We start from the raw sequence: 139001 nt of genomic DNA, 5'->3' as shown, positions 1-139001 counted from the left end.
GTCTGTGGAGTTGAACAAAAGCGAGGGCCTGTTCCTGGAGCAGGGAACAGGAGAATAGTGCTGGGGCTGGGCTGTTGACACTGGAATGGTTGATTCGCTCGTCATTCTGTCCTTTCCAGGGGAAGGAAGCCTGGGTCTGGGCGGAGAAACACCAACGGCGGGGCCGGGGCCAAAGGGAAGGACAAGAAGCAGTCCAGCACCGAATCGGAGCAGGAGGTGAGTGTCAGTCTGCATAACCGTACGTCGCGCTGCCGGTCCGTCGTGCTACAGATCCGGCCTGGTCCGTTGTGCTGTCGGTCCGGTCCGCCATGCTACAGATCCGGTCCGGTCCATCTTGTTACAGTTCGGTCCGTCTTGCTACAGATCCGGTCCGGTCCGTCTTGCTACAGATCCGGTCCAGTCCGTCTTGCTACAGATCTGGTCTAGTCCGTCGTGCTACAGATCCGGTCCGGTCCGTCGTGCTACAGATCCAGTCCGGTCCGTCGTGCTGTCAGCCCGGTCCGTCCTGTTACAGATCCGGTCCGGTCCGTCTTGTTACAGTTCGGTCCGTTTTGTTACAGTTCGTTTCGTCGTGCTACAGATCCGGTCCGGTCCGTCTTGCTGCAGATCCGGTCCGGTCCGTCTTGCTGCAGATCCGGTCCGGTCCGTCTTGCTGCAGATCCGGTCCGGTCCGTCTTGCTGCAGATCCGGTCCGGTCCGTCTTGCTGCAGATCCGGTCCGGTCCGTCTTGCTGCAGATCCGGTCCGGTCCGTCTTGCTGCAGATCCGGTCCGGTCCGTCTTGCTGCAGATCCGGTCCGGTCCGTCTTGCTGCAGATCCGGTCCGGTCCGTCTTGCTGCAGATCCGGTCCGGTCCGTCTTGCTGCAGATCCGGTCCGGTCCGTCTTGCTGCAGATCCGGTCCGGTCCGTCTTGCTGCAGATCCGGTCCGGTCCGTCTTGCTGCAGATCCGGTCCGGTCCGTCTTGCTGCAGATCCGGTCCGGTCCGTCTTGCTGCAGATCCGGTCCGGTCCGTCTTGCTGCAGATCCGGTCCGGTCCGTCTTGCTGCAGATCCGGTCCGGTCCGTCTTGCTGCAGATCCGGTCCGGTCCGTCTTGCTGCAGATCCGGTCCGGTCCGTCTTGCTGCAGATCCGGTCCGGTCCGTCTTGCTGCAGATCCGGTCCGGTCCGTCTTGCTGCAGATCCGGTCCGGTCCGTCTTGCTGCAGATCCGGTCCGGTCCGTCTTGCTGCAGATCCGGTCCGGTCCGTCTTGCTGCAGATCCGGTCCGGTCCGTCTTGCTGCAGATCCGGTCCGGTCCGTCTTGCTGCAGATCCGGTCCGGTCCGTCTTGCTGCAGATCCGGTCCGGTCCGTCTTGCTGCAGATCCGGTCCGGTCCGTCTTGCTGCAGATCCGGTCCGGTCCGTCTTGCTGCAGATCCGGTCCGGTCCGTCTTGCTGCAGATCCGGTCCGGTCCGTCTTGCTGCAGATCCGGTCCGGTCCGTCTTGCTGCAGATCCGGTCCGGTCCGTCTTGCTGCAGATCCGGTCCGGTCCGTCTTGCTGCAGATCCGGTCCGGTCCGTCTTGCTGCAGATCCGGTCCGGTCCGTCTTGCTGCAGATCCGGTCCGGTCCGTCTTGCTGCAGATCCGGTCCGGTCCGTCTTGCTGCAGATCCGGTCCGGTCCGTCTTGCTGCAGATCCGGTCCGGTCCGTCTTGCTGCAGATCCGGTCCGGTCCGTCTTGCTGCAGATCCGGTCCGGTCCGTCTTGCTGCAGATCCGGTCCGGTCCGTCTTGCTGCAGATCCGGTCCGGTCCGTCTTGCTGCAGATCCGGTCCGGTCCGTCTTGCTGCAGATCCGGTCCGGTCCGTCTTGCTGCAGATCCGGTCCGGTCCGTCTTGCTGCAGATCCGGTCCGGTCCGTCTTGCTGCAGATCCGGTCCGGTCCGTCTTGCTACAGATCCGGTCCGGTCCGTCTTGCTACAGATCCGGTCCGGTCCGTCTTGCTACAGATCCGGTCCGGTCCGTCTTGCTACAGATCCGGTCCGGTCCGTCTTGCTACAGATCCGGTCCGTCTTGCTGCAGATCCGTTCCGGTCCGTCGTGCTGCAGATCCGGTCCGGTCCGTCTTGCTGCAGATCCGGTCCGGTCCGTCGTGCTACAGATCCGGTCCGGTCCGTCTTGCTACAGATCTAGTCCGGTCCGTCGTGCTGTCAGTCCGGTCCGTCTTGTTACAGATCCGGTCCGTCTTGTTACAGATCCGGTCCGTCTTGTTACAGTTTGGTCCGTCTTGTTACAGTTTGTTCCGTCGTGCTACAGATCCGGTCCGGTCCGTCTTGCTGCAGATCCGGTCCGGTCCGTCTTGCTGCAGATCCGGTCCGGTCCGTCTTGCTGCAGATCCGGTCCGGTCCGTCGTGCTGCAGATCCGGTCCGGTCCGTCTTGCTGCAGATCCGGTCCGGTCCGTCTTGCTACAGATCCGTTCCGGTCCGTCGTGCTGCAGATCCGGTCCGGTCCGTCTTGCTACAGATCCGGTCCGGTCCGTCTTGCTACAGATCCGGTCCGGTCCGTCTTGCTACAGATCCGGTCCGGTCCGTCTTGCTACAGATTTGGATAGTGAACTGGTTGGCAGACAGGAAGCAAAGAGTTGGAATAAACTGGTCTTTTTCCGAGAGGCAGGCAGTGACTAGTGGGGTACCGCAGGGATCGGTCCTAGGACCTCAGCTATTCACAATATATATAAATGATCTAGCCGAGGGAACTAGATGTAATATCTCCAAGTTTGCAGACGACACAAAGCTGGGTGGACATGTGTGCTGTGAGGAGGATGCCGAGAAACTTCAGGATGATTTGGACAGGTTGGGTGATTGGGCAGATGCATGGCAGATGCAGTATAATGTGGATAAATGCGAGGTTATCCACTTTGGTGACAAAAACAGGAAGGCAGGTTATTAACTGAACGGCAATAGATTGGGAGAAGGGGAAGTGCAACGAGACCTGGGTGTCCTTGTGCACCAGTCGCTGAAGGTAACCATGCAGGTGCAGCAGGCGGTTAAGAAGGCAAATGGTATGTTGGCCTTCGTAGCGAGAGGGTTTGAGTACAAGAACAAGGATGTGTTGCTGCAGTTGTACAGGGCCTTGGTGAGACCACACCTTGAATATTGTGTGCAGTTTTGGTCGCCTTATCTGAGGAAGGATGTTCTTGCCATGGAGGGAGTGCAGCGAAGATTCACCAGGCTGACGCCTGGGATGGCAGGAATGACGTATGAGGAGAGATTGGGTCGATTGGGCTTATACTCGCTGGAGTTTAGAAGAATGAGAGGGGATCTCATTGAAACTTATAAAATTCTAACAGGACTAGACAGACTAGATACAGGAAGGATGTTCCCGATGGCGGGGGAGTCCAAAACCAGGGGTCACAGTCTAAAGATAAGGGGTAAGCCATTTAGGACAGAGATGAGGAGGAATTTCTTCACCCAGAGAGTGGTGAACCTGTGGAATTCTCTACCACAGAAGGCAGTTGAGGCCAAGTCATTAAATATATTCAAGAAGGAGTTAGATATATTTCTTAAGGCTAAAGGGATCAAGGGATATGGGGAGAAGGTAGGGACAGGGTACTGAGTTTGGATGATCAGCCATGATCTCATTGAATGGCAGAGCAGGCTCGAGGGGCCGAATGGCCTACTCCTGCTCCTATTTTCTATGGATCCTGTCCGGTCCATCTTACATAGAAACATAGAAGATAGGAGCAGGAGTAGGCCATTCGGCCCCTCGAGCCTGCTCCGCCATTCAGTATGATCATGGCTGATCTTCCAAGTTCAGTACCCTGTCCCTGCCTTCTCCCCATATCCCTTGATCCCTTTAGCCTTAAGAAATATATCCAACTCCTTCTTGAATATATTTAATGAATTGGCCTCCACCGCCTTCTGTGGTAGAGAATTCCACAGGTTCACCACTCTCTGGGTGAAGAAATTCCTCCTCATTTCTGTCCTAAATGGCTTACCCCTTATCCTTAGACTGTGACCCCTGGTTCTGGACTCCCCTGCCATCGGGAACATCCTTCCTGCATCTAGTCTGTCCAGTCCTGCCAGAATTTTATAAGTTTCAATGAGATCCCCCCTCATTCTTCTAAACTCCAGCGAGTATAAGCCCAATCGACCCAATCTCTCCTCATACGTCATTCCTGCCATCCCAGGTATCAGCCTGGTGAATCTTCTCTGAACTCCTTCCATGGCAAGAATATCCTTCCTCAGATAAGGTGACCAAAACTGCATACAATACTCAAGATGTGGTCTCACCAAGGCCCTGTACAACTGCAGCAAGACATCCTTGTTCCTGTACTCGAACCCTCTCGCTATGAAGGCCAACATACCATTTGCCTTCTTAACCACCTGCTGAACCTGCATGCTTACCTTCAGCGACTGGTGCACAAGGACACCCAGGTCTCGTTGCACTTCCTCTTCTCCCAATCTATTGCCATTCAGATAATAATCTGCCTTCCTGTTTTTGACACCAAAGTGGATAACCTCACATTTATCCACATTATATTGCATCTGCCATGCTTCTGCCCAATCACCCGACCTGTCCAAATCATCCTGTAGTTTCTCGGCATCCTCCTCACAGCACACACGCCCACCCAGCTTTGTGTCATCTGCCAATTTGGAGATATTACATCTAGTTCCCTGGTCTAGATCATTAATATATATTGTGAATAGCTGGGGTCCAAGGACCGATCCCTGCGGTACCCCACTAGTCACTGCTTGCCACTAGGAAAAAGACCCGTTTATTCCAACTCTTTGCTTTCTGTCTGCCAACCAGTTCTCTATCCAAGTCTATACCTTACCCCCAATCCCATGTGCCTTAACTTTACACGCTAATCTCTTATGTGGGACCTTATCGAAAGCCTTCTGAAAGTCCAAATACACCACATTCACTGGTTCTCCCTTATCTATTTTACTAGTTACATCCTCAAAAAATTCCAGTAGATTAGTCAAGCACAATTTACCTTTTGTAATTCCATGTTGAGTTTGTCCGATCCAGTCACTGCTTTCCAAGTGCTCTGCTATTACATCTTTTATAATGGACTCTAGCATTTTCCCCACTACCGATGTCAGGCTTACCAGTCTGTAATTCCAAGTTTTCTCTCTACCACCTTTTTTGAATAGTGGGGTAACATTAGCTACCCTCCAATCCATGGGTACTGTTCCAGATTCCATCGAATGTTGGAAGATGATCAGCAATGCATCTACTATTTCTAGGGCCACTTCCTCAAGTACCCTAGGATGTAGATTATCAGGCCCTGGGGATTTATCGGCCTTCAATCCCATCAATTTTCCTAACACCATTTCCCTACAAATACTGATTTCTTTCAGTTCCTCCCTTTCATTAGACCCTATGTTCCCCGGTATCTCCGGGAGGTTATTTGTGTCCTCCTTTGTGAAGACAGAACCAAAATATGTATTTAATTGGTCTGCCATTTCTTTGTTCCCCATTATAAATTCTCCTGATTCTGACTGCAAGGGACCTACGCTTGACTTCACCAATCTTTTTCTCTTCACATATCTATAGAAGCTTTTACAGTCAGTTTTTATGTTCCCTGCAAGCTTACTCATATTCTATTTTCCCTTTCTTAATTAATCCCTTTGTCCTCCTTTGTTGACTCCTAAACTGCTCCCAATCCTCATTACTGCATTTTCTGGCCAGTTTATATGTCTTGCTACAGATCCGGTCCAGTCTGTCTTGCTACAGATCTGGTCCAGTCCGCCTTGCTACAGATCCGGTCCGGTCCGTCTTGCTACAGATCTGTTCCAGTCCGTCTTGCTACAGATCCGGTCCGGTCCGTCTTGCTACAGATCTGGTCCGGTCCATCGTGCTACAGATCTGGTCCGGTCCGTCATGCTACAGATCCGGTCCGGTCCAGCTTGCTGCAGATCCGGTCCGGCCCGTCGTGCTACAGATCCGGTCCGGTCCGTCTTGCTACAGATCCGGTCCGGTTCGTCTTGCTGCAGATCCGGTCCGGTCTGTCGTGCTACAGATCCGGTCCGGTCCGTCTTGCTACAGATCCGGTCCAGTCCGTCGTGCTGCAGATCCGGTCCGGTCCGTCTTGCTACAGATCCGGTCCGGTCTTTCGTGCTGCAGATCCGGTCCAGTCTCTCAGGGTCCTTGCCCCTGATTACTACCCCATGACTCCAGCCGAGAAGTGCATCTGTGGGCAACGAGGGCAGGATTGGGCTCAGCTGTGATGCCCCCAGAGTTGAATAGTGTCCTGTGGCCAAATAGCACGCGACCATGATGCTTATAGCGCAGCTGCACTGCCCACTGTGGGTGAATGGCATGCGGCTGTGTTGCCCCACAGGGTACAATTGCATCTAGCCGTGATGCCCCCATTGACGAATAGCGCGTGGCCCCGAGGTCAAATAACGCATGGACATGATGACCGCCCCCCCCTGTGAGCGAATAGCTTGGGCTGCGATTGCCCCCCCCCCCCCCGCGGTGGAATAGCATGCCAGGAGAGAATAGCTGCTGAATGCCAACCATGTCTCTTCCACCAACAGGACGAGTCCGAGGACAGCGAGACAGACGAGGAAGAGGCGTCTCGGTCCAGCGTAGACAGACCCGGAGACCAAATTCAGAGGTTAGTGGCTGCTCGCAACGTCTCGCTGTCGGGGAAGCCATATTCCGTGTGCCGGAGACCACTTCTGTAGGTGTGCAACTTGTCCAAAGACGTTGATTTTCCAAGGGTGATTTTCCACGGTTAGCCCTCTCGCCTCCTGAGTCAGAAGGTTGTGGGTTCAATTCCCACTCCACCAAGACTTGAACACAAAAATCCAGGCCGATACTCCTAGTGCCAGTACTGAGGGAGGGGCGGTACTGAGGGAGTGCCGCACTGTCGGAGGGGCAGTACTGAGGGAGCGCAGCACTGTCGGAGGGACGGTACTGAGGGAGCGCAGCACTGTCGGGGCGGCAGTACTGAGGGAGTGTCGGAGGGGCGGTACTGAGGGAGCGCCGCACTGTCGGGGCGGCAGTACTGAGGGAGCACTGCACTGTCAGAGGGGCGGTACTGAGGGAGCGCCGCACTGTCGGAGGGGCGGTACTGAGGGAGCGCCGCACTGTCGGAGGGGCAGTACTGAGGGAGCGCCGCACTGTCGGAGGGGCAGTACTGAGGGAGCGCCGCACTGTCGGAGGGGCAGTACTGAGGGAGCGCCGCACTGTCGGAGGGGCAGTACTGAGGGAGCGCCGCACTGTCGGAGGGGCAGGACTGAGGGAGCGCCGCACTGTCGGAGGGGCGGTACTGAGGGAGCGCCGCACTGTCGGAGGGGCAGTACTGAGGGAGCGCAGCACTGTCGGAGGGGCAGTACTGAGGGAGCGCAGCACTGTCGGAGGGGCAGTACTGAGGGAGCGCCGCACTGTCGGAGGGGCAGTACTGAGGGAGCGCCGCACTGTCGGAGGGACGGTACTGAGGGAGCGCAGCACTGTCGGGGCGGCAGTACTGAGGGAGCACTGCACTGTCGGAGGGGCAGTACTGAGGGAGCGCCGCACTGTCGGAGGGGCGGTTCTGAGGGAGCGCCGCACTGTCGGAGGGGCGGTACTGAGGGAGCGCCGCACTGTCGGAGGGGCGGTACTGAGGGAGCGCCGCACTGTCGGAGGGGCAGGACTGAGGGAGCGCCGCACTGTCGGAGGGGCGGTACTGAGGGAGCGCCGCACTGTCGGAGGGGCAGGACTGAGGGAGTGCCGCACTGTCGGAGGGGCAGTACTGAGGGAGCGCCGCACTGTCGGAGGGGCGGTACTGAGGGAGCGCCGCACTGTCGGAGGGGCAGGACTGAGGGAGTGCCGCACTGTCGGAGGGGCGGTACTGAGGGAGCGCCGCACTGTCGGAGGGGCAGTACTGAGGGAGCGCAGCACTGTCGGAGGGGCAGTACTGAGGGAGCGCAGCACTGTCGGAGGGGCAGTACTGAGGGAGTGCCGCACTGTCGGAGGGGCGGTACTGAGGGAGCGCCGCACTGTCGGAGGGACGGTACTGAGGGAGCGCAGCACTGTCGGGGCGGCAGTACTGAGGGAGCACTGCACTGTCGGAGGGGCGGTACTGAGGGAGCGCCGCACTGTCGGAGGGGCGGTACTGAGGGAGCGCCACAGTCGGAGGGGCGGTACTGAGGGAGCGCCGCACTGTCGGAGGGACGGTACTGAGGGAGCGCAGCACTGTCGGGGCGGCAGTACTGAGGGAGCACTGCACTGTCGGAGGGGCAGTACTGAGGGAGCGCCGCACTGTCGGAGGGGCGGTACTGAGGGAGCGCCGCACTGTCGGAGGGGCGGTACTGAGGGAGCGCCGCACTGTCGGAGGGGCGGTACTGAGGGAGCGCCGCACTGTCGGAGGGGCGGTACTGAGGGAGCGCCGCACTGTCGGAGGGGCAGGACTGAGGGAGCGCCGCACTGTCGGAGGGGCAGGACTGAGGGAGCACCGCACTGTCGGAGGGGCAGTACTGAGGGAGCGCCGCACTGTCGGAGGGGCGGTACTGAGGGAGCGCCGCACTGTCGGAGGGGCCGTCTTTCGGATGAGACATTAAACCCGAGGCACCGTCTGCCCTCTCGGGCGGACGTAAAAGATCCCGCGGCCACCATTGGAAGAAGAGCAGGGGAATTCTCCTCGGTGTCCTGGGGCCAATATTTATCCCTCAACCAACATCACTAAAAAACAGATCATTATCACATTGCTATTTGTGGGAGCTTGCTGTGCGCAAATTGACTGCCGCGTTTCCTACATTACAACACTTCGAAAAGGTGCATATTGTAAAAAGGATATAGAGGCACTGGAGAAGGTGTAAACAAGGGTCACAAGAACTGAGAGGTTATAACTATCAGTAAAGATTGAACAGGCCGGGGCTCTTTTCTCTAGAAAAGAGAAGGCTGAGGGGTGACCTGATCGAGGTCTTTAAAACTATTTAGGGGTTCGATAGGGTAGACGTAGAGAAGATGTTTCCACTTGTGGGGGAGACCAGAACTAGGGGCCATCAATATAAGATCGTCACTAATAAATCCAATCGGGAATTCAGGAGAAACTTCTTTACCCAGAGAGCGGTGAGAATGTGGAACTCGCTCCCACAGGGAGTGGTTGAGGCGAATAGTATCGATGCATTTAAGGGGAAGCTGGATAAACATAGAAGATAGGAGCAGGAGTCGGCCATTCGGCCCCTCGAGCCTGTTCCGCCATTTAATGAGATCATGGCTGATCATCCAAAATCAGTATCCTGTCCCTGCCTTCTCCCCATATCCCTTGATCCCTTTAGCCTTAAGAAATATATCCAACTCCTTCTTGAATATATTTAATGAATTGGCCTCCACTGCCTTCTGTGGTAGAGAATTCCACAGGTTCACCACTCTCTGGGTGAAGAAATTCCTCCTCATCTCAGTCCTAAATGGCCTACCCCTTATCCTTAGACTGTGACCCCTGGTTCTGGACTCCCCGGCCATCGGGAACATCCTTCCTGCATCTAGTCTGTCTAGTCCTGTTAGAATTTTATAATAAACACAAGAGGGAGAAAGGGAATAGAAGGACATGTTGACGGGGTGAGATGAAGAGGCGAGTGTGGAGCAGAAACACCGGCACGGAGCAGTCGGGTCGATCGGCCTGTTTCTGTGCTGTCAATTCTACGCACTCCATCGACTGCGACGCGCTGCGGGATGTCCCAAGGCCGCGAAAGTATAAACGTGCGTTCTCTCTCTCTCTCTCTCTGTCAGCCCGGAATCGACCTTCAGCACTCCCCTCGGCGCGCTGCCAATGCCCATGTTTTCGCCGGTGATGAGCAACCTGCCGATGCCGGCGCCCACCCCAATGGTCTGCAGTCAAGACGGCGAGGAAGAAGACGATTACGACTCTTAGCTTTGGGTGTCATTAGTTTTCGTTTGGGGGTGGGGGGGAGGTTGGAGTGGCGGTGTGGGGGGGGGTTTTATTGCGTTTGAGTATGTGTGTGTGTGTGTGTGTGTGTATGTGTTTCTTCTCTCGAGTTCCTCTGGGTTATTTTTTGAGTTTTATTTACTGCGTCCGTGTTGCAGTTCTTAAACTATTTTATCCCCTCGCTGTGTTTGTCGTGCGCGCGGAATCCCCCCCCCCCTCCACACACACACACACCCTCCGCAACCCCACCCTCCCAAAATTAAGTGGATTAAGAGAGAGGATGCAAAGAGTTAGGCGAGGTGGGTCTAGCACTGGCGCTGAAGACACCAGCAGCTCATCTCAAGCTGACAGCTTGCCATTATTTTTAATTTTTAATTTTAGTGAAACGCAAAATAAAATTAAAGAAAAAACTAAACTTTTTTTTTTAAAGTCCCACTCTCTCGTTTACCCAGGCCGGTTGGGTTTTTTGAAGCCACGGGGAACCTCGCCAGTTCCGCTCGGGAGGAATGTCGATGTATATTGAAATGTGTACAAACATTAATCTAGGAATGTGCCATCTGCTCCATTTATTATTTCTTTTCCTCCCCTCCGCTGTTGCTGTTTAACGAGACTCGGTAGTTTTTCGAAACGGGAGAATGTTTCGGGGTGGGGGAGAAATGGCCATCTTGCTCTGAATAAAGGCATTTTTAGGGGAAGATAAAGCGTCTGGTTTTCCGATGATTTCTGCTTTACTGCCGTCTCGGAGTCTGAACATATAAGAGCATAAGAAATAGGAGCAGGAGTCGGCCATTCGGCCCCTCGAGCCTGCTCCACCGTTCAATAAAATCATGGCTGATCATCGACCTCAACTCCGCTTTCCCGCCTGATCCCCATATCCCTCGATTCCCTTAATATCCAAAAATCTATCGCTCTCAGTCTTGAATATACTCAACGACTGAGCCTCCACAGCCCTCTGGGGTAAAGAATTCCAAAGATTCACCACCCTCGAGTGAAGAAATTCCTCATCTCAGTCCTAAATGGCTGACCCCTTATTCTGAGACTGTGACCCCTGGTTCTAGACTCTCCATCCAGGGGGAAACATCCTCCCTGCATCTAAGTGTGTGGGGGAACTGGTTTTGTTTCTGTTTTGTGGGGTGGGGTGAAAGGGGGTTCTGTTGATGGTGCTTCCCCACCCCCTCTACCAAGGGAGAAACCGCCAATCTGATCGCCACCCCCCCAAGATGGGTAACACCACTTCAGGTGGACGTAAAGGATCCCGTGGCCACTATTAGAAGAACAGCAGTGGCGTTCTCCCTGGTGTCCTAGAAGGATACAGCACAGGAGGAGGCCATTCGGCCCATCGTGCCTGCCCTTTAAAAGACCGATCAAGTTCGTCCCACTCCCCTTGGCTCTTTCCTCACCTCACAGCCCTACAAATTTTTCCTTTTATCCAATTCGCTTTTGAAAGTTCCTATTGAATCTGCTCCCACCGCCCTTTCAGGCAGCGCATTCCAGATCACAACAACTCGCTCCATAAGAAAAATTGTCTACATCTCCCCCTCTGAATTTTTTTTTGCCAATTATCTTAAATCTGTGTCCTCTGGTTACCGACTCTCCTGCCAGTGGAAGCAGTTTGTCTTTACTTTTATCAAAACCCTACATAATGTTCAACACCTCTATTAAATCTCCCTTTAACCTTCCCTGCTCTAAAGGGGAACACCAACCCCAGTCTCTCCACCTAACTGAAATCCTTCATTCACCTGGACCATTCTAAAATTAGAATCCAGAAGGCCTGTCTGTGCTGAGCATGTTCACAAGGCAATAACAAAAAACCCAGGTCATTTGGCCCAATAGGTTCTCTCTCTGCGCCAGACTGAGGGGTGGTTAAGTCCTCAATTCTATTTGCAATGGTGTGTGTGAGAATGAGCTTTGCCCCGGAGAAAGATGGCGTACCATCAGCGGGGCGTATTTGGGCCGGTGGCGGAAGTGACGATTTGTGCGGGGCAAGATTGATAGGGGGTGCTGGAGAGGAGGGCGGAAGTGACGATGTGTGCGGGGCAAGATAGCAAAAGTGCGTAGTTTAGGATGGCGGCGGAGTGGAGGATGCTGTGTGTCACGGTGCTGCTGTCGTTGTTGTTCGGGTCCGGGGAGACCAGCGGCATGCCCGGCGGCATCTCCTCGGTGGCGTTGGACGATCCGGGGGTGCTGAGCGCGGCCCGGGCGGCGGCGAAGGCTTTCAACCACGGGTCGAACCAGGCGCACCTGAGCAAAGTGCGGAGGGTGGCGAGTGCCAGCCGGCAGGTGAGCGAGAGAGACCCGGGTTCAAACCCCACCGCCGCCGCCAAATTGTCCCACACTCAGATGAGCTAAAATTTTCTCCAATTAAAATAAATATATATACAAACTCCGGTCCTTCTCCCTGCCATCTGACAACCTTGGTGTCACCTGTGACTCAGTTGGTAGCACACCAGGGACTTGAGCACATAAAGCTAGGCTGACACTCCAGTGCAGTACTGAGGGAGCGCCGCACTGTCGGAGGTGCCGTCTTTCAGATGAGACGTTAAACCAAGGCCCCGTCTGCTCTCTCAGGTGGATGTAAAAGATCCCACGGCCATTATTGTAAGAAGAGCAGGGGTGTCCTCGCCAATATCCCTCAACCAACATAACAAAAACAGATGATCTGGTCATTATCACATTGCTGTTTGTGGGACCTTGCTGTGCGCAAATTGGCTGTCGCGTTTCCCCACATCCTCCACTTCAAAAAAAAAAAGTATTTTGTTGGCTGTAAAGCCTTTTGAGATGTCCGGTGGTTGTGAGAGGCGCCATATAAATGCAAGTCTTTCTTTCTAACGAAGACTGCTTATTTCCACCTCCCTAATGTCGCCCTGTCTCCGCCCTTGCCTCAGCTCATCTGCTGAAACCTTCACCTGTGTCTTTGTTACCTCTAGACTTGACTATTCCAACACACTCCTGGCCGGCCTCCCACATTCCACCCTACGTAAACTTGAGGTCATCCAAAACTCGGCTGCCCCGTGTCCTAACTCGCACCGAGTCCCGTTCGCCCATCACCCCCTGTGCTCGCTGACCTACATTGGCTCCCGGTTAAGCAGCGCCTCGATTTCAAAATTCTCATCCTTGTTTTCAAATCCCTCCGTGGCCCTCGCCCCCCTCCCTATCTCTGTAACCTCCTCCAGCCCCACAACCCCCTGAGATCTCTGCGCTCCTCCAATTCTGGCCTCTTGAGCATCCCCGATTTCCATCACTCCACCATTGGCGGCCGTGCCTTCAGCCGCCTGGGCCCTGAGCTCTGGAATTCCCTCCCTAAACCTCTCCGCCTCTCCTCCTTTAAGACGCTCCTTAAAACCGACCTCTTTGACCCAGCTTTTGGTCACCTGTCCTAATGTCTCCTTATGTGGCTCGGTGTCAAAATTTTTTGTCTTTTAATACTTCAGGTTTGGCCTCACCAATGCCCTGTATAATTGTAGTAAGACTTCTTTACTCTTGTACTGTAACCCCTTTGTGACAAAGGAGAAGTTATGCTAAACTTGGTTAGACCACACTTGGAGCACTGTGCACAGCCCTGGTCTCCATATACCTTGGTTAGACCACACTTGGAGCACTGTGCACAGTCCTGGTCTCCATATACCTCGGTTAGACCACACTTGGCGCACTGTGCACAGCCCTGGTCTCCATATACCTTGGTTAGACCACACTTGGAGCACTGTGCACAGTCCTGGTCTCCATATACCTCGGTTAGACCACACTTGGAGCACTGTGCACAGCCCTGGTCTCCATATACCTTGGTTAGACCACACTTGGAGCACTGTGCACAGTCCTGGTCTCCATATACCTCGGTTAGACCACACTTGGCGCACTGTGCACAGTCCTGGTCTCCATATACCTCGGTTGGACCACACTTGGAGAACTGTGCACAGTCCTGGTCTCCGTATACACCTCGGTTGGACCACACTTGGAGCACTGTGCATAGTCCTGGTCTCCATATACCTCGGTTAGACCACACTTGGAGCACTGTGCACAGTCCTGGTCTCCATATACCTCGGTTAGACCACACTTGGAGCACTGCGCACAGTCCTGGTCTCCATATACCTCGGTTAGACCACACTTGGAGCACGGAGCACTGTGCACAGTCCTGGTCTCCATATACCTCGGTTAGACCACACTCGGAGCACTGTGCACAGTCCTGGTCTCCATATACCTTGGTTAGACCACACTCGGAGCACTGTGCACAGTCCTGGTCTCCATATACCTTGGTTAGACCACACTCGGAGCACTGTGCACAGTCCTGGTCTCCATATACCTTGGTTAGACCACACTCGGAGCACTGTGCACAGTCCTGGTCTCCACATACCTTGGTTAGACCACACTCGGAGCACTGTGCACAGTCCTGGTCTCCATATTATGAAAAGGATATCGAGGCACTGGAGAAGGTGCAAAAAAGATTTACAAGGATGATACCAGAAATGCGAGGGGACACCTATCAGGAAAGACTGAACAGGCTGGGGCTCCTTTATAGAAACATAGATAGAAGATAGGAGCAGGAGTCGGCCATTCGGCCCCTTGAGCCTGCTCCGCCATTCAATGAGATCATGGCTGATCATCCTATCTTGAAAAGAGAAGGCTGAGGGGTGACCTAATAGAGGTCTTTAAAATGATGAAAGGTTTTGATAGAGTGGATGCAGAGAGAATGTTTCCACTTGTGGGGAAGAGCATAACTAGAGGCCATCAATATAAGATAGTCACCAAGAAATCCAATAGGGAATTCAGAAGAAACTTCTTTACCCAGAGAGTGGTGAGAATGTGGAACTCGCTCCCACAGGGAGTGGTTGAAGCGAATAGTATTTAAGGGGCAGTTAGATAAGCATAGGAGGGAGAAGGGAATCGAGGGTTATGCTGCTAGAGTTAGATGAGGAAAGACGGGAGGAGGCTCGAGTGGAGCATAAATGCCGTCATGGAGGCCTGTTTCTGTGCCGTATATCCTGTGTAAAATGTTGCAAGTACAGGGGCAAGGAAAGGGGGGAGGGGAGGAAAGAACAAAAGGGAAGGTCTGGGATAGGCTGGAAGGCAGGAGAGATTAAATGACAAAAGGGATGATGATGCAAGGCAAAAAGAGATGGTTATGGGACAAGTAAAGAAACAAAAGCTGAGTCTCGAAGCGGTGTGAATGGGAATGGCAGAATCATCAACGGCTGACATGTGAAAAAATATAGGGGCAGAGGTTATAGTCTAGAATTGTTGAACTCGATGTTGAATCCGGAAGGGTGTAAAGTGCCTAATCGAAAGATGAGGCGCTGCTCCTCCAGCTTACGTTGAGCTTCGTTGGAACAGTGTAGAGAGGTCAGAGTGGGAGTGCAGCGGAGAATTAAAGGGACGGGCGACTGGAAGCTCGGGGTCACGTTTGCAGACTGAATGGAGGTTGTGCTGCAACGCGATCACCCAATCTGCCTTTGTTTACAGTATACTAAATTGCAAGAAGTACGAGTGAATGGCTATTTCACCTGGAAGGAGTGTTTATTTAAATAAATAAATCTGGAATTAAAAAGCTAGTATCCGTAATGGGGATCATGAAACTACCGGATTGTCGTAAAGACCCATCTGGTCACTAATGTCCTTTTTAGGGAAGGAAATCTACCGCCCTTACCCAGTCTGGCCGGTGTGTGACTCCAGACCCGCAGCAATGTGGTTGACTCTTAACCGCCCTCTGAAATGGCCGAGCGAGCCACTCGGTTGTAACAAACCGCTACAAAAAAAACCTTCACCCCACGGACTGCAGCGGTTCAAGAAGGCGGCTCACTACCACCTTCTCGAGGGCAATTCGGGACGGACAATAAATGCTGGGCCTGGCCAGCGACGCCCACATCCCAGGAACGAATAAAAACAAAATAAAGGGGCAGGTGGGGGGCCACTCAGCCCCTCGAGCCTGTTCCGCCATTCAATGAGATCATGACTGACCTGTGACCTCACTCCATATACCTGCCTTTGCCCCGTATCCCTTAACAGAAATCTCAGCTTTAAAATTGACAATTTGATCGAGCATCGATTGTCGTTTGCGGAAGAGAGTTCCGAACTTCTCCCACCCTTTGTGTGTAGAAGTGTTTCCTAACTTCACTCCTGAAAGGTCAGGCTCTAATTTTTAGACTCTGCCCCCTAGTCCGAGACTCCCCAACCAGCGGAAATAGTTTCTCTCTCTCTCTACCCTATCAGTTCCCCTTAATATCCTGAAACCTCCAATCAATTCACGCCTAAATTCCAGGGAATACAACCTGAGTTTGTGTAATCTCGTCTCCTGATTTAATCCATGGAGTCCGGGTATCATTTCGGGAGGGGGGAGGTGAGGGGGAAAGAGTTGAGGGCTGAACAGGGAGGGGAGGGAGGAGTTTGGAGAGAAAGTTGGGGAACATGGGGGAATAAGGTGATGGAGTGAAAGGCAGAGGAGGAGGGCGGTAGGGAATGAACAGGAGAGGGTGAGGGCGGGAGATGGGTGGGGGAATATGGGGAGGGTGGGGTGAAAGGGAGGGAGTTGGGTATAATGGGTGGAGAGGTTGGGGAAGGAGAGAAGATGGGCTTGAGGGGAGGGTGATGTGTAAGGGGAGAGTGAGGTGAAGGAAGGGAAGCGAGCGGAGGAGGAGAAAAGGTGGGAAGGGGGAGGGAAGAGAAGAATTGGCAGAGAGAGTGTTGCAAAGGAATCGAGGGAGGTGCAGAGGGGTTGAGAATGAGTGTAGCGAGAGGGAGGGGTACGGAGTGGAGGCAGCAACAGGAAGGAATGAGGGGAAGTGGGGATGGGCCAAGGAAGGAATGAGGGGGATGGGGTGAGAACCTGCACATTTCTGTTAACCTGGGAATCAGGGGGGGAAACTCTCCACTGGCTGGATTCGGCCCTAGCACAAAGGAAGATGGTTGTGGTGGTTGTAGGCCAATCCTCTCAGTCCCAGGGCATCGCTGCAGGAGTTCTTCAGGGCAGTGTCCGAGGCCCAACCATCTTCAGCTGCTTCATCAATGACCTTCCCTCCAGCATAAGGTCAGAAATGGGGATGTTAGCTGATGACTGCACAGTGTTCAGTGCAGAAGAAGGCCTTCGTAGCAAGAGGATTCGAGTACAGGAGCAAGGATGCCTTGCTGCAGTTGTACAGGGCCTTGGTGAGACCACACTTTGAGTATTGTGCGCAGTTTTGGTCGCCTTATCTGAGGAAAGATGTTCTTGCCATGGAGGGAGTGCAGCGAAGATTCACCAAACTGATACCTGGGATGGCAGGAATGACGTATGAGGAGAGATTGGGTCGATTAGGCTTATACTCACTGGAGTTTAGAAGAATGAGAGGGGATCTCATTGAAACTTATAAAATTCTAACAGGACTAGACAGACTCGATGCAGGAAGGATGTTCCCGGTGGCGGGGGAGTCCAGAACCAGGGGTCATAGTCTAAGGATAAGGGGTAAGCCATTTAGGACTGAGATGAGGAGGAATTTCTTCACCCAGAGAGTGGTGAACCTGTGGAATTCTCTACCACAGAAGGCAGTGGAGGCCAATTCATTAAATATATTCAAGAAGGAGTTAGATATATTTCTTAAAGCTAAAGGGATCAAGGGATATGGGGAGAAAGCAGGGACAGGGTACTGAGTTTGGACGATCAGCCATGATCTCATTAAATGACGGAGCAAGCTCGAGGGGCCGAATGGCCTACTCCTGCTCCTGTCTTCTATGTTTCTATGTTCAGGGCCATTCACAACTCCTCAGACAATGAAGCAGTCCATGCCCGCATGCAGCAAGACTTGGACGACATTCAGGCTTGGGCTGATTCGTGCCACCCAAGTGCCGGGCAATGACTATCTCCAACAAGCGAGAGTCTAACCAGCTCCCCATGACATTCAGTGGCAATGCACGCAAGGGTTTCACTGCCCGCCCCTCAAGTGTGAGCTTAGTTTTGGGATGGGGGGGGTGGGGGGTTGGTTACTTCTTCGCCTTGTCTCGGCTGCTGAACCGATTGTGTCTTCAGGTGGTGTCGGGGCTCCTGTACCGTCTGACGCTGGAGCTAGGACCCACTATCTGCAGGAAGTCAGCGGGACCGAACATCGACCTCGACAGCTGTGACTTCCAACAGAACCCGCAGTACACCGAGGTGAGAGAATCCTGGGGTGCCGGTGGGGGGGGGGTGGTGGTGGTGTCGGGTGCTGGGAGACTTGGCCAGGGATAGGGGTGGTGGCAATGTTCCCTTTAAGCCGCGCCGCCAGCTCGCTGGCTTTCAAATAGGGAAGATTGCGTATTTCGAAGGGGCTGCGCACGGGTGACTTGGTTGGGTGCCAGGGGAGACTGCGGGTGCCTGGGGCGCCGGGAGATTCGGTGTTGGGTGAGGGTCGGGGGGCCGGGAGACTCGGTGCTGGGTGAGGCTCGGGGGACGCCGGCAGTCTCGGTGCTGAGTGACAGTAACGCTGGTGTCTGTTGTTCCATCAGAAGTTAACGTGTACCTTCGAGGTCTGGGACCAGCCATGGATCGGTCCGATGGACGTGGCGATGAAGAAATGCCGCCGTAGCAGGGGAGGCTAACTCGGCCTCCCATCGTCACGCCAAGTGCCAGTATGAGGATATATCACTTCGCTAATGCAGAACTAATCACCAGCTCGTATCTGAGGGTGTCGAGAGCTCGCTGTGATTGATGTGACGCTCCTCCTCATCACCCCCCCGACTCCAACCCGTCACCCTAACCCACCGCAGGCCACATCTTGTGAAGATTGACCATCGGAAGCCAGCACATTCCCACGGCCCGAGTACACCACTCAGTGCGGCCCTTTCACTAATGTACCTAATGCACACATGCCGAATGTATCTTCATTATATCCAGCGGCGATTTTCAAACACTTGGTTCAGTGCTGTCCGCCAGAGAGATCAGTTTGCACGTCTAACTCCTTCCCTCTCTCTGTTGTGGGGCGTCCTCTGGGCCCACTATTATTTCCACTGGTGCCTGCACAGTATTAAGCTCCGAGTACACTATTTTTGTATCCTTGTATTTTAATTTACTGAATAAATGATTCTTGCATTATCAACTAGTCTGTGTTTTGTGTGTTGTCGCTGTAAAAGTCAATTGGGACGGTGTAGAGGGAGCTTTACTCTGTATCTAACCCGTGCTGTACCTGCCCTGGGAGTGTTTGATGGGACAGTGTAGAGGGAGCTTTACTCTGTATCTAACCCGTGCTGTACCTGCCCCGGGAGTGTTTGATGGGACAGTGTAGAGGGAGCTTTACTCGGTATCTAACCCGTGCTGTACCTGCCCTGGGAGTGTTTGATGGGACAGTGTAGAGGGAGCTTTACTCTGTATCTAACCCGTGCTGTCCCTGCCCTGGGAGTGTTTGATGGGACAGTGTAGAGGGAGCTTTACTCTGTATCTAACCCCTGCTGTACCTGCACTGGGAGTGATTGATGGGACAGTGTAGAGGGAGCTTTACTCTGTATCTAACCCGTGCTGTACCTGCCCTGGGAGTGTTTGATGGGGACAGTGTGGAGGGAGCTTTACTCTGTATGTAACCCGTGCTGTACCTGCCCTGGGAGTGTTTGATGGGGACAGTGTGGAGGGAGCTTTACTCTGTATCTAACCCATGCTGTACCTGCCCTGGGAGTGTTTGATGGGACAGTGTAGAGGGAGCTTTACTCTGTATGTAACCCGTGCTGTACCTGCCCTGGGAGTGTTTGATGGGACAGTGTGGAGGGAGCTTTACTCTGTATCTAACCCGTGCTGTACCTGCCCTGGGAGTGTTTGATGGGGACAGTGTAGAGGGAGCTTTACTCTGTATGTAACCCGTGCTGTACCTGCCCTGGGAGTGTTTGATGGGGACAGTATAGAGGGAGCTTTACTCTGTATGTAACCTGATATTCTGCACTGTGATAAGCACAAAAACCACATGCACAAAAGGTTTTGAAATTACTCAGTATTTACAGCACAGAAACAGGCCCTTCGGCCCAACTGCTCCGTGCCGGTGTTTCTGCTCCACACCAGCCTCCTTCCACCCCTCTTCATCTCACCCCATCAGCATAACCTTCTATTCCTTTCTCCCTCATGTGTTTATCCAGCTTCCCCTTAAACACATCGATACTATTCGCCTCAACCACTCCCTGTGGGAGCGAGTTCCACATTCTCACCACTCTCTGGGTAAAGCAGTTTGCCCTGAATTCCCTATTGGATTTATCAGTGACTATCTTATACTTTATGGCCCCTCGTTCTAGTCTCTCCCAAAGTGGAAACATCTTCTCTACGTCTACCCTCTCGAACTCCCTGATAATTTTGAAGACCTCTGTCAGGTCACCCCTCAACCTCTCTTTCTGGAGAAGAGCCCCAGCCTGATCATTTATAACCTCCTATTTTTTTTTTTTGCACTTCAGTGCCTCTCTATGATCCTTGGTTGTAATCTGGTGACCAGAGCACCGTCCTACATTGTGCGCTGGCGAATTTTTGGACTTTGGCCACGTGTCCTAAAGACTGAAATAACGGACTTGGAACGAATCGCTGGCTTTCTGGGTAAAGAGCACAGTTGTCGGGCGGGACTGCTGTTAAGATGCATATTGTTGTTGGATGTTGAGAAAAAGGTACGTGTGTTGGCCAGGACGATGCGGAGCCTTGGTAAGGTGATACCTGACGTAACCGAGGAGAAACGTCAAGGCAAACAGTTGCAGAGCTAAGGAAACGGGGCGTGCAAACTGTCGAGAGATTCTTTTGTCACGGCTTGATAATGCAACAGCAGATTTTGGAGAGGAGGCCATAAAGACCCATTCCCCAAGGGTTTGGAGAACCGCGGGACCACACCAGATCCGACACTGACTCCTTCCTTTTCTCCCCAAGACACGGAATCGAATCAATTTTTTTTGGCCCGAGTTGTACTCGCTTGGGAAGGTTAACTATATCCAGTAAAAACTGTGGGGTGTAGCGGCAACTGAAATGCTTTCAAGTCATAAAATAACTATACACAGTCTCTCGCTTGATCTCTGCGCCTTTTGGATTCTGCAGGAGAGCGCAAACCGATCTCACGGCTTGTGATGGCCCAGACATCTCTGATTTAAAAATTCTCCATCCTTGTTTTCAAATCCCTCCATGGCCTCCTCGCCCCCCTCCCTATCTCTGTAACCTCCTCCAGCCCCTACAACCCTCCCTATCTCTGTAACCTCCTCCAGCCCCTATAACCCTCCCTATCTCTGTAACCTCCTCCAGCCCCTATAACCCTCCCTATCTCTGTAACCTCCTCCAGCCCCCACACCCCTCCCTATCTCTAACCTCCTCCAGCCCCACAACCCTCCCTATCTCTGTTACCTCCTCCAGTCCCTACAACCTTCCCTATCTCTCTAACCTCCTCCAGCCCCTACAACCCTCCCTATCTCTGTAACCTCCTCCAGCCCCTACAACCCTCCCTATCTCTGTAACCTCCTCCAGCCCCTACAATCCTCCCTATCTCTGTAACCTCCTCCAGCCCCTACAACCCTCCCTATCTCTGTAACCTCCTGCGGCCCTACAACCCTCCCTATCACTGTAACCTCCTCCAGCCCCTACAACCCTCCCTATCTCTGTAACCTCCTCCAGCCCTACACCCCTCCCTATCTCTGTAACCTCCTCCAGCCCCTACAACCCTCCCTATCTCTGTAACCTCCTCCAGCCCCTACAACCCTCCCTATCTCTGTAACCTCCTCCAGCCCCTACAACCCTCCCTATCTCTGTAACCTCCTCCAGCCCTACAACCCTCCCTATCTAACCTCCTCCAGCCCTACAACCCTCCCTATCTCTGTAACCTCCTCCAGCCCCTACAACCCTCCCTATCTCTGTAACCTCCTCCAGCCCCTACAACCCTCCCTATCTCTGTAACCTCCTCCAGCCCCTACAACCCTCCCTATCTCTGTAACCTCCTCCAGCCCTACACCCCTCCCTATCTCTGTAACCTCCTCCAGCCCCTACAACCCTCCCTATCTCTGTAACCTCCTCCAGCCCCTACAACCCTCCCTATCTCTCTAACCTCCTCCAGCCCCTACAACCCTCCCTATCTCTGTAACCTCCTCCAGCCCTACAACCCTCCCTATCTCTCTAACCTCCTCCAGCCCTACAACCCTCCCTATCTCTGTAACCTCCTCCAGCCCCTACAACCCTCCCTATCTCTGTAACCTCCTCCAGCCCCTACAACCCTCCCTATCTCTGTAACCTCCTCCAGCCCCTACAACCCTCCCTATCTCTGTAACCTCCTCCAGCCCTACACCCCTCCCTATCTCTGTAACCTCCTCCAGCCCCTACAACCCTCCCTATCTCTGTAACCTCCTCCAGCCCCTACAACCCTCCCTATCTCTGTAACCTCCTCCAGCCCCTACAACCCTCCCTATCTCTGTAACCTCCTCTAGAGCCCCACAACCAACATTCCCGCTAAGTTGGGCGGCCACACAGCTCTTGGCCGGGTCCCCGCGCCACTCCGGGGCTGGCTTTTCCAGTGTTAAATTTCATGCGTGCGGGAAACTGTGAATGGGTTGCGCTGTCCCTTAAAGGGGCCGCGCACCCAAAAAAAAATTAGGGGCAACATTGCCTACAGCCCCCCTGAGATCTCTGCGCTCCTCCAATTCTGGCCTCTTGCGTATCCCCCGATTTCCATCGCTCCACCATCGGCGGCCGTGCCTTCAGCTGCCTGGGCCCTAAGCTCTGGAATTCCCTCCCTAAACCTCTCCGCCTTTAAGACGCTCCTTAAAACTGACCTCTTTGACCAAGCTTTTGGTCGCCTGTCCTACTATCTCCTCATGTGGCTGGGTGTCAAATTTTGTCTGATCCTGTGAAGCACCGTGGGACGTTTTACTACCTTGTAGGCGCTATATAAATGCAGTCCGCTAGTTGAGTTTACACAAGCTAGTGGTTCCGTCGCTGGTCGCCTTGAAAACAGACTGGCGCCACAACAGGCTCGCTGCTTGTACCTTGTGCATTTATTAATAAATCAGCTTTTAACACACAGCATAAAATCTGGCGGCCCCCCCCCCTGGTGACCTTGGGCCGCGAAGATCAATAAATAGCGATCGAGGATTATCGTGGGGACTTTTCGAGGAGATTGTTACTCTGCCAATTAACGGGCTGGGGTCTTCAGAGGAAGGCGTCACACCACTCTCTCAGGCAGCGGTAACAGTCTTCCGATTGCCTGTTGCCCGCGAAGCACACCTGCCTCATCCAGGACTTGAAGGCTGCTTTATCCTGCTTCAGTAATAGGAACTGGCCCAGGACGTCTTTGGCCTGAAACAGGGACCGGTCAAAAGAAAGGGATTAAAACAAGACCGTTTAATAATCCGCACACAAACGCATCTTAGTATTCCCACACACGCACAAACACACGCTCGTACATGCACACGTTCTATAGAGTGCAACAGCAAGTATGATAATGATCCACACAGTCTCCAGGGTCCAGTCCCCAGGGTATCTCAGGGTCCAGTCCCCAGGGTGTCTCAGGCTCCAGTCCCCAGGGTGTCTCAGGCTCCAGTCCCCAGGGTATCTCAGGGTCCACTCCCCAGGGTATCTCAGGTTCCAGTCCCCATGGTATCTCAGGGCCCAGGATATCTCAGGGTCCATTCCCCAGGGTATCTCAGGGTCCAGTCCCCAGGGTATCTCAGGCTCCAGTCTCCAGGGTATCTCAGGGTCCAGTCCCCAGGGTATCTCAGGGTCCAGGGTATGTCGGGGTCCAGGGTATCTCGGGGTCCAGTCCCCAGGGTATCTCAAGGTCCAGTCCCCAGGGTGTATCTCAGGCTCCAGTCCCCAGGTTATCTCAGGGTCCAGTCCCCAGGGTATCTCAGGGCCCATTCCCCAGGGCATCTCAAGGTCCATTCCCCAGGGTATCTCAGGTTCCAGTCCCCATGGTATCTCAGGGCCCAGGGTATCTCAGGGCCCAGTCCCCAGGGTATCTCAGCGTCCAGTCCCCAGTGTATCTCGGGCTCCACTCCCCAGGGTATCTCAGGGCCCAGTCCCCAGGGTATCTCAGCGTCCAGTCCCCAGTGTATCTCAGGGTCCATTCCCCAGGGTACCTCAGAGTCCAGTCCCCAGGGTATCTCAGGGCCCATTCCCCAGGGTATCTCAGGGTCCAGTCCCCAGGGTATCTCAGGGTCCAGTCCCCAGGGTATCTCAGGGTCCAGTCCCCAGGGTATCTCAGGGTCCAGCGTATCTCAGGGCCCAGTCCCCAGGGTATCTCAGGTTCCAGTCCCCAGGGTATCTCAGGGTCCAGTCTCCAGGGTATCTCAGGGTTCAGTCCCCAGTGTATCTTAGGGTCCAGTCCCCAGGGTATCTCGGTCCAGTCCCTAGGATCCGGTCTCCAGGGTATCTCAGGGTCCAGTCCCCAGAATATCTCAAGGTCCAGTCCCCAGGGTATCTCAAGGTCCAGTCCCCAGGGTATCTCAAGGTCCAGTCCCTAGGATCCGGTATCTCAGGGTCCAGTCCCTAGGATCCAGTCTCCAGGGTATCTCAGGCTCCAGTCCGCAGGGTATCTCAGGGTCCAGTCCCTAGGATCCGGTCTCCAGGGTATCTCAGGGTCCAGTCCCCAGAATATCTCAAGGTCCAGTCCCCAGGGTATCTCAGGGTCCAGTCCCCAGGGTATCTCAAGGTCCAGTCCCTAGGATCCGGTATCTCAGGGTCCAGTCCCTAGGATCCAGTCTCCAGGGTATCTCAGGCTCCAGTCCGCAGGGTATCTCAGGGTCCAGTCCCTAGGATCCGGTCTCCAGGGTATCTCAGGGTCCTGTCCCCAGAGTATCTCAGGCTCCAGTCCCCAGGATATCTCAGCATCCAGTCCCCAGTGTATCTCGGGCTCCACTCCCCAGGGTATCTCAGGGCCCAGTCCCCAGGGTATCTCAGCGTCCAGTCCCCAGGGTATCTCAGGGCCCATTCCCCAGGGTATCTCAGGGTCCAGTCCCCAGGGTATCTCAGGGTCCAGTCCCCAGGGTATCTCAGGGTCCAGTCCCCAGGGTATCTCAGGGTCCAGCGTATCTCAGGGTCCAGTCCCCAGGGTATCTCAGGGTCCAGTCCCCAGGGTATCTCAGGTTCCAGTCCCTAGGGTATCTCAGGGTCCAGTCCCCAGGGTATCTCAGGGTCTAGTCTCCAGGGTATCTCAGGGTTCAGTCCCCAGTGTATCTTAGGGTCCAGTCCCCAGGGTATCTCGGTCCAGTCCCTAGGATCCGGTCTCCAGGGTATCTCAGGGTCTAGTCCCCAGGGTATCTCAAGGTCCAGTCCCCAGGGTATCTCAAGGTCCAGTCCCTAGGATCCGGTATCTCAGGGTCCAGTCCCTAGGATCCAGTCTCCAGGGTATCTCAGGCTCCAGTCCGCAGGGTATCTCAGGGTCCAGTCCCTAGGATCCGGTCTCCAGGGTATCTCAGGGTCCTGTCCCCAGAGTATCTCAGGCTCCAGTCCCCAGGATATCTCAGGGTCCAGTCCCCAGGGTATCTCAGGGTCCAGTCCCCAGGGTATCTCAGGATCCAGTCCCTAGGGTATCTCAGGGTCCAGTCCCCAGGTATCTCAGGGTCCAGTCTCCAGGGTATCTCAGGGTCCAGTCCACAGGGTATCTCAGGGTCCAGTCCCCAGGGTATCTCAGGATCCAGTCCCCAGGTATCTCAGGGTCCAGTCTCCAGGGTATCTCAGGGTCCAGTCCCCAGGGTATCTCAGGGTCCAGTCCCCAGGGTATCTCAGGATCCAGTCCCTAGGGTATCTCAGGGTCCAGTCTCCAGGGTATCTCAGGGTCCAGTCCCCAGGGTATCTCAGGGTCCAGTCCCCAGGGTATCTCAGGATCCAGTCCCTAGGGTATCTCAGGGTCCAGTCCCCAGGTATCTCAGGGTCCAGTCTCCAGGGTATCTCAGGGTCCAGTCCACAGGGTATCTCAGGGTCCAGTCCCCAGGGTATCTCAGGGTCCAGTCCCCAGGTATCTCAGGGTCCAGTCCCCAGGATATCTCAGGGTCCAGTCCCCAGGTATCTCAGGGTCCAGTCTCCAGGGTATCTCAGGGTCCAGTCCCCAGGGTATCTCAGGGTCCAGTCCCCAGGGTATCTCAGGGTCCAGTCCCCAGGTATCTCAGGGCCCAGTCTCCAGGGTATCTCAGGGTCCAGTCCCTAGGATCCGGTCTCCAGGGTATCTCAGGGTCCTGTCCCCAGAGTATCTCAGGCTCCAGTCCCCAGGATATCTCAGGGTCCAGTCCCCAGGTATCTCAGGGTCCAGTCTCCAGGGTATCTCAGGGTCCAGTCCCCAGGGTATCTCAGGGTCCAGTCCCCAGGGTATCTCGGTCCAGTCCCTAGGACCCGGTCTCCAGGGTATCTCAGGGTCTAGTCCCCAGGGTATCTCAAGGTCCAGTCCCCAGGGTATCTCAAGGTCCAGTCCCTAGGATCCGGTATCTCAGGGTCCAGTCCCTAGGATCCAGTCTCCAGGGTATCTCAGGCTCCAGTCCGCAGGGTATCTCAGGGTCCAGTCCCTAGGATCCGGTCTCCAGGGTATCTCAGGGTCCTGTCCCCAGAGTATCTCAGGCTCCAGTCCCCAGGATATCTCAGGGTCCAGTCCCCAGGGTATCTCAGGCTCCAGTCCCCAGGATATCTCAGGGTCCAGTCCCCAGGGTATCTCAGGGTCCAGTCCCCAGGGTATCTCAGGATCCAGTCCCTAGGGTATCTCAGGGTCCAGTCCCCAGGTATCTCAGGGTCCAGTCTCCAGGGTATCTCAGGGTCCAGTCCCTAGGATCCGGTCTCCAGGGTATCTCAGGGCCCAGTCCCCAGGGTATCTCAGGGCCTAACCCTCCTCCGCACGGATTTGGCATCTGTCTCAGTGGACCTAGTCTGCCAAAACCGCCCCCCCCGCCATTGTCCAGGGAGCCCTGCAACCCTATAGCTGCAGCCGCTCACCATTGGGTGAAGAATGGATGAGGTACAAGAGGACACCCTGAGACCAGTGGAATGACCCCTGTCTAACCCTTGAGCTCCACCACCTAGAAAGGCAGCAAGCGCTTGGGAACACCACCACCTCCAAGTTCCCCATCAAAGTCACACACATTTTGGGACATATATGGGCCATTCTTTCATCGTCGCTGGGTCAAAGGCTTGCAACCTAACAGCGCTGTGGGAGCACCTTCACTGCATGGGACTGCAGCGGTTCAAGAAGGAGGCCCCACCACCTTCTCAAGGGCATTTAGGGCTGGGCAATAAAGGCCAGTGATGTCCCAGATCCCGAGGACTGTCAGGTTGGTGGGGGATTAACAAAAGGGTAAGTTCAATCGCCCCTCCCCCCGACGCCTCCTGTGCACTGTGACGCTTGCCCTGTGACCCCCAGGGCGGCGAGGTTGAGACCTCACCTTGCAGAAGCCCTTCTCTTCCAGCCGTCCTCCCAGGACCAGGCCGATGCCTGCCAGCTCCTTCACAGACTTCTCCTTCATGGGCTCCAGCACAAAGTTCTTGTGCTTCTGCGACGTTGTGCAGTTGGGGAAGACGGGAGGGCGCTCTGGAACGTGCAGAGAGAGAGAAAGACACCGTTAGTGGTGGTGGGGGGGGGGGGGCGAGGAGGGTGGGCAGGGACCGGTGAAATCCAACCGGTCAAACCCGCGACCTCCGTCACCTAGAAGGACAAGGGGACAGCAGGCGCACAGGAACACCGCCACCTCCAAGTTTCCCTTCCAAAGCCACACACACCGCCCCAATCTGGGACATATATCGGGGCCGTTCCTTCATCATTGCTTGGTCAAAATCCTGGAACTTAACAGCACCTGTGGGAGCAGCTTCCCCACACGGGACTGCAACAGTTCAGGAAGAAGACCCACCTCCAATCACAGAGGGAGGCCATTCAGCCCATGCCGGCTATCCAATTAGTCCCACTCCCCGCAGTCCTGCTCTTTCCCCTTCAAGTATTTATCCAATTCCCTTTTGAAAGTCACTATTGAATCTGCTTCCACCGCCCTTTCAGGCAGCGCGATCCAGATCACAACAACTCGCTGCGTAAAGTGATTACTCCTCATCTCCCCTCTGGTCCTTTTGCTCATTGATTTATCTCATTGAAACTTATAAAATTCTAACAGGACTGGACAGACTAGATGCAGGAAGGATGTTCCCGATGGCGGGGGAGTCCAGAACCAGGGGTCACAGTCTAAGGATAAGGGGTAAGCCATTTAGGACAGAGATGAGGAGGAATTTCTTCACCCAGAGAGTGGTGAACCTGTGGAATTCTCTACCACAGAAGGCAGTTGAGGCCAATTCATTAAATATATTCAAGAAGGAGTTAGATATATTTCTTGAGGCTAAAGGGATCAAGGGATATGGGGAGAAAGCAGGGACAGGGTACTGAATTTGGATGATCAGCCATGATCTCATTAAATGGCGGAGCAGGCTCGAGGGGCCGAATGGCCTACTCCTGCTCCTATCTTCTATGTCTATGTTTTGCTGATTATCTTCAATCTGTGTCCTCTGGTTACCCACCCTCCTGCCAGTGGAAACAGTTTCTCCTTATTTACTCGATCAAAACCCCTCATGATTTTGAACGCCTCTATTAAATCTCCCCTTAACCTTCTCTGCTCCAAGGAGAACAATCCCAGCTTCTCCAGTCTCTCCACGTAACTGAAGTCCCTCATCCCTGGAACCATTCTGGTAAACCTCCTCCGCACCCTCTCCCAGGCCTTGACATCCTTCCTAAAGTGCGGTGCCCAGAATTGGACACAATACGCTAGTTGGGGCCAAACCAGTGTTTTATACAGGTTTATCACAACATGCTTTTGTATTCTATGCATCTTTTATAAAGCCATAGATTCTGTATGCCTTTTTAAACAGCCTTCACAACTTGTCCTGCCACTGTTAAAGATTTGTGTACATAAACTATCTGGCTGGGTTTTTAATTATCTGGGCCATCGTATCTGATTCCCATCCTGTCCTCTCCTGGCGTCCTGGACTGAGATCAGTAACTCAGCACACTCCTCCATCTCGCTCGCTCTCTCTGCTGTCTCTCTCGGCCAGTTCCTGCAGCTGGGCTGTGGGTCCTGGTGTGGCACTGGGTGGAGCAGCCACTCTCCGAACCATCGCTGCAGCTCAGAGGGGTTTAAGGTCACTGGCATCTGGCACAGTCAACAGCGCAGAGACACGGAGCGAGCGAGAGTTAGAGAGACAGACAGAGAAAGAGATAGTGAGGGAGAGTCAGTGAGCGAGAGAGACCGACAGAGAGAGGGAAAGATAGTGAGAGGCTGAAAGACAGAGACGGTGAGAGAGAAAGACATAGAGAGAGACAGTGAGAGAGAGACAAAGAGAGAGGAAGAGAGAGGAAAAAGAGAGAGGGACAGATACAGAGAGAGACATAGTGAGACAAGAGTGGAAGAGAGAATAGGCTGAGCGCAAGACAGACAGAGTAAGAGACAGTGAGAGGTGGAGAGAGAGACAGTGAGAAAGCGATAGAGCGAGAAACAGAGAACGAGTGAGAGACAGGGACAGACAGACAGATAAGAGAGTGAGATAAAGAGACTGAGTAAAAAAGTGAGGGAGAGACAGCGAGAGAGAAAGGGACAGTGAGAAAGAGACTGACAGTAAGAGACAGAAAGATGGAGTGGCAGAGTGAAAGAGACAGTGAGAGACACAGAGATATATCGATCCGTGTTGACAGCCTCTCTCCATTCTGTCCTTCACCCTGCCACACTCTTCATCTGTCAGTGTTTATCTTCATCTTTCTGTCTCTTTCACTTTCTCTCCCACAGTCTCTCACTCATTTATTGCCTCTATCTCTATTTTTCAGTCCCTCTCCCTCGCTGTCTTTTTCAGTCTCTCCTGCTCTCTCTCCCTCTCTCTTGCCTCCGTTCAAATAACCCCAAGATGTTTGAGATGGGACAGTGTAGAGGGAGCTTTACTCTGTATCTAACCCCGTGCTGTACCTGCCCTGGGAGTGTTTGATGGGACAGTGTAGAGGGAGCTTTACTCTGTATCTAACCCCGTGCTGTACTTGCCCTGGGAGTGTTTGATGGGACAGTGTAGAGGGAGCTTTACTCTGTATCTAACCCCGTGCTGTACCTGCCCTGGGAGTGTTTGATGGGACAGTGTAGAGGGAGCTTTACTCTGTATCTAACCCCGTGCTGTACCTGCCCTGGGAGTGTTTGATGGGACAGTGTAGAGGGAGCTTTACTCTGTATCTAACCCCGTGCTGTACCTGCCCTGGGAGTGTTTGATGGGACAGTGTAGAGGGAGCTTTACTCTGTATCTAACCCCGTGCTGTACCTGCCCTGGGAGTGTTTGATGGGACAGTGTAGAGGGAGCTTTACTCTGTATCTAACCCCGTGCTGTACCTGCCCTGGGAGTGTTTGATGGGACAGTGTAGAGGGAGCTTTACTCTGTATCTAACCCCGTGCTGTACCTGCCCTGGGAGTGTTTGATGGGACAGTGTAGAGGGAGCTTTACTCTGTATCTAACCCCGTGCTGTACCTGCCCTGGGAGTGTTTGATGGGACAGTGTAGAGGGAGCTTTACTCTGTATCTAACCCCGCGCTGTACCTGCCCTGGGAGTGTTTGATGGGACAGTGTAGAGGGAGCTTTACTCTGTATCTAACCCCGCGCTGTACCTGCCCTGGGAGTGTTTGATGGGACAGTGCAGAGGGAGCTTTACTCTGTATCTAACCCCGCGCTGTACCTGCCCTGGGAGTGTTTGATGGGACAGTGCAGAGGGAGCTTTACTCTGTATCTAACCCCGCGCTGTACCTGCCCTGGGAGTGTTTGATGGGACAGTGCAGAGGGAGCTTTACTCTGTATCTAACCCCGCGCTGTACCTGCCCTGGGAGTGTTTGATGGGACAGTGCAGAGGGAGCTTTACTCTGTATCTAACCCCGCGCTGTACCTGCCCTGGGAGTGTTTGATGGGACAGTGCAGAGGGAGCTTTACTCTGTATCTAACCCCGCGCTGTACCTGCCCTGGGAGTGTTTGATGGGACAGTGCAGAGGGAGCTTTACTCTGTATCTAACCCCGCGCTGTACCTGCCCTGGGAGTGTTTGATGGGACAGTGCAGAGGGAGCTTTACTCTGTATCTAACCCCGCGCTGTACCTGCCCTGGGAGTGTTTGATGGGACAGTGTAGAGGGAGCTTTATTCTGTATCTAACCCCGCGCTGTACCTGCCCTGGGAGTGTTTGATGGCGACAGTGTAGAGGGAGCTTTACTCTGTATCTAACCCCGCGCTGTACCTGCCCTGGGAGTGTTTGATGGGACAGTGTAGAGGGAGCTTTACTCTGTATCTAACCCCGTGCTGTACCTGCCCTGGTAGTGACGGCAGACGCTCGCCAATCCATCTCTGGTTTCCGGTGGCCCACACTAACTGCTGTAGCTTTTTGTAATCAAAGTCCGCTTTCTGCCGGTTGCTGGGGTCGGTGAGATGTTGCAGTGGTCGGTGAGATGTTGCAGTGGTCGGTGAGATGTTGCAATGAGGTGCAGGCCCCAGTCACAGTGAGGTCAGCCATTGTGCTGTCAGCACCACACAGGACTGACCAGCAGGCCCGAGTAACTGTGTCCATTGTGACCTCTCGGCCCACCTCTCCCGTGTGGTGGGGGGCGGTTGGCACTGATCTGATGACTTTGTGCATGGGCTGTGGGTGATAGGGAGCATACGCAGCACCCATATACACGGCAGCTATATACACAAGAACAGAAGAATTAGGAGCAGGAGTCGGCCATTCAGCCCCTCGAGCCTGCTCCATCATTCAACAAGATCATGGCTGATCTTCAACCTCAACTCCTCATTCCCGCCTGATCTCCATATCCCTTGATTCCCCTAGAGTCCAAAAATCTCTCGATCTCAGCCTTGAATATACTCAACGACTGAGCCTCCACAGCCCTCTGGGGCAGAGAATTCCAAAGATTCACCGCCCTCTGAGTGAAGAGATTCCTCCTCATCTCAGTCCTAAATGGCTGACCCCTTATCCTGAGACTGTGCCCCCTGGTTCTAGACTCCCCAGCCAGGGGAAACATTCTCCCTGCATCTACCCTGTCAATCCCCCTCAGAATCTTATGTTTCAATGAGATCACCTCTCATTCTTCTAAACTCCAGAGAGTATCTCTAAAGGATAAGGGGTAAGCCATTTAGGACAGAGATGAGGAGGAATTTCTTCACCCAGAGAGTGGTGAACCTGTGGAATTCTCTACCACAGAAGGCAGTGGAGGACAATTCATTAAATATATTCAAGAAGGAGTTAGATATATTCCTTAAGGCTAAAGGGATATGGGGAGAAGGCAGGGACAGGGTACTGAGTTTGGATGATCAGCCATGATCTCATTGAATGGCGGAGCGGGCTAGAGGGGCTGAATGGCCGACTCCTGCTCCTATCTTCTATGTTTCTATGTATCGGCCCAATCTACTCAATCTCTCCTCATTAGGACAACCCTCTCATCCCAGGAATCAATCTAGTGAACCTTCGTTGCACTTCCTCTAAGGCAAGTATATCCTTCCTTAGGTATGGAGACCAAAACTGTACACAGTAAGGGCCACATGGTCCTATTTCTAGGCCACCATCTCACCGCTATCTCCAGAAGCAGCTCCACACACCCTCGCCCAACTCAACACCCCATCAACTCGTTACAGCACCACCTAGCAGAGCCTCCAACAGCATCTCCTACCACTTGCAATGCCTTGGAAAGCCACAGCACACGTTAAAGCTACAAGACTCCCGCCGTGACCCTAAGACTTACCCGCCGACCCAAGCAGTCGCTTCCGGGAGTACTCGAGCAATGAAACCTGGTGGTTTTTAAGGGACACACATCACTGTACACACCCCATGGTATTAACGAGCCAGATTCTCAGACTCGCTGCTCCAGAATGAAACTCGAGCTCATCCAAAACTTCAGTGCCCCATGTCCTAACTCGCACCAAGTCCCCTTCGCTCATCACCCCCTGTGCTCACTGCCCCGTGTCCTAACTCGCACCAAGTCCCGTTCGCCCATCACCCCCTGTGCTCACTGCCCCGTGTCCTAACTCGCACCAAGTCCCGTTCGCCCATCACCCTGTGCTCACTGCCCCGTGTCCTAACTCGCACCGAGTCCCCTTTGCCCATCTCCCCTGTGCTCACTGCCCCGTGTCCTAACTCGCACCCAGTCCCGTTCACCCATCACCCCCTGTGCTCACTGCCCCGTGTCCTAACTCGCACCGAGTCCCGTTCACCCATCACCCCGTGCTTACTGCCCCGTGTCCTAACTCGCACCGAGTCCCGTTCACCCATCACCCCCTGTGCTCGCTGCCCCGTGTCCTAACTCGCACCGAGTCCCGTTCACCCATCACCCCCTGTGCTTACTGCCCCGTGTCCTAACTCGCACCGAGTCCCGTTCACCCATCACCCCCTGTGCTCGCTGCCCCGTGTCCTAACTCGCACCGAGTCCCCTTCGCCCATCTCCCCTGTGCTCGTTGACCTACATTGGCTCCCGGGCCGGCAACACCTCAATTTTAAAATTCTCACCCTTGTTTTCAAATCCTTACAAGGCCTCGCCCCTCCCTATCTCTATAACCTCCTCCAGCCCCACAACCCTCTGAGATCACTGCGCTCCTCCAATCCCGGCCTCATGCGTATCCTCGATTTTAATCGCTCCACCATTGGCAGCCGTGCCTTCAGCTGCCTGGGCCCCGAGCTCTAGAATTCCCTCCCTAAACCTCTCCGCCTCTCTCTCCTCCTTTAAGATGCTCCTTTAAACCGACCTCTTTGACCCAGCTTTTGGTCCTGTCCTAATATCTCCTCGTGGCTCGGTGTCAAATTTTGTTTTATAAATCGCTCCTGTGAAGTGCCCTGAGCCGGTTTACTGTGTTAAAGGCGCTATATAAATGCATGTTGTTATTGCACCCATCATCTCATCAAAGCCAGGCCATTGCACACTTGGATCCCTTTGGACCTCAAACCAGAAATTTACAAGCAGCTATAATTACCCGGTTTATAGGCCTTGCCCACAGGCTTTTAAAAAGGGATAGACCACATTAACAGCTGGAGTTACACAAGGAGCCTGTGAAAGGTGCTCTCTCTGGTGTGTTAGAGAGGCGTACAGACCAGTGGGGCCAGGCTCCATCCCTCCCCGCCCGATTCACACTGACCTCACCTGGGCAGTGGCCGAGGCTGTAAATGGTTTCAGAGCCTCCCCTGGGTTAGGGAGGGGGCCAGGAAAAAAAAAAAAAAAAAGATAGCCAGCGACAAAGGGCCCGTGGACAGAATCGAATAGCTGGCCGACACTTACTTCTTCAGCCTCGCACCAGGAAGGAGATGCCAGAGGGAGAGAGCCAGGAAGCGCAGAGAGAGACACACACACACAGTAAAGAAAGGGAAAACACCAGGACAACTCGGTCTCAAAACACTTTTTATTGTTTATCATACAAAAACTTAATAACAGGTTGCCGTAGCGGCGCGGAATCTCACCACCATGAAAAGCACGAGTGGAATCAGACTAGAAGGAGGGAAGGGGGGGTGGGGGGCAGCCCGAGGGTTAAGAATGAATAAAACAGGCTCACGTTCACGAATCAATTCAGCGTTTGATCCACCTTCTCCTGGGAGCGGGCAAGGCGTATAGAACCTCAAGAGTGGATCGAGGAAGGGGAGGTTCAAAGCAGTAGAGAGAGAGAGAGAGAGAGAGAGAGAGTGAGTGCGTGCGCGAGTGCAAGCAACACCAGCCAAACAGGCACCCAATGGTATCTGGTTACCAAATACGGGGCAATTGAGCAAGGTTTTTTTTTTTTTTTTTTTTTGAAGGGGGGGGGGGGTGGCGGGGAAAGTTGGGCAGCAGTAGAGAAATACAGGAGGTTTAAAAATGTCACATGGGACAGGGACCCCCTCCCCACAAGCCTGCAGCGCAGCAGCCGGGTGAAGCCGTGTGGCCGGCTGGCCGTTCCTTCCTTCGTTGCCGTCAGTTCACAGTCGCGTAAAAGCTCACAGCAGCTGAGAGGGCAACAGATTGACGATTTCAGCAGCGAGAAAGAGAGCGAGTGAGCGAGATAAAAATCTCTCGGTGCAAACCGTGGAAAAACCGGACAAAAAGCAGAGCGGATAACTTATCATTTTAAGATCAATAAAAATACACGGGGGGGAGGGGAGGAAAGGAGGGAGGAGGGCAGCTGCAGCCGGAAGGTTTACAGGAAGGCGTCGCACCACTCCCTCAGGCAGGTGTGGCAGTCACTGCACTGCCTGGAGTTGGCCTGGCATGTATCCTTCAGCCACTCTTTGAAGAGGTCCTCGTGCTTTCGCAACACCAGGAACTGTCCCAGCACCACGTACGCCTGGAGAGACAGATTATAGGCTTTATAAAATGGGGGTGGCATCGAACATAGAACCAAATACAAAAACCATTACAGTTAATGCAATACCTTTAAAGGACTCGTTTAATTGTGATTCTTGTACCACTTAGAATTGTAAAATGGCCTCCTCCTGTGCTGTAACCATTCAGCCTGTGCCAGCTCTCTGCAAGAGCAGTTCAGCTAGTCCCACGCATAGAAACATAGAAGATAGGAGCAGGAGTCGGCCATTCGGCCCCTCGAGCCTGCTCCGCCATTTAATGAGATCCTGGCTGATCATCCAAATTCAGTACCCTGTCCCTGCCTTCTCCCCATATCCCTTGAGCCTTAAGAAATATATCCAACTCTTTCTTGAATATATTTAATGAATTGACCTCCACTGCCTTCTGTGGTAGAGAATTCCACAGGTTCACCATTCTCTGGGTGAAGAAATTCCTCCTCATCTCTGTCCTAAATGGCTTACCCCTTATCCTTAGACTGTGACCCCTGGTTCTGGACTCCCCGACCATCAGGAACATCCTTCCTGCATCTAGTCTGTCTAGTCCTGTTAGAATTTTATAAGTTTCAATGAGATCCCCTCTCATTCTTCTAAACTCTAGAGAATATAAGCCCAATTGACCCAATCTCTCTTCATACGTCATTCCTGCCATCCCAGTTATCAGTCTGGTGAATCTTCGCTGTACTCTCTCCATGGCAAGAACATCCTTCCTCAGATAAGGCGACCAAAACTGCACACAATACTCAAGGTGTGGTCTCACCAATGCCCTGTACAACTGCAGCAAGACATCCTTGCTCCTGTACTCAAATCCTCTCATTATGAAGGCCAACACACCATTTGCCTTCTTAACCACCTGCTGTACCTGCATGCTTACCTTCAGCAACTGGTGCACAAGGACACCCAGGTCCCGTTGCACTTCCCCTTTTCCCAATCTATTGCCGTTCAGATAATAATCTGTCTTTCTGCTTTTGCCACCAAAGTGGATAACCTCGCATTTATCCACATTATACTGCATCTGCCATGCATCTTCCCAATCACCCAACCTGTCCAAATTGTACTGGAGTTTCTCTGCATCCTCTTCACAGCCCAGCTTTGTGCCGTCTGCAAACTTGGAGATATTACATCTAGTTCATTTATATATAGTGAATAGCTGGGGTCCTAGCACCGATCCCTGCGGTACCCCACTAGTCACTGCCTGCCACTCGGAGAAAGAGCCGTTTATTCCAATTCTTTGCTTCCTGTATGCCGACCCGTTCTCTATCCAAGACAGTACCTTGCCCCCAATCCCATGTGTCTTAACTTTACACACTAATCTCTTATGCGGGACCTTATCGAAAGCCTTCTGAAAGTCCAAATACACCACATCCACTGGTTCTCCCTTATCTATTCTACCAGTTACATCCTCAAAAAATTCCAGTAGATTAGTCAAGCACGATTTACCTTTTGTAAATCCATGTTGACTTTGTCCGATCCTGTCACTGTTTTCCAAGTGCTCTGCTATTACATCTTTTATAATGGACTCTAGCCTTTTCCCCCCACTACCGATGTCAGGCTTACCGGTCTATAATTCCCTGTTTTCTCTCTACCACCTTTTTTAAATAGTGGGGTTACATTAGCTATCCTCCAATCCATGGGAACTGTTCAAGTTTATAGAATTTTGGAAGATGACCAGCAATGCATCTACTATTTCTAGGGCCACTTCCTTAAGTACCCTAGGATGTAGATTATCAGGCCCTGGGGATTTATCGGCCTTCAATCCCGTCAATTTCCCTAACACCATTTCCCTACAAATACCAATTTCATTCAATTCCTCCCTTTCATCAGACCCCATGTTCCCCGACATCTCTGGGAGATTATTTGTGTCCTCCTTTGTGAAGACAGAACCAAAGTATGTATTTAATTGGTCTTCCATTTCTTTGTTCCTCATTATAAATTCCCCTGATTCTGACGGCAAGGGACCTACGCTTGACTTCACCAATCTTTTTCTCTTCACATATCTATAGAAACTTTTACAATCAGTTCTTAATGTTCCCTGCAAGCTTACTCTCAATCTATTTTCCCCCTCTTAATTAATCCCTTTGTCCTCCTTTGCTGAATCCTAAACTGCTCCCAATCCTGAGGTTTGCTGCTTTTTCTGGCCAATTTATATGTCCTCTCCTTGGATCTTATGCCATCCCTAATTTCCCTTGTTAGCCACGGTTGAGTCACCTTTTTTTGTTTTATTATTTTTATGCAAACAGGGATGAACAAATTCTGTAGTTCATCCATGCGATCTATAAATGTTTGCCATTGCCTATCCACCGTCAACCCTGAGTAACGTTCCCCAATCCATCCTAGCCAACTCGCGCCTCATACCATCGTAGTTTCCTTTATTTAAATTCAGGACCCTAGTCTCTGAGTCAACTACTTCACTCTCCATTTTAATGAAGAATGCTATCATATTATGATCGCTCCTCCCCAAGGGGCCTCACAACAAGATTGCTAATTAATCCTCTCTCATTACATAATACCCAGTTTAAGATGGCTTGATCTCTAGTTGGTTCCTCGACACATTGGTCCAGGAAACCATCCCGTATACACTCCCCTGCCCTTTCCCCGTAGCCCTGCAATTTTTTCCTTCAGGTACTTATCCAATTCCCTTTTGAAAGCCATGATCGAGTCTGCCTCCACTACCCTTTCAGGCAGTGCATTCCAGATCCTAATCACTCGCTGCGTTAAAAAAGTTTTTCCTCATGTCACCTTTGCCAATCATCTTAAATCTGTGTCCTCTGGTTCTCAACCCCGCCGCCAATGGGAACAGTTTCTCTCTGTCGAGACCCCCCCCCCCCTTCGTGATTTTGAAACCATGACTTGGTTCTGAAATTTAACCAGCCCTACCTATATTCTGCAACAAAAGCAAAATAACGCAAAACTTCACTGCATTAATTGTGCTCCCCAGAGTGGTGAGAATGTGGAACTCGCTCCCACAGGGAGGGGTTGAGGTGAATAGCACAGATGGATTTAAGGGGAAGCTGGATAAACACATGAGGGAGAAAGGAATAGAAGGATATGCTGATAGGGTGAGAAGAGGAGGGGTGGGGGGAGGCTCGTGTGGAGCAGAAACACCGGCACGGAGCAGGTGGGCCGAATGGCCTGTTTCTGTGCAGCAGGCTCGATGTAATTCTATATAAGTCACTGGTTAGACACCAGCTGGAGTATCATGTCCTGTTCTGGGCACCACACTTTAGGAAGGAGGTGGAGAGGAGAGGAGGTTCACCAGGACCCGAGTTACGTAGAGAGATCGGAGAAGCAGGGATTGTTCTCCTTAGAGCAGAGAGGGTTAAGGGGAGATTTGATAGAGGCGTTCAAAATCATGAGGGGTTTTGATCGAGTAAATGAGGAGAAAGTGTTTCCAGTGGCAGGAGGGCGGGTAACCAGAGGACACAGATTGAAGATAAATCGGCAAAAGAACCAGAGGGGGAGATGAGGAGAATTCTTTTCACACAGAGAGTTGTTGTGATCTGAAAGGGCGGTGGAAGCAGATTCAATAGTAACTTACAAAAGGCAATTGGACATGTTCTTGAAGGCGACTTGCTTGCAGGGTTATAGGGGGGAAAATCTGAGGAGAGCCGAAATTTAACTGCTCTTTCTAAAGAGCAGACACAGGCACGATGGGACGAATGGCCTCCTGTGCTGTACGTCGCTATACTTGTGCTGCCCAACACCCTCAACTATACAGAGACAGGGATATAGGACGACATTCAGCCCCTCAAGCTGCAGCACTTTCTTCGAATCTACAGACCAGGAGCCACCGACACCTCAGCGAGTCAATTGTGCAAACTCAGGAGCAGGATAGGCCCAGGCACCATCCCCAGCCTGCGCCAGTCTCACCCGGTATGGTACTGAGTCACACACACACACAGAGAGCAGGAAGGGCCCAGGTGTCGCAGAAAGGGGTCACAATTGCCATTTCTGCTGCCTTAGTTTAATGAATAGTAATAAATCCATTAATAAATAATAAATCACTAATAACCAAGGGAATTCAGGATGGCAGGAATGATGTATGAGAAGAGATTGGGTCGATTAGGCTTATATCCGCTGAGTTTAGAAGAAGGAGAGGGGATCTCATTGAAACGTATAAAATTCTAACAGGACCAGACAGACTGGATGCAGGAAGGATGTTCCCGATGGTCGGGGAGTCCAGAACCAGGGGTCACAGTCGAAGGATAAGGGGTAAGCCATTTAGGACAGAGATGAGGAGGAATTTCTTCACCCAGAGAGTGGTGAACCTGTGGAATTCTCTACCACAGAAGGCAGTGGAGGCCAATTCATTAAATATATTCAAGGAGTTAGATATATTTCTTAAGGCTAAAGGGATCAAGGGATATGGGGAGAAAGCAGGGACAGGGTACTGAATTTGGATGACCAGCCATGATCTCATTGAATGGCGGAGCGGGCTCGAGGGGCCGAATGGCCGACTCCTGCTCCGATCTTCTATGTTTCTAAACTTCTTTACCCAGAGTGGTGAGAATATGGAACCACGGAGTGGTTGAGGCGAATAGTATAGATGTATACAAGGGGCAGCTAGATACACACATGAGGGAGAAAGGAATGGAAGGATTTGTTTCTTAACTTGTCCCATTACCATCTCCTTTTGCCTTGCACCATCTCTTAATCTCTCCTGCCCTCCACCCAATCACAGACCTTCCCTTTTGTTCTTTCCTCCTCTCCCCCCTTTCCCTGCCCCCACACTTGCTTAAAACCGTCTTCCATCTCCAGCTTTTACTAGTTCTGACGAAAGGTCATCGACCTGAAACGTTAACTGTTTCTCCCTCCACAGATGCTGCCTGACCTGTTGAGCACTTCCAGCATTTTCTGTTTTTAATTACAGATTTCCAGCATCCGCAGTATTTTGCTTTTGCAGAAGGATATGTTGATGGGGTGAGAGGAGGCTCATGTGGAGCATAAACACTGGCATGGACCAGATGGGCCGAATGGCCTCGCTCTATGCAGTAAATTCTATGCAATTACAAAAACGAGAGACTCGGACCCCGAGGGAGAGCTGGTGGTGCCGATCTCAGCTCAGGCCAGATATGCCCGCGCTCGGACGCCAATCACCTACCCGGTCAAACCCCTGGTCCTCCAGCCGCTTGCCCAGGGCCTCTCCAATACCCGCCAGGCACTTGACCGACTTCTCCCCCATGGGCTCCGCCACAAAATCTCGGTGCTTCTGTGATGTCGTCATCGTGTCGCTGTGTTTTCCTACTTAAAAAAAAAACCACATGCACAAAATCAGAATGATTCCAGGGTTAAATTACGACGACAGCTTTTTCCATTTATTACCCATCCCTAGTTGTACTCGAGAAGGTGGTGGTGAGCCGCCTTCTTGAGCCGCTGCAGTCCGTGTGGTGAAGGTGCTCCCACAGTGCTGTTAGGGAGGGAGTGCCAGGATTTTGACCCAGCGACGTTGAAGGAACGGCCAATATATTTCCGAGTCGGGATGGTGTGTGTGACTTGGAGGGGAACTTGGAGGTGGTGGTGTTCCCATGCGCCTGCTGCCCTTGTCCTTCTAGGTGGAAGAGGTCACAGGTTTGGGAGGTGCTGCCGAAGAAGCCTTGGCGAGTTGCTGCAGTGCATCTTGTAGATGGTCCACACTGCAGCCACGGTGCGCTGGTGGTGGAGGGAGTGAATGTTACATGGGTGATTGGATTGAGGAGTTTTCAGGATTCGATTGGATAGAGGCACTAATTCCTCAGGTGGGGGAACCTCATCTTAAAAGTTAGGCCGTTCATGAGCAAAATCAGGAGGCACTTCCTCACACAAAGGGCAGTAGAAATTCCTAGCCTTCAGGAATTTTTAAACCACATTTTTAGTGTAGGAGCACTGCAGAAGAGTTAATGACTGGGCACTGCCTGCATTTCACAGAAATCACAGAAACCCCACAATGCAGATAGAGGCCATTTCGGCCCATCGAGCCTGCACCGACACATATCCCACCCGATCCCCATAACCCCTACACCAACACATATCCCACCCTATCCCCGTAACCCCACGTATTTAATCCCCCTAACACCAAGGGTCAATTTATCATAGCCAATCAACCTAACCCACACATCTTTGGACTGTGGGAGGAAACCGGAGCACCCGGAGGAAACCCACGCAAACACGGAGAGAATGTGCAAACTCCACACAGACAGTCACCCGAGGCCGGATTCGAACCTGGGTCCATGGCGCTGTGAGGCACAGTGCTAACCACTATGCCATCGTGCTGCTGTAAGGAATAGTCTCCGGAGGAGGATCTTACAGAAATGACTTGCACCTTTCACAATCTCAGGACATCTCAAAGCTCCTTACAGCCAATTAAGTACTTTTTGAAGTGTAGTCACTGTTGTAGCTTAGTGCTTACGGTACTGGGCCAGTGATCCGCTCCACGTTCAATAAATCTGGCAATCCGTGGCCCGACTCTAGAAAATTGCCCGTGAAAGCTGCCAGATTGTCATAAGCACCCAACTAGTCCAGGAATACGCTTCAGGGAAGGGAAGCCTGCTGCCCTTACCTGGTCCGTGAACTCCAGTCACGCAGCGTGCGACTGACTCAACACCGAGGTATGGCAACCGCCCACACTGGAGAACGAATATGAATGTAAACAAAGCAATCAGGTAACCACCTGAGGGCCAAACCCTCCAATCAACCAACCCAACCCCCTCCAATCCACCCCCATACACCAACCCCCTCCAATCCATCTCCTCTGCCCCCCCACCCCACACCAACGCCCTCCAATCCACCCCCATACATCAACCCCCTCCCTCACTCACCACCCACCTCTCTCTCTTCCCCTTCCCAAACCACCCCTGTCTCTCTCTCTCTCTCCCTCCCAACCTGGGCTCAGGTTGGTGGCAAATGTGCCACCTGCCCAGGGGGAAGAAAGGAATGTTTTTTACCTGCAGTTTCCCTCCTTCTCTGTCTTACCACTGAAATATTTCACCCCCCTCCCCACGGCTATCCGACTGCAGGAGGCGGCACAGCCGGTCACGCCGCTCACTGACCGCCGCTGGGGAACTACGGACTGCCGGCAACCGGGGGCCCAGGGCGGCTGCGCAGTCCCGACAGCCGGCAACTGGGGCCCAAGGCGGCTGCGCAGTCCCGACAGGCGGCTGCGCAGTCCCGACAGCCGGGGCCCCAGGGCGGCTGCGCAGTGTGGACAGCCGGCACCAGGGTCCGTGGGCGGCGCCGCATTAAGTGGAGCGGCGGCCCCGGGAACCCCCCGCCGCCGGGCCCGGTCAGCCTGAAGCTCGGCTTCGCCCTCCTCCCCGCTCTCGCCACCAACCAGCCTCCGGGCTCCGCTCCCGGCACCACTTCATCTCCGCCTCACCTGCCGAGCCCGCCAACCAACTCGTTCTGGGGTCACGACCCCGTGCCGTCCTTTAAACCCCTCCCCCCCCGGGCTTCCGCTTCACTTTGGTTCCGGGCGGCAGATCGAAAAACAAACCAAAAACCCGTTTGGTTCGGTAAATTACCCAGGAGCTGTGGGAAGCGAGGAAAGAAAGGCGGCGTTACGGGTTCGTTACTCCCTCTCCCAGATCGCGACGGGGCACTGGCACCGATTTAATGAGCGGACAGGAAGTCGGGCGGGGGGAAGAAAGCCGGGGTCGGGCCGGAAGTCGGGCGGGGGGAAGGAAACCGGGGTCGGACCGGAAGTAGGGCGGAGGGGGAAGGAAGCCGCGGACGGACTGGGATTCCTGCTGGGCAGTCATGGCTGAGAGCTGGTGAGCTGCTCCCTGGGCCCGGAGTCTGCTGCTCAAACCCTCATCCCGGTCTTTGTCACCTCCAGACTCCGACTAGTCCAGCGCTTGCCTAGCTGGCCTCCCACCTTCCTCCCTCAGTAGCCATCCGCTCATCTTAATCTCTCGTTTTCCCCCGTGTCCTAACTCGCACCGAGTCCCTGTTTACCCATCACCTCCTGTGCTCGCTGACCTACATTGGCTCCCGGTTAAGCAACGCCTCGATTTTAAAATTCTCTCATCCTCCTTTTCAAATCCCTCCATGGCCTCCCTATCTCTCTAACCTCCTCCAGCCCCCACAACTCTCCCAAGATCGCCGCGCTCCCCTCCAGTTCTGGCCTCTCGCCCAACCCACCGAATTTCCGCCACCTTTAAAACGGGGTCAAATTGGGTAAGGTGTCAAAAGCCGCTCGTTAAAAATGCCCGCGCTTTCAGCGTTTGGATGCTCTTGCCGCTACCCTACCCCACCCCAGGAACGGGGACCTAGTACTGCCCCGTGCTTAGTTGTGCTCTTCTCCTGCTCCTCCTGCAGGTTTCATTGGACGCCGAGCTGAACGCTTCGCCCAGAGCCCAAGATGTCCCAGGCGACTAAGAGGAAACACGTGGTGAAGGAGGTGCTGGGTGATTACGCGCCGCCCTCCGAGAAGCAACAGATTGTGCGGGTAAGGAAGGATATACTTGCCTTAGCGCCGGTGCAACGAACATTCACTAGATTGATTCCTTGAGAGGGTTGCCCTATGAGGAGACATTGAGTAGACTAGCCTATACCCTCTGGAGTAAAACATCCCAAGGCGCTTCACAGGAGCGATTATCAAACAAAATTTGACACCGAGCCACATCAGGAGAGATTAGGACAGGCGACCAAAAGCTTGGTCACAGAGGTCGGTTTTAAGGAGCGTCTTAAAGGAGGAGAGAGAGGCGGAGAGGTTTAGGGAGGGAATTCCAGAGCTCGGGGCCCAGGCAGCTGAAGGCACGGCCACCAATGGTGGAGCGATTAAAATCAGGGGATGCTCGAGGCCAGAATTGGAGGAACGCAGAGATCTCGGAGGGTTGTGGGGTTGGAGGAGGTTACAGAGATAGGGAGGGTTGTGGGGTTGGAGGAGGTTACCGAGATAGGGAGGGTTGTGGGGTTGGAGGAGGTTACAGAGAGAGGGAGGGTTGTGGGGCTGGAGGAGGTTACCGAGATAGGGAGGGTTGTGGGGTTGGAGGAGGTTACAGAGATAGGGAGGGTTGTAGGGGGTTACCGAGATAGGGAGGGTTGTAGGGGCTGGAGGAGGTTACAGAGATAGGGAGGGTTGTAGGGGCTGGAGGAGGTTACAGAGATAGGGAGGGTTGTAGGGGCTGGAGGAGGTTACAGAGATAGGGAGGGTTGTAGGGGCTGGAGGAGGTTACAGAGAGAGGGAGGGTCGTAGGGGCTGGAGGAGGTTACCGAGATCTCGGAGGGTTGTGGGGCTGGAGGAGGTTACAGAGATAGGGAGGGTTGTGGGGGTTGGAGGAGGTTACAGAGATAGGGAGGGTTGTGGGGGCTGGAGGAGGTTACAGAGATAGGGAGGGGTGTGGGGTTGGAGGAGGTTACAGAGATAGGGAGGGGTGTGGGGTTGGAGGAGGTTAGAGATAGGGAGGGTTGTGGGGGCTGGAGGAGGTTACAGAGATAGGGAGGGGTGTGGGGTTGGAGGAGGTTACAGAGATAGGGAGGGTTGTGGGGTTGGAGGAGGTTAGAGATAGGGAGGGTTGTGGGGCTGGAGGAGGTTACAGAGATAGGGAGGGTTGTAGGGGCTGGAGGAGGTTACAGAGATAGTGAGGGTTGTGGGGCTGGAGGAGGTTACAGAGATAGGGAGGGGTGTGGGGTTGGAGGAGGTTAGAGATAGGGAGGGTTGTGGGGGCTGGAGGAGGTTACAGAGATAGGGAGGGGTGTGGGGTTGGAGGAGGTTACAGAGATAGGGAGGGTTGTGGGGTTGGAGGAGGTTAGAGATAGGGAGGGTTGTGGGGCTGGAGGAGGTTACAGAGATAGGGAGGGTTGTAGGGGCTGGAGGAGGTTACAGAGATAGGGAGGGTTGTAGGGGCTGGAGGATGTTAGAGATAGGGAGGGTTGTAGGGGCTGGAGGAGGTTACAGAGATAGGGAGGGTTGTAGGGGCTGGAGGAGGTTACAGAGAGAGGGAGGGTCGTAGGGGCTGGAGGAGGTTACCGAGATCTCGGAGGGTTGTGGGGCTGGAGGAGGTTACAGAGATAGGGAGGGGTGTGGGGTTGGAGGAGGTTACAGAGATAGGGAGGGTTGTGGGGGCTGGAGGAGGTTACAGAGATAGGGAGGGGTGTGGGGTTGGAGGAGGTTACAGAGATAGGGAGGGGTGTGGGGTTGGAGGAGGTTACAGAGATAGGGAGGGTTGTGGGGGCTGGAGGAGGTTACAGAGATAGGGAGGGGTGTGGGGTTGGAGGAGGTTACAGAGATAGGGAGGGTTGTGGGGTTGGAGGAGGTTACAGAGATAGGGAGGGTTGTGGGGTTGGGGGAGGTTACAGAGATAGGGAGGGTTGTGGGGTTGGAGGAGGTTACAGAGATAGTGAGGGTTGTGGGGCTGGAGGAGGTTACAGAGATAGGGAGGGTTGTGGGGTTGGAGGAGGTTACCGAGATCTCGGAGGGTTGTGGGGTTGGAGGAGGTTACAGAGATAGGGAGGGTTGTGGGGTTGGAGGAGGTTACCGAGAAGGGGGGACTTACAAGCAGACAGCCCGTTGGATGAACCTCGCACACTCTGAGCTCGATCTCGTGTCTTTAATCCAAGCTACCTCACTGCGATGCCCAATCTTTTATACTCACTCGCAAACAAACCAGGTCACCTGACAAGTGTCCCCCACTTCATGCAGGAATTCAGTGCGTCACTACAGCTGTGGCCCAGCCTCTTTCTTATCTGCTTCACAAGGGCCCTTTTTCTTGCTGCCTGCTCGAGATCAGCTCCCCCCATTCAGTGTTTCTCCATTAATCCCATAACCAGCTTAGGTTCTGTTAATCAGGTTAGTTCTTATCGTATTCAATTCATATGTTATAATCTGATCTATTCTAATCACTCTTGATTTAGTCTACTTTGTGATTAGCTGTAGACAGTCGCACCTCCTGTTTCTACCCTGTCTCAAACTTACCTCGCCATTTCTTGCTGGCTAGCTCACAGTTCTAATCTGTGCTGTGTGAGCAGCTGTTTGCTGGAAGATGTGACTGTCTGGGATATACAGACTTGGACTATCTTCACTTACCTTTAATACCATATTCTACAAATACCTCAGAAAGCTACACTGACTCTCACTGGGGTACGGGTTCCACACACACTGACTCTCACTGGGGTACGGGTTCCACAGACATTGACTCTCACTGGGGTACGTGTTCCACACACACTGACTCTCACTGGGGTACGGGTTCCACACACACTGACTCTCACTGGGGTACGGGTTCCACACACACTGACTCTCACTGGGGTACGGGTTCCACACACACTGACTCTCACTGGGGTACGGGTTCCACAGACACTGACTCTCACTGGGGTGCGGGTTCCACACACACTGACTCTCACTGGGGTACGGGTTCCACACACACTGACTCGCACTGGGGTATGGGTTCCACACACACTGACTCTCACTGGGGTACGGGTTCCACAGACACTGACTCTCACTGGGGTACGGGTTCCACAGACACTGACTCTCACTGGGGTACGGGTTCCACACACACTGACTCTCACTGGGGTACGGGTTCCACACACACTGACTCTCACTGGGGTACGGGTTCCACAGACATTGACTCTCACTGGGGTACGGGTTCCACACACACTGACTCTCACTGGGGTACGGGTTCCACACACACTGACTCTCACTGGGGTACGGGTTCCACACACACTGACTCTCACTGGGGTACGGGTTCCACACACACTGACTCTCACTGGGGTACGGGTTCCACACACACTGACTCTCACTGGGGTACGGGTTCCACAGACACTGACTCTCACTGGGGTGCGGGTTCCACAGACACTGACTCTCACTGGGGTACGGGTTCCACACACACTGACTCTCACTGGGGTATGGGTTCCACACACACTGACTCTCACTGGGTACGGGTTCCACAGACACTGACTCTCACTGGGGTACGGGTTCCACAGACACTGACTCTCACTGGGGTACGGGTTCCACACACACTGACTCTCACTGGGGTACGGGTTCCACACACACTGACTCTCACTGGGGTACGGGTTCCACAGACACTGACTCTCACTGGGGTACGGGTTCCACAGACACTGACTCTCACTGGGGTGCGGGTTCCACAGACACTGACTCTCACTGGGGTACGGGTTCCACACACACTGACTTTCACTGGGGTATGGGTTCCACACACACTGACTCTCACTGGGGTACGGGTTCCACACACACTGACTCTCACTGGGGTACGGGTTCCACAGACACTGACTCTCACTGGGGTACGGGTTCCACAGACACTGACTCTCACTGGGGTACGGGTTCCACACACACTGACTCTCACTGGGGTATGGGTTCCACACACACTGACTCTCACTGGGGTATGGGTTCCACAGACACTGACTCCACTGGGGTACGGGTTCCACAGACACTGACTCTCACTCGGGTACAGGTTCCACACACACTGACTCTCACTGGGGTACGGGTTCCACACACACTGACTCTCACTGGGGTGCGGGTTCCACAGACACTGACTCTCACTGGGGTACGGATTCCACAGACACTGACTTTCACTGGGGTACAGTTCCACAGACACTGACTCTCACTGGGGTACGGGTTTCACACACACTGACTCTCACTGGGGTACAGTTCCACAGACACTGACTCTCACTGGGGTACAGTTCCACACACACTGACTCTCACTGGGGTACGGGTTCCGCAGACACTGACTCTCACTGGGGTACGGGTTCCACAGACATTGACTCTCACTGGGGTACGGGTTCCACACACACTGACTCTCACTGGGGTACGGGTTCCACAGACACTGACTCTCACTGGGGTACGGGTTCCACACACACTGACTCTCACTGGGGTATGGGTTCCACACACACTGACTCTCACTGGGGTATGGGTTCCACAGACACTGACTCCACTGGGGTACGGGTTCCACAGACACTGACTCTCACTCGGGTACAGGTTCCACACACACTGACTCTCACTGGGGTACGGGTTCCACACACACTGACTCTCACTGGGGTGCGGGTTCCACAGACACTGACTCTCACTGGGGTACGGATTCCACAGACACTGACTTTCACTGGGGTACAGTTCCACAGACACTGACTCTCACTGGGGTACGGGTTTCACACACACTGACTCTCACTGGGGTACAGTTCCACAGACACTGACTCTCACTGGGGTACAGTTCCACACACACTGACTCTCACTGGGGTACGGATTCCACACACACTGACTCTCACTGGGGTACGGGTTCCGCAGACACTGACTCTCACTGGGGTACGGGTTCCACAGACATTGACTCTCACTGGGGTACGGGTTCCACAGACACTGACTCTCACTGGGGTACGGGTTCCACAGACACTGAATCTCACTGGGGTACGGGTTCCACAGAGACCGGGCACCTTCCTTACATAAACTTAGACAGTGCATGTCAGAAGGTGACTTGACTACAAAAGCCGTCACCGCAAAGCTCAGTTTCAAAACACAAATTGGACAGTGATCAGGAGTTGATTAATTTTTAACCTGCTCCCTAATCTTCTGTGGAAATCAGCCTAGCGTTTAGCTTCAGTACAGTTTCCCCGCTGATTCCAAGTTTGGGAGGACGGATAGTTTAATCTGGGCAGGAAAGTGATGAGAAGTCACTGTAGGCAACTCTTGCACCCCGGGTTGACACGCCCTGGCAGCGTTCCGGGGCTGGACTGCTTCTGTCCCTTGGGAGATGCTGCCAGCATTGAAGTGCTTGGAGCGGGGAACTGTTTAAAGAGTGGAGATGGAAATAACAGGGTAACTATTTTTAAACATTGTTGTAGTACTCCAGTGCTGAGGGAGCGCCGCACTGTCGGAGGGGCAGTGCTGAGGGAGCGCCGCACTGTCGGAGGGGCGGTACTGAGGGAGCGCCGCACTGTCGGAGGGGCGGTACTGAGGGAGCGCCGCACTGTCGGAGGGGCGGTACTGAGGGAGCGCCGCACTGTTGGAGGGGCAGTACTGAGGGAGCGCCGCACTGTCGGAGGGGCAGTACTGAGGGAGCGCCGCACTGTCGGAGGGGCGGTACTGAGGGAGCGCCGCACTGTCGGATGGGCGGTACTGAGGGAGCGCTGCACTGTCGGAGGGGCAGTACTGAGGGAGCGCGGTACTGAGGGAGCGCCGCACTGTCGGAGGGGCGGTACTGAGGGAGCGCCGCACTGTCGGAGGGGCAGTACTGAGGGAGCGCCGCACTGTCGGAGGGGCAGTACTGAGGGAGCGCCGCACTGTCGGAGGGGCGGTACTGAGGGAGCGCCGCACTGTCGGATGGGCGGTACTGAGGGAGCGCTGCACTGTCGGAGGGGCGGTACTGAGGGAGCGCGGTACTGAGGGAGCGCCGCACTGTCGGAGCTGCCGTCTTTCGGATGAGACGTTAAACCGAGGCCCCGTCGGCTCTCTCGGGTGTGTCGCAAAAGATCCCATGGCCACTATTTCGAAGAAGAGCAGGGGGGTTATCCGCGGTGTCCTGGGGCCAATATTTATATCTCAACCAACATCACTAAAAAAAAAACCTGATTATCGCATTGCTGTATGTGGGAGCTTGCTGTGCACAAATTGCCTGCCGTGTTTCCTGCAGTGGCGACACTTTACAGGAAAGTGCTTCATTGGCTGTGAAGCGCTTTGGGACATCCTCGCTTTTAAAATTCTCATCCTTGTTTTCAAATCCCTCCGTGGCCCTCGCCCCCCTCCCTATCTCTGTAACCTCCTCCAGCCCCACAACCCTCCGAGATCTCTGCGCTCCTCCAATTCTGGCCTCTTGAGCATCCCCGATTTCCATCGCTCCACCATTGGCGGCCGTGCCTTCAGCTACCTGGGCCCTAAGCTCTGGAATTCCCTCCCTAAACCTCTCCGCCTCTCTCCTCCTTTAAGACGCTCCTTAAAACCGACCTCTTTGACCAAGCACCTGTCCCAATATCTCCTCATGTGGCTCGGTGTCAAATTGTGTCCTGTGAAGCGCCTTGGGCCGTTTTGCCACGTTAAAGGCACTGTGTAAATGGGAGTTGCTGTTGTCGTCCTGTGGCGGTGAGACGCACTGTAGAAATTTTCGTTTGAACTCGTTCCCGCAGGTGGTCGGAACTCCAGGGAACAATCTTCACGAAGTGGAAACGTCGCAGGGGGAGCGGTTCCTCGTGAGCATGCCCACCAAATTCCGCAAGAACATCTGGATCAAGCGAGGTACGGGAGCGATTCGCGTCACATCGTGTCAGTTCCCAATTCGGGCAGCGTGCAGTTGGTAGGCGGGGTTGGGGGGGGGGGTGAGGCAACTTTAAACGGGGGGTGGGGGGGGGTTTGGGGAATAGCACGCCAGACGGACTGGGCATCATCTGGGCACCAGGGGCTGTGCTTTTGATAGCAGACTGGTTGACCTCTGGGCGAGGCGTAAAGAAAGACTTGCATTTCTCCAGCGCCTTTCACCACCGGACGTCCCAAAGCGCTTCACAGCCAATGAAGTACTTTTTGAAGTGTGGTCACTGTTGTAGGAAACGCGGCAACCAATTTGCGCACAGCAAGCTCCCACAAACAGCAATGTGATAATGACAATATAATGTTTGTGATGTTGGTTGAGGGATAAATATTGGCCCCTGGACACCGGGGAGAACTCCCGCCCCCGCTCCTCTCCGACCCGCTCCTCTTCCAATCTGTGGGATCTTTTACGTCCACCTGAGAGAGCAGACGGGGCCTCGGTTTAACGTCTCATCCTAAAGGCAGCATCTTTGACAGTGCAGGGCTCCCTCAGTACTGCCCCTCCGACAGTGCGGCGCTCCCTCAGTACTGCCCCTCCGACAGTGCGGCGCTCCCTCAGTACTGCCCCCCGACAGTGCGGCGCTCCCTCAGTACCGCCCCTCCGACAGTGCGGCGCTCGCTCAGTACCGCCCCTCCGACAGTGCGGTGCTCCCTCAGTACCGCCCCTCCGACATTGCGGCGCTCCCTCAGCACCGCCCCTCCGACAGTGCGGCGCTCCCTCAGTACTGCCCCTCCGACAGTGCGGCGCTCCCTCAGTACCGCCCCTCCGACAGTGCGGCGCTCCCTCAGTACTGCCCCTCCGACAGTGCGGCGCTCCCTCAGTACTGCCCCTCCGACAGTGCGGCGCTCCCTCAGTACTGCCCCTCCGACAGTGCGGCGCTCCCTCAGTACTGCCTCTTCGACAGTGCGGTGCTCCCTCAGTACTGCCCCTCCGACAGTGCGGCGCTCCCTCAGTACTGCCCCTCCGACAGTGCGGCGCTCCCTCAGTACTGCCCCTCTGACAGTGCGGCGCTCCCTCAGTACTGCCCCTCCGACAGTGCGGCGCTCCCTCAGTACTGCCCCTCCGACATTGCGGCGCTCCCTCAGCACCGCCCCTCCGACAGTGCGGCGCTCCCTCAGTACTGCCCCTCCGACAGTGCGGCGCTCCCTCAGTACCGCCCCTCCGACAGTGCGGCGCTCCCTCAGTACCGCCCCTCCGACAGTGCGGCGCTCCCTCAGTACTGCCCCTCCGACAGTGCGGCGCGCCCTCAGTACTGCCCCTCCGACAGTGCGGCGCTCCCTCAGTACTGCCCCTCCGACAGTGCGGCGCTCCCTCAGTACTGCCCCTCCGACAGTGCGGCGCTCCCTCAGTACTGCCCCTCCGACAGTGCGGCGCTCCCTCAGTACTGCCCCTCCGACAGTGCGGCGCTCCCTCAGTACTGCCCCTCCGACAGTGCGGCGCTCCCTCAGTACTGCCCCTCCGACAGTGCGGCGCTCCCTCAGTACTGCCCCTCCGACAGTGCGGCGCTCCCTCAGTACTGCCCCTCCGACAGTGCGGCGCTCCCTCAGTACTGCCCCTCCGACAGTGCGGCGCTCCCTCAGTACTGCCCCTCCGACAGTGCGGCGCTCCCTCAGTACTGCCCCTCCGACAGTGCGGCGCTCCCTCAGTACTGCCCCTCCGACAGTGCGGCGCTCCCTCAGTACTGCCCCTCCGACAGTGCGGCGCTCCCTCAGTACTGCCCCTCCGACAGTGCGGCGCTCCCTCAGTACTGCCCCTCCGACAGTGCGGCACTCCCTCAGTACTGCACTGGGACTGTCAGCCTGGATTTTGTGCTCAAGTCCCTGGAGTGTGACTATGAACCCACGACCTTCTGACTCGGAAGCGAGTGAGAGTGCTACCCACTGAGCCACTAGGAACTGTTGGGCTATTCCTGTAGTGGTTATACTGTGAATATCAGAACCTGGCCGGGGTGGGGGGGGAACCCTGCGATGCGTCAGCTAACACAGCATAGGCCGGGGACGGAGCCTGGGTCTTTCCTGCTCTGTGCGCGCGGGGCTCAGTCACTGATATTCAGTGTGTGTGTTGATTTTTTGTCCAGGTGACTTCCTGATCGTGGACCCGATTGAAGAAGGGGAGAAGGTGAAGGCGGAAATCACCTCCATCCTGTACAAGGAGCACATCAAACAGCTGAAGAAGGAAGGAGTGTGGTAGGATTATCGAGAGGATGGGATGGGGTGGGGTGGTGTCAGCCTTACTGCTTCCTCAGCGGCAATAATTGGCATCTCTTCTCCCAGGCTTTTAAATAGAGGATAAGTGATTAAAGGAAACGGGGTGGGCACGTGGGATAGGATAGTGCTCGTGTGGAGGATAGCCACCAGCGCGGACTGGATGGGCCGAATGGCCTGCTTCCGTGTTGTCATTTCTGTGCAGTTAAGCAGCGTATTCAACTGTTTACACCAATTGGTAGCACTCTTCCCCCTCTCGAATCAGAATGTCGTGGGTTCGAGTCCCACTCCAGAGACTTGAGGACATAACCCAGGCTGACACCTCCCAGTGCAGTTCTGAGGGAGCGCTGCACTGCCGGAGGTGCCGTCTTTCGGCTGAGACGTTAAACCGAGGCCCCGTCTGCTCTCTCGGGTGGATGTAGATCCCACGGCAAGTATCGGAAGAGCAGGGGGAGCGTTCTCCCCGGTGTCCTGGGGCCAATATTTAAACCCTCAACTGATATCACCATAAACAGATGATCTGGTCATTATCACCTTGCTGTTTGTGGGAGCTTGCTGTGCGCAAATTGGCGTTTCCTACAACAGTGACTACACTTAAAAGTACTTCATTGGCTGTAAAGCGCTTTGGGACGTCCTGAGGTGGTGAAAGGCGCTGGAGAAATGCAAGACCTCTCTTTTTGGGATGGGGAGGGATCATGCCAGAAAAGCGCTGGGGCTGGGAGCTGCTCTGCTCTCTGTCCCCTGTGAGCTGGCAAATCGAGGGCGGACGGAGAGGGAGGGGGCTGCAGCCAGCAGTGGGCAGGAGTCTTGAGTGAAGATAATTGACAATCCGTGCTTACCCTGCCTCTAATCACTGTTCCTTTTTGACCCCCCTCCCCTCCTAAAGGCCTGCCAGTTTCTCAGACCCGACTGCCGAAAGCCCCGAGAGGTGAGTGTCCCGTCTGTAACCCCTGTTACCCGACCCGTCGCACACCCGGGCCAGCTGAGGGTTTTTATTTAAAATTCTGCACAGCGAGGAGAGGCCGCTGTCATCGACAGGCCCCCTGAACCATCTCTGGGCTTTGAGAGTGCGAGGGACCCGGAGTGACTCCCCCTCCCTAACCTCCGCTCAGCCCCTTGCTCACGGGCCCAATCTCAGCCCCCCAGGGCAAGCACCACCTGGAATTTGGGAAGGATATACTGGCCTTGGAGGGAGTGTGGCGTAGGTTTACCAGAATGATACCCGGACTCCAGGGGTTAAACATCGAGGAGAGATTACACAAACTAGGGTTGTATCCCCTGGAATTTAGAAGGTTAAGGGGTGATCTGATCAAAGTTTTAGATATTAAGGGGAACAGATAGGGTAGAGAGAGAGAGAGAAACTATTTCCGCTGGTTGGGGATTCTAGGACTAGGGGGGCAGAGTCTAAAAATTATAACCAGGCCTTTCAGGAGTGAAGTTAGGAAACACTTCTACACACAAAGGGTGGTAGAAGTTTGGAACTCTCTTCCTCAAACGGCAATTGATGCTCGATCAATTGTTAATTTTAAATCTGAGATTGATCGCTTTCTGTTAACTGAAGGTATTAAGGGATACAGGGCAAGGGCAGGTGGATGGAGTTAGGTCACAGATCAGCCATGATCTCCTCGAATGGCGGAACAGGCTCGAGGGGCTGAATGGCCGCCTTCTGTTCCTATGGTATTTCCTTCTTGGGGTGCGACTCTGTCCGGGGTCCAGTTCCTTGGGGAGCTGCCACACGCTGTGAAACATCACTCCAGCAGGTACCTAGACAGTGAATAAGGACTGGGTGTGACTCTAAGACATCCCAGCCAAGCCTGCTCTCGCTTGTCCCCCCCACACACACTCCAGGATGGGTCACTGTATGAACAGGAGCAGGATCCCTGGCTGAATTTCCCCTCCAGAGTCCAGTGGCAACTGCGCCCCCCCCCCCCTGCTTCATAGAAACATAGAAGATAGGAGCAGGAGTAGGCCATTCGGCCCCTCGAGCCTGCTCCGCCATTCAATGCGATCATGGCTGATCATCCAAATTCAGTACCCTGTCCCTGCCTTCTCCCCATACCCCTTGATCCCTTTAGCCTTAAGGAATATATCCAACTCCTTCTTGAATATATTTAATGAATTGGCCTCCACTGCCTTCTGTGGTAGAGAATTCCACAGGTTCACCACTCTCTGGGTGAAGAAATTCCTCCTCATTTCAGTCCTAAATGGCTTACCCCTTATCCTTAGACTGTGACCCCTGGTTCTGGACTCCCCGACCATCGGGAACATCCTGCATCTCGTCTGTCCAGTCCTGCTGTGTGTGTGTGTGTGTGTGTGTGGTGGTGGTGGGCCTCAGTCCTAGATCGATGGCGTGTTTAGACCAAGAACACTCATTTTCCAACATTCTCTTCCTCCAGTAACCCAGAGAAAGGGGATCGGGGGTCGGAGGAGGATTCCGCAGATGACAGCGACTTGTTTGTCAACACAAACCGGAGGAATTACGAGTATTCAGAAAGCGAGGAGAGTGAGGAGGAGGATGAGGAAGAGGGGGCGAAGGAGTGAACTTAAGATGCTGGGGATCGTATTCCGGGGGAACGTGAGCAAGCGCTCATCTGACAGGCCGCTGTCCGTTGAAGAGAGTGGATGTTTATTTCTGTGTAAAGATCCAACTCGAGCCGTGGAAAGGACAACTGTCCCGTTACAGGGAAGGACACCTTCCTCTGTGTGTGTGTGTGTATATTTTAAAACCTGTTCTGGGGCAGGGAAAGGCTACTGTTTAATACGTCCCCCTTCACTTTAGGCTGAATATAGTTGGGGTGCGGGGCCTGGTGTCCGCTGGGCACTAGGACGGAGAAGGCCGTGGGTGTTTAAAGGGCCTTCGCTGCCTGGTCACTGTCTGGTGAGCCCCTGTTCTAAGAATTAATCCCCCCCCCCCCAGTGATCCTCAATGCCATTTTAGGTCAAGTCTTCTGGTCATAGTTTTTCCCCCATCTCCCCTTACCTCCCCTTCCCTTAATGTTTTTGGTGTCGAGAGGGAGGTTAAATTCGGATATTCATTCGACCATGAAAGGGGGTCCATACCCGTAGCCAAGTCCAATCCTCTTCGGCCCCCCCACAACTTCCGAGTGGAGGCCGATTTCTACTGCGTAGCTAACCAATCACAGTGGGTCTGGAGGATTGGTCCCGTTCACACACCTCCCCCTCCCTCCACCACCCCCCACAGTCGAGTTGGTTTTCAGAGCGAGCCCGGCAGTAACAGCCCAGTGGCGGGGAGACGACCATTTTACATTCCTGGGGGGATGGCGCGGAGAAAAATCTTTGTTTTGGTGTCAATAAAAGTTGGAGAGATGTAGAATGGTTCGTGCTGGTTTATTCTCAGCGGAACAGGAAGTTTTACATTGGAGAGGCGATTAAGGACCGGTCTGGTTGTGGTGAGAGGGGGAATCGAGCCCCAGTGTCCGCTGTCTATATATGGCCAGACACACGGACCGGTGACCAATGTTCCCTCTAGTTTTGTTTTGCCGGCCCCGGAGCACTGCGCTGTTTAATGGGAACGCTGCTCCTGAAGTATTTTTGAAGTGTGGTCACTGTTGTAATGTAGGCGACACGGCCGCAATTTGCGCACAGCAAGCTCCCACAAACAGCAATGTGAGAATGACCAGATCATCTGTTTTAATGATATTGGTTGAGGGATAAATATTGGCCCCAGGACACCGGGGAGAACTCCCCCTGCTCTTCTTCAAAATAGTGCCATGGGATATTTTACGTCCACCCGAGAGAGCAGACGGGGCCTCGGTTTAATGTCTCACCTGAAAGACGGCACCTCCGGCAGTTCAGCGCTCCCTCAGTTCTTCCAAAATTTTATAGACTGGAACAGTTCCCATGGATTAGAGGGTAGCTAATGTAACCCTACTATTTAAAAAAGGTGGTAGAGAGAAAACGGGGAATTATAGACTGGTAAGCCTGACATTGGTAGTGGGGAAAATGCTAGAGTCCATTATGAAAGATGTAATAGCAGAGCACTTGGAAAACAGTGACAGGATCGGACAAAGTCAACATGGATTTACAAAAGGTAAATCGTGCTCGACTAATCTGGAATTTTTTGAGGATGTACAGGAAACTTTGTGCTATCCGGCACCGAGCTGCTGTCGTTCCCTCAAAACTGCCGGACACTCCAGAGTTAATGTTGAAACATACGGAGATGAAACAAACCCTGTTGCTTAGCAACAGCCTCTAAACAGTCGGCAAGCGTCTCTAGCTGAAGCTGTTGCTTAGCTACAGACCTTGCACAGCTTGACTGTTCAAACAAAGCAAAGAAACAAAAAGAATAAAAAACGGCTCCTGATTTTTGCCGGTAGCTCCAGCTTGCCGGACGGTTCGCCTCCGTAACTGGTAGAATAGATAAGGGAGAACCAGTGGATGTGGTGTATTTGGACTTTCAGAAGGCTTTCGATAAGGTCCCGCATAAGAGATCAGTGTGTAAAGTTAAAGCACATGGGATTGGGGGTAAGATACTGACTTGGATAGAGAACTGGTTGGCAGACAGGAAGCAAGAGTTGGAATAAACGGGTCTTTTTCCGAGTGGCAGGCAGTGACTAGTGGGGTACCGCAGGGATTGGTGCTAGGATCCCAGCTATTCACAATATATATTAATGATCTAGACGAGGGAACTAGATGTAATATCTCCAAGTTTGTAGACGACACAAAGCTGGGTGGGCGTGTGTGCTGTGAGGAGGATGCCGAGAAACGACAGGATGATTTGGACAGGTTGGGTGATTGGGCAGATGCAATATAATGTGGATAAATCAGCATCTGTGGAGAAAGAAACAGAGTTAACGTTTCAGGTCGATGACCCTTCGTCAGAACTGGAAAAAGTTTTCCCAGCTGTACCTGAGTGAATAGTTCCAGTGTGTTTGCTGAGATTGATCTAAAGTTGTCCATTTTGAATGTCTGAAGTGATAAAGATCTTCATCTTGCTGCACGAGTCCTACCCCTCTCATTTTTGAGCTGAGAATGACTTGCTCATGTTTCCAACAGGCAGAATGGATATCGGAATCCATTCTTAGTTATCTACATGTGGCAGGTCTATTTTGGTACTATTTGAAAACCTTCCCAGTGAAACGCTGCTTCTGAACTTCAGGGGAATATTAGGCTTTCAGGTATACTTGTCAGGAGTGGTGGCGTTCTTATGTCTGAAATGAAAGAATCCGACGACTCTGTTGAATTAATTGTTAGAATGGCCCAGGGTTTAATAAACCGAGGTAGAGTTTCTGAAGGAAAGCAGTTTGGTGGATTCTACATTCTTTGCAAAGCCTTCATAACATTTTTTTTTTTAGCAATGAAATCTTTTCCATGTCATCGTAAATCTCCAGGCACTTTACTATGATCTCCAGGGTGCTGAATTTATTTTTCTAAATATGCATGCCGTCTATGTTCTGTATAATGTGACCTTCTGCCACCTTTACCTTTGTGCTCAGTTCTTTGATGCTAATCTGAAGCGAATCTAATTTCAGAATTTGAATGCTGCCCACAGTCAGTCACTCAGCGCTCCAACAGGTAATGATTGTTCTATTCCCTGGTGACATCTTGGAGTAGTGGGCTTTTTAATCTCCTACAACTTGTGGTTGCTGATTCAGGAGGCAGATTAGCTGACTAGTCAGTGTTTGAAATGTTTAGGATTGTTAATAGGCAGAAGGAAAAAAAATCTGGTTCAATTAGGTTGATTCTAGCAATGAAATTGGAGCTCAGCAGAGTTACTGCATCCCTGTTGGCGATGGTGACCACTTTGACAAGTCTCCCAGCAAAGTCCAGTTTTGAGTAGTTTGCTTGTAAGCTGTCAGAGTTGCCCAGCAGAGTGCATTTCAGCTGAAAGCATGCCTTCCACGCAATTCTCTGCATATTGAAAATATACTCTGCCGTCCTTCAATGTGGCTAATGATTTGCTCATAACAGCTTCGACCTGTATAGAGCCTTTCACGTAATACATGTCGTGAGGAGCAAGAAGTAGACAAGTAAGCTACGTGAGGTGAGTGTAGGTGCAGTCAGAGGTCGTTTTTGAAGATGAGGGAGAGGTGGAAAGGTGCAGGTGTTGAGCTTATTCCCGAGTGCATGGGTGTGGAGGGTGAAGGCTCTGCCAGCAAGGGGTTGGATACAGAGTGCAGCTGGGAGAGTGGAGGGTGTGGTGGGTGAAGGCTCTGCCAGCAAGGGGTTGGATACAGAGTGCAGCTGGGAGAGTGGAGGGTGTGGTGGGTGAAGGCTCTGCCAGCAAGGGGTTGGATACAGAGTGCAGCTGGGAGAGTGGAGGGTGTGGTGGGTGAAGGCTCTGCCAGCAAGGGGTTGGATACAGAGTGCAGCTGGGAGAGTGGAGGGTGTGGTGGGTGAAGGCTCTGCCAGCAAGGGGTTGGATACAGAGTGCAGCTGGGAGAGTGGAGGGTGTGGTGGGTGAAGGCTCTGCCAGCAAGGGGTTGGATACAGATTGCAGCTGGGAGAGTGGAGGGTGTGGTGGGTGAAGGCTCTGCCAGCAAGGGGTTGGATACAGAGTGCAGCTGGGAGAGTGGAGGGTGTGGTGGGTGAAGGCTCTGCCAGCAAGGGGTTGGATACAGATTGCAGCTGGGAGAGTGGAGGGTGTGGTGGGTGAAGGCTCTGCCAGCAAGGGGTTGGATACAGATTGCAGCTGGGAGAGTGGGGTGGGTGAAGGCTCTGCCAGCAAGGGGTTGGATACAGAGTGCAGCTGGGAGAGTGGAGGGTGTGGTGGGTGAAGGCTCTGCCAGCAAGGGGTTGGATACAGATTGCAGCTGGGAGAGTGGAGGGTGAAGGCTCTGCCAGCAAGGGGTTGGATACAGAGTGCAGCTGGGAGAGTGGAGGGTGTGGTGGGTGAAGGCTCTGCCAGCAAGGGGTTGGATACAGATTGCAGCTGGGAGAGTGGAGGGTGAAGGCTCTGCCAGCAAGGGGTTGGATACAGAGTGCAGCTGGGAGAGTGGAGGGTGTGGTGGGTGAAGGCTCTGCCAGCAAGGGGTTGGATACAGAGTGCAGCTGGGAGAGTGGAGGGTGTGGTGGGTGAAGGCTCTGCCAGCAAGGGGTTGGATACAGATTGCAGCTGGGAGAGTGGAGGGTGAAGGCTCTGCCAGCAAGGGGTTGGATACAGATTGCAGCTGGGAGAGTGGAGGGTGTGGTGGGTGAAGGCTCTGCCAGCAAGGGGTTGGATACAGATTGCAGCTGGGAGAGTGGAGGGTGTGGTGGGTGAAGGCTCTGCCAGCAAGGGGTTGGATACAGAGTGCAGCTGGGAGAGTGGAGGGTGTGGTGGGTGAAGGCTCTGCCAGCAAGGGGTTGGATACAGATTGCAGCTGGGAGAGTGGAGGGTGTGGTGGGTGAAGGCTCTGCCAGCAAGGGGTTGGATACAGAGTGCAGCTGGGAGAGTGGAGGGTGTGTAATGGGAAAAAGGATGTAGATTGCAAAAATCGGATGGAGTGAGGCCAGGAGGTTTGAGGTTAAGAATTCTGAAGTCTAATTGCTTGGGTACATGGAGGTGGGCAAAGACTGGGATAATAGGTGTGCGAGACTTGGTATGGGATAGGATACTCGCTGCAGAATTCTGAATTGAATGGAGTTCAGGAGCCTGGCAAGGAGAGTGTTGCAGAAATGCATTGGTAAGTGTCAGTGGGACTGGCTTATAGGTAGTGGCATAGACGAGATGAATGGAAAGAGTCTTGAAGGTGGATTGGATGTGGCTTTGAAGTTTAGATCACAGATGAAAATGGCATACTGAGGTTATGCCATGTCTGATTCAGCCTTTAAGCAAATAACTGGAAAGGGGGGGAAATGGAATGGAGGGTGGCTTCCATCTTGCTGTTGGAGAGTCGGAGGGCGGGGAAGGGGAAGGAAGGAGGGCGGGGAAGGAAGGAGGGCGGGGAAGGGGAAGGAAGGAGGGCGGGGAAGGGGAAGGAGGGCGGGGAAGGGGAAGGAAGGAGGGCGGGGGAGGAAGGGGGGAGGGGAGGGAGGAAGGGGGGAGGGGAGGAAGGAGGGCGGGGGAGGAAGGAGGGAGGTCGGGGAAGGAAGGAGGGCGGGGGAGGAAGGAGGGCGGGGGAGGGGAGGAGAGAGACGCATGCGGAGTTCCACCGGAGAGACCCTACTGAACACGGAGGAACAGGAATTCTCTAAGCTCTCCGCATCATTACCAACAGAAAAGTCTGCAGCTCGGCGAGAACAACGCACGGCACCGCCCTGCCCTGTCCCCCCCGGGGAGTGGGAGATTATATCCGTTCCACATCATGCACCGAGCCACTCAAGAGGTTTAGGAAAAAAAAGGAAGCCGTCTTTTTATTAATTTACAGAAGGAAAGCAAAGAGACAGTGTAAACCAACTCACAAAACGGGCAAATGTGCCCGGCGACCAATCCCCTCCCCTGATCCCACTTTCAACGGTCAGTGCTTGCTCAACAAGTTTCACTTGGTGATCGTGTTTCTGTAAAGAGAAAGAGAGAGACTTTAAACACAGGCTCGACAGACATAAACCGCCCCCCCAACCGAACCCAGGCTGGCACGCCTCACTTACACGTTCATGCTCTTCCCGCTCCCGCTGAGCACGATGTAGGGCGTTTTCTGCGCTTTCTGCTTCTCCTGCAGTAGGGCCACGGTTCCCAGGGGTGTATCGCTGGAGCTCATCTTCCTCAGCAGCTGCAGCGAGCACGAAACAGAGAGACACACACAGTCACAACAAGGCCAACAGACAGATGGGTTTTACTGTCTGCGCCCCCCCCACCCACCCCTCCCTCCTGCTGGGCTTGTCCCGCCCCAGCTTTCTCCCGAGGGCTGGCCACAGTTCCTGCTCAGTGGCCCCGGTGAAAAGTACCTGGGCGTCAGAGCTCTCGGTCAGCTGCGATGCCCCCCACGGCCGAATAACCAGCTGACCGGTTTGCCCCGGCTCGGATGTTGAAGAGCAGCCACTGGCTAGTGGAGTGCAGCCAAGGCTAGTGGGGCGGGTGGGGCAGACGAGACGGGGTTCAGAGGCTTGGCGGTGGGGGAGGGCCGCAAGGGCGGGAGAGGTGGAAGGTGGCCGCGACACAGGAAAGGGAAAGTGCAACTCACATGCTCCTCTTCCAGTTTCTTCATACGCTTTTCAGTTTTCATCTTGCCAGATCCTTTCCCGTGGAAGCGGTGGGACAGTTGTCTGAAGGCCTGGTTTTAGCAAAATGGCGACTGTTAGTTACAGAGCGTGCATAGCAGATCCGGCAATCGGGCCTCACCCACGCTCACACGGGAGAATCGCAAGGAACAGGAAAGGCTTGGGAAAGATTCCCCCCTCCCCACCCAAACTCTCCTCCCCTCCATTTTCCTTGACCCCACCATCCAGCCCGCTTGATTGGCACTCCCTCCACCACCGGCGCGCCGTGGCTGCAGTGTGGACCATCTACAAGATGCACTGCAGCAACTCGCCAAGGCTTCTTCGGCAGCACCTCCCAAACCCGCGACCTCTTCCACCTAGAAGGACGAGGGCAGCAGGCGCATGGGAACACCACCCCCTCCAAGTTCCCCTCCAAGTCACACACCATCCCTGACTTAGAAATATATCGGCCGTTCCTTCATCGTCGCTGGGTCAAAATCCTGGAACTCCCTCCCTAACGGCACTGTGGGAGCACCTTCACCACACGGACTGCAGCGGTTCAAGGCAGCGGCTCACCACCACCTTCTCAAGGGCAATTAGGGATGGGCAATAAATGCTGGCCTCGCCAGCGATGCCCAGATCCCAGAATTATTATTGTTTTAAAGCGGGTGCATGTTACACAACGCAGTGCAGACCCAGAACAGGGTTCCTGCAGCAGAGGGAGAGAGAAAAATAGGAGCTTAAACCTGCAACAATATAATCAACCGAACAGGGAGCTCAACAAAACCTAGACTGGGTCCATTGGAAAAGAAAGACTCCCATTTCTCCAGCACCTTTCACCACCTCAGGACGTCCCAAAGCGCTTCACAGCCAATGAAGTACTTTTGAAGTGTGGTCACTGTTGTAATGTGGGAAACGCGGCAGCCAATTTGTGCACAGCAAGCTCCCACAAACAGCAATGTGATAATGACCAGATCATCAGTTTAAGTGATGTTGGTTGAGGGATAAATATTGGCCCCAGGACACCGGGGAGAACTCCCCCTGCTCTTCTCCCAATAGTAGCTGTGGGTCTTGTATCCACCTGAGAGAGCAGACAGGGCCTCCGACAGTGCAGTACTCCCTCAGTACTGCACCGGCAGCGTCAGCCCAGATGTGGGGTAGAGTTTGTTTTTTAAACCACTGCAACGAGCTGCAGATTGCAATTTTCATCCCCTTACCTCTTTTGGAGTCAGCCTCCTCCCAGACTCGTCCACGTAATCGATCTTCACGTCTGGCCGGTACCCTTCCTTCTCCTTGAACTCCTGCGTGAAGCCGCGATACTCCTCCCTCCTGCTGTACTTGTCGTCTATCAACCTGCATCAAGCGCACCGCAGTTAGAATCAAGCGCTGGCTCGGTGAGGCATCACACACTAAACCGACGGTTCCACGGGTACAGAGCTTCCGGTCGCCTGTCACTTTAATTCTCCGCTTCACTCCCACTCTGATCTCTCCGTCCTCGGCCTATTACATTGTTCTAATGAAGCTCAACGTAAGCTCGAGGAACAGCACCTCATCTTTCGATTGGGCACTTTACAGCCTGCCGGACTCAACATTGAGTTCAACAATTTCAGATAATTATCCCTGCCCCCATTTTTCATGCTGTATGATTTTGCCATTCCCATTTGCAACATTTTCACAGTATGTTCTTTCAATTCCTTCCTCCCCTCCTAAACCCCCCCTGTCTCAGCACCTGCTTAATATGTTACATCTCCAGCTTTTTCCAGTTCTGATGAAGGGTCCCAGACCTGAAACGTTAACTCTGTTTCTCTCTCCACGAATGCTGCCTGGCCTGCTGAGTAGTTCCAGCATTTTCTGTTATTTCAGATTTCCAGCATCCGCAGTATTTTGCTATTATAGAAGGTGGTTGGTGTTCCTCCGGGTACAGGGCCCAGGAGGTGGTGGTTGGTGTTCCTCCGGGTACAGGGCCCAGGAGGTGGTTGGTGTTCCTCCGGGTACAGGGCCCAGGAGGTGGTTGGTGTTCCTCCGGGTACAGGGCCCAGGAGAAGGTGGTTGGTGTTCCTCCGGGTACAGGGCCCAGGAGAAGGTGGTTGGTGTTCCTCCGGGTACAGGGCCCAGGAGAAGGTGGTTGGTGTTCCTCCGGGTACAGGGCCCAGGAGGTGGTTGGTGTTCCTCCGGGTACAGGGCCCAGGAGGTGGTGGTTGGTGTTCCTCCGGGTACAGGGCCCAGGAGGTGGTTGGTGTTCCTCCGGGTACAGGGCCCAGGAGGTGGTTGGTGTTCCTCCGGGTACAGGGCCCAGGAGAAGGTGGTTGGTGTTCCTCCGGGTACAGGGCCCAGGAGGTGGTTGGTGTTCCTCCGGGTACAGGGCCCAGGAGAAGGTGGTTGGTGTTCCTCCGGGTACAGGGCCCAGGAGAAGGTGGTTGGTGTTCCTCCGGGTACAGGGCCCAGGAGGTGGTGGTTGGTGTTCCTCCGGGTACAGGGCCCAGGAGAAGGTGGTTGATGTTCCTCCGGGTACAGGGCCCAGGAGAAGGTGGTTGATGTTCAACCGGGTACAGGGCCCAGGAGAAGGTGGTTGGTGTTCCTCCGGGTACAGGGCCCAGGAGAAGAATGTTGGTGTTCCTCCGGGTACAGGGCCCAGGAGAAGAATGTTGGTGTTCCTCCGGGTACAGGGCCTAGGAGAAGAATGTTGGTGTTCCTCATTATTTTGGGCTGACAATCAGCCAGAGGTAGGGCACGGGGCCGAGTCGGGAGTTGGTTTCCCGATCCCACTACCAGCTGGACTGCCCGGACCAGGGACACGTGTTGAACTTGTACCAGCTGTTGTATTGCTGGGCGGTGGTTTAATGGCTCATTAAATTACATTTGTTCCAACAAAAGAGTCTAACCACCTCCCCATGACTTTCAATGGCATTACCATCGCCGAATCCCCCACCATCAACATCCTGGGGGTCACCATTGACTAGAAGCTCAACTAGACCAGCCACATAAATACTGTGGTAACAAGAGCAGGTCAGAGGCTGGGTATTCTGCGGCGAGTGTCTCACCTCCTGACTCCCCAAAGTCTTTCCACCATCTACAAGGCACAAATAAGGAGCGTGATGGAATACTCTCCACTTGCCTGGATGAGTGTGGCTCCAACAACACAAGAAGCTCGACACCATCCAGGACAAGGCAGCCCGCTTGATTGGCACCCCATCCGCCACCTTAAACATTCACTCCCTCCACCACCGGCGCACCATGGCTGCAGTGTGTACCATCTACAAGATGCACTGCAGCAACTCGCCAAGGCTTCTTCGGCAGCACCTCCCAAACCCACAACCTCTTCCACCTAAAAGGACAAGGGCAGCAGGCGCATGGGAACACCACCACCTCCAAGTTCCCCTCCAAGTCACACACGCCATCCTGACTTGGAAATATATCGGCCGTTCCTTCATCGTCGCTGGGTCAAAATCCTGGAACTCCCTCCCTAACAGCGCTGTGGGAGCACCTTCACCACACGGGCTGCAGCGGTTCAAGATGGCGGCTCACCACCACCTTCTCGAGGGCAATTAGGGATGGACAATAAATGCTGGGCCTTACCAGCGATGCCCACAACCCATGAATGAATTTTTAAAAAACCACAGTGTGCTGTCCCAGGCTCGGAGCTGTCTCACAGCACTGTCCCAGGCTCGGAGCGGTGTCTCACAGCACTAGCTCGGAGCTGTGTCTCTCAGCACTGTCCCAGGCTCGGAGTTGTGTCTCACAGCACAGTCCCAGGCTCGGAGCTCCACCTGTGGGTCAGTTGCTTACATCTTGTCTTCAATGGCATAAACTGTCGACGGCAGAGTCTTGACTGATGATCGGACTCGGGCCACTTTCTGCATCGTGGTGTCGAGCAGACCTGAAACAGAGAGAAGCAGGAGTCACAGGCGCTCCTCGCTGGGGGGAGAAGTTCATTTACTAACACTGCGCCCGTCAAATCTCACCACATCTTCTACCCTGCTCTGCTGAAGGAAGCCTTTCAATAACTCACCCAAGTGGCCCCTTCTGCACGTGTGGTGCTGAGCGGCGGCCAGCTATTCGACTGCGGGAGCAGCAGGGCAAGGCCAATCGTGCCTTCACCGTTTTCGTAAACTCTCCAGCACCTGGCAATGACAGCACAAGCTGGGGGGGGGGGGGGGGGGGGGGCGCGGCATGGAGCCCGACACTTCCCTGATTTTGTACCATCATGCGGCACAGGAGGCGGCCATTTGGCCCATCGTGCCTGTGCCGGCCCTTTGAAAGAGCTAATTAGTCCCACTCCCCCCTTCGCTCTTTCCCCACAGCCCTGCAAATCTTTCCTTGTCAAGTATTTACCCAATTCCCTTCTGAAAGTTACTATTGAATCTGCTCCCACCGCCCTTTCAGGCAGCGCGTTCCAGATCACAACAACTCGCTGCGTAAAAACAGTCTCCTCATCTCCCCCTCTGGTTCTTTTACCGATTATCTTCAATCTGTGTCCTCTGGTTACCGACCCTCCTGCCACGGGAAACACTTTCTCCGGATTTACTCCATCGAAACCCCTCATGATTTTGAACGCCTCTATTAAATCTCCCCTTAACCTTCTCTGCTCTAAGGAGAACAATCCCAGTTTCTCCACGTTACTGAGGATTACATTGAGCTTGTGTACACAGCTCAGTGCTACACTGGGCTGTCCTTCTACATACGGAGAGCTCGCTCTCCCGGGATCGCAAGGCAGGATATTTATTCAGAGGTAACAACAGAAGACGCTGGAAAAACTCAGCAGGCCAGGCAACATCCGTGGAGAGAGAAATAGAGTCAACGTTTCGGGTCTAACCTTTCTTCAGAAAGGTTTCGACCCAAAACATTGACTCTATTTCTCTCTCCATGGATGCTGCCTGGCCTGCTGAGTTTTTCCAGCGTCTTCGGTTGTTATTTCGGATTTCCAGCATCCGCAGTATTTTGCAAGCGAGGATATTCCGAGGGCGCGGCTGAGTGTTGGGTTAACCTGCCTTTGTTTCTGCAGAGGTGCAATGCGGCGGCCAGCCCACAGTTCACAATGGGCTCTTCATCCAGGATGGTCGTGGACGTGGCCAAGAACTAAGAGGAGGGATTTGGGGGTTGGGGGGGGGCGGGGGGGAGGAAGAAAGACAGTGGATCAGTAACACGGTGAAACGTAAAATATAAAAGACTTGCATTTATACAGCACCTTCCACAACCTCAGGATGCCCTGAAGCGCTTTGCAGCCAATTAAGTACTTTTTTTTTGTTGAAGTGCTGCACTGTGGGAAACGAGGCAAACAATTTGCGCACAGCAAGATCCCACAAACAGCAACGTGATAATGATCAGGGATCCTTTACGTCCACCTGAGAGCGCAGATGGGGCCTCGGTTTAACGTCTCATCTGAAAGACGGCATCCCCTCCATACTGCCCCTCTGACAGTGCAGCGCTCCCTCAGTACCGCCCCTCCGACAGTGCGACGCTCCCTCAGTACTGCCCCGCCGACAGTGCGGCGCTCCCTCAGCACTGCCCCTCCGACAGTGCGGCGCTCCCTCAGCACTGCCCCTCCGACAGTGCGGCGCTCCCTCAGCACTGCCCCTCCGACAGTGCGGCGCTCCCTCAGTACCGCCCCTCCGACAGTGCGGCGCTCCCTCAGTACCGCCCCTCCGACAGTGCGGCGCTCCCTCAGTACCGCCCCTCCGACAGTGCGGCGCTCCCTCAGCACTGCCCCTCCGACAGTGTGGCGCTCCCTCAGTACTGCCCCTCCGACAGTGCGGCGCTCCCTCAGTACTGCCCCTCCGACAGTGCGGCGCACCCTCAGTACTGCCCCTCCGACAGTGTGGCGCTCCCTCAGTACTGCCCCTCCGACAGTGCGGCGCTCCCTCAGTACTGCCCCTCCGACAGTGCGGCGCGCCCTCAGTACCGCCCCTCCGACAGTGCGGCACTCCCTCAGCACTGCACTGGGAGTGTCAGCCTAGATTTTTGTGCTCAAGTCCCTGGAGTGGGACTTGAACCCACAACCTTCTGACTCAGAGGTGAGTGTGCTACCCACTGAGCCACAGCTGGCACCTAATAAAAAGACTATGTCGGTGTTTATGCTCCACACGAGCCTCCTCCTACCATACTTCATCTCACCCAGCTTCTCCAGTCTCTCCACATAACTGAAGTCCCTCATCCCTGGAACCATTCTAGTCAATCTGCTCCACACCCTCTCCAAGGCCTTGACATCCTTTCTAAAGTGCGGTGCCCAGAATTGGACACCGGGACAGGGCGACAGTGGTAAAGCAGGTCCAGAGATGGGAAGGCCTCACCAGCCGACCTTTGACAACCTCCCGCCAACCCCACATCCCGATAAGGGAAACGGTACAGCCTCACCTCAGGCTGCTTCTTCTCCTCGTCCAGGTTCACGGTGCTCCAGCCCACCGTCTCATCCCTGTCCAGCTCCATCTCGCCGTCCGATAACTCCTTGTTCTCCACCTCAAAGTCCTGCAGAGAGGCCGAACAAACAACACGTACATCAGCATCGGCCCGAGACCGCATGGAACCGTCCTCAGCTCTGCTCATTCTACACTGTCCCGTTAACACACTCCCAGGGCAGGTACAGCACGGGTTAGATACAGAGTAAAGCTCCCTCTACACTGTCCCATCAAACACTCCCAGGACAGGTACAGCACGGGTTAGATACAGATTAAAGCTCCCTCTACACTGTCCCATCAAACACTCCCAGGGCAGGTACAGCACGGGTTAGATACAGATTAAAGCTCCCTCTACACTGTCCCATCAAACACTCCCAGGGCAGTTACAGCAAGGGTTAGATACAGAGTAAAGCTCCCTCTACACTGTCCCATGAAACACTCCCAGTGCGAGTACAGGAGTGTGATGGAATACTCTCCACTTGCCTGGATGAGTGCAGCCACAGCAACACTCAAGAAGCTCGACACCATCCAGGACAAAGCAGTTTACTTGACAAGAACAGCAGTGGTGTGGGAATGTCATCTGCAAGTTCCCATCGGATTGACATTACCCTGAATTGGAAACACATTAGCCATTCCTTCATCGTCACTGGATCAAAATCCAACGACTCCCTAACTAACAGCAGTGGTTCAAGGCGGCGGCTCATCCCCAACTTTGAGGGCAAAGAGGCAATTAATGCCCGACTAGCCAGCAATGCCCACTGGGCAATTAATGGCAGCCTTGCCAGCGATGCCCACATCTAGATGAACCACAGTCACAAAGGAACATTTATAGAACACTTTTGGAGCAGTAGGAATAGGGGGAGAGTGGCCGAGCCAGGGAGGGCAGGAGGAGTTAGCGAAGGTATTGGTTTGAGACGGGAGAGAGAGAGAGAGAGAGTGCAGAGACGGAACTGGCCATGGGGCAGCACGGATATCAAGTGTCTCCCCCCTCTGTCTGATGGCTGTTGCATGCCAACACTCACGAGCAGCTCTTCCTGCTCCTCCCGGTTCCCGGCCAGTCCGTAGGTCGGGATCTCTCCGAGTGTCCGGCAGAATTCCGAGGTGGCGTTGAAGACTATCACCCCCTTCCTCTCCAAGTCGTCCTCATCCTCGTCTTTGCGTTCGGATTTCAGCTTCTTCACGATGTCGACAACCTGGGCATTTGGGAGGAAAAAAAACCTTAAAAAAAAATAAAAATGCGTGCGACCAATCTCACGAGCTGAGTTCCCCCCGCTCGGAACACCGCCCCGGGACACCCCCGCTCGGAACCCCCCCCCCAACCCCGGGAGAACCCGCCCGGAACACCCCCCCCGGGAGACCCCGCTCGGACCCCCCCCCCCCGCCGGGACACCCCACTCGGAACACCCCCCCCCCACGAGACCCCGCTCAGAACACCCCCCCCACCGGGAGACCCTGCTCGGAACCCCCCCCCCCCAAACGAGACCCCGCTCAGAACACCCCCCCCCCCACCGGGAGACCCTGCTCGGAACCACCCCCCCCCCCCCCGGGACACCCCACTCGGAACACCCCCCCAGGGAGACCCCGCTCGGAACACCCCCCACCCGGAACAAGACATAGAAACATAGAAGATAGGAGCAGGAGTAGGCCATTCGGCCCCTCGAGCCTGCTCCACCATTCAATGCGATCATGGCTGATCATCCAAATTCAGTACCCTGTCCCTGCTTTCTCCCCATACCCCTTGATCCCTTTAGCCTTGAGAAATATATCGAACTCCTTCTTGAATATATTTAATGAATTGGCCTCCACTGCCTTCTGTGGTAGAGAATTCCACAGGTTCACCACTCTCTGGGTGAAGAAATTCCTCCTCATCTCTGTCCTAAATGGCTTACCCCTTATCCTTGGACTGTGACCCCTGGTTCTGGACTCCCCCGCCATCGGGAACATCCTTCCTGCATCTAGTCTGTCTAGTCCTGTTAGAATTTTATAAGTTTCAATGAGATCCCCTCTCATTCTTCTAAACTCTAGAGAATATAAGCCCAATCGACCCAATCTCTCCTCATACATCATTCCTGCCATCCCAGGTATCAGCCTGGTGAATCTTCGCTGCACTCCTTCCATGGCAAGAACATCCTTCCTCAGATAAGGCGACCAAAACGGCACACAATACTCAAGGTGTGGTCTCACCAAGACCCTGTACAACTGCAGCAAGACATCCTTGTTCTTGTACTCAAACCCTCTCGCTACGAAGGCCAACATTTGCCTTCTTAACCGCCTGCTGCACCTGCATGCTTCCCTTCAGCGACTGGTGCACAAGGACACCCAAGTCTCGTTGCACTTCCCCTTCTCTCAATCTATTGCCATTCAGATAATCTGCCTTCCTGTTTTTGCCACCAAAGTGGATAACCTCACATTTATCCACATTATATTGCATCTGCCCAATCACCCAACCTGTCCAAATCAAACTGGAGTTTCTCGGCATCCTCCTCACAGCACACACGCCCACCCAGCTATGTGTTGTCTGCAAATTTGGAGATATTACATCTAGTTCCCTTGTCTAGATCATTAATATATATTGTGAATAGCTGGGGCCCAAGGACCGATCCCTGCAGTACCCCACTAGTCACTGCCTGCCACTCGGAAAAAGGCCCGTTTATTCCAACTCTTTGCTTTCAGTCTGCCAACCAGTTCTCTATCCAAGTCAATACCTTGCCCCCAATCCCATGTGCCTTAACTTTACACGCTAATCTCTTATGCGGGACCTTATCGAAAGCCTTCTGAAAGTCCAAATACACCACATCCACTGGTTCTCCCTTATCTATTTTACCAGTTACATCCTCAAAAAAATTCCAGTAGATTAGTCAAGCACGATTTACCTTTTGTAAATCCATGTTGACTTTGTCCGCTCCGGTCACTGTTTTCCAAGTACTCTGCTATTACAGGTATACTACCCTTTATCCGAACTTCCGAAAACCGAAACCCTCTAAAAACCGAAGGTTTTTTTCGGTCAGCGTAAGTCGTGCGCACGACATGACCAGAGTGGCGCACGACTTACTCTGAGCAGAGGGTCAGCGTAAGTCGTGCGCACGACCCCCTGCGGACCCCCCCCCGACTTACGCTGAGCAGAGGGTCAGCGTAAGTCGTGCGCACGACCCCTCGCCGACCCCCCCCGCGGAACCACCTGACTCTCTTCCAAAGGCTCGAAAGCAACGAGAGCTCTGAGCTCGCGGCAGTGCCGGCCCCTGTTCCGACCGAGCACGACGACCTGTTGGTGGAAATGCGGAACTTCATTGCATTCCAGGCTAGCAGCGACGGACAAGCCACGACTGCGGACCCCCCCGCGGGCCCCCGCCGACCCCGACCCCCGCGGACCCCCACCGACCCACCTTCCGAAATCCGAAATTTTCCGAAAACCGAAACACGGCTGGTCCCGAGGTTTTCGGATAAAGGATAGTCTACCTGTACATCTTTTATAATGGACTCTAGCATTTTCCCCACTACCGATGTAATTCCCCATTTTCTCTCTACCACCTTTTTTGAATAGTGGGGTAACATTAGCTACCCTCCAATCCATGGGAACTGTTCCAGATTCCATCGAATGTTGGATGATGATCAGCAATGCATCTACTATTTCTAGGGCCAGGTCCATGCCCCCTGGGACCATCCCCCCGCCCGGAACACCCCCCCCAACCCCCGCCCGGAACACGACCCGGGACCCCACCCACCCCCCCGCCCAGAACACGACCCGGGACCCCCCACCCCCCCGCCCAGAACACGACCCGCGACCCCCACCCCCCGCCTGTAACACGACCCGGGACCCCACCCCCCCCGCCCGGAACATGACCCGGGACCACCCCCCCAACCCCCGCCCGGAACACGACCCGGGACAACCCCCCCCCCCCCAAAACACGACCCGGGAACCCCCCCGGCCCGGAACACGACCTGGGACCCCACCCCCCGCCCAGAACACGACCCGCGACCCCCCCCCCGGAACACAACCCGGGACCCCCCCCCCCACCCGGCCCGGAACAAGACCCGGGACACCCCCCCCCACAAGACCTGGGACCCCCCCCGCCCGGAACAAGACCTGGGGACCCCCCCCCCGGAACAAGACCCGGGACCCCCCCCCCGCCCGGAACAAGCCGGGACACCCCCACCCCCCCCGCCTGGAACAAGACCCGGGACCCCCCCCCGGAACAAGACCAGGGACCCTCCCACCCAAAACAAGACCCGGGACCCCCCCCCAACCCGGAACAAGACCCGGAACCCCCCCACCCGCAACAAGACCCGGGACCCCCCCCACCCGACCGGAACAAGACCCGGGACCCCCCCACCCGCCCGGAACAAGACCAGGGACCCCCCCCACCCAACCGCCCGGAACAAGACCAGGGACCCCCCCCCCCCCAAAACAAGACCAGGGACCCCCCCCCCCCAAAACAAGACCAGGGACCCCCCCCCCCAACAAGACCAGGGACCACCCCCCCCGGCCCGGAACAAGACCAGGGACCCCCCCCCTCCCCGGCCCGGAACAAGACCAGGGACCCCCCCCCTCCCCGGCCCGGAACAAGACCAGGGACCCCCCCCCCCCCGGAACAAGACCCGGGACACCACCCCCCCCCCCCCCGCCCAGAACAAGACCTGGGACCCCCCCCGCCCAGAACAAGACCCGGGACCCCCCCCACCCGCCCGGAACAAGACCCGGGACCCCCCCCACCCCGCCCGGAACAAGACCAGGGACCCCACTGCCTGGAACAAGACCAGGGACCCCCCCCCCCCCCCTTGCCCGGAACAAGACCAGGGACCCCCCCCCCCCCTTGCCCGGAACAAGACCAGGGACCCCCCCCCACTTGCCCGGAACAAGACCAGGGACCCCCCCCACTGCCCGGAACAAGACCAGGGACCCCCCCCACTGCCCGGAACAAGACCCGGGACCCCCCCCCCCCGGCCCGGAACAAGACCCGGGACCCCCCCCCGCCCGGAACAAGACCCGGGACCACCCCCCCCCCCCCGGCCCGGAACAAGACCCGGGACCACCCCCCCCGGCCCGGAACAAGACCCGGGACCACCCCCCCCCCCGGCCCGGAACAAGACCCGGGACCACCCCCCCCGGCCCGGAACAAGACCCGGGACCCCCCCCGCCCGGAACAAGACCCGGGAACCCCCCCCGCCCGGTACAAGACCCGGGAACCCCCCCCGCCCGGAACAAGACCCGGGAACACCCCCGCCCGGAACAAGACCCGGGAACCCCCCCGCCCGGAACAAGACCCGGGAACACCCCTGCCCGGAACAAGACCCGGGACCACCCCCCCACCCCCGGCCCGGAACAAGACCCGGGACCACCCCCCCCCGGCCCGGAACAAGACCCGGGACCCCCCCCGCCCGGAACAAGACCCGGGAACCCCCCCCGCCCGGAACAAGACCCGGGAACACCCCTGCCCGGAACAAGACCCGGGAACCCCCCCGCCCGGAACAACAACAGAAAATGCTGGAAAAACTCAGCAGGTCAGGCAACATCCGTGGAGAGAAATTTGAGTTGACGTTTCGGGTCGAACCCTTCTTCAAAACTGGAAAGAAAAGATGATAGATTGGAGGCAGGGCTGCAATCGGACAAAAGAATAAAAGAAACAAAAGAAGTAAAAGAGACAAAAAAGGTATTAGAAGCTAGACGAGATGGTAATAGGCTGAGATTAGGTGTAAAGTGTACTGGCAGGGCAAGAGATAGCTGCCAGGTGTGAGAGAGAAACAAAAAGGGGGGGGGGGGGAAAGGAGTGGAAAAATTACAAGAAAAAATGTGTAATAGGGACCAAGGTTATGATCTGAAATTGTTGAACTCGATATTGAGTCCGGAAGACTGTAAAGTGCCTAATCGGAAGATGAGGTGCTGTTCCTCGAGTTTACGCTGAGCTTCCGTGGAACAGTGCAAGAGCCCGAGTACAGTGAGGTCTGAGTGGAAATGGAACGGTGAATTGAAATGACAGGCGACCGGAAGCTCGGGGTCACCCTTACGGACTGAACGGAGGTGTTCCGCAAAGCGGTCACCCAATCTGCGTTTGGTCTCCCCAATGTAGAGGAGACCGCATCGTGAGCAGTGAATACAGTACACTAGATTGCAAGAAGTACAAGTAAATCGCTGTTTCACCTGGAAGGGGTGTTTGGGGCCCTGGACAGTGGGAAGCAGGGAGGTATAGGGGCAGGTGTTACATCTCCTCCGCTTGCACGGGAAGGTGCCAGGCGAAGGGGAAGGGCTGTTTGGGGTGATAGAGGAGTGGACTAGGGTGTCTCGGAGGGAGCGGTCCCTGCGGAATGCTGAAAGGGGAGGGGAGGGGAAGATACGTTTGGTGGTGGGATCACTTTGGAGGTAGCGGAAATGGCGGAGGATGATCCGTTGAATGTGGAGGCTGGTGGGGTGAAAGGTGAGGACAAGGGGAACCCTATCGTGGTTCCGGGAGGGAGGGGCAGGGGTGAGGGCAGGAGTGCGGGAGATAGAACTGACACGGTCGAGGGCCGTGTCAACCACGGTAGAGGGGAATCCTCGGTTGCGGAAAGAGGAAGACATGTCTGAAGCACTGGTGTGGAAGGTGGCATCGTCGGAGCAGATACGGCGGAGACGGAGAAACTGGGAGAATGGAATAGAATCCTTACAGGAAGCTGGGTGAGAGGAAGTGTAGTCCAGGTAGCTGTGGGAGTCAGTGGGCTTGTAATGAATATTGGTCGATAACCTATCCCCAGAGATGGAGACGGAGAAGTCGAGGAAGGGAAGAGTCAGAGATGGACCATGTGAAGGTGAAGGAAGGGTGGAAATTGGAGGCAAAGTGAATGAAATTGTCAAGTTCGGGACGAGAGCAGGAAACGGCACCGATACAGTCATCAATGTATCGGAAAAAGAGGTGAGGGAGGGGACCCGAGTAGGACTGGAACAAAGATTGTTCCACATAGCCCACGAAAAGGCAGGCATAGCTAGGACCCATGCGGATACCCATAGCAACACCTTTGATTTGGAGGAAATGAGTGGAGTTAAAGGAGAAGTTGTTCAATGTGAGAACAAGTTCAGCCAGGCGGAGGAGGGTGGTGGTGGATGGGGACTGGTCGGGCCTCTGTTCAAGGAAGAAGCGGAGCGCCCTCAGGCCATCCGGGTGGGGGATGGAGGTGTAGAGGGATTGTACGTCCATGGTGAAAAGGAAGCGGTTGGGGCCAGGAAACTGGAAACTGTTAAAGTGGCGGAGGGCGTCCGAAGAGTCGCGGATGTAGGTGGGAAGAGACTGGACAAGGGGAGAAAAGATAGAGTCGAGATAGGAAGAGATAAGTTCCGTGGGGCAAGAACAGGCTGAAACGATGGGTCTACCAGGGCAGTCCTGTTTGTGGATCTTGGGAAGGAGGTAGAAGCAGGCTGTGCGGGGTTGGGGAACTATGAGGTTGGTGGCAGCAGGGGGAAGATCTCCAGAGGAGATGAAGTCAGTGACAGTCTTGGAAACGGTGGTTTGATGTTCGGTAGTGGGGTCATGGTCCAGGTGGAGGTAGGAGGTGGTGTTGGAGAGTTGGCGTTCAGCTTCCGCTAGGTAGAGGTCAGTGCGCCAAACAACAACAGCATCACCCTTGTCAGCCGGTTTAATGACAATGTCAGGGTTGGATCTAAGAGAACGGAGTGCTGCAAGTTCAGAGGGAGGTAGGTTGGAGTGAGTGAGGGGAGCAGAGAAATGGAGACGGCCGATGTCACGGCAGCAGTTAGCGATGAAAAGATCTAGAGAGGGTAAGAGGCCAGGGGGAGGGGTCCAGGTAGAACGGGAATTCTGCAAGCGGGAGAAAGGGTCAGTTGTGTGGGGGGGGGGGGGGGGGAAGACTCCTGGCCAGAGAAGTGGGCATGGAGACGAAGGCGGCGGAAAAAGAGCTCAACGTCGTGCCGAGCTCTTTTTACCCGGGACCCCCCGCCCGGAACACGCCCCCGGGACCCCCCCCCGCCCCTGCTGAAAAGTACATGTCCACGAGGGCAGGGCGACAAGCTCAGATGCAGGAGCACTGCTCCATTCGAGCACGTGGTTTGGGGGGGGGGGGGGGGGGGGGTTGAGCCCGACCTCACCTTGTCGGACGAGTGCCTGTGGATCTGTCGCAGCCGCCGCTGTTTCTCCAGCTGTTTCTGCAGCTCTATCTCGGCCTCGTCCTCCTCGATGGCCACTGGAGAATCGGGAGCCCGGGCTTCGTCTGTGGGGGGGGGGTGGGGGAGGAAACACAGTGCAGGCCGGTCACGTCAGGCAGCTCCCTCCCCCTCCACCCCCCTCCCCCGCCAGCCCCAATCACACATACCATCGCTGATGTCCATGCTTTCCACGCGTATGTCGTCTGACACGGACTGCACTTCTGGTGCTGAGGCCTCGGTCTCGGCCTCTTCAGCTTCGCCCTCTGCTGCCGGTTCAGCATCAAACTTCCAGCCTCGTCCACGATCCCTGTCAGGGTGACATCACAATAAACACCTCACATCTCGACTGGGGACTGAGGGGGCGGGGGGACGTCGAGGAGTCAGAGTGGGGACGAGGAGGATCTAATTGGAAGAAACACCATTCACATATTCTAGTCGCCACACTATAGGATGTGATTGTATTGGAGAGGGTGCAGAGGAGATTCACCAGGATGTTACCTGGGCTGGAGCGCTTCAGCTATGAAGAAAGACTGGACAGGCTGGGGTTGTTTTCCTTAGAGCAGAGAAGGCTGAGGGGGGACCTGATTGAGGTGTACAAAATTATGAGGGGCATAGATAGGGTAGATAGAAAGGAACTTTTCCCCTTAGTAGAGGGGTCAATAACCAGGGGGCATAGTTTCAAGGTAAGGGGCAGGAGGTTTAGAGGGGATTTGAGGAAAAACTTTTTCACCCAGAGGGTGGTTGGAATCTGGAACTCACTGCCTGAAAGGGTGGTAGAGGCAGGAACCCTCACAACATTCAAGAAGCATTTGGATGAGCACTTGAAACGCCAGAGCATACAAGGCTACGGACCAAGTGCTGGAAAATGGCCGGCGCTGACACGATGGGCCGAAGGGCCTCTTTCTGTGCTGTATGACTCTATGGTAGTAAAGATGATAAACTGCGGACAGCAGATCTCCTCGGACAGGAAGCCAGTCAGTAAGGGCCCGAGGGCTCGAGCTGCGACCCACCTGGACCCGTAGTCGGCGAGGGTACTTTTGTGTCCATGGGCGAGCAGGTCCTCCGCTTTCATGGTCGTTTCCTTCTTTCGAATTTTCTTCACTCTCCTTTTTGTTTTCTTAAACGTTACCTTGGGGAGGGGAAGAGAGAGAGAATAATATTAACAATAATGCCGCGCGCCCCCCCCCCACCACCTCGGCAATACAGCGCCCGCATCGCGGGCCGGATGCACAGACGGGCCACGGCGAGTCCCTTACCATCTCCTCCTCCGTGTAGAACTCCGAGGCCAGCTTCATCTGCGGCATGTCCAGGGTCTGGGCCTGGCTCCTCAGCGACTCCCGGATCTGCTGCAGCTCCCGCTCCCACGAGCCGTCTGCCGTCCCGCCCGTCTCCAGCCGGAAGAACTTCTTCTTCTCGCCGTCAATCTCCTCGTCGTATTTGGAGAGGACCGACTTCGGTTTGAGCTAAAGCCAAAACAAAAAAATTTAAGAATCAAGAGTCACACGGCACAGACGGAGGCCATTCGGCCCATGCCGGCTCCTTGAAAGAGCTCTCCAATTAGTCCCACACTCCCCTGCTCCTTCCCCACAGCCCCGCAATTTTCTCTTGTTCAAGTATTTCTCCAATTCCCTTTTGAAAGTTACTACTGAATCTACTTCCACCGCCCTTTCAGGCAGCGCGATCCAGATCACAACAACTCGCTGTGTAAAAACATTCTCCTCATCTCCCCCCTCTTGGTTATTTTACCAATTGCCTTAAATCTGTGTCCTCTGGTTTCCGACCCTCCTGCCACTGGAAACTCCCGAGCTACCCTTCATAATGTTGAGCACCTCCATCAAATCTCCTCTTAACCTTCGCTGCTCCAAAGCCAACAACCCCAGCTTCTCCCGTCTCTCCGCGTAACTGTAGTCCCTCGTCATAGAATTCTACAGCACAGAAACAGGCCATTTGGCCCGACTGCTCCGTGCCGGTGTTTCTGCTCCACACCAGGCTCCTCCCATCCCGTCAACATATCCTTCTATTCCTACAGGGAACTGGAACGCACCCCCTCCAGCTCCCGGGGTATTCACAGCCCGCTGCGGGTTATCGAATTCTGGGGCCCCCAGCAGGAGCTACATCGAGCAGAGAGGGAGGGGGGGGGGGGGCCGGACTGCTGCTCCTCGCTAGCGAGTACCCACCTAGGATCTGGCCCAGCCATGATACCCTCTACTCCTCCTCCCGCGCGCACCCCCCACCCGACAATATTCATTCTCGGAGCGAGGAGTCGCTTCCAACCAGCACCCCTTCCGAAACCACAATGGGACCTCAGCTTGGCGGGCTAATCGGCCACAGATGGCACCACAGCCCAGTTTCACCCTGTCCATAGAGTTGCTTGTGCCAGCAGGGGTCACCGGGCAGTGATCAGGAGCAGGAACCCTGGCTGATTCTCCCCTCTCTCTAACCCAGGGGGTCACTGGGCAGTGATCAGGAGCAGGAACCCTGGCTGATTCTCCCCTCTCTCTAACCCAGGGGGTCACCGGGCAGTGATCAGGAGCAGGAACCCTGGCTGATTCTCCCCTCTCTCTAACCCAGGGGGTCACTGGGCAGTGATCAGGAGCAGGAACCCTGGCTGATTCTCCCCTCTCTCTAACCCAGGGGTCACTGGGCAGTGATCAGGAGCAGGAACCCTGGCTGATTCTCCCCTCTCTCTAACCCAGGGGTCACTGGGCAGTGATCAGGAGCAGGAACCCTGGCTGATTCTCCCCTCTCTCTAACCCAGGGGGTCACTGGGCAGTGATCAGGAGCAGGAACCCTGGCTGATTCTCCCCTCTCCCTAACCCAGGGTGTCACTGGGCAGTGATCAGGAGCAGGAACCCTGGCTGATTCTCCCCTCTCCCTAACCCAGGGGGTCACTGGACAGTGATCAGGAGCAGGAACCCTGGCTGATTCTCCCCTCTCCCTAACCCAGGGGGTCACTGGGCAGTGATCAGGAGCAGGAACCCTGGCTGATTCTCCCCTCTCTCTAACCCAGGGGGTCACTGGGCAGTGATCAGGAGCAGGAACCCTGGCTGATTCTCCCCTCTCTCTAACCCAGGGGTCACTGGGCAGTGATCAGGAGCAGGAACCCTGGCTGATTCTCCCCTCTCTCTAACCCAGGGGGTCACTGGGCAGTGATCAGGAGCAGGAACCCTGGCTGATTCTCCCCTCTCCCTAACCCAGGGGGTCACTGGACAGTGATCAGGAGCAGGAACCCTGGCTGATTCTCCCCTCTCCCTAACCCCAGGGTCACCCTTGCAGTGATCAGGAGCAGGAACCCTGGCTGATTCTCCCCTCTCTCTAACCCAGGGGTCACTGGGCAGTGATCAGGAGCAGGAACCCTGGCTGATTCTCCCCTCTCCCTAACCCAGGGGGGTCACTGGGCAGTGATCAGGAGCAGGACCCTGGCTGATTCTCCCCTCTCTTTAACCCAGGGGGTCACTGGGCAGTGATCAGGAGCAGGAACCCTGGCTGATTCTCCCCTCTCTCTAACCCAGGGGTCACTGGGCAGTGATCAGGAGCAGGAACCCTGGCTGATTCTCCCCTCTCCCTAACCCAGGGGGTCACTGGGCAGTGATCAGGAGCAGGAACCCTGGCTGATTCTCCCTAACCCAGGGGTCACTGGACAGTGATCAGGAGCAGGAACCCTGGCTGATTCTCCCCTCTCCCTAACCCAGGGTGTCACTGGGCAGTGATCAGGAGCAGGAACCCTGGCTGATTCTCCCCTCTCTCTAACCCAGGGGTCACTGGGCAGTGATCAGGAGCAGGAACCTGGCTGATTCTCCCCTCTCCCTAACCCCGGGGGGGTCACTGGGCAGTGATCAGGAGCAGGAACCCTGGCTGATTCTCCCCTCTCCCTAACCCAAGGGTCACTGGGCAGTGATCAGGAGCAGGAGCCGTGGCTGATTCTCCCCTCTCCCTAACCCAGGGGTCACTGGGCAGTGATCAGGAGCAGGAACCCTGGCTGATTCTCCCCTCTCTCTAACCCAGGGGTCACTGGGCCGTGATCAGGAGCAGGAACCCTGGCTGATTCTCCCCTCTCTCTAACCCAGGGGGTCACTGGGCAGTGATCAGGAGCAGGAACCCTGGCTGATTCTCCCCTCTCTCTAACCCAGGGGGTCACTGGGCAGTGATCAGGAGCAGGAACCCTGGCTGATTCTCCCCTCTCCCTAACCCAGGGGGTCACTGGGCAGTGATCAGGAGCAGGAACCCTGGCTGATTCTCTGCTCCGCACCACCAGCTGACCCTGGTTAACAGCACCGAGGGGCACGCGATGCGAACCCCTTTCTACCTGTACGACTGGGACTTCACCACCCCCCCCCCCCGGGGCTGTCGCAGCCGTGGAACCTGTCGTACGAGGGGCCGTGCGGTGCGGCCCGGCGCTGTCCAGAGCAGAGCTTCAGAGGCACGCATGGGACTCACCACCGCCATATCGTCGACGCTCTCCTCCTCCTCGTAGGGCTTGTATTCGGGCTTCTTCTTCTTCAGCTCCACATTCTTGTCGGCCCGCTCCTTGTCCAGGATGTTGACGTTGACCAGGACATCGTCCGCCTCGTCCAGAACCCCTGAGAGAAAAACAGGGCGAGACACAGGGTTATGTGGCACAGCATCATCGCCATTCCAACCCCGCACCCATTCTACCATTGCCCCCGTGCCCTCTGAATGAGCCCTCTGACATGAATCGTGAAAGACTTATGAAATAATACTGAGCGGCCTACGGGTGGCGCTGTCCAGGGAGAGCATAAATACGCGGGCACGGGCCCAGCTTGCGCAGGACATTCTCAACAGGAACTAGTGAAGGACACAACTAGACCTCCATGTTGTAAAACAGTTGATTAAAGCTTTGTTTAATGCTTAGACCAAGTGCCTAGTAGTTTTCTTATGTCACCCTCCCTTTAGTCCCATTTGCCCGTGCCCATTCTCCGAAGGAACACTCCCCTTAGCCCCACTCCTCTGCCCGGTCCCTCAACCTTTAAAGCTATTTTTCAAAAACGTCCCTTAAAACCTGTTCCAGATTCCGCCTCCCTCACCGTTTCTGGTCGCACCTTCCATGTCCTAACAACACTCTGCGCAAAAGAAATACTTCTAACCTCTCTTCATCCTTCTGGTGGTGATCTTAAAAAAAAAAAAATAAACCCTCTGGTGACCCCGCTCACCAGTCAAGTCTGTTTTGCTTTTAAAACCATATCTCAAAAGGCTCAAAGCAGTCTGATCACAGGCATTGCATGGGAACAGGAGGCGGCCATTCAGCCCCTTGAGCCTGTTCCGCCATTCAGTTGGATGACGGCTGATCTGTATCCTAACTCCATCTACCTACCATGGTTCCCTAACCCTCAATACTCTTACCCAACAAAACAGATCAACCTCAGTTTTGAAATGTTCAATTAACGCCCTAGACTCGACAGCCTTTTGAGGGGCGAGAGTCCCAGATTTCCACCGCCCTGTGTGTGAAGAAGTGCTTCCTGACATCACCCCTGAATGGCCTGGCTCGAATTCTAAGGTTTTAATTTCCCCGCAATCTTTGCCCGCCTACCTTTGTCTTTTAGGGTTAGGACGACCGCCTCTCCTTCCTTGAAAGCTTCAATATCGTGCTGGACGGTCAGTCCCTTCAGGTCCTGAGACGTGTAGGCAGACTTGGGGAAGAGAGAAAACCCGTTATCATCACGGTCACCTAGTCTCGAGCTCAGATACAGCCGTTGTTACGGAACGTACCTGGTGCGCGCCGTCAGTAAGAGCAACTCTCCTCTTCCGCCATCAGCTTAAGGCCTTTTATAACGAGGTTGCCTTCCTTCCAAACCAGATGTCCGTGGACTTGCATCGAATCTACAGCACGGAAACAGGCCATTCGGCCCACCTGCTCCGTGCCGGTGTTTCTGCTCCACACCAGCCTCCTCCCACCCCTCTCCATCTCACCCTGTCACCATATCCGTCTATTCCTTTCTCCCTCGTGTGTTTATCCAGCTTCCCCTTAAATGCATCTGTGCTTTTCGCTTCAACCACTCCCTGTGGTAGCGAGTTCCACATTCTCACCACTCACTTTTTATTTATGCATTCATTCCTGGGATGTGGGCGTCGCTGGCAAGGCCCAGCATTTATTGCCCATCCCCTAGTTGTCCTTTGAGAAGGTGGTGGTGAGCCGCCTTCTTGAACCGCTGCAGTCCGTGTGGTGAAGGTGCTCCCACAGGGAGTTCCAGGATTTGGACCCAGCGACGATGAAGGAACGGCCAATATATTTCCAAGTCAGGATGGTGTGTGACTGGGAGGGGAACTTGGAGTTGGTGGTGTTCCCCTGTGCCTGCTGTCCTTGTCCTTCTAGGTGGAAGAGGTCGCGGGTTTGGGGAGGTGCTGCCGAAGAAGCCTTGGCGAGTTGCTGCAGTGCATTTTGTAGATGGTCCACACTGCAGCCACGGTGCGCCGGTGGTGGAGGGAGTGAATGTTTAAGGTGGTGGATGGGGTGCTAATCAAGCGGGCTGCTTTGACCTGGATGGTGTCGAGCTTCTCGAGTGTTGTTGGAGCTGCACTCATCCAGGCAAGTGGCGAGTATTCCATCACACTCCTGACTTGTGCCTTGCAGATGGTGGAAAGGCTTTGGGGAGTCAGGAGGTGAGACACTCGCCGCAGAATACCCAGCCTCTGACCTGCTCCTGTAGCCACAGTATTTATGTGGCTGGTCCAGTTAAGTTTCTGGTCAATGGTGACCCCCAGGATGTTGATGGTGGGGGATTCGGCGATGGCAATCCCATTGAATGTCAAGGGGAGGTGGTTAGACTCTCTCTTGTTGGAGATAGTCATTGCCGGGCACTGGTGTGGCACGAATGTTACCTGCCACTTATCAGCCCAAGCCTGAACGTCGTCCAGGTCTAGATGCATGCGGGCATGGACTGCTTCATTATCGGAGGAGTTGCGAATGGAACTGAACACTGCAGCCATCAGCGAACAACCCCACTTGTGACCTTATGATGGAGGGAAGGTCATGGGTTTGGGAGGTGCTGCCGAAGAAGCCTTGGCGAGTTGCTGCAGGGCATCTTATTCTGGCAGAAGCAATATGGACAATAAAAAATAATGAGGGCACGGTAGTGTAGTGACTGGACAAATAGTCCAGAGAATGTGCGTTCACATCCCACCTCGGCAATTTGAGATTTTGAATACAGTTTAAAAAATAAAAAGCTGGTCTCTGTGAAAGTGAAGCTGTGGGGCTGCCGTAAAAACCCAACTGGTTCACTAGTGCCCCTTTAGGGAAGGAACCGGCCGTCCCTACCCGGTCTGGGCCTCGATGTGACTCCAGACCCCACTCCCAACTCGGTTGACTCTTCACTGCCCTCTCTAGTGGCCTGGCAAGACACTCTGTTGTATTGCCACTGTCTCAGGGCAGCTCGGGATGGGCAATGAATGCCAGCTTCAGCAGCGAGGAATTATTATTTTCTTTTTAACACCAGGACGAGGGTGGGACTTTGCAGTGAGGGTGACGGCTCATGGGTATCGGTCTGAGGAAACCAAACTAAAACAAGCACTGGTGGAAATGCATCTTGAATTAATCCCAACACACTGTACCCACCAGTACTGCACCCCACAGGTCAACAGCTCTAAATATTCCCTCGATACAGAGTAAAGCTCCCTCTACACTGTCCCATCAAACACTCCCAGGGCAGGTACAGCACGGGTTAGATACAGAGTAAAGCTCCCTCCACACTGTCCCGTCAAACACTCCCAGGGCAGGTACAGCATGGGTTAGATACAGAGTAAAGCTCCCTCTACACTGTCCCATCAAACACTCCCAGGGCAGGTACAGCACGGGTTAGATACAGAGTAAAGCTCCCTCTACACTGTCCCATCAAACACTCCCAGGGCAGGTACAGCACGGGTTAGATACAGAGTAAAGCTCCCTCTACACTGTCCCATCAAACACTCCCAGGGCAGGTACAGCACGGGTTAGATACAGAGTAAAGCTCCCTCTACACTGTCCCATCAAACACTCCCAGGGCAGGTACAGCACGGGTTAGATACAGAGTAAAGCTCCCTCTACACTGTCCCATCAAACACTCCCAGGGTGAATCCCCACACCGCCATCCTGTGCGCTCAGAGTTAATGCCTCTGTCTATGGTGCTCGTCCTGTGATGGGACCCATGCCCATTGCCAACAATGCTCAGGCCCACCCCCTCCCCTCCAAAGCCCGAGACCCTCACCTGTTTTTTGGTACGCAATTCCTCTTCGATCAGATTGCTGACACCAAACTCTTCGTCCATTTCCTCGAGGAGCTTTGCCTGGAATCAATTGACAAAACTTGTAACTGCTCAAGTCCAAAAAGAATTGGAAAAAAGTTCTTCATATCTGCGAAAGGCAGTGAAAACAATTGCACTTCAGATCAGTACCTCAGGTGGTAGAGAGACCCCCACACACACAGCAGGAAGGGACCAGGCTGCATCCGCCTGGCCAAGGTGCTGCAGATGCAGCCAGCGCCTCTCGAACCCGGCACCGTCGAGAAAGAAAGAGTTGCATTTCTATAGCGCCTTTCACCACCTCAGGACATCTCAAAGCGCTTTACAGCCAATGAAGTACTTTCTGAAGTGTGGTCACTGTTGTAATGTGGGAAACACGGCAGCCAATTTGTGCACAGCAAGCTCCCACAAACAACAATGTGATAATGACCGGATCATCTGTTTTAGTGATGTTGGTTGAGGGATAAATATTGGCCCCAGGACACCGGGGGAGAACTCCCCCCTGCTCCTCTTCGAAATAGTGGCTGTGGGATCTTTTACATCCACCCGAGACCGCAGACGGGACCTCGGTTTAACGTCTCATCCGAAAGACGGCACCTCCGACAGTGCGGCGCTCCCTCAGTACTGCCCCTCCGACAGTGCGGCTCTCCCTCAGTACTGCCCCTCCGACACTCCCTCAGTACTGCCCCTCCGACAGTGCGGCGCTCCCTCAGCACTGCTCCTCCGACAGTGCGGCGCTCCCTCAGTACTGCCCCTCCGACACTCCCTCAGTACTGCCCCTCCGACAGTGCGGCGCTCCCTCAGCACTGCCCCTCCGACAGTGCGGCGCTCCCTCAGCACTGCCCCTCCGACAGTGCGGCGCTCCCTCAGCACTGCCCCTCCGACAGTGCGGCGCTCCCTCAGCACTGCCCCTCCGACAGTGCGGCGCTCCCTCAGCACTGCCCCTCCGACAGTGCGGCGCTCCCTCAGTACTGCCCATCCAACAGTGCGGCACTCCCTCAGTACTGCCCCTCTGACAGTGCGGCGCTCCCTCAGTACCGCCCCTCTGACAGTGCGGCGCTCCCCCAGTACTGCCCCTCCGACAGTGCGGCGCTCCCCCAGTACTGCCCCTCTGACAGTGCGGTGCTCCCTCAGTACCGCCCCACCGACAGTACGGCGCTCCCTCAGCACTGCACTGCGAGCTCCAGCCTAGATTTTTGTGCTCAAGTCTCAGGAATGGGACTTGAACCCACAACCTCCTGACTCGGAGGCGAGAGGGAGAATGCTACCCACTGAGCCACGGCTGACACTGGGATCTTGGGGGGGGGGGGGGGGGGGGAAATGCTCGAGAAACGGCCTCAAATCCACACGTGAGCGAGTTGCCACCCTGTAACCAGTCACCGATGCTCACCCGCTTCTCGGCCATCTCCTTCTCTTTCTGCAGCTTCCTGCTCTTCTCCACCCAGGCCATGGCATCGTCCAGCCAAGCGTCGTCATCTCCCAGAGCTTTGACTTTCCTGGGGACACACACGGAGAAAGTCAAATATAGCAACTCGGCGGCGAGGCACAACCAACCCGACTGCGAACCCTAAACCGAAGTCAAGGTACGGTTCAGAGGTCACGGCGCGGTCTCCGCATTGGGGGCTTAAGGAATTAAAATAAATTGCCCAACACATTCCAACTGTACCGATCCTTTCGATCCACCCCTTCCAATTGGTTCCAGCCCACAGCGACAGACCTGTACCCACCAGTACTGTACCCCAGTGTTAGTGACAGACCTGTACCCACCAGTACTGTACCCCAGTGTTATACAGTGACAGACCTGTACACACCAGTACTGTACCCCAGTGTTATACAGTGACAGACCTGTACCCACCAGTACTGTACCCCAGTGTTATGCAGTGACAGACCTGTACCCACCAGTACTGTGGCCGTGTTATACAGTGACAGACCTGTACCCACCAGTACTGTACCCCAGTGTTATGCAGTGACAGACCTGTACCCACCAGTACTGTACCCCAGTGTTATGCAGTGACAGACCTGTACCCACCAGTACTGTACCCCAGTGTTAGTGACAGACCTGTACCCACCAGTACTGTACCCCAGTGTTATGCAGTGACAGACCTGTACCCACCAGTACTGTACCCCAGTGTTAGTGACAGACCTGTACCCACCAGTACTGTACTCGTGTTATACAGTGACAGACCTGTACCCACCAGTACTGTACCCCAGTGTTATGCAGTGACAGACCTGTACCCACCAGTACTGTACCCCAGTGTTATACAGTGACAGACCTGTACCCACCAGTACTGTACCCTAGTGTTACAGTGACAGACCTGTACCCACCAGTACTGTACCCGTGTTATAGTTACTATTGAATCTACTACCTATCACGAGGGGTAGAGTGTACCTGTAAACGTGCCCATGATAGAGACATTCATTAAACCCCCACCCATTTTCCAGTGGCCTAGCGACCATGGCAGTGACACGGCCTGCAGCTCTTCACATCGCACCAGCCCCCGGAGAATTGGAAGCCGCCCGCCAGCTGCAACCTACCCTAGTTTCTGGTTCAGGAGGCGTTTCTCCTTCAGGGCCGCGAGCTTCACCCGAATGTCCTCCTGCTGCTTTGTGGCGATGGGGTTAACAGCCGGGACCAGAACCGGGTCCTCTTTCGTCCCGGCCTCGGCTGCAAAAGGAGACAGACAGATCGTCAGGTGTGGCAGCAATTGGGAAAAGCACCTTTCACCACCTCAGGATGTCCCAAAGCGCTTTACAGCCAATGAAGTGCTTTTTGAAGTGTGGTCACTGTTGTAATGTGGGAAACGCAGCAGCCAATCTGCACACAGCAAGCTCCCACAAACAGCAATGTGATAATGACCAGATCGTCTGTTTCAGTGATGTTGGTTGAGGGATAAATAATGAAGGGGAACTCCAAGCACTTCCTCCAATAGTGCCATGAGATCTTTCACATCAACCTGAGAAGGCAGACGGGGCATCGGTTTAACGTCTCATCCGAAAGACGGCCCCTCCGACAGTGCAGCGCTCCCTCAGTACTGCCCCTCCGACAGTGTGGCGCTCCCTCAGTACTGCCCCTCCGACAGTGCGGCGCTCCCTCAGTACTGCCCCTCCGACAGTGTGGCGCTCCCTCAGTACCGCCCCTCCCTCAGTACTGCCCCTCCGACAGTGCAGCGCTCCCTCAGTACTGCCCCTCCGACAGTGCAGCGCTCCCTCAGTACTGCCCCTCCGACAGTGCGACGCCTCCTCAGCACTGCGATGGGAGTGTCGCTCTGGATTATGGGCTCAAGTCTCTGGAGTGGGACTTGAACCAATGACCTCTGACTCTGAGGCGAGAGGGAGAGACCTGCCCACCGAGCCACAGCTGACATGGAAGTGCCAAATGAAATCAAAGAAAAAAAAAAATAGGCACCATAGGCTGCCACCCCATCCGATACTGATTTAGAGAAAGAGACACTCGTCCCATCTTCAAATCAAGGCTCATCACAGCTCCTCCAACTCCACTCATTCATTCCCAGGATCTCAAACCCGAACAACCGCCCTCCTGCGGTCTTACCCAAAAGGCCTTTGAACCTCAAGATGTCTTCTCCATCTCCAGAGTCTTCTTTCTGTTTAGAATCACACAGCACAGGAGGCCATTCGGCCCATGATGCCTGTGCCGGCTCTTTGAAAGATCTCTCCATCTAATCCCACTCTTCCCCCTGCTCTTTCCCCACAGCCCTGCACATTTTTCCTTTTCAAGTATTTATCCAATTCCCTTTTGAAAGTTACTGTTGAATCTGTTCCCACCGCACTTTCAGGCAGCACGTTCCAGATCACAACAACTCGCTGTGTTAAAATAATTCTTCATGTTGAACACCTTTATTAAATCTCCCCTTAACCCTCTCAGCTCTGCGGAGAACAAGCCCAGCTTCTCCAGTCTCTCTACATGACTGAAGTCCCTCATCCCCTGGGACCATTCCAGTAAATCCCCTCTGCAAGGCCTGGACATCCTTCCTTATCAACTTCACTGGTGCTCCGAGTCTTGCCCCTACAGCGCAGTCTTGCTTGAAGAAGAAAACACACAACCACGTCAAAAGTTGACTCACTCTTTTTGGAGTCCTGTACTGCCAGAGGTTTCAGGCCAAGCTTGGCCCTCAGCTTGCTGCAGAGGACACAAGACAGACAGTTAGAGAGAAAGACTTGCATTTATATAGCACCTTTCACCACCTCAGGGCGTCCCAACAGCCAATGAAGTACTTTTTGGGGTGTACTCACTGTTGTAATGTAGGAAACGCAGCAGCCAATTTGCACACAGCAAGCTCCCACAAACAGCAATGTGATAATGACCAGATCATCTATTTTAGTGATGTTGATTGAGGGATAAATATTGGCCCCAGGACACCAGGGAGAACTCCCCCTGCTGTTCTTCCAATAGTGGCTGTGGGATATTTTACATCCACCTGAGAGAGCAGACGTCTCATCTGAAAGACGATACTTCTGACAGTGCGGTGCTCCCTCAGTACTACCCCTCTAACAGTGCGGCATTCCCTCAGTACCGCCCCTCCGACAGTGCGGCGCTCCCTCAGTACTGCCCCTCCGACAGTGCGGCGCTCTCTCAGTACCGCCCCTCTGACAGTGCAGCGCTCCCTCAGTGCGGCGCTCCAACACTCCCTCAGTACTGCCCCCCCGACAGTGCGGCGCTTCCTCAGTACTGCCCCTCCGACAGTGCGGCGCTCCCTCAGTACTGCCCCCCCCGACAGTGCGGCGCTCCCTCAGTACCGCCCCTCCGACACTCCCTCAGTACTGCCCCTCCGACAGTGCGGCGCTCCCTCAGTACCGCCCCTCCGACACTCCCTCAGTACTGCCCCTCCGACAGTGCGGCGCTCCCTCAGTACCGCCCCTCCGACACTCCCTCAGTACTGCCCCTCTGACAGTGCGGCGCTCCCTCAGTACTGGCAGTGGGAGTGTCGGCCTGGATTATGTGCTGAGGTCTCTGGAGAGGGGCTCGAACCCACAACCTTCTGACTCAGGAGAGAACTACCCACCGAGTCACAGCTGACACGAGTGGTCGTCAGTGACTGTTCAGAGAAAAGAAATAAATATTACGTTGATGGGGTGAGATGAAGAGGGGCGGGAGGAGGCTCATGTGGAGCACAAACACCAGCACGGAGCAGTTGGGCTGAATGGCCGGTTTCTGTGCTGTAAATTCGATGTAATTCTGTGCTCCGAGAGGAGGAAAGCCAGCAGTTATTTATTCACTCACTTTGTTTCTTCGATGGTCAGAGAGGCATTGCCGGCAGCTGATTTTGTCCCAGGAGCTAAAGGTTATATAAAAAAAGGGCAAAATACTGTAAAAGCATGATAACCAACTCATCCCCCCACACCCACATATTGCCCCTGTACCCACGACCCCTTACACTCACCCTCCCCCATGACCCCATGCCATCCCCCCCTCGCGACCCCGTGCCATCCCCCCTCGCGACCCCCTACATCCCTCCCCCGCCGATAACCTTGTACATCACGCCTTGACCCCATACAGTCCCCCATGACACAAAAAACACCATACATCACCCCCAATAACATATCAGTCCCATGACACCCAATAATCCCATACATTAGCCCCATAGTCCCCAAAACCCCATATAATCAGCCCAATGACCCCATAAACCAGCCCAATGACCCTATATAGAGTCATAGAGTTATACAGCACAGAAAGAGGCCCTTCGGCCCATCGTGTCCGCGCCGGCCATCAAGCCCTGTCTATTCTAATCCCATTTTCCAGCACTTGGTCCGTAGCCTTGTATGCTGTGGCGTTTCAAGTGCTCATCTAAAATGCTTCTTGAATGTTGTGAGGGTTCCTGCCTCTACCACCCTTTCAGGCAGAGAGTTCCAGATTCCAACCACCCTCTGGGTGAAAAAGTTTTTCCTCAAATCCCCTCTAAACCTCCTGCCCCTTACCTTGAATCTATGCCCCCTGGTTATTGACCCCTCTACTAAGGGGAAAAGTTCCTTTCTATCTGCCCTATCTATGCCCCTCATAATTTTGTACACCTCAATCAGGTCCCCCCTCAGCCTTCTCTGCTCTAAGGAAAACAACCCCAGCCTGTCCAGTCTCTCTTCATAGCTGAAGCGCTCCAGCCCAGGTAACATCCTGGTGAATCTCCTCTGCACCCTCTCCAAAGCAATCACATCCTTCCTATAGTGCGGCGACCAGAACTGCACACAGTATTCCAGCTGTGGCCGAACCAGCGTTTTGTACAGCTCCATCATAACCTCCCTGCTCTTATATCCTATGCCTCGGCTAATGAAGGCAAGTATCCCATATGCCTTCTTAACCACCTGTTCTGCTGCCTTCAGGGATCTATATGACCCCCAGTAACCCCATAAATCCACCCAATAACCCTATATGAACCAACAACCCCATAAACCAGCCCTATGAATAAACCAGCCCTATGACCCCAAATGATCAGCCCGATGGCCCCATAAATCAAACCTATGGCCCTATAGGAACCCCAATAACCCCATAAATTAACCCTATGGCCCTATAGGAACCCCAATAACCCCATAAATTAACCCTATGGCCCTATAGGAACCCCAATAACCCCATAAATTAACCCTATGGCCCTATAGGAACTCCAATAACCCCATAAATCAGCTAAATGACCCTATATACGACCCCCAATAACCCCATAATCCAGCCCTATGACCCTATAAGGCCCCCAATAGCCTCATGACCCTGTGACCCCCAATAACCCCATATAAATCAACCAATGACCCCATAAATCAGCCCAATGACCCTATATGAACCCCCAACAACCCCATAAACCAGCCCCATGACCCTATAAGAATGCCAGTATGCCATAAATCAGCTAAATGACCCATCAACCATCGCAATATGACCCCCCCAACGACCTCTCACCCGACTCCTCGGCCTTCTCCCTCTTGACTCGGGGCGGGGCCTGGCCCGGGGTCTGGCCGGCGCCGGGTGGTCGGCGGCCGCTGCCGCGCTCCCGGTCGCGGTGGTGGTGGCGGCGCTCCCGCTCCCGCTCGCGCTCCCGGCTGCCGGCCCGCCGCTCCTTGCTGTGTTTGTGCTTCTTGCGCTCGGCGCCGCGCTCGCGCTCGCGGTGCTGCTTCTTGGAGGAGCCCATGGCGTGCGCGTTCCCGCCCGGGGAGAGAGGGCGACGTCCTCACGCCTGGTCGAAGTTAAGCGTGCGCGTTCCCGCCTGCGGCAACGTCCTCACGCACGCCTAGTCGAAGTTGAGCGTACGCGTTCCCGCCGGGGGTGACGTCGTCACGCACGGTCGAAGTGGCACGCGCACGCTCGTACGCACTCGGCTCGGCTCAGCGGACGCCCAGCCGCCGTCGAGCGGCACCCCCTCACACACACACTCTCTCTTTTATCTTATCTCTCTATAGATCGCTCTCCGGAGCACGCGCTCCCGCCTCCGGTAACCGGAACCCAGCTCTTTTTCTTTTTTTTTTCCCTCTTATTTCGCTCTTCCCTTCTCCGCCGTCGCCGACACCCCGGCAACAAAATGTCGCCACCGACCAAAATGGCCGCCGCCCGCCGATACTTCCGCTTGACCCTTCACCTAACCCCTCTCTCACACAAACATTCGTCACTTCCGCTCGCTCCTCCCTCCCTTCTTAAAGCCGCCTCCTCCCCACACTCCCTTCTTAAAGCTGTCCAGCACCACCTCATTATTACTATTTTTTTTTAAACTGTGTTCCATGGGAATTTTCTTTTCTTTAGCCCTTTTTCTTTGGCCTGACATTTCTTTTCTCGTTACAGGGTTTAGGGTCCGCCCCTGATTTAAAGTTGCACACCTCCCCCCCCAAAAAATGGCACTCAGACCTGACCGCTGCCACCGCACAGCAAGATCCCCCCTCACTGTGCAAGACTCAGAGGCCCAGGACCGGTGAATCCGCCACCGGTTGAAGGTGGAATGCGGGCCGCAGGACACCATGGGGGATGGCAGCTCCCTGATCTTCCAGCGGTGGCCCTCTGATCGCACGGTGTAGAGGGAGCTTTACTCTGTATCTAACCCGTGCTGTACCTGCCCTGGGAGTGTTTGATGGGACGGTGTAGAGGGAGCTTTACTCTGTATCTAACCCGTGCTGTACCTGCCCTGGGAGTGTTTGATGGGACAGTGTAGAGGGAGCTTTACTCTGTATCTAACCCGTGCTGTACCTGCCTGGGGAGTGTTTGATGGGACAGTGTAGAGTGAGCTTTACTCTGTATCTAACCCGTGCTGTACCTGCCCTGGGAGTGTTTGATGGGGCAGTGTAGAGTGAGCTTTACTCTGTATCTAACCCGTGCTGTACCTGCCCTGGGAGTGTTTGATGGGACAGTGTAGAGGGAGCTTTACTCTGTATCTAACCCGTGCTGTACCTGCCTTGGGAGTGTTTGATGGGACAGTGTAGAGTGAGCTTTACTCTGTATCTAACCCGTGCTGTACCTGCCTTGGGAGTGTTTGATGGGACAGTGTAGAGTGAGCTTTACTCTGTATCTAACCCGTGCTGTACCTGCCCTGGGAGTGTTTGATGGGACAGTGTAGAGGGAGCTTTACTCTGTATCAAACCCCGTGCTGTATCTGCCCTGGGAGTGTTTGATGGGTGTAATGAAATCTGTTTGTCTTGATCCTGTATTCATTTTGCACTCATGTATATTACCCTCCCCCACTGTGTATAGTTTCACTTCCTCTTTCCCGACTAACCTGGGAGGTTCCAGGTCTTGGCTCTTGGCTCCGCCCCTGACTTCTCTTACATAAAGATCCCAGGATCTGTATGACTCATTCCTGTGAACCAGTCGGCGTGTTGAGATGTTAGCTCTGATCTTAGTGATTAAAAGCCAACTTGTTTAAGTCTATAACTTCTAGTTTTGTGGTTATTGAAGGCCCATCAATGGGACAGTGTAGAGGGAGCTTTACTCTGTATCTAACCCATGCTGTACCTGCCCTGGGAGTGTTTGATGGGACAGTGTAGAGGGAGCTTTACTCTGTATCTAACCCGTGCTGTACCTGCCCTGGGAGTGTTTGATGGGACGGTGTAGAGGGAGCTTTACTCTGTATCTAACCCGTGCTGTACCTGCCCTGGGAGTGTTTGATGGGACAGTGTAGAGGGAGCTTTACTCTGTATCTAACCCGTGCTGTACCTGCCTGGGGAGTGTTTGATGGGACAGTGTAGAGTGAGCTTTACTCTGTATCTAACCCGTGCTGTACCTGCCCTGGGAGTGTTTGATGGGGCAGTGTAGAGTGAGCTTTACTCTGTATCTAACCCGTGCTGTACCTGCCCTGGGAGTGTTTGATGGGACAGTGTAGAGGGAGCTTTACTCTGTATCTAACCCGTGCTGTACCTGCCTTGGGAGTGTTTGATGGGACAGTGTAGAGTGAGCTTTACTCTGTATCTAACCCGTGCTGTACCTGCCTTGGGAGTGTTTGATGGGACAGTGTAGAGTGAGCTTTACTCTGTATCTAACCCGTGCTGTACCTGCCCTGGGAGTGTTTGATGGGACAGTGTAGAGGGAGCTTTACTCTGTATCAAACCCCGTGCTGTATCTGCCCTGGGAGTGTTTGATGGGTGTAATGAAATCTGTTTGTCTTGATCCTGTATTCATTTTGCACTCATGTATATTACCCTCCCCCACTGTGTATAGTTTCACTTCCTCTTTCCCGACTAACCTGGGAGGTTCCAGGTCTTGGCTCTTGGCTCCGCCCCTGACTTCTCTTACATAAAGATCCCAGGATCTGTATGACTCATTCCTGTGAACCAGTCGGCGTGTTGAGATGTTAGCTCTGATCTTAGTGATTAAAAGCCAACTTGTTTAAGTCTATAACTTCTAGTTTTGTGGTTATTGAAGGCCCATCAATGGGACACTGTAGAGGGAGCTTTACTCTGTATCTAACCCATGCTGTACCTGCCCTGGGAGTGTTTGATGGGACAGTGTAGAGGGAGCTTTACTCTGTATCTAACCCGTGCTGTACCTGCCCTGGGAGTGTTTGATAGGACACTGGTGAAGATCTCACAATCCGCACAAAGAGGATCCAGTGATACTGCTATCCTTGGGACCAATAACCCTCACAACTTTCTCTCCCTTCCCTGTAACCAGTAACCAATGCCTGCTCCCTTAATGGCTCACTGAGCAAATGCACCACCCGGTGTGGGAGGATGTCACATGGATAAAGCAGGTGCCCTGAATCTGTGCAGCTACAATGGGCCTCAGTGCCAAAGGGATAGGGGAGGAGGAGGGGAAATCAGTCTTCGAGCGCTGGTCGCTATCCGTTGAGCCGCGTTGTCAAGTGGATGCTGCGCGATGCCTCATGTGGCCAAATTTCCCCTCCGGAAACCGCTCCGGCTTGGCTAAGCCCTGAAGAGATGGCCGGGTGCTGGAGGGCGGCCATGGAAGGAACTGCATGCACCCCAGCCGGAGCCGTCTGGGGAGGAGGAGATGGGGAAACCTCGACGGGATAAAGGATCCAAAGTTCGACAAAGGCGGCGCATCCAACATTTGTAGTTTAATAACAAAGCCTTTATTTCCGTGAATCTTTATAATAGACAGAAGAGTGTAACACAGAATCAATGAAAAAAAACACCACCGCTCTTCGTGGGAGTCCAGAGCCCTGGGTAGCATTGGGGCCCACGGTATTGACTGAGGGCCAGGGGGGTTGAGCGGGCGATGTTGGGACTGTGAGGAGATTAGGCAATTGCACAACGGTCAGTCGCATTCTCTGTTTAGGGAGAGATGACATTCGGGAGGAGCCAAGGGATATTGGGTGGGGCAAGAACAGGAGAATAGTCACCCAGTGGGTGAATGCCAGTTGTGGGACCGATTCAAGAGAGGCCCAGGCTTCGTCCACGGCCTGTCGGCTCATCTCACCCAATTTTCTGTGTGATGTTGAGGGATGAATATTGGGCCCAGGACACTGGGGAGGACTCCCCTCCCCGCCCCCCCGCCCCCCCACCGACCCCTGTTCTTCCTCCAGTAGTGGCTGACATGAATCTTGTCATTCATGTGGAAATGTCTTATGAAATTATACTGAGCGGCCTGCTGGTGGCGCTGTCCAGGGAGAGTATAAATACTCGGGCACGGGCCCAGCTTGCTCAGGGCATTCGTTAACAGGAACTAGTGAAGGACACAACTAGATCTCCATGTTGAAAAACAGTTGATTAAAGCCTTGTTTAATACTCAGACCAAGTGCCTAGTAGTTCTCTTACGTCAGTGGCTGCGGGATCTTTTACGTCCACCCGAGAGGGCAGACGGGGTGGGGGGGACCTCGGTTTAACGTGGCGTCTGAAAGACGGCGCCTCCGACAGCGCGGCGCTCTGCTGGGGGCTCGGCCTGGGTTATGGGGCTCAAGTCTCTGGCGTGGGGTTCGAGCTGACTGAGCCACGGCTGACGCCTACAGTACACAGAGCGCAGTACCCACTGCCTAATAAGCGGCACAATACAGAGGGCAGATTACACAGGGCATGGTATTCAGGGCGTAGTACTCGGCGCGTAGTATTCAAGGCATAGCACTCAAGCTGTACAGAATAGAATCACAGCACAGCACAGAAGGAGGCCGTTTGGCCCATCGAGTCTGCGCCAGCTCTTTCGAAGAGCGATCCAGTCAGTCCCACTCCCCCGCTCGTTCCCCAGATCCCTGCAATTTATTCTCCTTCCAGTATTTATCCAATTCCCTTTTGAAGGCTACTGTTGAATTTGGATCCACCGCCCGATCAGACAGCGCGTTCCAAATCCCAACCACTCGGAAACCGTTAAATGCACGCTGCACTGTTGCCCAGCTGGTGGTATTCAGGGTGCAGTGCGCCTTATGTACTGCGCCCTGTGCAATGTCTCGTGTATCGTGCCCTCCGTATTATGCCTGTCTACTGTGGGCTTTGTGTACTTTGACATATGTACTGCACCCTGTGTACCAGACAGTATCTACTCTGCCCTGTGTACTGTGCTGTGTGCATTGCACTGTGTACTGTGCCTTGGGTAATACCCCCTGTGTACTGCACCCTATCCACTCTGCCCTATGCACTCTGTCCTATGCACTCTGCCCTGTGTACTGCACCCTATCCACTGCGCCCTATGCACTCTGTCCTATGCACTCTGCCCTGTGTACTGCACCCTATCCACTGCGGCCTATGCACTCTGTCCTATGCACTCTGCCCTGTGTACTGCACCCTATCCACTGCGCCCTATGCACTCTGCCCGGTGCATTGAGCCCTGTGCCCCAGGCCCCACCGCCGCTCACTCGCAGGTGACGTTGGGCTGGTGCAGCAGCCGCCAGAGCCGGACGATCTCCTGCGGGCTGCGGCGGTGCACCATGAAGAGCCGGCGGTAGGCGCAAGGGTCCCAGTGCTCGGTCTCATTGATGCCGAAGCTGCGGAAGCCCGGGTGGCCGACGGGCGCCAGGCCCAGCCGCCGCAGGCACATGCCCATGTAGACGTCGTCGATGGGGAAGAGGGCCACGGCCCGGGAGGCGCGGGCCAGGCGGCGCACCAGGCGCCCCGAGTACAGCACCCCCGCCCCGCCGGCATAGGGCGGGTACCGGCCGCGGTAGAAGGCCCCGGGCACGTAGTACTTGAGGGCGGGGTCGCGGGCGGGCATGGCCTCCAGGATAGTGTCGCCCAGGAAGAGGTCACGGCTGAGGCCCGGCTGCAGCGCCCCCACGAAGCCCAGCAGCCGCTCGGTGTTGACAAAGACGTCGTCATCACCCTTGAAGACATAGCGGGCGGCGGGGCAGCGGGCGGCCAGCCAGGGCAGGAAGAGCACCTCCTTGAGGGTCAGGTTGAAGAAGGTGTCGCGGAAGGCCCACTGCAGTAGGTCACCGTGGCGCCGGCTCTCGCAGCCCAGCAGCCCGGCCAGGTCGGGATGCCCGTCGGCCGGCTTCTGCTGGCCCAGCAGGAAGACCAGCCGGGCCCCCGAGCCCCGGCCCAGCCCGCCCCAGGACTGGCGGATGGCCTGGCGCTGGGCGAAACTGGAGGCCTGGCTCTTAACGGCCAGCAGCAGCTGGACGGCAGGACGGCCCCGGCACAGGCCCCGGGGCTCCAGCAGCAGCGGGTAGGCCCGGCACCGCTGGTACAGCAGGAAGTCCTTCATCTGCTGGGGCAGCTGCCCGAAGTCCACAAAGCGGCCCGACTCCTCCAGGTCAGGCTGGCAGCCGGCTTCAGGGTCCCGGGAGGAGGAGGAGGAGAGCGACATGGGCAGCTGGTCGAGGCGACGCTGCTGCTGGTTCCACAGCGACTGCAGCGGGCAAGCCGGCCTCCAGAAGCCCCCGGGCCCCGCCAAGACCGCCCCGCTCTTGGTCCCCGTCCGTGTGATCCAGAGGGCCCAAAACACCAGCAGGTTGGACAGGAGGGTGCAGGCCGCCCAGAGGAGGCACCTCTTCTGCATCAGGTTCATCCCCGTCATCCCTCGGACCCCTGGGGAAGGCGAAAAAACAGACCTTTAGAGGAGAATTGGCGTTAGGTTCCTCCCCCTCCCCTCTCCTCCCCTCGCGCTGCGGCGTCCAGAACACCCCCCCCGCAACCGTCCCCGCTCAATCTGCACACTTGAGTGTTGGCTGGATATGCGACTGCGTGGGGCATCACAGCCAAGCCCAAGTCCGGCCCCCGTACGGGACTCTGATATTCACACGCACGCATTTCCCGTCACTGGGCAGTGATCAGGAGCAGGAACCCAGACTGATTCTCCCCTCTCCCTAACCCAGGGGTCACTGGGCAGTGATCAGGAGCAGGAACCCAGGCTGATTCTCCCCTCTCCCTAAACCAGGGGGTCACTGGGCAGTGATCAGGAGCAGGAACCCAGGCTGATTCTCCCCTCTCCCTAACCCAGGGGTCACTGGGCAGTGATCAGGAGCAGGGACCCTGGCTCATTCTCCCCTCTCCCTAACCCAGGGGGTCACTGGGCAGTGATCAGGAGCAGGAACCCTGGCTGATTCTCCCCTCTCTCTAACCCAGGGGTCACTGGGCAGTGATCAGGAGCAGGAACCCTGGCTGATTCTCCCCTCTCCCTAACCCAAGGGTCACCGGGCAGTGATCAGGAGCAGGAACCCTGGCTGATTCTTCCCTCTCTCTAACCCAGGGGTCACTGGCAGTGATCAGGAGGAGGAACCCTGGCTGATTCTCCCCACTCTCTAACCCATTGGGTTACTGGGCAGTGATCAGGAGCAGGAACCCTGGCTGATTCTCTCCTCTCCCTAACCCAGGGGGACACTGGGCAGTGATCAGGAGCAGGAACCCTGGCTGATTCTCCCCTCTCCCTAACCCAGGGGTCACCGGGCAGTGATCAGGAGCAGGAACCCTGGCTGATTCTCCCCTCTCCCTAACCCAGGGGGTCACTGGGCAGTGATCAGGAGCAGGAACCCTGGCTGATTCTCCCCTCTCCCTAGCCCAGGGGTCACTGGGCAGTGATCAGGAGCAGGAACCCTGGCTGATTCTCCCCTCTCCCTAACCCAGGGGGTCACTGGACAGTGATCAGGAGCAGGAACCCTGGCTGATTCTCCCCTCTATCTAACCCAGGGGGTCACTGGGCAGTGATCAGGAGCAGGAACCCTAGCTCATTCTCCCCTCTCCCTAACTCAGGGGTCACCGGGCAGTGATCAGGAGCAGGAACCCTGGCTGATTCTCCCCTCTCCCTAACCCAGGGGGTCACTGGGCAGTGATCAGGAGCAGGAACCCTGGCTCATTCTCCCCTCTCCCTAACCCAGGGGTCACCGGGCAGTGATCAGGAGCAGGAACCCTGGCTGATTCTCCCCTCTCCCTAACCCAGGGGGTCACTGGGCAGTGATCAGGAGCAGGAACCCTGGCTAATTCTCCCCTCTCTCTAACCCAGGGGGTCACTGGGCAGTGATCAGGAGCAGGAACCCTGGCTGATGCTCTCCTCTCCCTAACCCAGGGGTCACTGGACAGTGATCAGGAGCAGGAACCCTGGCTGATTCTCTCCTCTCCCTAACCCAGGGGTCACTGGGCAGTGATCAGGAGCAGGAACCCTGGCTGATTCTCCCCTCTCTCTAACCCAGGGGATCACTGGGCAGTGATCAGGAGCAGGAACCCTGGCTGATTCTCCCCTCTCTCTAACCCAGGGGTCACCAGGCAGTGATCAGGAGCAAGAACCCTGGCTGATTCTCCCCTCTCCCTAACCCAGGGGGTCACCGGGCAGTGATCAGGAGCAGGAACCCTGGCTGATTCTCCCCTCTCCCTAACCCAGGGGGTCACTGGGCAGTGATCAGGAGCAGGAACCCTGGCTGATTCTCCCCTCTCCCTAACCCAGGGTGTCACTGGGCAGTGATCAGGAGCAGGAACCCTGGCTGATTCTCCTCTCTCCCTAACCCAGGGGGTCACTGGGCAGTGATCAGGAGCAGGAACCCTGGCTGATTCTCCCCTCTCTCTAACCCAGGGGTCACTGGGCAGTGATCAGGAGCAGGAACCCTGGCTGATTCTCTCCTCTCGCTAACACAGGGGTCACCGGGCAGTGATCACGAGCAGGAACCCTGGCTGATTCTCCCCTCTCTCTAACCCAGGGGTCACTGGGCAGTGATCAGGAGCAGGAACCCTGGCTGATTCTCCCATCTCCCTAACCCAGGGGTCACTGGGCAGTGATCAGGAGCAGGAACCCTGGCTGATTCTCCCCTCTCCCTAACCCAGGGGGTCACTGGGCAGTGATCAGGAGCAGGAACCCTGGCTGATTCTCCCCTCTATCTAACCCAGGGGGTCACTGGGCAGTGATCAGGAGCAGGAACCCTGGCTGATTCTCTCCTCTCCCTAACCCAGGGGTCACTGGACAGTGATCAGGAGCAGGAACCCTGGCTGATTCTCCCCTCTCTCTAACCCAGGGGTCACTGGGCTGTGATCAGGAGCAGGAACCCTGGCTGATTCTCCCCTCTCTCTAACCCAGGGGTCACCGGGCAGTGATCAGGAGCAGGAACCCTGGCTGATTCTCCCCTCTCTCTAACCCAGGGGTCACCGGGCAGTGATCAGGAGCAGGAACCCTGGCTGATTCTCCCCTCTCCCTAACCCAGGGGGTCACCGGGAAGTGATCAGGAGCAGGAACCCTGGCTGATTCTCCCCTCTCCCTAACCCAGGGGGTCACCGGGCAGTGATCAGGAGCAGGAACCCTGGCTGATTCTCCCCTCTCCCTAACCCAGGGGGTCACGGGGCAGTGATCAGGAGCAGGAACCCTGGCTGATTCTCCCCTCTCCCTAACCCAGGGTGTCACTGGGCAGTGATCAGGAGCAGGAACCCTGGCTGATTCTCCTCTCTCCCTAACCCAGGGGGTCACTGGGCAGTGATCAGGAGCAGGAACCCTGGCTGATTCTCTCCTCTCGCTAACACAGGGGTCACCGGGCAGTGATCAGGAGCAGGAACCCTGGCTGATTCTCCCCTCTCTCTAACCCAGGGGTCACTGGGCAGTGATCAGGAGCAGGAACCCTGGCTGATTCTCCCCTCTCCCTAACCCAGGGGTCACTGGGCAGTGATCAGGAGCAGGAACCCTGGCTGATTCTCCTCTCTCTCTCTAACCCAGGGGTCACTGGGCAGTGATCAGGAGCAGGAACCCTGGCTGATTCTCCCCTCTCCCTAACCCAGGGGGTCACTGGACAGTGATCAGGAGCAGGAACCCTGGCTGATTCTCCCCTCTCTCTAACACAGGGGGTCACTGGGCAGTGATAAGGAGCAGGAACCCTGGCTGATTCTCCCCTCTCCCTAACCCAGGGGGTCACTGGGCAGTGATCAGGAGCAGGAACCCTGGCTGATTCTCCCCTCTATCTAACCCAGGGGGTCACTGGGCAGTGATCAGGAGCAGGAACCCTGGCTGATTCTCTCCTCTCCCTAACCCAGGGGTCACTGGACAGTGATCAGGAGCAGGAACCCTGGCTGATTCTCTCCTCTCCCTAACCCAGGGGTCACTGGGCAGTGATCAGGAGCAGGAACCCTGGCTGATTCTCCCTCTCTCTAACCCAGGGGTCACTGGGCAGTGATCAGGAGCAGGAACCCTGGCTGATTCTCTCCTCTCCCTAACCCAGGGGTCACTGGGCAGTGATCAGGAGCAGGAACCCTGGCTGATTCTCCCTCTCTCTAACCCAGGGGTCACTGGGCAGTGATCAGGAGCAGGAACCCTGGCTGATTCTCTCCTCTCTCTAACCCAGGGGTCACCGGGCAGTGATCAGGAGCAGGAACCCTGGCTGATTCTCCCCTCTCTCTAACCCAGGGGGTCACTGGGCAGTGATCAGGAGCAGGAACCCTGGCTAATTCTCCCCTCTCTCTAACCCAGGGGGTCACTGGGCAGTGATCAGGAGCAGGAACCCTGGCTGATGCTCTCCTCTCCCTAACCCAGGGGTCACTGGACAGTGATCAGGAGCAGGAACCCTGGCTGATTCTCTCCTCTCCCTAACCCAGGGGTCACTGGGCAGTGATCAGGAGCAGGAACCCTGGCTGATTCTCCCCTCTCTCTAACCCAGGGGATCACTGGGCAGTGATCAGGAGCAGGAACCCTGGCTGATTCTCCCCTCTCTCTAACCCAGGGGTCACCAGGCAGTGATCAGGAGCAAGAACCCTGGCTGATTCTCCCCTCTCCCTAACCCAGGGGGTCACCGGGCAGTGATCAGGAGCAGGAACCCTGGCTGATTCTCCCCTCTCCCTAACCCAGGGGGTCACTGGGCAGTGATCAGGAGCAGGAACCCTGGCTGATTCTCCCCTCTCCCTAACCCAGGGTGTCACTGGGCAGTGATCAGGAGCAGGAACCCTGGCTGATTCTCCTCTCTCCCTAACCCAGGGGGTCACTGGGCAGTGATCAGGAGCAGGAACCCTGGCTGATTCTCCCCTCTCTCTAACCCAGGGGTCACTGGGCAGTGATCAGGAGCAGGAACCCTGGCTGATTCTCTCCTCTCGCTAACACAGGGGTCACCGGGCAGTGATCAGGAGCAGGAACCCTGGCTGATTCTCCCCTCTCTCTAACCCAGGGGTCACTGGGCAGTGATCAGGAGCAGGAACCCTGGCTGATTCTCCCATCTCCCTAACCCAGGGGTCACTGGGCAGTGATCAGGAGCAGGAACCCTGGCTGATTCTCCTCTCTCTCTCTAACCCAGGGGTCACTGGGCAGTGATCAGGAGCAGGAACCCTGGCTGATTCTCCCCTCTCCCTAACCCAGGGGGTCACTGGACAGTGATCAGGAGCAGGAACCCTGGCTGATTCTCCCCTCTCTCTAACACAGGGGGTCACTGGGCAGTGATAAGGAGCAGGAACCCTGGCTGATTCTCCCCTCTCCCTAACCCAGGGGGTCACTGGGCAGTGATCAGGAGCAGGAACCCTGGCTGATTCTCCCCTCTATCTAACCCAGGGGGTCACTGGGCAGTGATCAGGAGCAGGAACCCTGGCTGATTCTCTCCTCTCCCTAACCCAGGGGTCACTGGACAGTGATCAGGAGCAGGAACCCTGGCTGATTCTCCCCTCTCTCTAACCCAGGGGTCACTGGGCTGTGATCAGGAGCAGGAACCCTGGCTGATTCTCCCCTCTCTCTAACCCAGGGGTCACCGGGCAGTGATCAGGAGCAGGAACCCTGGCTGATTCTCCCCTCTCTCTAACCCAGGGGTCACCGGGCAGTGATCAGGAGCAGGAACCCTGGCTGATTCTCCCCTCTCCCTAACCCAGGGGGTCACCGGGAAGTGATCAGGAGCAGGAACCCTGGCTGATTCTCCCCTCTCCCTAACCCAGGGGGTCACCGGGCAGTGATCAGGAGCAGGAACCCTGGCTGATTCTCCCCTCTCCCTAACCCAGGGGGTCACGGGGCAGTGATCAGGAGCAGGAACCCTGGCTGATTCTCCCCTCTCCCTAACCCAGGGTGTCACTGGGCAGTGATCAGGAGCAGGAACCCTGGCTGATTCTCCTCTCTCCCTAACCCAGGGGGTCACTGGGCAGTGATCAGGAGCAGGAACCCTGGCTGATTCTCCCCTCTCTCTAACCCAGGGGTCACTGGGCAGTGATCAGGAGCAGGAACCCTGGCTGATTCTCTCCTCTTGCTAACACAGGGGTCACCGGGCAGTGATCAGGAGCAGGAACCCTGGCTGATTCTCCCCTCTCTCTAACCCAGGGGTCACTGGGCAGTGATCAGGAGCAGGAACCCTGGCTGATTCTCCCCTCTCCCTAACCCAGGGGTCACTGGGCAGTGATCAGGAGCAGGAACCCTGGCTGATTCTCCTCTCTCTCTCTAACCCAGGGGTCACTGGGCAGTGATCAGGAGCAGGAACCCTGGCTGATTCTCCCCTCTCCCTAACCCAGGGGGTCACTGGACAGTGATCAGGAGCAGGAACCCTGGCTGATTCTCCCCTCTCTCTAACACAGGGGGTCACTGGGCAGTGATAAGGAGCAGGAACCCTGGCTGATTCTCCCCTCTCCCTAACCCAGGGGGTCACTGGGCAGTGATCAGGAGCAGGAACCCTGGCTGATTCTCCCCTCTATCTAACCCAGGGGGTCACTGGGCAGTGATCAGGAGCAGGAACCCTGGCTGATTCTCTCCTCTCCCTAACCCAGGGGTCACTGGACAGTGATCAGGAGCAGGAACCCTGGCTGATTCTCTCCTCTCCCTAACCCAGGGGTCACTGGGCAGTGATCAGGAGCAGGAACCCTGGCTGATTCTCCCTCTCTCTAACCCAGGGGTCACTGGGCAGTGATCAGGAGCAGGAACCCTGGCTGATTCTCTCCTCTCTCTAACCCAGGGGTCACTGGGCAGTGATCAGGAGCAGGAACCCTGGCTGATTCTCCCCTCTCTCTAACCCAGGGGTCACCGGGCAGTGATCAGGAGCAGGAACCCTGGCTGATTCTCCCCTCTCTCTAACCCAGGGGTCACTGGGCAGTTATCAGGAGCAGGAACCCTGGCTGATTCTCCTCTCTCCCTAACCCAGGGGGTCACTGGGCAGTGATCAGGAGCAGGAACCCTGGCTGATTCTCCCCTCTCTCTAACCCAGGGGTCACTGGGCAGTGATCAGGAGCAGGAACCCTGGCTGATTCTCTCCTCTCGCTAACACAGGGGTCACCGGGCAGTGATCAGGAGCAGGAACCCTGGCTGATTCTCCCCTCTCTCTAACCCAGGGGTCACTGGGCAGTGATCAGGAGCAGGAACCCTGGCTGATTCTCCCCTCTCCCTAACCCAGGGGTCACTGGGCAGTGATCAGGAGCAGGAACCCTGGCTGATTCTCCTCTCTCTCTCTAACCCAGGGGTCACTGGGCAGTGATCAGGAGCAGGAACCCTGGCTGATTCTCCCCTCTCCCTAACCCAGGGGGTCACTGGACAGTGATCAGGAGCAGGAACCCTGGCTGATTCTCCCCTCTCTCTAACACAGGGGGTCACTGGGCAGTGATAAGGAGCAGGAACCCTGGCTGATTCTCCCCTCTCCCTAACCCAGGGGGTCACTGGGCAGTGATCAGGAGCAGGAACCCTGGCTGATTCTCCCCTCTATCTAACCCAGGGGGTCACTGGGCAGTGATCAGGAGCAGGAACCCTGGCTGATTCTCTCCTCTCCCTAACCCAGGGGTCACTGGACAGTGATCAGGAGCAGGAACCCTGGCTGATTCTCTCCTCTCCCTAACCCAGGGGTCACTGGGCAGTGATCAGGAGCAGGAACCCTGGCTGATTCTCCCTCTCTCTAACCCAGGGGTCACTGGGCAGTGATCAGGAGCAGGAACCCTGGCTGATTCTCTCCTCTCCCTAACCCAGGGGTCACTGGGCAGTGATCAGGAGCAGGAACCCTGGCTGATTCTCCCTCTCTCTAACCCAGGGGTCACTGGGCAGTGATCAGGAGCAGGAACCCTGGCTGATTCTCTCCTCTCTCTAACCCAGGGGTCACCGGGCAGTGATCAGGAGCAGGAACCCTGGCTGATTCTCCCCTCTCTCTAACCCAGGGGGTCACTGGGCAGTGATCAGGAGCAGGAACCCTGGCTAATTCTCCCCTCTCTCTAACCCAGGGGGTCACTGGGCAGTGATCAGGAGCAGGAACCCTGGCTGATGCTCTCCTCTCCCTAACCCAGGGGTCACTGGACAGTGATCAGGAGCAGGAACCCTGGCTGATTCTCTCCTCTCCCTAACCCAGGGGTCACTGGGCAGTGATCAGGAGCAGGAACCCTGGCTGATTCTCCCCTCTCTCTAACCCAGGGGATCACTGGGCAGTGATCAGGAGCAGGAACCCTGGCTGATTCTCCCCTCTCTCTAACCCAGGGGTCACCAGGCAGTGATCAGGAGCAAGAACCCTGGCTGATTCTCCCCTCTCCCTAACCCAGGGGGTCACCGGGCAGTGATCAGGAGCAGGAACCCTGGCTGATTCTCCCCTCTCCCTAACCCAGGGGGTCACTGGGCAGTGATCAGGAGCAGGAACCCTGGCTGATTCTCCCCTCTCCCTAACCCAGGGTGTCACTGGGCAGTGATCACGAGCAGGAACCCTGGCTGATTCTCCTCTCTCCCTAACCCAGGGGGTCACTGGGCAGTGATCAGGAGCAGGAACCCTGGCTGATTCTCCCCTCTCTCTAACCCAGGGGTCACTGGGCAGTGATCAGGAGCAGGAACCCTGGCTGATTCTCTCCTCTCGCTAACACAGGGGTCACCGGGCAGTGATCAGGAGCAGGAACCCTGGCTGATTCTCCCCTCTCTCTAACCCAGGGGTCACTGGGCAGTGATCAGGAGCAGGAACCCTGGCTGATTCTCCCATCTCCCTAACCCAGGGGTCACTGGGCAGTGATCAGGAGCAGGAACCCTGGCTGATTCTCCTCTCTCTCTCTAACCCAGGGGTCACTGGGCAGTGATCAGGAGCAGGAACCCTGGCTGATTCTCCCCTCTCCCTAACCCAGGGGGTCACTGGACAGTGATCAGGAGCAGGAACCCTGGCTGATTCTCCCCTCTCTCTAACACAGGGGGTCACTGGGCAGTGATAAGGAGCAGGAACCCTGGCTGATTCTCCCCTCTCCCTAACCCAGGGGGTCACTGGGCAGTGATCAGGAGCAGGAACCCTGGCTGATTCTCCCCTCTATCTAACCCAGGGGGTCACTGGGCAGTGATCAGGAGCAGGAACCCTGGCTGATTCTCTCCTCTCCCTAACCCAGGGGTCACTGGACAGTGATCAGGAGCAGGAACCCTGGCTGATTCTCCCCTCTCTCTAACCCAGGGGTCACTGGGCTGTGATCAGGAGCAGGAACCCTGGCTGATTCTCCCCTCTCTCTAACCCAGGGGTCACCGGGCAGTGATCAGGAGCAGGAACCCTGGCTGATTCTCCCCTCTCTCTAACCCAGGGGTCACCGGGCAGTGATCAGGAGCAGGAACCCTGGCTGATTCTCCCCTCTCCCTAACCCAGGGGGTCACCGGGAAGTGATCAGGAGCAGGAACCCTGGCTGATTCTCCCCTCTCCCTAACCCAGGGGGTCACCGGGCAGTGATCAGGAGCAGGAACCCTGGCTGATTCTCCCCTCTCCCTAACCCAGGGGGTCACGGGGCAGTGATCAGGAGCAGGAACCCTGGCTGATTCTCCCCTCTCCCTAACCCAGGGTGTCACTGGGCAGTGATCAGGAGCAGGAACCCTGGCTGATTCTCCTCTCTCCCTAACCCAGGGGGTCACTGGGCAGTGATCAGGAGCAGGAACCCTGGCTGATTCTCCCCTCTCTCTAACCCAGGGGTCACTGGGCAGTGATCAGGAGCAGGAACCCTGGCTGATTCTCTCCTCTCGCTAACACAGGGGTCACCGGGCAGTGATCAGGAGCAGGAACCCTGGCTGATTCTCCCCTCTCTCTAACCCAGGGGTCACTGGGCAGTGATCAGGAGCAGGAACCCTGGCTGATTCTCCCCTCTCCCTAACCCAGGGGTCACTGGGCAGTGATCAGGAGCAGGAACCCTGGCTGATTCTCCCCTCTCCCTAACCCAGGGGGTCACTGGACAGTGATCAGGAGCAGGAACCCTGGCTGATTCTCCCCTCTCTCTAACACAGGGGGTCACTGGGCAGTGATAAGGAGCAGGAACCCTGGCTGATTCTCCCCTCTCCCTAACCCAGGGGGTCACTGGGCAGTGATCAGGAGCAGGAACCCTGGCTGATTCTCCCCTCTATCTAACCCAGGGGGTCACTGGGCAGTGATCAGGAGCAGGAACCCTGGCTGATTCTCTCCTCTCCCTAACCCAGGGGTCACTGGACAGTGATCAGGAGCAGGAACCCTGGCTGATTCTCTCCTCTCCCTAACCCAGGGGTCACTGGGCAGTGATCAGGAGCAGGAACCCTGGCTGATTCTCCCTCTCTCTAACCCAGGGGTCACTGGGCAGTGATCAGGAGCAGGAACCCTGGCTGATTCTCTCCTCTCTCTAACCCAGGGGTCACTGGGCAGTGATCAGGAGCAGGAACCCTGGCTGATTCTCCCCTCTCTCTAACCCAGGGGTCACCGGGCAGTGATCAGGAGCAGGAACCCTGGCTGATTCTCCCCTCTCTCTAACCCAGGGGTCACTGGGCAGTGATCAGGAGCAGGAACCCTGGCTGATTCTCCTCTCTCCCTAACCCAGGGGGTCACTGGGCAGTGATCAGGAGCAGGAACCCTGGCTGATTCTCCCCTCTCTCTAACCCAGGGGTCACTGGGCAGTGATCAGGAGCAGGAACCCTGGCTGATTCTCTCCTCTCGCTAACACAGGGGTCACCGGGCAGTGATCAGGAGCAGGAACCCTGGCTGATTCTCCCCTCTCTCTAACCCAGGGGTCACTGGGCAGTGATCAGGAGCAGGAACCCTGGCTGATTCTCCCCTCTCCCTAACCCAGGGGTCACTGGGCAGTGATCAGGAGCAGGAACCCTGGCTGATTCTCCTCTCTCTCTCTAACCCAGGGGTCACTGGGCAGTGATCAGGAGCAGGAACCCTGGCTGATTCTCCCCTCTCCCTAACCCAGGGGGTCACTGGACAGTGATCAGGAGCAGGAACCCTGGCTGATTCTCCCCTCTCTCTAACACAGGGGGTCACTGGGCAGTGATAAGGAGCAGGAACCCTGGCTGATTCTCCCCTCTCCCTAACCCAGGGGGTCACTGGGCAGTGATCAGGAGCAGGAACCCTGGCTGATTCTCCCCTCTATCTAACCCAGGGGGTCACTGGGCAGTGATCAGGAGCAGGAACCCTGGCTGATTCTCTCCTCTCCCTAACCCAGGGGTCACTGGACAGTGATCAGGAGCAGGAACCCTGGCTGATTCTCTCCTCTCCCTAACCCAGGGGTCACTGGGCAGTGATCAGGAGCAGGAACCCTGGCTGATTCTCCCTCTCTCTAACCCAGGGGTCACTGGGCAGTGATCAGGAGCAGGAACCCTGGCTGATTCTCCCCTCTCCCTAACCCAGGGGGTCACCGGGCAGTGATCAGGAGCAGGAACCCTGGCTGATTCTCCCCTCTCCCTAACCCAGGGGGTCACCGGGCAGTGATCAGGAGCAGGAACCCTGGCTGATTCTCCCCTCTCCCTAACCCAGGGGGTCACCGGGCAGTGATCAGGAGCAGGAACCCTGGCTGATTCTCCCCTCTCCCTAACCCAGGGGGTCACTGGGCAGTGATCAGGAGCAGGAACCCTGGCTGATTCTCCCCTCTCTCTAACCCAGGGGTCACTGGGCAGTGATCAGGAGCAGGAACCCTGGCTGATTCTCCCCTCTCTCTAACCCAGGGGTCACTGGGCAATGATCAGGAGCAGGAACCCTGGCTGATTCTCCCCTCTCCCTAACCCAGGGGGTCACTGGGCAGTGATCAGGAGCAGGAACCCTGGCTGATTCTCCCCTCTCTCTAACCCAGGGGTCACTGGGCAGTGATCAGGAGCAGGAGCCCTGGCTGATTCTCCCCTCTCTCTAACCCAGGGCTCACTGGGCAGTGATCAGGAGCAGGAACCCTGGCTGATTCTCCCCTCTCCCTAACCCAGGGGGTCACTGGGCAGTGATCAGGAGCAGGAACCCTGGCTGATTCTCCCCTCTCCCTAACCCAGGGGGTCACTGGGCAGTGATCAGGAGCAGGAACCCTGGCTGATTCTCTCCTCTCTCTAACCCAGGGGGTCACCGGGCAGTGATCAGGAGCAGGAACCCTGGCTGATTCTCCCCTCTCTCTAACCCAGGGGTCACAGGGCAGTGATCAGGACCAGGAACCCTGGCTGATTCTCCCCTCTCTCTAACCCAGGGGTCACCGGGCAGTGATCAGGAGCAGGAACCCTGGCTGATTCTCTCCTCTCCCTAACCCAGGGGGACACTGGGCAGTGATCAGGAGCAGGAACCCTGGCTGATTCTCCCCTCTCCCTAACCCAGGGGTCACCGGGCAGTGATCAGGAGCAGGAACCCTGGCTGATTCTACCCTCTCCCTAACCCAGGGGGTCACTGGGCAGTGATCAGGAGCAGGAACCCTGGCTGATTCTCCCCTCTCCCTAACCCAGGGGGTCACCGGGCAGTGATCAGGAGCAGGAACCCTGGCTGATTCTCCCCTCTCCCTAACCCAGGGGGTCACTGGGCAGTGATCAGGAGCAGGAACCCTGGCTGATTCTCCCCTCTATCTAACCCAGGGGGTCACTGGGCAGTGATCAGGAGCAGGAACCCTGGCTCATTCTCCCCTCTCCCTAACCCAGGGGTCACCGGGCAGTGATCAGGAGCAGGAACCCTGGCTGATTCTCCCCTCTCCCTAACCCAGGGGGTCACTGGGCAGTGATCAGGAGCAGGAACCCTGGCTCATTCTCCCCTCTCCCTAACCCAGGGGTCACCGGGCAGTGATCAGGAGCAGGAACCCTGGCTGATTCTCCCCTCTCCCTAACCCAGGGGGTCACTGGGCAGTGATCAGGAGCAGGAACCCTGGCTAATTCTCCCCTCTCTCTAACCCAGGGGGTCACTGGGCAGTGATCAGGAGCAGGAACCCTGGCTGATGCTCTCCTCTCCCTAACCCAGGGGTCACTGGACAGTGATCAGGAGCAGGAACCCTGGCTGATTCTCTCCTCTCCCTAACCCAGGGGTCACATGGCAGTGATCAGGAGCAGGAACCCTGGCTGATTCTCCCCTCTCTCTAACCCAGGGGATCACTGGGCAGTGATCAGGAGCAGGAACCCTGGCTGATTCTCCCCTCTCTCTAACCCAGGGGTCACCGGGCAGTGATCAGGAGCAAGAACCCTGGCTGATTCTCCCCTCTCCCTAACCCAGGGGGTCACCGGGCAGTGATCAGGAGCAGGAACCCTGGCTGATTCTCCCCTCTCCCTAACCCAGGCGGTCACTGGGCAGTGATCAGGAGCAGGAACCCTGGCTGATTCTCCCCTCTCCCTAACCCAGGGTGTCACTGGGCAGTGATCAGGAGCAGGAACCCTGGCTGATTCTCCTCTCTCCCTAACCCAGGGGGTCACTGGGCAGTGATCAGGAGCAGGAACCCTGGCTGATTCTCCCCTCTCTCTAACCCAGGGGTCACTGGGCAGTGATCAGGAGCAGGAACCCTGGCTGATTCTCTCCTCTCGCTAACACAGGGGTCACCGGGCAGTGATCAGGAGCAGGAACACTGGCTGATTCTCCCCTCTCTCTAACCCAGGGGTCACTGGGCAGTGATCAGGAGCAGGAACCCTGGCTGATTCTCCCCTCTCCCTAACCCAGGGGTCACTGGGCAGTGATCAGGAGCAGGAACCCTGGCTGATTCTCCTCTCTCTCTCTAACCCAGGGGTCACTGGGCAGTGATCAGGAGCAGGAACCCTGGCTGATTCTCCCCTCTCCCTAACCCAGGGGGTCACTGGACAGTGATCAGGAGCAGGAACCCTGGCTGATTCTCCCCTCTCTCTAACACAGGGGGTCACTGGGCAGTGATAAGGAGCAGGAACCCTGGCTGATTCTCCCCTCTCCCTAACCCAGGGGGTCACTGGGCAGTGATCAGGAGCAGGAACCCTGGCTGATTCTCCCCTCTATCTAACCCAGGGGGTCACTGGGCAGTGATCAGGAGCAGGAACCCTGGCTGATTCTCTCCTCTCCCTAACCCAGGGGTCACCGGGCAGTGATCAGGAGCAGGAACCCTGGCTGATTCTCCCCTCTCTCTAACCCAGGGGTCACCGGGCAGTGATCAGGAGCAGGAACCCTGGCTGATTCTCCCCTCTCCCTAACCCAGGGGGTCACCGGGCAGTGATCAGGAGCAGGAACCCTGGCTGATTCTCCCCTCTCCCTAACCCAGGGGGTCACCGGGCAGTGATCAGGAGCAGGAACCCTGGCTGATTCTCCCCTCTCCCTAACCCAGGGGGTCACTGGGCAGTGATCAGGAGCAGGAACCCTGGCTGATTCTCCCCTCTCTCTAACCCAGGGGTCACTGGGCAGTGATCAGGAGCAGGAACCCTGGCTGATTCTCCCCTCTCTCTAACCCAGGGGTCACTGGGCAATGATCAGGAGCAGGAACCCTGGCTGATTCTCCCCTCTCCCTAACCCAGGGGGTCACTGGGCAGTGATCAGGAGCAGGAACCCTGGCTGATTCTCCCCTCTCTCTAACCCAGGGGTCACTGGGCAGTGATCAGGAGCAGGAACCCTGGCTGATTCTCCCCTCTCCCTAACCCAGGGGGTCACTGGGCAGTGATCAGGAGCAGGAACCCTGGCTGATTCTCTCCTCTCTCTAACCCAGGGGGTCACCGGGCAGTGATCAGGAGCAGGAACCCTGGCTGATTCTCCCCTCTCTCTAACCCAGGGGTCACAGGGCAGTGATCAGGACCAGGAACCCTGGCTGATTCTCCCCTCTCTCTAACCCAGCGGTCACCGGGCAGTGATCAGGTGCAGGAACCCTGGCTGATTCTCCCCTCTCCCTAACCCAGGGGGTCACTGGGCAGTAATCAGGAGCAGGAACCCTGGCTGATTCTCCCCTCTCCCTAACCCAGGGGGTCACTGGGCAGTGATCAGGAGCAGGAACCCTGGCTGATTCTCCCCTCTCCCTAACCCAGGGGGTCACTGGGCAGTGATCAGGAGCAGGAACCCTGGCTGATTCTCCCCTCTCTCTAACACAGGGGGTCACTGGGCAGTGATAAGGAGCAGGAACCCTGGCTGATTCTCCCCTCTCCCTAACCCAGGGGGTCACTGGGCAGTGATCAGGAGCAGGAACCCTGGCTGATTCTCCCCTCTATCTAACCCAGGGGGTCACTGGGCAGTGATCAGGAGCAGGAACCCTGGCTGATTCTCTCCTCTCCCTAACCCAGGGGTCACTGGACAGTGATCAGGAGCAGGAACCCTGGCTGATTCTCTCCTCTCCCTAACCCAGGGGTCACTGGGCAGTGATCAGGAGCAGGAACCCTGGCTGATTCTCCCCTCTCTCTAACCCAGGGGTCACTGGGCAGTGATCAGGAGCAGGAACCCTGGCTGATTCTCTCCTCTCTCTAACCCAGGGGTCACTGGGCAGTGATCAGGAGCAGGAACCCTGGCTGATTCTCCCCTCTCTCTAACCCAGGGGTCACCGGGCAGTGATCAGGAGCAGGAACCCTGGCTGATTCTCCCCTCTCTCTAACCCAGGGGTCACCGGGCAGTGATCAGGAGCAGGAACCCTGGCTGATTCTCCCCTCTCCCTAACCCAGGGGGTCACCGGGCAGTGATCAGGAGCAGGAACCCTGGCTGATTCTCCCCTCTCCCTAACCCAGGGGGTCACCGGGCAGTGATCAGGAGCAGGAACCCTGGCTGATTCTCCCCTCTCCCTAACCCAGGGGGTCACTGGGCAGTGATCAGGAGCAGGAACCCTGGCTGATTCTCCCCTCTCTCTAACCCAGGGGTCACTGGGCAGTGATCAGGAGCAGGAACCCTGGCTGATTCTCCCCTCTCTCTAACCCAGGGGTCACTGGGCAATGATCAGGAGCAGGAACCCTGGCTGATTCTCCCCTCTCCCTAACCCAGGGGGTCACTGGGCAGTGATCAGGAGCAGGAACCCTGGCTGATTCTCCCCTCTCTCTAACCCAGGGGTCACTGGGCAGTGATCAGGAGCAGGAACCCTGGCTGATTCTCCCCTCTCCCTAACCCAGGGGGTCACTGGGCAGTGATCAGGAGCAGGAACCCTGGCTGATTCTCTCCTCTCTCTAACCCAGGGGGTCACCGGGCAGTGATCAGGAGCAGGAACCCTGGCTGATTCTCCCCTCTCTCTAACCCAGGGGTCACAGGGCAGTGATCAGGACCAGGAACCCTGGCTGATTCTCCCCTCTCTCTAACCCAGCGGTCACCGGGCAGTGATCAGGAGCAGGAACCCTGGCTGATTCTCCCCTCTCCCTAACCCAGGGGGTCACTGGGCAGTAATCAGGAGCAGGAACCCTGGCTGATTCTCCCCTCTCCCTAACCCAGGGGGTCACTGGGCAGTGATCAGGAGCAGGAACCCTGGCTGATTCTCCCCTCTCCCTAACCCAGGGGGTCACTGGGCAGTGATCAGGAGCAGGAACCCTGGCTGATTCTCCCCTCTCCCTAACCCAGGGGGTCACTGGGCAGTGATCAGGAGCAGGAACCCTGGCTGATTCTCCCCTCTCCCTAACCCAGGGGGTCACTGGGCAGTGATCAGGAGCAGGAACCCTGGCTGATTCTCCCCTCTCTCTAACCCAGGGGGTCACTGGGCAGTGATCAGGAGCAGGAACCCTGGCTGATTCTCCCCTCTCTCTAACCCAGGGGGCCACCGGGTCCGGAGCAGAGCGCGCCCGCGGTTTTAATGTCACTCCGCGGAGCCACGAAGGGGAGGCTTGGCAGCGTCACGCCGCGAGCAGTAGCGTTTACTCACAGACTGAGCCTTCGAGATCAGGATCCGAAGGGGAATCGGAAGCCGCGGGGTTGTAAACGAGTGTTTTTAAATGAATGTTAGGAGAGGTGTGGGGAGCGGATGGCAAGAACGAGGCCTGAGCAACCTCCACCTCCTGCCACAGGCCACCCCGGAGCGTGGACCTGGCGCCCCCTAGAGAATGGGAGGAGGACCTGCTCCCTAACCCGCAGGCCGAGACTCGGTGGGCAGCCCTTGTGGGTTCCAGCCTCGCTGCAGGGACTTGAGCACAAATGCTAGGCCGACGCTGCCAGTGCCAGTACTGAGGGAGCGCCACACTGTCGGAGGGGCAGTACTGAGGGAGCGCCGCACTGATCGGAGGGGCAGTACTGAGGGAGGGCCGCACTGTCGGAGGGGCAGTACTGAGGGAGCGCGGCACTGTTGGAGGGGCAGTACTGAGGGAGCGTCGCACTGTCGGAGGGGCAGTACTGAGGGAGCGCCGCACTGATCGGAGGGGCAGTACTGAGGGAGGGCCGCACTGTCGGAGCGGCAGTACTGAGGGAGCGCCGCACTGATCGGAGGGACAGTACTGAGGGAGGGCCGCACTGTCGGAGGGGCAGTACTGAGGGAGCGCGGCACTGTTGGAGGGGCAGTACTGAGGGAGCGTCGCACTGTCGGAGTGGCGGTTCTGAGGGAGCGCCGCAGTGTCGGAGGGGCGGAACTGAGGCAGCGCCGCACTGTCGGAGGGGCGGTACTGAGGGAGCGCCGCACTGTCGGAGGGGCGGTACTGAGGGAGCGCCGCACTGTCGGAGGGGCAGTACCGAGGGAGCGCTGCACTGTCGGAGGGCAGTACTGAGAGAGCGCCGCACTGTCATGGGGCAGTACTGAGGGAGCGCCGCACTGTCGGAGGGGCAGTACTGAGGGAGCGCCGCACTGTCGGAGGGGCGGTACTGAGGGAGCGCCGCACTGTCGGAGGGGCAGTACTGAGAGAGCGCCGCACTGTCGGAGGGGCAGTACTGAGGGAGCGCCGCACTGTCGGAGAGGCGGTACTGAGGGAGCGCCGCACTGTCGGAGGGGCGGTACTGAGGGAGCGCCGCACTGTCGGAGGGGCGGTACTGAGGGAGCGCCGCACTGTCGGAGGGGCGGTACTGAGAGAGCGCCGCACTGTCAGAGGGGCAGTACTGAGGGAGCGCCGCACTGTCGGAGAGGCGGTACTGAGGGAGAGCCGCACTGTCGGAGGGGCAGTACTGAGGGAGCGCCGCACTGTCGGAGAGGCGGTACTGAGGGAGAGCCGCACTGTCGGAGGGGCAGTACTGAGGGAGCGCCGCACTGTCGGAGAGGCGGTACTGAGGGAGAGCTGCACTGTCGGAGGGGCAGTACTGAGGGAGCGCCGCACTGTCGGAGGGGCGGTACTGAGGGAGCGCCGCACTGTCGGAGGGGCGGTACTGAGGGAGCGCCGCACTGTCGGAGGGGCAGTACTGAGAGAGCGCCGCACTGTCAGAGGGGCAGTACTGAGGGAGCGCCGCACTGTCGGAGAGGCGGTACTGAGGGAGTGCAGCACTGTCAGAGGGGCCATCTTTCGGATGAGACGTTAAACCGAGGCCCCGTCTGCTCTCTCAGGCGGATGTAAAAGATCCCACGGCCACTATTGGAAGAAGAGCAGGGGGAGTTCTCCCCGGTGTCCTGGGGCCAATATTTATCCCTGAACCAGCATCACTAAAACAGATGATCTGGGTCATTATCACATAGCGGTTCGTGGGAGCTTGCTGTGCGCAAATAGACTGCTGCGTTTCCTACATTACAACAGTGACTGCACTTCAAAAAGTACTTCATTGGCTGTAAAGCACTTTGGGATGATGAAAGGCGCTGTAGAAATTCGAGTGTCTTTGGGATATTGACAGTCCCCCCACAACCTGTTTCCCTCCCATTACACACAATTTTTTAAACGTTACTCCGATACAGTTACAGCTATTTTTATTCCTCCTCGCTGTAAAGTCAGAGGAGCGGCAAATTCATTGTATTGTGGAAGAAAAAATAAATAAAATATTGGCCAGGACACCGGGGAGAACTCTTCTTCCAACAGTGGCCGTGGGATCTTTTACATACACCTGAGAGAGCAGACGGGGCCTAGGTTTATCATCTCATCTGAAAGACGGCCCCTCCGACAATGCGGCGCTCCCTCAGTACTGCCCCTCCGACAGTGCGGTGCTCCCTCAGTACTGCCCCTCCGACAGTGCGGCGCTCCCTCAGTACTGCCCCTCCGACAGTGCGGCGCTCCCTCAGTACTGCACCTCCGACAGTGCGGCGCTCCCTCAGTACCGCCCCTCCGACAGTGCGGCGCTCCCTCAGTACCGCACCTCCGACAGTGCGGCGCTCCCTCAGTACCGCCCCTCCGACAGTGCGGCGCTCCCTCAGTACCGCCCCTCCGACAGTGCGGCGCTCCCTCAGTACCGCCCCTCCGACAGTGCGGCGCTCCCTCAGTACCGCCCCTCCGACAGTGCGGCGCTCCCTCAGTACCGCCCCTCCGACAGTGCGGCGCTCCCTCAGTACCGCCCCTCCGACAGTGCGGCGCTCCCTCAGTACCGACCCTCCGACAGTGCGGCGCTCCCTCAGTACCGCCCCTCCGACAGTGCGGCGCTCCCTCAGTACCGCCCCTCCGACAGTGCGGCGCCCCCTCAGTACCGCCCCTCCGACAGTGCGGCGCTCCCTCAGTACCGCCCCTCCGACAGTGCGGCGCTCCCTCAGTACCGCCCCTCCGACACTCCCTCAGTACCGCCCCTCCGACAGTGCGGCGCTCCCTCAGTACCGCCCCTCCGACAGTGCGGCGCTCCCTCAGTACCGCCCCTCCGACAGTGCGGCGCCCCCTCAGTACCGCCCCTCCGACAGTACGGCGCTCCCTCAGTACTGCCCCCTCCCACAGTGCGGCGCTCCCTCAGTACTGCCCCTCCGACAGTGCGGCGCTCCCTCAGTACTGCCCCCTCCCACAGTGCGGCGCTCCCTCAGTACTGCCCCTCCGACAGTGCAGCGCTCCCTCAGTACCGCCCCTCCGACAGTGCGGCGCTCCCTCAGTACTGTCCCTCCGACAGTGCGGCGCTCCCTCAATACTGTCACTGGGAGTGTCAGCCTAGATTTTTGTGCTCAAATCTCTGGCGTGGAACTCGAACCCACGACCTTCTGACTCAGAGACGAGAGCGAGAGAGAGAGATACCCACTGAGCCATGATTGGATTAAAACTGTAAAAAGTAGCTGGTTACTGAACTTTTCCCCATGTATAAAACCTCCCACCACCTATTAGAAAGGAACTCAGAAGTAAAACTCAGGGAGATCACGATACAAATAATAGTCAAATATTTTTCACTTTCAAATGTCAAAACAGAATCATTTGGAGTCGGATTAAATTCCTTTAGCTGAACTTTATAATCGCAAACACACTTGCAAAAATGAACCCTGACACATGTGCAGACACTGCCCTGGGAATTAAAGCCAGCCGATTTGTAAAGGCTCTTTAATAAGAGTGAGACGGCCCCTTTAAGAAAAGCCCGTGATGTAACAAATGAGGCGGCGCCGCTCATTGGCTGCGGGTGGCAGTTGCCCGGGTAACTGTGGCCGGGCAACGCTCTCATTGTGAGTTACAGCTTCCCAGCCCAGCATGTGGTGGCCACATAGGCAGGCGGTGTTCATGAACCATTGCGTGAAGCCCAGCCCCAGGAGCATGCCCACGCCCAAGCACTGCCCCCACCCCAGCACCAGCTCCTGCCCGGGCGCCTGGGGCAAGGCCGGGCGCGGCCCCCGGACCCCCACCCTGGCGTCCCTGCACGCCGAGCTGATGCGCTATCTGGAATCCATGTTTGAGGTCGCCTTGCAGGTGAGTTTTAGCTGGGACCCCACCACTGGATTTAACCAGCCGGGAAACGCCCTCTCCCTCCTCCCCAGGGGAGCCGGCACCAACCAGGCAGGAAACAGAGAGGGGCACCACATACATGGCCCTATTAATGGGATACATGACCTTTTAGTGGGATATCTCCTTGTTAATTAATGGATATTACATAGGATACATGACACAGAAAGAGGCCATTCGGCCCAACCAGTGCATGCCGGCGATTATGCTCCACTCGAACCTCCTCCCGTCTTTCCGCATCTCACCCTATCAGCATAAACCTGTATTCCCTTCTCCCTCATACGCTTGTCCAGCTTCCCCTTAAATGCATCTCTGCTATTCGCCTCAACCACTCCCTGTGGTAGCGAGTTCCACATTCTCCCCACTCTCTGGGTGAAGAAGTTTCTCCTGAATTCCCGATTGGATTTCTTGGTGACTATCTTATATTGATGGCCTCTAGTTATGCTCTTCCCCACATGTGGAAACACTCTCTCTGTATCCACTCTATCAAAACCTTTCCTCATTTTTTTTAAAGACCTCTATTAGGTCACCCCTCAGCCTTCTATTTTCTAGAAAGAGACCCAGCCTGTTCATCCTTTCCTGATATGTAGACCCTCGCATTTCTGGTATCATCCTTGTAAATCTTCTCTGCACCCTCTCCAGTGCCTCTATATCATAGAAACATAGAAGATCGGAGCAGGAGTAGGCCATTCGGCCCCTCGAGCCTGTTCCGCCATTCAATGAGATCATGGCTGATCATCCAAACTCCGTACCCTGTCCCTGCCTTCTCCCCATATCCCTTGATCCCTTTAGCCTTAAAAAATATATCTAACTCCTTCTTGAATATATTTAATGAATTGGCCTCTACTGCCTTCTGTGGTAGAGAATTCCACAGGTTCACCACTCTCTGGGTGAAGAAATTCCTCCTCATCTCTGTCCTAAATGGCTTACCCCTTATCCTTAGACTGTGACCCCTGGTTCTGGACTCCCCGGCCATCGGGAACATCCTTCCTGCATCTAGTCTGTCCAGTCCTGTTAGAATTTTATAAGTTTCAACGAGATCCCCTCTCATTCTTCTAAACTCCAGCGAGTACAAGCCCAATCGACCCAATCTCTCCTCATACATCATTCCTGCCATCCCAGGTATCAGCCTGGTATCCTTTGCTTATATCCTTTTTATAATATGGCGACCAGAACTGTACACAGTACTCCAAGTGTGGTCTAACCAAGGTTCGATACAGGTTTAGCATAACTTCCCTACTTTTCAATTCTGTCCCTCTAGAAATAAACCCTAGTGCTTGGTTTGCTTTTTTTATGGCCTTGTTAACCTGTGTCACTACCTTTAGTGATTTGTGTATTTGTTCTCCCAGATCCCTCTGCTCTTCGACCCCATTTAGATTCTTATTTTCAAAGTAATAAGTGACCTCCTTATTTTTCCTACCAAAATGTAATACCTCACATTTATCTGTGTTGAAATTCATTTGCCAATTACATGCCCATTCTGCAAGTTTATTAATGTCCTCCTGTAATTTGTTGCAGTTCTCCTCAGTATTGACTATCCCCCCCAATTTGGTGTCCGCTAAATTTAGAAATTGTGTTTTTGATTCCAAAGTCTAAATCGTTCATGTAAATTGTGACCGGCAGTGGTCCCAGCACTGATCCTTGTGGAACACCACTACCCACCTTCTGCCACTGTGAATAGCTGCCCTTTACCCCTACTCTCTGCTTTCTGTCCTGAAGCCAGCCAGCAATCCATTCTGCTACTTGTCCCCTGACTCCGCACTCTCTGACCTTGTTCATCAGTCTATTATGGGGTTCCTTATCGAAGGCCTTTTGAAAATCTAGGTCGAGTGGCTAGGAAGGACCTATTTCCCTTCGCAGAGAGCTCAATAACCAGTGGCATGGATTTAAAGTAATTGGGAGAAGGATTAGAGGGGAGTTGAGAACTTTTTTCACCCAGAGGGTGGTGGGGGTCTGGAACTCACTGCCTGAAAGGGTGGGAGAGGCAGAGACCCTCATCACATTTAACAAGTATTTGGATCTGCACTTGAAGTGATGTAACCTACAGGGCTACGGCCCAAGAGCTGGAAAGTGGGATTAGGCTGGAGAGCTCTTTTTCAGCCGGCACAGACACGATGGGCCGAATGGCCTCCTTCTGTGCCGTAAATTTCTCTGATATCACCTTGTTTGTGGGATACACATCTTCTTTAATGGCATATATCGTTCGTATCTAACCCGTGCAGTACCTGGGACACATGGCCCCATTTGTTACTGTCCATCTCTTCATAGTCTACTGGGGAGGATGAGGAAATCAACTTCATTCTAACGCCAGTGGCCAGTGAGAATCCAGGCAGTGATGAATGTTGCGTCCACAGAAGTCGTGAAGAGGCAGAGATAACCAGCCATCACCAGTAAGTAAATAGGTGGAAAGGAGGGTTCAATCACAGTGTTAGGGGAGGGCAGAACTAACATTCTAACATACCAGCTCAGGGAGAACAAAATGGGACAGTGTAGAGGGAGCTTTACTCTGTATCTAACCCGTGCTGTACCTGCCCTGGGAGTGTTTGATGGGACAGTGTAGAGGGAGCTTTACTCTGTATCTAACCCCGTGCTGTACCTGCCCTGGGAGTGTTTGATGGGACAGTGTAGAGGGAGCTTTACTCTGTATCTAACCTGTGCTGTACCTGCCCTGGGAGTGTTTGATGGGGACAGTGTAGAGGGAGCTTTACTCTGTATCTAACCCGTGCTGTACCTGCCCTGGGAGTGTTTGATGGGACAGTGTAGAGGGAGATTTACTCTGTATCTAACCCGTGCTGTACCTGCCCTGGGAGTGTTTGATGGGACAGTGTAGAGGGAGCTTTACTCTGTATCTAACCCGTGCTGTACCTGCCCTGGGAGTGTTTGATGGGACAGTGTAGAGGGTGCTTCACTCTGTATCTAACACATGCTGTACCTGCCCTAGGAGTGCTTGATGGGACAGTGTAGAGGCAGCTTTACTCTGTATCTAATCCGTGCCCTGGGAGTGTTTGATGGGACAGTTTGTATCTCACCCCGCATTGATCCGACTCCTTTTTTTTGCATTTTTTTGGGAAAGGCCGTGCAAACGGGCCTGGGATTCGAGACCGGAATGTCCTCAAATGCTTCCTGGCTTGGCGACCCCAGTCGATGGGACGTGCCCGCAGGGCAGGGGCGAAGATCGAGGGTCGTGCCCGCAGGGCAAGGAGCAAGGGTCATGCCCACTGGGCATGGTCGAAGATCGAGGGTCAGGCCCGCAGGACAGGGGCGAAGATCAAGGGTCGCGCCCGCAGGGCAAGGAACAAGGGTCATGCCCACTGGGCAGGGCCAAGGAGCAAGGGTCATGCCCCCAGGGCAGGGGCAAAGGGCTGCCCTGGATGTGGGAGGGATTTTCAGTCGATCGCTACGCCCCCCGCAGGAAGCCGGGGTTACTGCAGGTGGCGTCCGAGGCGGAGCCAAGCAGCGGGTCAAAGGTCAAGGCCGGCGGACTGTTCCAAATCACCCCGTCAGCGGAGCGGGGGGATCGCAGCCGACAGCAGCAGCGGGGAGGCAGGCCGCGGTCCTCCCAGAGCCCTGGGGCCTGCCGCCCGGCTCGGACACTACGTCGCGCCTCCCTCCCCCGCGTCCCCCAGGCGGCGGCGGGAGGCGGCCAGAGGCCGGAGGGTTGGGCCAAAAGCCGGCGGCACCCAGCCGAGCGGGGGAGAGTGGACCAGCCTGGCCGGGCGCAGCGCGCAGGCGCGGTCCGCTCGGCCACGCCGCCTGGCAACGGCGGGCCGGTCGCCACGGCAACCAACTGGCCAATCAGACCGGCGGCCGCCGACCGCCGCTTCTTGGCGCTGGAGACTCCGCCGGGCTCGGGCGGCGATGGCTGCGGCGGCCCCCGGCCTCAGAGGAAGGCCGGCCAGCAGCAGCTGAAGGTGACCAAGCTGGTGGAGCAACGCCACGAACTCATCAGGTAAGAGAAATTCCCACCGCGGTCCTCGGCGCTGCCCCTTGCCAACCTTGCCTCGACGTATTCCGGGAGTTTGTCCCTCCTCCCCAACGCCCGTTGGTTGGTCGGCGCGTCAATCACACGCACCCGTCCCGCCAAATGGTCGGCACCGTCCGTCAATCACCCTCCAACGCTCTCGTTATTGGTCCGCAACGGACGTCAAGCGTACCCGCCCCTCTACCCTCCCGTCATTGGACGGCGCCATACGTCAATCAGATCGCAACGCTTTAGCCATTGGTCCGCCTGGTACGTCAATCACCCCAAAACCCGCTTGCCATTGGTCGGGCCACTCCGCGCATCACTCCCGCCCCCTACCCTCCAATCATTGTTGACGCGCTACGTCAATCACTCGAAACCGCTTATGGCATTGGTTCGCCCTCCAGTATCCCCACCCCCTACCCGCCCATCATTGGTCGGCCCGTTACGTCAATCAGCCCAAAGCGCTTATGCCATTGGTTCGCCCTGTGTGTCAAGTATCCCCACCCCCACACTCCCATCATTGGCCGAGCACCGGAAAACCTCTTGCTATTGGTCCGCCTCACGTGTCACTCATCGGTGCACTCTTGCCATTGGTCGCTCCGAACGTCAATGACCCCAGCGCCCCGCCTTCCCTCCACTATTTGGAGATGGTGATGAAGCTTCCCTGTCCAACATTTTTATACTTACCTTTTATTTCCCCCCCCCCCCAAACCATTTATTATATTAATCACACCCCATTTTTTTGGAAATGGTTGAAAAGGAGAAATGTGCAGGGGGGGGGGGGGGGGGCGGGTGCGGGGTGCTCGGCCCTTCGTTGGATCGCTCTGTCAGAGAACCGGCAGGGTTACGATGGGCCAAGCGGCCTCCTCCCATGGTCCACGCTCGCCTCAGCGTCCCGGAAATTAGTCATCAATTCCCGGAGACTCGACCGCCCCCCGAGAGTTTTCAGATCTGAGCGAACATAAAAGAATTAGGAGCAGGAGTCGGTCATTCGGCCCCTCGCGCCTGCTCCGCCATTCAATGAGATCGTGGCTGATCTTCTACCTCATCTCCACTTTCCCGCCGGATCCCCATATCCCTGGATTCCCTCAATATTCAAAAATCTATTGATCTCGGTCTGAACCTCCACAGTCCTCTGGGGTAGAGAATTCCAAAGATTCACCACCCTCCGAGTGAAGAAATTCCTCCTCATCTGAGTCCGAAATGGCCAACCCCTTATTCCGAGACTGTGACCCCCTGGTTCTAGACTCCCAGCCTGTGGAAACATCCTCTCAGCATCTACCCTATCAATCCCCACCCCCCCTCAGAATCTTATACATTTCAATGAGATCACCTCTCATTCTTCTAAACTCTCGTTTCCCCCCGCCCCCTCCCGAGAACCGTCGGTGCCTTCGATCAGCCCACACCCTTCCCATCCCGCGAGCCGAAGCCAAGAGAGAGCGCCCTGCTGCACCAGACCTCCGGGTGCCTCGGCCCAGGCTTTAACCGAGCCCCGGCTCCTCATCAACTCCATCTTAAGAAAGGGAAAATAGAATATGAGAGTAAGCTTGCAGGGAACATAAAAACTGACTGTAAAAGCTTTTATAGATATGTGAAAAGAAAAAGATTGGTGAAGTCAAGCGTAGGTCCCTTGCAGTCAGAATCAGGAGAATTTATAATGGGGAACAAAGAAATGGCAGACCAATTAAATACATATTTTAGCTCTGTCTTCACAAAGGAGGACACAAATAACCTCCCAGAGATGTCGGGGAACATAGGGTCTGATGAAAGGGAGGAACTGAAAGAAATCAGTATTTGTAGGGAAATGGTGTTGGGGATATTGATGGGATTGAAGGCCGATAAATCCCCAGGGCCTGATAATCTACATCCTAGGGTACTTAAGGAAGTGGCCCTAGAAATAGTAGATGCATTGCTGATCATCTTCCAACATTCGATGGAATCTGGAACAGTACCCATGGATTGGAGGGTAGCTAATGTTACCCCACTATTCAAAAAAGGTGATAGAGAAAACCGGAAATTACAGACCGGTAAGCCTGACATCGGTAGTGGGGAAAATGCTAGAGTCCATTATAAAAGATGTAATAGCAGAGCACTTGGAAAACAGTGACAGGATCGGACAAAGTCAACATGGATTTACAAAAGGTAAATCGTGCTCGACTAATCTACTGGAATTTTTTGAGGATGTAACTGGTAAAATAGATAAGGGAGAACCAGTGGATGTGGTGTATTTGGACTTTCAGAAGGCTTTCGATAAGGTCCCGCATAAGAGATTAGCGTGTAAAGTTAAGGCACATGGGATTGGGGGCAAGGTATCGACTTGGATAGAGAACTGGTTGGCAGACAGAAAGCAAAGAGTTGGAATAAACGGGTCTTTTTCCGAGTGGCAGGCAGTGACTAGTGGGGTACCGCAGGGATCGGTCCTTGGACCCCAGCTATTCACAATATATATAAATGATCTAGACGAGGGAACTAGATGTAATATCTCCAAATTTGCAGACGAGACAAAGCTGGGTGGGCGTGTGTGCTGTGAGGAGGATGCCGAGAAACTCCAGGATGATTTGGACAGGTTGGGTGATTGGGCAGAAGCATGGCAGATGCAATATAACATGGATAAATGCGAGGTTATCCACTTTGGTGGCAAAAACAGGAAGGCAGATTATTATCTGAATGGCAATAGATTGGGAGAAGGGGAAGTGCAACGAGACCTGGGTGTCCTTGTGCACCTGTCACTGAAGGTAAGCATGCAGGTGCAGCCGGCGGTTAAGAAGGCAAATGGTATGTTGGCCTTCGTAGCGAGAGGGTTCGAGTACAGGAGCAAGGATGTCTTGCTGCAGTTGTACAGGGCCTTGGTGAGACCACACCTTGAGTATTGTGTGCAGTTTTGGTCACCTTATCTGAGGAAGGATGTTCTTGCCATGGAAGGAGTTCAGCGAAGATTCACCAGGCTGATACCTGGGATGGCAGGAATGACGTATGAGGAGAGATTGGATCAATTGGGCTTGTACTCGCTGGAGTTTAGAAGAATGAGAGGGGATCTCATTGAAACTTATAAAATTCTGACAGGACTGCACAGACTAGATGCAGGAAGGATGTTCCTGATGGTCGGGGAGTCCAGAACCAGGGGTCACAGTCTAAGGACATTTTTAGGACAGAAATGAGGAGGAATTTCTTCACCCAGAGAGTGGTGAACCTGTGGAATTCTCTACCACAGAAGGCAGTAGAGGCCAATTCATTAAATATATTCAAGAAGGAGTTAGATATATTTCTTAAGGCTAAAGGGATCAAGGGATATGGGGAGAAGGCAGGGACAGGGTACTGAGTTTGGATGATCAGCCATGATCTCATTAAATGGCGGAGCAGGCTCGAGGGGCCGAATGGCCTACTCCTGCTCCTATCTTCTATGTTTCTATGCAATTACATTGCGCCATTTCAGAAGTGCTTCATTGGCTGTAAAGGGCTTTGGGACGCCCCGAGATTGTGAAAGGCGCTAGTTCGTTCCTTCTTTCTAAGGCCCTCCAGCGAGTTAAACCTGACAGCCCTGATGCACCCGGCCTTATACCAAGATCTGGCTTTGAACTTGCTACACTTTTACATAGAAGATAGGAGCAGTAGGCCATTCGGCCCCTCGAGCCTGCTCCGCCATTCAATGAGATCATGGCTGATCATCCAAATTCAGTACCCTGTCCCTGCCTTCTCTCCATACCCCTTGATCCCTTTAGCCTTAAGAAATATATCCAACTCTTTCTTGAATATATTTAATGAATTGGCCTCAACTGCCCTGTGTGGTAGAGAATTCCACAGGTTCACCACTCTCTGGGTGAAGAAATTCCTCCTCATCTCAGTCCTAAATGGCTTACCCCTTATCCTTAGACTGTGACCCCTGGTTCTGGACTCCCCGACCATCGGGAACATCCTTCCTGCATCTAGTCTGTCTAGGCCTGTTAGAATTTTATAAGTTTCAATGAGATCCCCTCTCATTCTTCTAAACTCCAGCGAGTATAAGCCCAATCGACCCAATCTCTCCTCATACATCATTCCTGCCATCCCAGGTATCAGCCTGGTGAATCTTCGCTGAACTCCTTCCATGGCAAGAACATCCTTCCTCAGATAAGGCGACCAAAACTGCACACAATACTCAAGGTGTGGTCTCACCAAGGCCCTGTACAACTGCAGCAAGACATCCTTGCTCCTGTACTCGAACCCTCTCGCTACGAAGGCCAACATACCATCTGCCTTCTTAACCGCCTGCTGCACCTGCATGCTTACCTTCAGCAACTGGTGCACAAGGACACCCAGGTCTCGTTGCACTTCCCCTTCTCCCAATCTATTGCCATTCAGATAATAATCTGCCTTCCTGTTTTTGACACCAAAGTGGATAACCTCGCATTTATCCACATTATACTGCATCTGCCATGTTTCTACCCAATCACCCAACCTGTCCAAATCATACTGGAGTTTCTCTGCATCCTCCTCACAGCACACACGCCCACCCAGCTTTGTGTCGTCTGCAAACTTGGAGATATTACATCTAGTTCCCTTGTCTAGATCATTAATATATATTGTGAATAGCTGGGGCCCTAGCACCGATCCCTGCGGTACCCCACTAGTCACTGTCTGCCACTCGGAAAAAGACCCGTTTATTCCAACTCTTTGCTTTCTGTCTGCCAACCAGTTCTCTATCCAAGTCAATACCTTGCCCCCAATCCCATGTGCCTTAACTTTACACGCTAATCTCTTATGCGGGACCTTATCGAAAGCCTTCTGAAAGTCCAAATACAGCACATCCACTCGTCGGCTCTGCCTCCCTCAAGGGCAGAGGGTCTGTGCTCTGTCCAGTCCCTCGCCCGCAGTCCAGAACTCACAGTCAGCCTCATCCATCTTGCCGTGTGATTGTTTGAACTCGTGTTTATGGAGCGCCTTCAACGTAGAAGTGTGTCCCAAGGTGCTTCACAGAGGCGCAAGGGAAAAATGGGTGTCCAGTGAAAGATTAAATATCAGGAGGGGTGAAAGAGGTGGTTTTTATAGAGGAGAGGGAGGTAGCAAGGCAGAGAGGTTTAGGTAGTCACTAATAAATCCAATCGGGAATTCAGGAGAAACTTCTTTACCCAGAGAGTGGGGAGAATGTGGAACTCGCCACCACAGGGAGTGGTTGAAGCGAATAGTATTGATGTGTTTAAGGGGAAGTTAGATAAACACATGAGGGAGAAAGGAATAGAAGGTTATGTTGAAAGGGTGAGATGAAGAGGGGCGGGAGGAGGCTCGAGTGGAGCATAAACACCGGCACGGAGCAGTTGGGCCGAATGGCCTGTTTCTGTGCTGTAAATACTATGTCATAGGCGGCTGAAGGCACAGCTGCCAATGGTGGGGCGAACTGAGTGGGAGCGAGAGGATTCGAGTACAGGAACAAGGATGTCTTGCTGCAGTTGTACAGGGCCTTGGTGAGGCCACATCTTGAGTATTGTGTGCAGTTTTGGTTGCCTTATCTGAGGAAGGATGTTCTTGCCATGGAAGAAGTGCAGCGAAGATTCACCAGGCTGATACCTGGGATGGCAGGAATGACGTATGAGGAGGGATTAGGTCGATTGGGCTTATACTCGCTGGAGTTTAGAAGAATGAGAGGGGATCTTATTTAAACATAAAATTCTAACAGGACTAGACAGACTAGATGCAGGAAGGATGTTCCCGATGGCGGGGGAGTCCAGAACCAGGGGTCACAGTCTAAGGATAAGGGGTAAGCCATTTAGGACAGAGATGAGGAGGAATTTCTTCACCCAGAGAGTGGTGAACCAGTGGAATTCTCTACCACACAAGGCAGTAGAGGCCAGTTCATTAAACATATTCAAGAAGGAGTTGGATATATTTCTTAAGGCTAAAGGGATCAAGGGATATGGGGAGAAGGCAGGGACAGGGTACTGAGTTTGGATGATCAGCCATGATCTCATTGAATGGCGGAGCAGGCTCGAGGGGCCGAATGGCCTCCTCCTGCTCCTATCTTCTATGTTTCTATGTTTGACACTCTCTAAACTCTTTGGGTTTACGTGCAGAAAGACCATTGTGGAAAAAAAGAAGAAAGAATTGATGGAGCGCAAGAGACTTGAGACGGTGAAGGTGAACAGGAGAGAGACAGAGAGACAGATCGCCGCTCGAATGTCCGTCTCTGAGATGGAGAAGTGCAGGAAGAAGCAGGCCAGGAAACGGCTGCAGAGTTTCAGGTACGAGCTGATATTTCACCGACCTGTCTTTTAGCACACGGACTTCATGGTTCCTGCAGGTCCCAGCAACAGGCCGCAGCTGGGAGAGGGGGAATCCCGATTACAGTGAGACCAGAAGAGGGGGGAATCCCCACTACAGTGAGACCGGGAGAGGGGGGAATCCCCGCTACAGTGAGACCGGGAGAGGGGGGAATCCCCGCTACAGTGAGACCGGAAGAGGGGGGAATCCCCGCTACAGTGAGACCGGGAGAGGGGGGAATCCCCACTACAGTGAGACCGGGAGAGGGGGGAATCCCCACGAGAGTGAGACCGGGAGAGGGGGGAATCCCCACTACAGTGAGACCGGGAGAGGGGGAATCCCCACTACAGTGAGACCGGGAGAGGGGGGAATCCCCACTAGAGTGAGACCGGGAGAGGGGGGAATCCCCGCTACAGTGAGACCGGGAGAGGGGGGAATCCCCACTACAGTGAGACCGGGAGAGGGGGGAATCCCCGCTACAGTGAGACCGGGAGAGGGAGAATCCCCACTACAGTGAGACCGGGAGAGGGGGGAATCCCCGCTACAGTGAGACCGGGAGAGGGGGGAATCCCCACTACAGTGAGACCGGGAGAGGGGGGAATCCCCACGACAGTGAGACCGGGAGAGGGGGAATCCCCACTACAGTGAGACCGGGAGAGGGGGGAATCCCCACTAGAGTGAGACCGGGAGAGGGGGGAATCCCCACTACAGTGAGACCGGGAGAGGGGGAATCCCCACTACAGTGAAACCGGGAGAGGGGGGAATCCCCGCTACAGTGAGACCGGGAGAGGGGGGAATCCCCACTACAGTGAGACCGGGAGAGGGGGAATCCCCACTACAGTGAGACCGGGAGAGGGGGGAATCCCCACTAGAGTGAGACTGGGAGAGGGGGGAATCCCCACTACAGTGAGACCGGGAGAGGGGGAATCCCCACTACAGAGAGACCGGGAGAGGGGGGAATCCCCACTACAGTGAGACCGGGAGAGGGGGGAATCCCCACTACAGTGAGACCGGGAGAGGGGGGAATCCCCACTACAGTGAGACCGGGAGAGGGGGGAATCCCCGCTACAGTGAGACCGGGAGAGGGGGAATCCCCGCTACAGTGAGACCGGGAGAGGGGGAATCCCCGCTACAGTGAGACCGGGAGAGGGGGGAATCCCCGCTACAGTGAGACCGGGAGAGGGGGGAATCCCCGCTACAGTGAGACCGGGAGAGGGGGGAATCCCCACTACAGTGAGACCGGGAGAGGGGGGAATCCCCACTACAGTGAGACCGGGAGAGGGGGGAATCCCCGCTACAGTGAGACAGGAGAGGGGGGAATCCCCACTACAGTGAGACCGGGAGAGGGGGAATCCCCACTACAGTGAGACCGGGAGAGGGGGGAATCCCCACTAGAGTGAGACCGGGAGAGGGGGGAATCCCCACTACAGTGAGACCGGGAGAGGGGGAATCCCCGCTACAGTGAGACAGGGAGAGGGGAATCCCCGCTACAGTGAGACCGGGAGAGGGGGGAATCCCCACTACAGTGAGACCGGGAGAGGGGGGAATCCCCACTACAGTGAGACCAGGAGAGGGGGAATCCCCACTACAGTGAGACCGGGAGAGGGGTGAATCCCCACGAGAGTGAGACCGGGAGAGGGGGGAATCCCCACTACAGTGAGACCGGGAGAGGGGGAATCCCCACGACAGTGAGACCGGGAGAGGGGGGAATCCCCACTAGAGTGAGACCGGGAGAGGGGGGAATCCCCACTACAGTGAGACCGGGAGAGGGGGAATCCCCACTACAGTGAGACCGGGAGAGGGGGGAATCCCCGCTACAGTGAGACCGGGAGAGGGGGGAATCCCCGCTACAGTGAGACCGGAAGAGGGGGGAATCCCCGCTACAGTGAGACCGGGAGAGGGGGGAATCCCCGCTACAGTGAGACCGGGAGAGGGGGGAATCCCCACTACAGTGAGACCGGGAGAGGGGGGAATCCCCACTACAGTGAGACCGGGAGAGGGGGGAATCCCCGCTACAGTGAGACCGGGAGAGGGGGAATCCCCACTACAGTGAGACCGGGAGAGGGGGGAATCCCCGCTACAGTGAGACCGGGAGAGGGGGGAATCCCCGCTACAGTGAGACCGGGAGAGGGGGGAATCCCCACTGCAGTGAGACCGGGAATCCCGATTACAGTGAGACCGGAAGAGGGGGGAATCCCCACTACAGTGAGACCGGGAGAGGGGGGAATCCCCGCTACAGTGAGACCGGGAGAGGGGGGAATCCCCGCTACAGTGAGACCGGGAGAGGGGGGAATCCCCGCTACAGTGAGACCGGGAGAGGGGGGAATCCCCGCTACAGTGAGACCGGGAGAGGGGGGAATCCCCGCTACAGTGAGACCGGGAGAGGGGGGAATCCCCGCTACAGTGAGACCGGGAGAGGGGGAATCCCCACCACAGTGAGACCGGGAGAGGGGGGAATCCCCACTACAGTGAGACCGGGAGAGGGGGAATCCCCACTACAGTGAGACCGGGAGAGGGGGAATCCCCACTACAGTGAGACCGGGAGAGGGGGGAATCCCCACGACAGTGAGACCGGGAGAGGGGGGAATCCCCACTACAGTGAGACCGGGAGAGGGGGAATCCCCACTACAGTGAGACCGGGAGAGGGGGAATCCCCGCAACAGTGAGACCGGGAGAGGGGGGAATCCCCGCTACAGTGAGACAGGGAGAGGGGAATCCCCGCTACAGTGAGACCGGGAGAGGGGGGAATCCCCACTACAGTGAGACCGGGAGAGGGGGGAATCCCCACTACAGTGAGACCGGGAGAGGGGGAATCCCCACTACAGTGAGACCGGGAGAGGGGGGAATCCCCACTACAGTGAGACCGGGAGAGGGGGGAATCCCCACTACAGTGAGACCGGGAGAGGGGGGAATCCCCACTACAGTGAGACCGGGAGAGGGGGGAATCCCCGCTACAGTGAGACCGGGAGAGGGGGGAATCCCCACTACAGTGAGACCGGGAGAGGGGGGAATCCCCGCTACAGTGAGACCGGGAGAGGGGGGAATCCCCGCTACAGTGAGACCGGGAGAGCGGGAATCCCCGCTACAGTGAGACCGGGAGAGGGGGGAATCCCCGCTACAGTGAGACCGGGAGAGGGGGGAATCCCCGCTACAGTGAGACCGGGAGAGGGGGGAATCCCCGCTACAGTGAGACCGGGAGAGGGGGGAATCCCCGCTACAGTGAGACCGGGAGAGGGGGGAATCCCCACTACAGTGAGACCGGGAGAGGGGGGAATCCCCGCTACAGTGAGACCGGGAGAGGGGGGAATCCCCGCTACAGTGAGACCGGGAGAGGGGGGAATCCCCGCTACAGTGAGACGGGGATAGGGGGGAATCCCCACTACAGTGAGACCGGGAGAGGGGGGAATCCCCACTACAGTAAGACCGGGGAGAGGGGGGAATCCCCACTACAGTGAGACCGGGAGAGGGGGGAATCCCCGCTTCAGTGAGACCGGGAGAGGGGGAATCCCCGCTACAGTGAGACCAGGAGAGGGGGAATCCCCGCTACAGTGAGACCGGGAGAGGGGGAATCCCCGCTACAGTGAGACCGGGAGAGGGGGGAATCCCCACTACAGTGAGACCGGGAGAGGGGGGAATCCCCGCTACAGTGAGACAGGAGAGGGGGGAATCCCCACTACAGTGAGACCGGGAGAGGGGGGAATCCCCGCTACAGTGAGACCGGGAGAGGGGGAATCCCCGCTACAGTGAGACCGGGAGAGGGGGGAATCCCCGCTACAGTGAGACCGGGAGAGGGGGGAATCCCCGCTACAGTGAGACCGGGAGAGGGGGGAATCCCCGCTACAGTGAGACCGGGAGAGGGGGGAATCCCCGCTACAGTGAGACCGGGAGAGGGGGGAATCCCCGCTACAGTGAGACCGGGAGAGGGGGGAATCCCCCCTACAGTGAGACCGGGAGAGGGGGGAATCCCCACTACAGTGAGACCGGGAGAGGGGGGAATCCCCGCTACAGTGAGACCGGGAGAGGGGGGAATCCCCGCTACAGTGAGACGGGGAGAGGGGGGAATCCCCACTACAGTGAGACCGGGAGAGGGGGGAATCCCCACTACAGTGAGACGGGAGAGGGGGGAATCCCCACTACAGTGAGACCGGGAGAGGGGGGAATCCCCGCTACAGTGAGACCGGGAGAGGGGGAATCCCCACTACAGTGAGACCGGGAGAGGGGGAATCCCCACTACAGTGAGACCGGGAGAGGGGGGAATCCCCACTACAGTGAGACCGGGAGAGGGGGGAATCCCCACTACAGTGAGACCGGGAGAGGGGGAATCCCCGCTACAGGGAGACCGGGAGAGGGGGAATCCCCACTACAGTGAGACCGGGAGAGGGGGAATCCCCACTACAGTGAGACCGGGAGAGGGGGGAATCCCCACTACAGTGAGACCGGGAGAGGGGGGAATCCCCGCTACAGTGAGACCGGGAGAGGGGGGAATCCCCACTACAGTGAGACCGGGAGAGGGGGGAATCCCCGCTACAGTGAGACCGGGAGAGGGGGAATCCCCACTACAGTGAGACCGGGAGAGGGGGGAATCCCCGCTACAGTGAGACCGGGAGAGGGGGAATCCCCGCTACAGTGAGACAGGGAGAGGGGAATCCCCACTACAGTGAGACCGGGAGAGGGGGGAATCCCCGCTACAGTGAGACCGGGAGAGCGGGAATCCCCGCTACAGTGAGACCGGGAGAGGGGGAATCCCCACTACAGTGAGACCGGGAGAGGGGGAATCCCCACTGCAGTGAGACCGGGAGAGGGGGGAATCCCCGCTACAGTGAGACAGGGAGAGGGGAATCCCCACTACAGTGAGACCGGGAGAGGGGGGAATCCCCGCTACAGTGAGACCGGGAGAGGGGGGAATCCCCACTAGTGTGAGACCGGGAGAGGGGGGAAATCCCCGCTACAGTGAGACCGGGAGAGGGGGGAATCCCCACTACAGTGAGACCGGGAGAGGGGGAATCCCCACTACAGTGAGACAGGGAGAGGGGAATCCCCACTACAGTGAGACCGGGAGAGGGGGGAATCCCCGCTACAGTGAGACCGGGAGAGGGGGGAATCCCCACTAGTGTGAGACCGGGAGAGGGGGGAATCCCCACTACAGTGAGACCGGGAGAGGGGAATCCCCGCTACAGTGAGACGGGGAGAGGGTGGATCCCGGGGAGTGTGTCAGTATTTACAGGGGATCCCCGGGATTGTGTCAGTATTTACAGGGGGTCTCCGGGAGTGTGTCAGTATTTACAGGGGGTTCCGGGAGTGTGTCAGTATTTACAGGAGGTCCCCGGGATTGTGTCAGTATTTACAGGGGGTCCCCGGGGAGTGTGTCAGTATTTACAGGAGGTCCCAGGAAGTGTGTCAGTATTTACAGGGAGTCCCCGGGAGTGTGTCTGTATTTACAGGGGGTCCCGGGAGTGTGTCAGTATTTACAGGGGGTGTCCCCGGGAGTGTGTCAATATTTACAGGGGGTCCCCGGGAGTGTGTCTGTATTTACAGGGGGTCCCCGTGAGTGTGTCAGTATTTATAGGAGGTCCCAGGGAGTGTGTCAGTATTTACAGGGGGTCCCGGGGAGTGTGTCTGTATTTACAGGAGGTCCCCAGGAGTGTGTCAATATTTACAGGGGGTCCCCGGGAGTGTGTCAGTGAGGTGGGGCACACATCCTGGGTCCCCTGTAATAATTGACTTACTCCAGAGGGTCCCCTGTAAATACTGACACACTCCTTGGGACCCCCTGTAAATACTGACATCTTCCCCAGCACCCCCTGTAAATACTGACACACTCCCGGGGACCCGCTGTAAATAATGACACACCCGGGGACCCCCTGTAAATACTGACACTCCCGGGGACATCCTGTAAATACTGATACTCCCGAGGACCCCCTGTAAATACTGACACACTCCCGGGGACCCGCTGTAAATAATGACACACCCGGGGACCCCCTGTAAATACTGACACTCCCGGGGACACCCTGTAAATACTGATACTCCCGAGGACCCCCTGTAAATACTGACACACTCCCTGGGACCCCCTGTAAATACTGACATCTTCCCCAGCACCCCCTGTAAATACTGACACACTCCCGGGGACCCGCTGTAAATAATGACACACCCGGGGACCCCCTGTAAATACTGACACTCCCGGGGACACCCTGTAAATACTGATACTCCCGAGGACCCCCTGTAAATACTGACACACTCCCGGGGACCCCCTGTAAATACTGACACACTCCCGGGGACCCCCTGTAAATACTGACACACTCCCCGGAACCCCCTGTAAATACTGACACTCCCGGGGACCTCTTGCAAATACTAACACACTCCCCGGGGACACCCTGTAAATACTGACACACTCCCGGGGACCGACTGTAAATACTGACGCACTCCCGGGGACCCCCTGTAAATACAGAGACTCTCCCGGGGACCCCCTGTAAATACTGACACACTCCCCGGGACCCCCTGTAAATACTGACACACTCCCGGGGACCCCCTGTAAATACTGACACACTCCCGGGGACCCCTGTAAATACTGACGCACTCCCGGGGACCCCCTGTAAATACTGACGCACTCCCGGGGACCCCCTGTAAATACTGACGCACTCCCGGGGACCCCCTGTAAATACTGACGCACTCCCGGGGACCCCCTGTAAATACTGACGCACTCCCGGGGACCCCCTGTAAATACTGACGCACTCCCGGGGACCCCCTGTAAATACTGACGCACTCCCGGGGACCCCCTGTAAATGCTGACACCCTCCCGGGGACCCCCTGTAAATACTGACGCACTCCCGGGGACCCCCTGTAAATGCTGACACCCTCCCGGGGACCCCCTGTAAATGCTGACACCCTCCCGGGGACCCCCTGTAAATGCTGACACCCTCCCGGGGACCCCCTGTAAATGCTGACACCCTCCCGGGGACCCCCTGTAAATACTGACACACTCCCCGGGACCCCCTGTAAATACTGACACACTCCCCGGGACCCCCTGTAAATACTGGCACACTCGCGGAGACCCCCTGTAAATACTGACACCCTCCCGGAGACCCCCTGTAAATACTGACACACTCCCGGGACCCCCTGTAAATACTGACACACTCCCGGGGACCCCCTGTAAATACTGACACACTCCCGGGGACCCCCTGTAAATACTGACACCCTCCCGGGGACCCCCTGTAAATACTGACACCCTCCCGGGGACCCCCTGTAAATACTGACACCCTCCCGGGGACCCCCTGTAAATACTGACACACTCCCGGGACCCCCTGTAAATACTGACACACTCCCGGGACCCCCTGTAAATACTGACACCCTCCCGGAGACCCCCTGTAAATACTGACACCCTCCCGGGACCCCCTGTAAATACTGACACACTCCCGGGACCCCCTGTAAATACTGACACACTCCCGGGACCCCCTGTAAATACTGACACCCTCCCGGGACCCCCTGTAAATACTGACACACTCCCGGGGACCCCCTGTAAATACTGACACCCTCCCGGAGACCCCCTGTAAATACTGACACACTCCCGGGACCCCCTGTAAATACTGACACACTCCCGGGACCCCCTGTAAATACTGACACCCTCCCGGGGACCCCCTGTAAATACTGACACCCTCCCGGGGACCCCCTGTAAATACTGACACCCTCCCGGAGACCCCCTGTAAATACTGACACACTCCCGGGGACCCCCTGTAAATACTGACACACTCCCGGGACCCCCTGTAAATACTGACACCCTCCCGGGGACCCCCTGTAAATACTGACACCCTCCCGGGGACCCCCTGTAAATACTGACACACTCCCGGAGACCCCCTGTAAATACTGACACACTCCCGGGACCCCCTGTAAATACTGACACCCTCCCGGAGACCCCCTGTAAATACTGACACACTCCCCGGGACCCCCTGTAAATACTGACACACTCCCGGGGACCCCCTGTAAATACTGAGACACTCCCGGGGACACACTGTAAATACTGACACCCTCCCGGGGACCCTGTGCAAAGACCAGCCTCCAGTTATAAAGCGACCAGGGCCACCTTTCTGGAGGCTCTGTAACCGCAAGCGGTAATCTCTCTCTCTCTCTCTCTCTCTGCTCTTCTCTTCCTCGTGCTGTGCAGGAAATACAACTGCGAGCAGGCCGCCCAATACCAGGAGGAGCTGAAGGAGATGAAGGAGCGAGTGGCCCGGGCGCCGTTTCTCTTCGAACAAGTCCTACAGGTGAGCGGCCACTGGAAACAGCCACCACGATCGCCACTGGGTGTCTGCGTGCTGCTGAGCCCCCAACACACAGCGCAGGAAAGGGCCCAGGCCCCATCTCCGGCCTGTGCTGAGTAAGGGCAGGGGGGGAAGCTGCAATTATCCTCAGTGCTCAGGGAAGGGAACCTGCTCCCGATCGCTGCCCAGTGACACCCCTCCCACTCCCCGCTAGAAAGGGTGAGGACGGGCTGCGATGCCTCTGCTGGTCGAATATGCTTGTGACCCGCACCGTCGGGGCTCACACGCTAAGAATGGCCCATTGGGCAAGGTACCCGTGAGGCCGCACCCCCTCCCGAGTGTCGGGGAGGGAGGGTTTAGCGAGCAGGATTGTTACTCAGACGATGGCTCAGTGGCTAGCACACTCGCCTCTGAGTCAGAAGGTTGTGGGTTCGAGTCCCACTCCAGGGACTTGAGCACATAAAGCTAGGCTGACACTCCCAGTGCAGTACTGAGGGAGCGCCGCACTCTCGGAGGGGCGGTACTGAGGGAGCGAAGTGCCGTCTTTCGGATGAGACATTAAGCCGAGGCCCCATCTGCCCTCTCAGGTGGACATAAAAGATTCCACGGCCACTATTGGAAGTAGAGCAGGGGGAGTTCTCCCCGGTGTCCTGGGGTCAATATTTATCCCTCAATCAACATCACTAAAACAGATGATCTGGTCATTTATCACATTGCTGTTTGTGGGAGCTTGCTGTGCGCAAATTGGCTGCCGTGTTTCCTACATTACAACAGAGACCACACTTCAAAAAGTACTTCACTGTAAACGCTTGGCGCCGTCTGGTGGTCGTGAAAGGTGCTAAAGCATTGCAAGTCTTTCTATAGATAGGTTTTTAGGTTATTCTAATACAGAACGCCATTATGGTTAAACCACGCGGGTAAATCAGAATCGGTTTGACCCGTACACTGGCAGATCTCATCATTCTGCTCACGACGGCAGCCCAGGACAAAAGCCAGAGTTCGGGAAGAGCAAAGATGGGAATCAGAGGTGGCCGAGAGGCCAGTGTGGCAGGATATTGACCCAGATGTTGACCAGGCTACTGCCCCAAGATACTGCCCAGGACATGTGGTCCCCACCCGACCGCACCCCCCGTATCATTGCATGCCCAATAAGGGATAATAAAACACCCAGCAAAGTTACCCTCGGCAAGAATCAGACATTGTTTTCAAACATGGATAGATTATGGCTCGCAATTCCTGGGGAGTCCCTTCCACGTGAGTATCTAGATGTAGGGCTGCCGTATGTAGTCTCACGGTGCAACGGTAACGAATTTAGTTCATTGTCAAGATTATTTGCTGTCTCTAGTTTTTGGAATCTGTTGTTAAAAAGGAGAAGGAATGATTCCAACAGAGATGTTCTTTCTCTCTCTTCTTCCCCGCCGCCCCTCTGCCCCTCCCGCAGAACAACGTCCGAGGAAGCATCAACCGCCTGTTCGCCAAGGTCCTGCAGAAGCTGCACTTGGACGAGGAGCTGGTGTGCAGGCTCGGCACCGAGGGCTGCAAGGGAGAGATCCAACTCATCGAGCTCGAGACCGACGACTGGTGAGTGGGAATGGCCCCCCGCCGCCATTTAGTTCCTTCCCTCCCCCTCTCCGCCGGTGCCTGACTCCATCGAGGAGACCGGTTCTCCCCGAGCACTCGCCTCACCCATTCTGCATGTTTGAGCTCAGGGTGTGTTGGCAGGCTATTCGACTGTGCGGGGCATCATAGCCTCGCCCCGGCATTCCCCAGTGTGTAACATTTCAGCAGGGGGTCACTGGGCAGTAATCAGGAGCAGGAACCCTGGCTGATTCTCCTCTCCTAACCCAGGGGTCACTGGGCAGTGATCAGGAGCAGGACCCTGGCTGATTCTCCCCCTCTCTCTAACCCAGGGGTCACTGGGCAGTGATCAGGAGCAGGAACCCTGGCTGATTCTCCCCTCTCCCTAACCCAGGGATCACTGGGCAGTGATCAGGAGCAGGAACCCTGGCTGATTCTCTTCTCCCTAACCCAGGGGGTCACTGGGCAGTGATCAGGAGCAGGAACCCTGGCTGATTCTCCCCTCTCCCTAACCCAGGGGTCACTGGGCAGTGATCAGGAGCAGGAACCCTGGCTGATTCTCCCCTCTCCCTAACCCAGGGGTCACTGGGCAGTGATCAGGAGCAGGAACCCTGGCTGATTCTCCCCTCTCTCTAACCCAGGGAGTCACTGGGCAGTGATCAGGAGCAGGAACCCTGGCTGATTCTCTTCTCCCTAACCCAGGGGGTCACTGGGCAGTGATCAGGAGCAGGAACCCTGGCTGATTCTCCCCTCTCTCTAACCCAGGGGTCACTGGGCAGTGATCAGGAGCAGGAACCCTGGCTGATTCTCCTCTCCCTAACCCAGGGATCACTGGGCAGTGATCAGGAGCAGGAACCCTGGCTGATTCTCTCCTCTCCCTAACCCAGGGGGTCACTGGGCAGTGATCAGGAGCAGGAACCCTGGCTGATTCTCCACTCTCTCTAACCCAGGGGGTCACTGGGCAGTGATCAGGAGCAGGAACCCTGGCTGAATCTCCCCTCTCTCTAACCCGGGGGGTCACTGGGCAGTGATCAGGAGCAGGAACCCTGGCTGATTCTCCCCTCTCCCTAACCCAGGGGGTCACTGGGCAATGATCAGGAGCAGGAACCCTGGCTGATTCTCCCCTCTCTCT

The 139001-nt window shown here is 55.7% G+C and overlaps 8 protein-coding genes across 18 annotated transcripts in view; 4 read left to right on the top strand and 4 right to left on the bottom strand.

Annotated features, from left to right (window-relative positions):
* drap1 (DR1-associated protein 1 (negative cofactor 2 alpha)) overlaps nucleotides 1-10559 on the top strand; it is a 31680-nt gene extending 21121 nt beyond the window's left edge. Inside the window, exons 5-7 of the mRNA XM_085976216.1 lie at nucleotides 120-216; nucleotides 6524-6603; nucleotides 9702-10559. Coding sequence (XP_085832342.1) covers nucleotides 120-216; nucleotides 6524-6603; nucleotides 9702-9843 — 319 coding nt within the window. The 3' untranslated portion in view covers nucleotides 9844-10559. The remainder of the gene's footprint in view (nucleotides 1-119; nucleotides 217-6523; nucleotides 6604-9701) is intronic.
* A 1324-nt stretch (nucleotides 10560-11883) lies between these two features.
* On the top strand, nucleotides 11884-18889 carry LOC147092908 (cystatin-2-like). The gene is made up of 3 exons (XM_085976217.1): nucleotides 11884-12138; nucleotides 17849-17971; nucleotides 18304-18889. Exons 1-3 carry the CDS (start codon nucleotides 11923-11925, stop codon nucleotides 18394-18396), a joined length of 432 nt encoding a protein of 143 aa, XP_085832343.1. The 5' UTR covers nucleotides 11884-11922; the 3' UTR covers nucleotides 18397-18889.
* Nucleotides 18890-22764: 3875 nt separating this feature from the next.
* On the bottom strand, nucleotides 22765-31230 carry LOC147092907 (barrier-to-autointegration factor A-like). Its single transcript, XM_085975760.1, has 3 exons — nucleotides 31059-31230; nucleotides 27151-27296; nucleotides 22765-23083 (listed from the first exon to the last, which is right to left on the bottom strand). The coding sequence occupies exons 1-3, from the start codon at nucleotides 31093-31095 to the stop codon at nucleotides 22937-22939; spliced, it is 330 nt and encodes a 109-aa protein (XP_085831886.1). The 5' UTR covers nucleotides 31096-31230; the 3' UTR covers nucleotides 22765-22936.
* Nucleotides 31231-34115: 2885 nt separating this feature from the next.
* LOC147092906 (barrier-to-autointegration factor-like) lies at nucleotides 34116-45554 on the bottom strand. Of its 8 annotated transcripts, none has more exons than XM_085976211.1 (3): nucleotides 45531-45554; nucleotides 40160-40299; nucleotides 34116-35045 (listed from the first exon to the last, which is right to left on the bottom strand). In XM_085976211.1, exons 2-3 carry the CDS (start codon nucleotides 40280-40282, stop codon nucleotides 34899-34901), a joined length of 270 nt encoding a protein of 89 aa, XP_085832337.1. In that variant the 5' UTR covers nucleotides 40283-40299; nucleotides 45531-45554; the 3' UTR covers nucleotides 34116-34898. The 8 variants fall into 8 exon arrangements, with proteins under 8 accessions (XP_085832337.1, XP_085832330.1, XP_085832333.1 ...); XM_085976204.1 differs by lacking the exon at nucleotides 45531-45554 and adding an exon at nucleotides 42410-42503; XM_085976207.1 differs by lacking the exon at nucleotides 45531-45554 and adding an exon at nucleotides 42410-42492 and having other exon boundaries at nucleotides 40160-40302.
* eif1ad (eukaryotic translation initiation factor 1A domain containing) lies at nucleotides 42506-55811 on the top strand. Of its 4 annotated transcripts, none has more exons than XM_085976201.1 (6): nucleotides 42506-42596; nucleotides 43351-43480; nucleotides 50095-50203; nucleotides 52351-52459; nucleotides 53364-53405; nucleotides 54874-55811. In XM_085976201.1, exons 2-6 carry the CDS (start codon nucleotides 43394-43396, stop codon nucleotides 55016-55018), a joined length of 492 nt encoding a protein of 163 aa, XP_085832327.1. In that variant the 5' UTR covers nucleotides 42506-42596; nucleotides 43351-43393; the 3' UTR covers nucleotides 55019-55811. The 4 variants fall into 4 exon arrangements, with proteins under 4 accessions (XP_085832327.1, XP_085832326.1, XP_085832329.1 ...); XM_085976200.1 differs by lacking the exon at nucleotides 42506-42596 and adding an exon at nucleotides 42698-42803; XM_085976202.1 differs by lacking the exon at nucleotides 42506-42596 and adding an exon at nucleotides 43187-43209.
* A 5037-nt stretch (nucleotides 55812-60848) lies between these two features.
* Nucleotides 60849-91860, bottom strand: sart1 (spliceosome associated factor 1, recruiter of U4/U6.U5 tri-snRNP). The gene is made up of 20 exons (XM_085976199.1): nucleotides 91202-91860; nucleotides 89546-89600; nucleotides 88389-88444; nucleotides 86842-86971; nucleotides 85697-85802; nucleotides 84274-84351; nucleotides 81624-81723; nucleotides 80513-80655; nucleotides 77332-77538; nucleotides 77086-77204; nucleotides 76243-76382; nucleotides 76019-76140; nucleotides 68970-69140; nucleotides 67907-68017; nucleotides 66544-66631; nucleotides 65342-65432; nucleotides 62773-62908; nucleotides 61540-61629; nucleotides 61007-61128; nucleotides 60849-60916 (listed from the first exon to the last, which is right to left on the bottom strand). The coding sequence occupies exons 1-20, from the start codon at nucleotides 91428-91430 to the stop codon at nucleotides 60898-60900; spliced, it is 2313 nt and encodes a 770-aa protein (XP_085832325.1). The 5' UTR covers nucleotides 91431-91860; the 3' UTR covers nucleotides 60849-60897.
* Nucleotides 91861-94794: 2934 nt separating this feature from the next.
* Nucleotides 94795-139001, bottom strand: part of LOC147092902 (N-acetyllactosaminide beta-1,3-N-acetylglucosaminyltransferase 2) — a 56088-nt gene continuing 11881 nt past the window's right edge. Inside the window, exon 3 of the mRNA XM_085976198.1 lies at nucleotides 94795-97695. Coding sequence (XP_085832324.1) covers nucleotides 96521-97684 — 1164 coding nt within the window. The 5' untranslated portion in view covers nucleotides 97685-97695 and the 3' untranslated portion in view covers nucleotides 94795-96520. The remainder of the gene's footprint in view (nucleotides 97696-139001) is intronic.
* Nucleotides 117581-139001, top strand: part of LOC147092903 (uncharacterized) — a 22053-nt gene continuing 632 nt past the window's right edge. Inside the window, exons 1-6 of the mRNA XM_085976197.1 lie at nucleotides 117581-117811; nucleotides 120113-120234; nucleotides 120918-121793; nucleotides 127853-128020; nucleotides 136195-136294; nucleotides 137733-137872. Coding sequence (XP_085832323.1) covers nucleotides 117596-117811; nucleotides 120113-120234; nucleotides 120918-121793; nucleotides 127853-128020; nucleotides 136195-136294; nucleotides 137733-137872 — 1622 coding nt within the window. The 5' untranslated portion in view covers nucleotides 117581-117595. The remainder of the gene's footprint in view (nucleotides 117812-120112; nucleotides 120235-120917; nucleotides 121794-127852; nucleotides 128021-136194; nucleotides 136295-137732; nucleotides 137873-139001) is intronic.

The sequence above is a fragment of the Somniosus microcephalus genome, unplaced genomic scaffold (genome assembly GCF_052327205.1).
Source record: "Somniosus microcephalus isolate GS21.2 unplaced genomic scaffold, FLI_Smic_1.0 unresolved_chr2, whole genome shotgun sequence".
Classification (NCBI taxonomy): domain Eukaryota; kingdom Metazoa; phylum Chordata; class Chondrichthyes; order Squaliformes; family Somniosidae; genus Somniosus; species Somniosus microcephalus.
The sequence above is the reverse complement of the archived record's forward strand: the minus strand, read 5'-3'. Positions and strand labels throughout refer to the sequence as shown.

Coding starts and splice junctions, on each gene's coding strand:
- LOC147092908 (XM_085976217.1), top strand. CDS start 11,923: ATGGCGGCGGAGTGGAGGATGCTGTGTGTCACGGTGCTGCTGTCGTTG. Junction 12,139..17,848: donor TGGCGAGTGCCAGCCGGCAG/GTGAGCGAGAGA, acceptor TTGTGTCTTCAG/GTGGTGTCGGGGCTCCTGTA. Junction 17,972..18,303: donor AGAACCCGCAGTACACCGAG/GTGAGAGAATCC, acceptor TTGTTCCATCAG/AAGTTAACGTGTACCTTCGA.
- LOC147092907 (XM_085975760.1), bottom strand. CDS start 31,095: ATGGATTGGCGAGCGTCTGCCGTCACTACCAGGGCAG. Junction 27,297..31,058: donor TGCCGTCACTACCAGGGCAG/GTACAGCACGGG, acceptor TGCACGTTCCAG/AGCGCCCTCCCGTCTTCCCC. Junction 23,084..27,150: donor AAGAGAAGGGCTTCTGCAAG/GTGAGGTCTCAA, acceptor TCCCTGTTTCAG/GCCAAAGACGTCCTGGGCCA.
- LOC147092906 (XM_085976211.1), bottom strand. CDS start 40,282: ATGACGACATCACAGAAGCACCGAGATTTTGTGGCGGAGCCCATGGGG. Junction 35,046..40,159: donor AGGACCAGGGGTTTGACCGG/GTAGGTGATTGG, acceptor CTGTCTCTCCAG/GCGTACGTGGTGCTGGGACA.
- eif1ad (XM_085976201.1), top strand. CDS start 43,394: ATGTCCCAGGCGACTAAGAGGAAACACGTGGTGAAGGAGGTGCTGGGT. Junction 52,460..53,363: donor CTGAAGAAGGAAGGAGTGTG/GTAGGATTATCG, acceptor CCCCTCCTAAAG/GCCTGCCAGTTTCTCAGACC. Junction 53,406..54,873: donor ACTGCCGAAAGCCCCGAGAG/GTGAGTGTCCCG, acceptor CTCTTCCTCCAG/TAACCCAGAGAAAGGGGATC.
- sart1 (XM_085976199.1), bottom strand. CDS start 91,430: ATGGGCTCCTCCAAGAAGCAGCACCGCGAGCGCGAGCGCGGCGCCGAG. Junction 88,445..89,545: donor CTGACCATCGAAGAAACAAA/GTGAGTGAATAA, acceptor TGTCCTCTGCAG/CAAGCTGAGGGCCAAGCTTG. Junction 65,433..66,543: donor GCACCTCTGCAGAAACAAAG/GCAGGTTAACCC, acceptor TCTCTGTTTCAG/GTCTGCTCGACACCACGATG.